Below are 144,179 nucleotides of genomic sequence, written 5' to 3' on the forward strand. Positions count from 1 at the left end.
GTTTCTTTATCAATAAAGTTGGGTTAAAAATAATAGTTCAAAGCATCATTAGACACATCAGATGAGGTCACATTTTAATATGCTTAAAACCAACACTGGGAAATTGTCAAATAAACAAGCCAGATTGCCAGATAAGTAAAAGAAAAACTTCAAGAGTGGGATTTTCCCATTACTTACACCAGAATACAGCCTAAGTGAGGACCTTCAGAGTATGGTCCTTTAGTTCCTTCTCAACCTCAGGCTTTGTTCTTCTCTCTACTTTGCAGCTCGGGGTCTCAGAATCACACATTTTCTCGGGAAGGCACACCTGAAACCTTGAACAACACACCATTCAGGAAGCCATTCTCAACTCTCCTTGAGCAGTGAGTAACTTTTATAATGTTTGCTTCTTTCTTTTTTTTCCTTCTTCCTTCCTTTGTTCCTGCCTTCCTTCCTTTCTTCCTTCCTTCCTTTCTTCCTTCCTTCTTTGCTTTTGGCAGGATCTGTCTACCTAGCCCTGGCTGGCCTAGAAATCACCATATGTACCAAGCTAGCCTCAAACTCACAAAGATCAACCTTTCTCTGCCTCCCGAGAGCTGGGATCAAGGCATGCTTCACCCCAGGCATTGAGAAATCATTTCTTTATGTGTAAGTTCCTCTTACCAAAGTCCTCTAGCAGACAGTTACGATTTACTTTCATTTACTTTTAATATCTGGCTCCTCGGGCACCGCAACATGACTACCAGTCAGTTGTGAATGAATGCGTGATGAGTGAATGAATGAATGAATGAATGAATGAATTGGGAAATGCTAAATGAATGATAAATCACACTAATTCCTGCCAGAACTCCACCCAGTTGAAGATGATGTCAGTTTAGTCTGGGAAGTTAAAGAACAGTAAGAAGAAAGCAGTAACAAAAGCAGGTCAATGTTTTAAAATGCCATACCATACTTGTTCTACATTTCATAGTTTAATTTTAAGGTTTCTTCATATGGGGGAATATTTTTATTAAGTAGTGCATACTCAAAGCCAAATAAAAGTGTTTATTTTAAAATACTTTTGCAAAGTCTCATGCCTCTAGAAAACGTCCCATAATAAGAACTTCTGCAGACCAACACTGGAATTTGTGCTTTAGTTTTGAAATTCACCGAGAACTACCGTTGATGTCCTCATCACATTGGAAACTGAGTTTTCCTGAAATTGTAGCAGATGGACAGGACAGATGATGTTCTATGTGTTTTCTGTGTAATGGCTTAGAGCGTCTTCTTGTTTTTCTGTAAATTACTATCATGAGGTCTGCAGGACTTCCACCTTTTTCTACCCTCGATTTCAGCCACTTTGCTCTCATCAAGACTCCTTCAACTCAGGAAGCTGGTTCCATGGATTACTTCTTCTCTCCTTTGTATCTTGAAATGTTCTCCTTCTGTTGACTTCTTGCTCTGGATAGAAAGTCTTTAGTCAAGGAGTAAGGAGGGCTATGAGGGAGGCGATCCCAGGGAGCTGGTGGAGAGACAGCATTGTGACCCTGAGGAGGGGAGACAGCATTGTGACCCTGAGGAGCAGAATAGCACACAATCAAGTGGCTCACTTGCAGCTCCATTCTCTCAGGGCAGAAGGTGTGGCTTAGAGTGGCTCCCATATATACAATAACATTGTGATGGTTTGACTGTGCCTGGTCCAGGGAGTGCCACCATTAGGAGGTGTGGCCTTGTTGAAGGATATGTGTCACTGTGGGCATGAACTTTGAGATTCTCCTCCTAGCTGGCTGGAAGACAGCAGTCTTCTGTTTGCCTTTGGAACAAGATGTAGAACTCTCAGCTTCTCTAGCACCATGTCTGCCTGGATGCTTCGTGCCTTGATGATAATGGACTGAGCCTCTGAACCTGTAAGCCAGCCCCAATTAAATGGTGTCCTTTCTGCCTTGCCTGGCCTCAGTTGCAGAGTATGCACCTAATCTTGTAGAGACTTGAGACTCCAGGGATGGGTATGCCCCGGGGCATGTGGGCACAGAGAGGGGGAGTACCCTCTCAGAGGCAAAGGGGAAGGAGAATGGAATGAAGAACTATGGGAAGGGGAAATGGAAGTGAGGCAATGTCTGGAATGTTAATTAATAATTAACTTAAAAATAAAAACATAAATGTAAAGAAATCAAAATAAAATAAAAGATCTCTCACGCTGTCAAATAAATAAATAAATAAATAAATAAATAAATAAATAAGTGTTGTCCTCTATAAGAGTTGCCTTAGTGATGATGTCTCTTCATACAATGGGAGCCCTAACAAGACAGACATAGTGAGGACCAAGGGAACCTGGAAGGGCACCATTCACATATTCACATTTATGTCTCATTTACTACTCCAATTCCTCCTTCTGTTAGTGTCTGTCATTTCTCCTCCCATTCAAGCCAAATAAGAATAAATTGTATTTATATCTTTGCTTCCTTTGTCTCTTCCCCCAGGATGTTGCTGGCTGGACACATTTGTTGTCAGCCTCTCTTAGGCTCTCTCCTTTCCAAGACTCTACTCAAAGCAAACCATTAGACACTGCTGAGCTCTTAGTTTATTTGCTTCCTATATTTGGCCTCCTGCAATTTGCTCTCTTTAAGTTACCCATCTCATTCCTTTTCATCCTGAAAATGAATCAAGAATATATGACATTCTGCACCTCTATCAGTCTGTCTCTGTCTCTGTCTCTCTGTCTCTCTGTCTCTCTGTCTCTCTCTCTCTCTCTCTCACACACACACACACACACACACACACACACACACACACATCAGAAAAACTAAAAGGGCCTACTTGGGGAAAAGCAAGGCACACATGTGGAAATCTCATAATAAAATCCATCAGTTGGGCAAATTAGTTAAAAGAAAAGGAAATCAGGCTAACAACAAATGAGACTGTCCACAGGAGTGTTTCGATGTTCCCGATTGTACTGTCACAATGACCTTGTGCACAGATGCTCTCAAAGGGGACACTACAGAAATGATGAAGACGGCTGTCTGGAGGACTTCTTAGAGAAGAAGAAAATAGGAACACAAACAGCTTAAAATCCAGGGTGAGAGAGAGAGATCACTTGACAAACAAGACGTAGTCACAGAGTTGCAAGAATCTGTGGTTAGGAAAGATAACACGTGACCAGAAGCTTTTGCTTCCCCAAAGGTAACTTTTCCAAAATACAGACATGCTCTTGAGTAATCCAAAATCTCTTTTGTGCAGAAGTACCTTTATTTAGAAAAATATAAATGAAGGCACAGTTGGTTACCTTGGCTCTCACTTTGCAAATCTATACTTCTTCATAGTTTATTTCTATTGTGTGTTTCCATCATAATAGTGAGAAATATTCTCACCTGTTCTTTTAAGATTATTATGCAAAATAAAATCTGTCAGGTAAGCCGTAGGAACAATGAAGTTGCCACCATAGTCACATGGTGAACTGTTTTCAACCTGAGCAAAGGAACCATCTTCAGGCAGAAACCCACAGGTTGAGAGCACTTGCTGCTTTCGGAGAGGACTTGAATCCAGTTCCCAGAATCCATTTGGAATCTGTGTACATCCGACTTCAGTGAATCCAGAAAACACCCTGCGCTGACCTCCGCAGGCATCCACACACGAATAAAATACACACAAATCTTTAAGAAGATAACCTGTTGACATTGTGCTTACAGCTGGCTGTTCCAGCAAGGGCACTACAGAGTCTTCAAAATAAGGCCGAGTCCTCAGTGTCACTTTAGATGAACAGAAGGGAGACAAGCAGGTGTAAAGAAAGGTGAGAAAACTCAACACAAGTGAAAGCGAACCACCCCCTCTCAAAGCAAGACATTGCTGTTAAAACGCTTCTCACAAGTACTCATGAAATATTAGAAGAAACAAGTCCCGCTTGCTGGAAAGCCTACACAGCCTGCACTTTAAATACTAGATGTTAGAAAAAGAAACACGTTTCCGATCCTCTCCAGCGATCGCCAAGTAAAAATCGCATCCCATCAGTAAGACCCACACGGTTGACAAGCAGAGCTCCTAACCCCCCACGAAAACTTTCTCCTAGTCACTGAGGAGAACAAAAACCGCTACTTTTCTCAGTGCGGCACTTTTTAATTTCTTATTTGTCTTGAATAATTGGAAATGCAGCAGTTCCCCGTAAGGCCTGCAAACCGAGTTATTAAATAAACGACAACAGACCTGGGCAGCAGCGGGCCGTGGCGAGGAACTATTAACACTCACTGTGCAAAAACTAGCTGGCTGGGTGAGCCTGGCACTGCGCATGCTCACTGGGATGGTCGTTAGCCCCACTTTATAGCTGTCAGAAATAATATATGTTATTCAGCCCAGACCTGGGCTCTGAGGTAGGAGCCGAAGAATGTTGGTGGAAAACATGGAACACGGTGGGAGAAAATCCTGCTTGAAAATCTGACAAACCAAATCCGGAGATGAGGGGAGGGGTGATTATCACAATAATGGAGTACTAAGGTGTAATTTTTAAAAATTACAAATTAATGTCAAACAATGGGTACGCATTCGACCCGGCCTGAGAGGATTGTGACAACTTATTAAACCAGCCCACAAATAACACACCTAATTTTTCTAAACGTGTCCTCCCTCCCTGTGAGTCTCTGGAGTATAAACACTGCACGGCATTCATTCTGCTGCTTGGATCTTCCATGTATTCTGACGCTCGGGTGAGTTTAAGAGCCCCGCGGTTGTTCACGTGACAGTCCAGACAGTTCAGGGATTGGAGGATAGAAGCAGCCAAGCCCTCAGTGAATAGAAGCCCAGTCTACCGCATCCAACCGCCCCCCAGCACCTCACAAGCCCTGTGGCTCCTCTGCTCTTATCGCCATTCACCAAAACCTATCTCACTTGACTTATTTAACGCTTATGTTTAGGATGCTGGCACGTCTAAGAACATGCTTCCTCCTTTCCCCACAAGTCTTTGATGGCTTTTTTTAAAGTACTCGTTTCGGCTTGAATAAATAGTTGTTCAAAGCAGGAAAAGAAAGGGGAAAAGATGGCGACCAGAGTTCTGGATCTCTCCATCTCCCAGGAGGCCATCTTACCCCCAGAGACTTTATGTACACTGTTAAATATGAGAGAGCGATGATTCTCTCATCTGATGAATTAAATGTCAACTCTGATACTCCCGTTGGCAAGAAGAATCTTGTCAACAACTTTGGATTCCTGAGCTGTTCTCAAGCATTTGTCTTCAGAGTTACTAGGCTAATACTTGGAGACTACTTCAACACATGACATCATTATCACGGTAGCCAGGCGCAACAGGTACCTCTCTAATGGATTTATTGTCTTTTTAAAGAAGTTTCAATATGTTGGGGAGACAGGGAACATGTTTGAGAGCGAGTAGGCTTATAGCATTTTTAATGCGATGTTTCCTGAACAGCAACTGACCTGAAATATCTCCACATGGATCATATGCAACCTTTAACAAGACATTTCTCAAGAAAATGGCACCCCCCAAACACATATATGTGTGAGGACACACACACTATTCACACACAAAACACTGTTTTTAATAGCCAAGGGCGCTTTGGCACAATGCGGGGCGGTGGTTGTCAACATAAACAGATGGTCAAAGAAGTGGGCAAACACGTCGTGTGAACTAGCTCCATAAATGAAGGCTTTTTTTCATTTCACTCTAAATGCCACACTTACTTAACCAGCTTTTAGACAAGATGATACATGTAGCCAGTTGGAAAGAGTTCCCTGCCAGGCTTCTGTGTTTTTATGACAAAATTAAAAGTTCACAGATGGAATAACTCAAAGCTAATTCTTACAGAGTTTGTTTAGTTAGAGTGGGGCGGGGGAAAGAATACCATATTGCTTCAAATGAAAGCCACATCTACAGAATGACAGACTTATAATTGGTGAGGAAAGACATAGAAATAGCTTTTACAAAAAATAAGTCTGTCTTTTTTTTTTAAACAAGTGGAATTATTTACTCATTGAAATAGCAACTTCCTTCAAATAATTTGAGGATCATCTATAAAACCCCCATTTCCAAACTCAGCTCCAAGCACACTTCCTTTAGGATCACAGTTTCCACTGTTGTGTACTTTTCCAATAGGCATCCTCCCATTACATTCCCATCAGCATTATGTCTAGAAACACACACATACAGACACACACATATGTACATGTAGACATATACACATAGACATGCATACACACATACACTAACACACATGCATACAGACATGCATACACAATACATACATGCATATACACATGTACACACATAGACATACACATACATACACATATGCACACTCACGCATATACACATACACATGCATATACATGTACACTCACACACATACACACATGTATTCACAGACATATACACATACACTACATACACACACGCACACTCACACATGCATACACACATGCAAACACACATGTACACACATGCATACACACATGTACACACAGACATAAACACATATACACACAGTTTATGCATATGATTTCGGTAAGGAAAAGAGAAGTGTAGGATGAGAAAATGAGAGAAGAATCTAGCTTGGCATTGTGTGTTGTGAGAAAGATTTGAGACTTTAAACACATCACCATTTTCTTTAGTAAGGAAAATGAAACCAAACATGTCTAAAACATAGAATGAATACAATACTACCTACCAGATGAAAAATCAAAAAGAATTCAAAATGAAGGGGAAATCTCTTACAGTAGCCATAGCAAGTGAAATGTGACCCGGGCTTCCAAACTTAAAAAAATAATCAGGAATATAAAATATAACCACAAAAACTAAACTTTAAAAAAATACATAAATATGTAGTGTTTTCAATGTTATAAATGTTCATAAGTACAAAAATAAAGGATGGTTTCTTAGGGTTGCCAACTGCTGTGAAGAGACACCATGACCAAGACAACTCTTATAAAGGACATTTAATTGGGGCTGACTAACAGTTTGAGAGGTTCAGTCCATTATCATGGCAAAAACCATGGAAGCATCCAAGAAGCCATGGTGCAGGAGGAGCTGAGAGTTCTATATCTTGATCCAAGAGCAGCCAGAAGGAGACTTCCACAGAAATCCAACAGAAGGGTCTCTTGAGCATAGGACCTCATAGCCCACCCAACAGTGACACACTTCTTTCTCCATCAAGGCCACGCCTACTCCAACAAGGTCAAACCTCCTAATAATGCCACTTCTCATGGACCGAGCATTCTAACACATGAGTCTATGCAGTCCGAACCTATTCAAACCACTGCATTCCATTCCTAACTGTCATAGACTTGTAGCCATGCATGCAAAATATTATTGGAGTGAAAGTGGGGTCTCACCTGTAGGCTTAGGAGTGAGAGCAGTCCTGGGAGACCAGCTCTCTCTGGGTAGGATTTGGGTTCAGAGGGCTGGAGCCTTACCTACAGAGTACAGATGGAGACAGGAAGCTTTAGTCCAACTTTAAAAACCCCCAAAGTCTATCACAGTTTCAACGGTGTTAAAAGTCCAAAGCTCAATGTCTCTTCTGAGAGTCATACAATCTCTTAACTGTAACCCCCTATGAGATCAAAATCAAAAAGTAGAACACATACTTCCAACATCTCAGGATATACATTTCCATTCCAAAACATCATAGTAAGGAAATACTGGACCAAAGCAAGACCAAAGACCAGCGGAGGAAACTCCCAACTCTGCATCTCCATGTCTGAGGTCCAACTCCTTTCATATTCGTTGACTGCAACGTAATTTTTTTCTTAAGCGCTTTTCCCACTCTCTGTTAGCAGCTTTCCTCAGCAGATACCCCACAGCTCTGGCATCTCTAACATCTGGGGTCTTCAAGGAAACTTCAACTTCACAGATTCTCCAACATCTGGGATTCACACATGATCTTCTAAGGTCTTCAGTCACTTCTCCAGCTATGCCCTCTGTAGCACTGTAGGCTCTGGCTGACTCCATTCCACTGCTGCTGCTGGTTTTGGTCGTTATCCGGTGGTTCTGGCATCTCCAATACATTGGTTCCACAACCAGGCTATGCTTTCACCAATAGCCTCTCAGAGGCTTTCTTCATGGTGCCAAGCTTCAACATGGCCCCTTCAGTTCTGGGCTTTCAACTGATGTTGAGGCTGCACCTTCACCAATGGCCTTTCCTAGCCTCTTGTAGTGCCATGCCTTGGCTGCTGTCCATAACCCTGTTATGACTTCAAAACCGGTACCACCTGGGTAATTCTTACACATTACCAAGTCTGGCTGACAGTAAGGCATCTGTCTCTGAAACACAGCTTCTTTGTGCTCCAAAGATATTTCCCTCAGTGATGCTGGTCTCTTCTTAATCACCACTAATTTCTTAGTACCAGCTGACCAGCATCAATTGTCCCAATAACCCCTTCTATTCTTGACTCTAAAGCCAGAGCCATATGACCGAAGCTGCTTCGTTCTGATGCATTCTCGGCCCCCTTATTCTATTATGTTCTTCACACAATTTCTGTTTTTAGTGGGCTGACTTTGAACTCTTGAGATCTGCATGCCTCTGTCCTCTGAGTGCTCAGATTAAAGATGCATATTATCATGACTGGATATAAGCTAATTCCTTTCCACAAAATCTAAGTTCTGGCTTGCAGTTCATTCCAGGAATAGTCAAGCTGATGACTGAAAATAGGCATCACAATCCATCCCTTATCAATTCAACACAAAATCATATCTCCTTATATCCAAATGAAAACAATAACCAGACCATAATAACACCTAACATGCTATAATAGCCCCTGGTTCAACTGCACACATAAACATTAAGCTTAGCTGGATGGAGTCTTGTTCCGAAATCTTGCAAAATTTAGCTCTATTCTACTTCTTGGTGCCCCTTCAATCCTTAAATTATACATTTTATATTTTTCCTCTCTGAGTTTCCCACACTTGATCAAAATGGTCTTCATAAGAGTAAACAATAGGACAGGATGTTTTGAGATTTCCTTCCTCAATATAATTCATTTAAATCTCTTCACTTTAGAGAAGGCGAACTCTTCAGACAAGGCAAATAGCAGCCACATTTTTCTCCTCTGAAACCTCCTGGTCCAAGTCTCCACAGTTCAAATCACTCTCAGCACCACTGTCCTCCATGTTCCTAGGCGGCTGGTCCATTAAGCTCTACCTAAACTATTCAACTTATTCTCTAATCCACAGGCCCAAAATCCACATTCTTCCAAACAAAAGCATAGTCAGGCCTCTCACAGCAGTACCCCAGTCCCTTAGAGTTTCATTGCTGTGTAGAGAAATGACCAAAGCAACTCTTATAAAGGGAAACATTTGATTGGGGCTGGCTTATAGTTTCAGAGGTTTAATCCATTATTAACATGCTGGGAAGCATGGAGATATCCAGGCAGATAAGATACTGGAGGAAGAACTGAGTTCGACATCTTGATCTGAAGGCAGCCAGGGGACCTCAAAGGCCACCCTCACATTTCCTCCAACAAGGCCACACCTACTGGAACAAGGCCACACCTCTAACTAGTGCCACTCCCTGTGGGTCAAGCATTCAAGTACACGAGTCTATGGAGGCCAAACCTATTCAATTCACCACACAGGGCTTCTCAAAGCATAAATATGTTAAAATGAGTCTCCTAAAATAAGGATTTTTTTTAATTTTGAGTTTCCAAACTTCTTTATGAGCGAAGTTAAATTTTTGAAATGAAGTAATAAACATCCACTATCCTTAGATGTCACTAAGGATTTAAAAAAAAAAGATATTCCTACTATGTATTTCAGAAACATTATCTTTATGTAAACTCTATTTCCTACCTGCATAGCAAGCAGTTAAGACACTGAAGTTAAGAGTTTTCTCCTGAAAAGACTTTGTTTCTTATATTCAGCACCCTTGAAATTATGCCTGAAACCAGGGCGGCAACCTTTTCACAAGGTGACATGAAAGCAATGGAGGCTAGAAGAGCAGAAGTCTTCCAAGGTGTTCTGTGGGGATCACTTGCACAGTGCCTGATGGGCTGTTAGGATCTTGGCCATCGCTTTCACAGGCTCTGTGGTTGGAGAGGACGGTGTCTCAGCCACAAGAATGAGAACTGGATACCAAAGAAGCACCTTCTTCAGTGCTATCTCCACAGCTCCACAGTAACTCTGCAAGGTCAGGGTCCTCGTATACAATTATCTCCTCAGTCTATAGAGGACAGGATGCAGCAGCCAGCAAAAAAATAAAACAAAACAAAATAAAATAAAACAAAAATCAGTAGGCGTTTGTTGAATCATCAGTTGGATAAAACAACCTAAATATTTAATAGACACATCACAGTAAAAATTATAGTTTGTAACGGGTTGAATTTTTTAAGTGTAGCAGACAATAATTATTTTGTGTGTATGTGCAGTCTCCGTTGGCAGTAGTTCCAGAGAAATTGCTCTATTCTTCTCGTAAATGCATTCCTTAGGATGGCAGGAGGAAGGCTCATTAGTCATTAGTGCATTCTCAAGGTAGCGGGAGTTAGCACATGCCAAGCCTGACCTCTCTAAACATTTCCCGTCTTACATTTGAAAGAGAGGGATAGAAAGGCACCGCTTTCCTCCCTAACCTTCACACTTTGATCCTTTGGTTAATTGGGGACAATCTCTCTTTTTAACTTTGCCAAATATCGCAGGATATTTTCAGTAAATGTCACCGTAAATTGAAAGCCACATTAACATAGTCGACGTGTTTCCTTTTTTGATCCATGGAACAAACTTATTTATTGTTCTGTGCTTCCCCCATTAGTACTAATTTTCCAGGTTGACTAAGGGTGTCAGGAAGAGGGTCTTTTAAGATTCTCACCCTTTAGCCTGACCGGGATTTTAATCATTGCCTTAGATAGACAATAGAGATTTTTTTTAATGCCTTAAAAAGAAATATGTTTGCTAGTAGTCTGACTTCTCTGCGCCCTCATTATGCTTGTAGTTAACATTGCAAAAACGATTAGTTCAGCATACTGCTAACACACAAAAAAGGAAGAAAAAAAAAAGTGTCTTGTGGCCGATAACCTCTCAGGCATGAGACAGTTCCTGCTTTCACAGCTCTTACCTGCATCCTGGGATGAGCATTTGATCTGATCCTTGTTTGGGGCTTTGCCTATGAAATTGGGAGATCATCTGACTCTGGATTTTCTATAAAACTTAGTTCAGAGAGCACGCATGCTGACGCCCCTCAAGATGTGTTTTAGTATTTCTGTTCAGATACTTTCTATGGAAAATGTGAGAAAGCTGTGAGAGAATTGGGGAAATAGATTTTAATAGCAGTACATTTTAAAGAAACTACTTACACGTACGTCAACTTCAACTGCCCCTCCCAGCATAAAACTCATAACTGTTTGTTTATTCACTCTATACCAGGCGAAACCAGAGGACACAGCACAGTGGCGAGGTCTATAAGGAAAGCCAACAACACAAGGTCAGAGACTCATAAACTACAAGTCTGTTAAGCAAGGAACTTGACTGCGATGAGTCCCTAGAGTAACATTTCCTCTTAATGGAAACTGCCTTATGGTCTCTTGGTCTCCTTGCCGTTCACTGTAGTTAATCATGACCACAGCATGTGCGAATAATTTCTTCTTTGAACTTCCAAAAATGTGAAGGAAAAGTAAGGACTGCCCTAAATTTCTACCCCAAACTTCGCAATGTCCCTGAAGCACCAGGATACAACCTGAGTTGTTCAGAGAAATTACCCACCTAGGAGAAGAGTCATGGGGTGTAAGCAGATGACAGGCAAAGGTGCCTCCCTAGCTAATGTATCTATTTTTTTAATATAGAACAGAAAACCGTGTGCTGTGGACCAGAGGAGTTGACAGACATGCTGTGTGTCTATGCCAAGGTCACGGACAACGCTAGAACTCAGGCACACAGCCAGTTACATAAACTATAAATTTGTGATCTCATAAAATGTTTTTGTCTTCAGAGAGAAAGCACATGTACCATATATGTGTGTATGCATATATATACACACTCTCTCAGATATATGAATATGGATATTTCTCTGTCTTATATTTAGTTTCCTCTTAGTATAACACATTTCCTCTTTTAAAGGGTAGAATATAAATTTTTTTAATTAGTTTTTTTTTTTACAATTCACTCATTAACCCTTTCCCAGTCTACCCTCCCACAGTTCCTCATCCTGACCTCCTCCTCCATCTCCAAGAGGATGTCCCTGACCCCCCAACCCTCCACCCACTCCCTGGGGACTCAAGTCTCTCAAGGTTTAGGTGCATCTTTTCTCACTGAGGCCAGACCAGGCAGTCCTCTGCTGTCTGTGTGTCGGGAGCGTCGTACCAGCTAATGTATGCTGCCTGGTTGGTGGCTCAGTGTCTGAGAGATTTCAAGGACTGTTATTCTGTTTCTCCACACATCACGACAAACTCCATCATCTCATCTACAACACACGAACTCAGTATCAGCCCAAAAGCCAATCTTGAGTGGGAACAAATATGTTCTGGCTGTTTCGTCTAGGTTTCCACTTGAAACAGCAGTTTTCACTCTCACTTTGCTACTTCACTCAAAGTCTCTGAAGACCACACGGCCTTCCATGCTCACACAGAAAATAGCAAGGACTCGTTCCCGTAAAATGGTCTTGCAGACGATCCTTTGAAACCCGTGTTTGCGGATCAGGATGCTTCAATTAATAATCTCTTAGAGTTTTAGGACAATTCAGACATGCGTACTTCATTGATTGGTAGTTCTAGAATTTCAAATGGGGAGGGAGGTTCTTTTCTGCAGTCCTTTTCCTTATTAACCCTGCATCTGAAGCATAACTGGATTACTCCTCACAGCTTGTTCAGACCGTCTTCATAAATATCCCATGGTCACCTGCCCAGGGGTGGCGTCATTTGCTACGGTCTGCACCCCGTCCTGTTCTGCAGGCTGTCTCTCCGCTCTGCAAAACTGCCATGCGGTAGCAACCACTAACTAAGAATATTCCACAGGCTGTCCTACAAGTCAGTCTCATGAGGGCATTTCCTCAACTGGGCTTCTCGCTTCTCAGATAACCCTATCTTGGGTCAAGTTGGCCAAAAAGCAAACAGAGAGATAGAAGGACGCCCTCTCAAACAATTAGAGGTGCATTTGACTTCTTTATTAAAAACACCATGAAGAACACTGAGTTATGAACTAAATATCATATGAGTTTTCACCTACGCATGATCCCATCATACATGTCTTTATGACAAAAACCTTTTTTTTTTTAAATTAACTTGAGTATTTCTTATATACATTTCGAGTGTTATTCCCTTTCTCAGTTTCCGGGCAAACATCCCCCTCCCCCCTCCCCTTCTTTATGGGTGTTCCCCTCCCCATCCTCCCCCCCTTGCCGCCCTCCCCCCAACAATCTAGTTCACTGGGAGTTCAGTCTTAGCAGGACCCAGGGCTTCCCCTTCCACTGGTGCTCTTACTAGGATATTCATTGCTACCTATGAGGTCAGAGTCCAGGGTCAGTCCATGTATAGTCTTTAGGTAGTGGCTTAGTCCCTGGAAGATCTGGTTGCTTGGCATTGTTGTACATATGGGGTCTCAAGCCCCTTCAAGCTCTTCCAGTTCTTTCTCTGATTCCTTCAACGGGGGTCCTATTCTCAATTCAGTGGTTTGCTGCTGGCATACGCCTCTGTGTTTGCTGTATTCTGGCTGTGTCTCTCGGGAGAGATCTACATCCGGCTCCTGTCAGCCTGCACTTCTTTGCTTCATCCATCTTGTCTAATTGGATGGCTGTATATGCATGGGCCACATGTGGGGCAGGCTCTGAAGGTTTTCCTTCAGTCTCTGTTTTAATCTTTGCCTCTCTATTCCCTGCCAAGGGTATTCTTGTTCCCGTTTTAAAGAAGGAATGAAGCATTCACATTGTGATCATCCGTCTTGAGTTTCATTTGTTCTAGGCATCTAGGGTAATTCAAGCATTTGGGCTAATAGCCACTTACAATGAGTGCATACCATGTGTGTTTTTCTGTGATTGGGTTACCTCACTCAGGATGATATTTTCCAGTTCCGACCATTTGCCTACGAATTTCATAAAGCCGTTGTTTTTGATAGCTGAGTAATATTCCATTGTGTAGATGTACCACATTTTCTGTATCCATTCCTCTGTTGAAGGGCATCTGAAAAACCTTCTTTTTTATTTTTTATTTTTTTCATCTTTATTAACTTGAGTATTTCTTATTTACATTTCAATTGTTATTCCCTTTCCCGGTTTCAGGGCAAACATCCCCCTAATCCCTCCCCCTCCCCTTCTTTATGGGTGTTTCCCTCCCCACCCTCCCCCCATTGCTGCCCTCCCCGCAACAATCACATTCACTGGGGGTTCAGTCTTGGCAGGACCAAGGGCTTCCCCTTCCACTGCTGCTCTTACTAGGCCATTCATTGCTACCTATGAGGTTGGAGCCCAGGTCAGTCCATGTATAGTCTTTGGGTAGTGGCTTAGTCCCTGGAAGCTCTGGTTGCTTGGCATTGTTGTTCATATGGGGTCTCAAACCCTTCAAGCTTTTCCAGTTCTTTCTCTGATTCCTTCAACGGGGGGGTCCCATTCTCAGTTCCGTGGTTTGCTGCTGGCATTCACCTATGTATTTGCCATATTCTGGCTGTGTCTCTCAGGAGAGATCTACATCCAGCTCCTGTCGGCCTGCACTTCTTTGCTTCATCCCTCTTATCTAGTTTGGTGGCTGTATATGTATGGGCCCCATGTGGGGCAGGCTCTGAATGGGCGTTCCTTCAGTCTCTGTTCTAAACCTTTTCAGTAAATCCGTACACATGGGTGAAGACACTCACAGCGCAGGCACTGAAGGCACACCTGGACCAAGCTCACTCTTCTCCCTCCTCCCACTCCTACTTCCTTGGTCTCTCAGCAGTATCCCACTGGCAACCTTCTTTCTTCCCTTCCCCTCATGGGGTACAATATAAGCCTTTTGATTTTGTATTTATATTAAAACTTTTAGCATAATGTTTTAATTTATTCCTTAAGAATTGGTTATCAAATGCTGACTGGTCAACGCCGAGAACATACATATTAGTAACATTAGTCATACAGAACAGGCTATATTTAGGAACATATGTGCACACCCACATACATATATGCATGCAATGAAAATCTTTATTTAAAAGGCCATGGGTTTGAAAGAGAGCAAGGCAGGGGAGTATATGGGAAGGTTTGGAGGGAGAAAAGGAGGAGGAAAAATGTGTAATTATATTATAATGTCAAAAATGGAAAAGAATAATTTGATACAACATAATTTAATCATTTCTCCCCACCCCCAACTCCTCCAAGATCCTCTCTAATCTCCCCGCCCAACCACCTTCACATTCCTTTCCTATTAGAAAAAAAAAATGAAACCAAGCAAAAGAGGAGTGCATAGAATCCAATTTGTGTTGGCCTATTCCTCCCAAGCATAGGGCCTGTCCTGAACTGTGCCGTATATACAGCCACTCTACTGAAGAAAACTGATTTTCCATCTCTATCTATCGCAAACAGCCCCTTGCCATTGACAACCTTTTGACTTGGGGAATCTGCATAGCTCTGTGGTGTTCATCATGGTGTGTGCACACGTGTGTGGTTCTTCTTCCCTAGACTTCAGACCCCCGAAAGCAGGCTGTGCTTCGACTGAAATGGCATGTCTTGCACCCAGCCTAGCACACAAAGAGTGAGTAGATTCTAACCAGGTGAGCAGTAGGCTCATGGCTTATAGTTGTTCTTCCTAGCAATCTGCTCCAGACTGATCGCCATTTGGATTATTCCTTAAACCTTATATCGAACTGTCAAAAGAAGCATTTGTAAATATACAACCAACTTTGTCTAACAATGTATATGTTCATTTCTGGGAAGATATTAAATATCCTAAATTTAATACCTATTATCTCCCACCAATTAAACAATTATTAAATATATAATTTATCAATCCCATAGTTCATATGTCAGACTTATACCACCTCTTTTAAAATAAAAAAATTTCTGAGATTCAAAGAATGCCTTATGATTAGAAAAGAATAAAACTAAGGAAAAAAATCAGACTTTGATTATACTCATATTTCTGGACCATGGCAGTCAATAAAGGAGATTTAAAATATGAACATTCTATGATGTTCATTGATATCATTATATAATGTATATGGTGAAAATTAGATCAAAAGATTACTAAATGTCAATGCTCAAAGGACGTTTTGCACCATTTGTTTCTAAGTTTTCTCAATTTTTATCCTTCACACTTTGCTCTGATGCACAGAACATTCCCCAGGCATGAGAATAATCGTACAGAGGAATCTTTTCAAATGTTGTTTATCCCTCTGCATATTAACCTTAACTCTTCATAAGATTGTCATCCAATTCTCAGACGTTATTATAAAACCTGGCCGCAATCACAGAAAGACAAGCAATACACTTTGCCTTTCGTCTAAGTTAAAGGAAATTTTTTTCCCAAGAAACCAAAGTATTTGAACGAGACAACTAATTATCACTTCCTGGGGACAATTCCCTTCACACAATTCTGTCCTACACTCTCTGTTCTCTACAGGGTACACTGACCACTTCCGCGTTCTATAATCATAAGTCTTGTGTGATACACAACAGATTTGAGCTTAGTGTGAATCCACTTAATTGTATGATCATTTACATGCTATTAATATTAATCACATTCCTCAGATGAGTTAATTAGTGTCCATTCTCAAAAACAGAGGCATACTGAACTTCTGTTTTCCAGTGTATGCACAAAATGATGTTTTCTCTCTCCAACATGTTAATTTCCTTCTTCAGGTTTATACAGCACTTCTAGGTTTATCTGATTAGTTTGGGGAGTATAATAATAATAAATATTTACATAACATATTTATTAAATAAATTTTATTATAATGACCAGAACAACAATGATGACAAAACTGGAAGCCTGAGAGTGTGAGATAAATCCCTAGTTTAGATAAATCTCCAAGGATGAATCAACTGTAACCAAAAGATAAAATTGCTCCAGAATTACATGCTGGAGAGGAAGTATCTTTGAATTATGTACACATTGCTGGAGTGAGAGCAGCTGGAATTATGGAGAAAGAAAACCCAGCATCCAGTGAGAGCCTTAGGCACGGCTTCTATCATGAAGAAAACAAAATGCCTTTGGCTGACTCCACAGGAGCTCACATTGTATTAAATGTTATCAAAAGGAACAGGAGATAATTATAAGACTAAGGAATAACAGTGGTGCTGATCTTCGGCAGTGGTCGCCTCTGAAGCGGCTGCCTACCCAGTCTGTTGAGAGCCGAAGTTAGAACTCTCAGCTTCAAGGTCTCCATGGTATCAGGAGGAACGCAGGAAGAGCTGAAACGTGCATGGGGGCCACCGAAGGAATGGGCTGGTCTACCAAGGGTAATGAAAACATCATTCTCACTGTTACGAAGCAAAAATTACAGATTGAGCAAGTCACTCATTGGGTATTAATACTGAACTAAGCTTTGTATTTTAAGGCAGGGCTGGCACACTGACTCGGTTGGTAAATTACTTGCAGTATAAGAGTGAGAGTCAGAACTCTGATCTCCAGTCCCCACAGAGATGTCAGGAGGCAATACTGACCCATCTGGGATCCCAGCACTCCAGAGACAGAAACAGAATTCCTCAGGGCAAGCTGGCTAGACAGATTAGTTGAATTGGTAAGCTCTGGATTAATTGAATATATAAAATGGAGTAAGAAAATACTGGACAATTAACTTCTGACCTCCATATGCATGCACACATACATGTGTACCTGTAGACATATGTGTAAGTATGTATGTGTGCACGCACACACACACACACACACACACACACACTCACACATACACACATACACACACACAAAGAGAGAAACACATCCCCAAACAATCGCCCCCTGGTTCTCTCTCTCTCTCTCTCTCTCTCTCTCTCTCTCTCTCTCTCTCTCTCTCACACACACACACACACACACACACACACACACACACACACACACACATACACACACACAAGGACAAAGGAAAATGTAGGCCTGACTGGTTTCCTCTCATCTCTATACCTGCAATTTCCAAGTACACTTGAGTAATTGGGGATGCTATGGTTCAAGGAAAACAGTGAGATAGCTTAAATTTTTCTCTTGATAGCATCTTTGGTCCTTAATTTCTTCTAGGTGACATTATTAGTTAAAAAATGACAGGAGTTGGGTACATAAGCTACATACCAAAAAATACTTTTAAAAGCTTATGCCTAAAATTATAATGCACAATTATAATGCCTAGATCCTTGGGGTTGCCAGTACTCATCGTTCTTTGAGAGGTTGCTTGAATGCAGGCATGGTTTCTTGACCACAAACAGGATCTCTTGTCTTCTAGGAAAGTAGATGCACGTGCAGCTTCAGGATGGACAGACATGGAGTGGTAGAGACCCACCTAGCCAGGCAGATCAATGGAACCAACCCTGTGCTCATCGGATTGAGAGATGTCACAGCTATAGTCAGGAGTTCTGGGAGCAGAGCTACCATCTAGAAACAAGGCAGCAATCAGCCACAAACCACCATGGCATCTCATGACTTCCCTGGTGCTTAGATGTTCATTTGCTGGGGATTTGGGGATTTTCTGGTGCTAAAAGAAATGTTTCCCTTTTCTTTGAAGGAGACTCTAACTTAATAAATAAAATATTTAAATATTTCCTTTTGTAGATTATTTGCATTGTGAGAAAAGCCTGTTTCTGCTTGCAGCTGAGTTCCTGGATACCTTCTGCCTTTGTGTAAATGCACACATTGTTTGCCTGGTGACTAATGTGATCCCCTTTATTTAGCACTCACAGATTTTCTTTTTTGGTTCTTTTTTTTTTTTTCCGGAGCTGGGGACCAAACCCAGGGCCTTGCGCTTCCTAGGCAAGCGCTCTACCACTGAGCTAAATCCCCAACCCACAGATTTTTTTTTAACCACCTTAACTAATGTGCATTTTGATCTATGTCATGCTTGATGTTTGAAGGAAGGGGACAACTACTAAGTGAGCTATTGCAACCAGTTGTAGTTTAGCCGTTGGTCATTTTACTTCTGCATCTGGAGTTTTCGAATGTAAGTGTTCTTGTTACTTCCTCTGCCATCTATGTGGCCTGCACCAATGGCCTGCAACCTGAAGGAACAGCAACCACAGAGAGAAGAGTATTTATATCTTCTAAAACTTAAGTTTTATTGTTCCCAGTAATTCACAGCCCACAGTCTTTTATGGGACTTTCAAAGATATGGATACATTCAGGGAGTGAATTAATATTCTTAAAGTAATTCTCTATTCCCTCTTCTTTCACAGTTGTTTAAAAAAAATCCTTAATATTGGGAATATGCCACACTTAACAACTACATAAGCAGATATCAAAACAGTTCCTAGTGTCAGTTTTTACAGAAATTGCACTAAGATTTCGTCTTTGAAACAATTTGAATTTCTCTTCAAACACTAATGCTATTTTCTCAAATTATCATAATTTATCTAATCTACAGTACCCGCCAGATCGCCCACCCCCATTTTCAATGCATTATTCTCCACAGAAGCTTGTGTGCCTGTAGTACCTGACCAAATACAAACATGGAGTCAGATATGGCAGTCAATAGACTGTTCAAGAACCCAGACCTGAGCAAAGAGGCCAGGGGATGAGGAGAGAGCCTTCTGACTAGCTAGGCTTCCTGTGCAATAGATCCCCTCCAGAGACTGTGACCCTAAGTGACTACCCTCAAGGAAACTCAAAGGCATTGACGTCATTGTCCAGTCTCTCAGGCCAGGATCTTCCTAACTTCGGAGCCAACGTAGTCCAAGAAGTCTGCAAGTCTGATTTAATCTATAAATAGCACCCCTCCTCGTACATATTCCAAGTGAAAAGAACTAAAGCCATACACAGATCTCAGCTCTCAGAACTAGGCATCCCCCTCCACCGTCCATCCACCCTCTGTCCCTAACCCAAACACACTGAACACTTCTCCTGCTCCCCTAAGTTCTCAATGGTTGAATCGTCTCTGTCCCTGGCTGTCATTTCCTGAGGAGTTCACCCGGATGACTACACCCTCTGGTACCTGTTCTCTTTCCAAAGCCCCAGAGAATTTAGATCCTGAGCTGCATATGTGAGTATGTAGTAATTTGTTAGATAAATATTAATGGAACACAAACTCTACACCACACACTGTTCCAGGGTTTGAGGCAAATGGTAAGCAAGACAGACGTCATCCTATGAAGAGTAGCAAAGTAGCCAATTTCAATGTAGCTCATTTAAACACGTCCCAGTGAGACCCTACCAGCCGAGGAGTATCACCACCTTCTGTTAGCTACTGTAGAGCCTGGCTCAGTGCGTGGCTGATTGAATGGTTGGAGACACACTGTAGAAGATCACCATTGCCTGGGTCTTTACCCTTGTCTGACTCCTCCCACAATTCCTTCACATCGTGTTTTCATCTAAACCAAATTGCTGATGTGCTATTTCATCTCTTATGGGGTGGGGGAATTGTATGCGCCCCTGTCTTGTTAGAGCCTCCATGCTGCCTTTGGTTGGTTACACTGTCCAATATGAACTAAGAGGAGGAAGTATGTCCTCCGAGAGGAGCAGAGTAAGGAGACAGGACTCTGTTGGAAATCTGTCAAGTAGGTTTTTAAGCCCTGTGTCTCAGCATGCCTAGTTGTAAAAAAAGGCTTAAGTGAGGGTGTCTTCAATACATTCTTTGCCTTTAAAGATTAATTTTTGTCTTTTAACTGTGGGTATAGGAGGGGGAAGGTATGTGCATACAAGTTTAGGTACCCAAAGTACAAGAGAGGGTATCAGACCCCATGGAACTGTCATGACAGAGCCCTGATATGGGTGCTGGTAAATGTTCTGGGGTCCCTGGGAAGAGCTCCATGAGCTCTAACTGCTGAACTATGTCCACAGCTCCAGACAGGACTAATGGCCTTTTTAAAGCTACTGCTCTATGTGATTGCTTTCTATTTAGCTCCAATAATTCTTTAAAACTACCTGAATTATTCTGACTTATGATTTTTGGTCTTAAGAATTAAGAATGAGGTAGGTAGTTTTCTTTTGTTTCGATGCTTTTAATTTTCTGCACCCCTTCAAATACTGTTCCTGAATAATTATTTAAAGATAGCGTTAATAAAAATAAAAAACTTAAAAAACATTAACTGGCAATGAAGTAGATGATTGTGTTTCCATTAACCAAATGCCTGGCTTTATCAAGTGCTTAGAGACTTATTTTATTTGAGAAAGCAAAATTAGTCAATGCATCAAACTTGGAACTTGAGATAGGGTCATTTATCATAATAAGGCTTTTATTACAAATTGGATTTTCAATCCTGTACTTTCAATCTCTTGAAAAGTAATCTACAGGAGGTCTTGTACCACCTCACCAGAGAACTCAATGGTGTTTAATTCATTTTTCTTAGACCTTCTAGTATTGTACCCAAAGATGTGTTGTACATAGAGGCCCAATGGGGGGAAACCTACCAGTCATGCTTGACTCATCTTCCTCTGCTCGCCACACTCTTACGTCACAATAACCAGGACCACTCAGCCCACAGATGATTAAATGCCATCACCTGGTCATGGCTGTTTAGAACCCTGTCAACCGAGTTCAGGAGAAACACAGTGTGCTTCTGTCTCTACAGAGGGCAGCTCTCCTAGTGCTCCAGGTAATGCTGCGTCTCTCACATTGGTGTAGTCTAAGTTGCTCCCACAAGGGCAACTGCTAATGTGCTTGCGCTTTCTGGTTTGACTCTGGTATTCACACCCAGCTCAAAGGTTAAACATTTGGTACCCAGTAGTGCTGCAATTTTGGAAGACTCTAGAAACTTTAGTCCATAAAGCTTAGCTAAATAAAGTAGGTCACTGAAGTATGTCCTATATCTTGTCTTCAGCTCCTCCTCCTCCTCTTCATCTTCTTCTTCCTCCTCTTCCTCCTTGTCTTCCTCCTCTTCCTCCTTGCCTTCCTCCTCTTCCTCCTTGTCTTCCTCCTCCTCCTCTTCTTCATCATCTTCTTCCTCCTCCTTTTCCTCCTCCTCCTCCTCCTCCTCCTCTTCTCCTTCTTCTTCCCTCTCTGTCTCTCTTCTGTCACATACTCTGGCCACAATGCTGTTTTGCCCAAATGCATGGGGCCAGGCAGGAAACTATCATCTAAAATCATTTGTCTTTCAAATAATCTGTCAGATATTTTCTGTGACAATGACACAAGGCCTAACAACAGTGGGATCCCAGATTTGCTTAAGACATCAACTCTAACATGCTGACCCCTCCTATTATTCTTAAAGGGGAATGAAAACTGAGAGGTACCTGCCAAGAGTTCTCGTGAAACAGCCCTTTGTTCCCAAAAGAGCACCCTGACGTCACGGGCAGAACTCTGTAAGCAGGCATCAGGTTTGCAGGGAGTACATGTAGGATGCTAGAGAGTGGCCAAGGCAGGCAGGCAGATTCAGAGCCAGGGGCCTTTAACTACTCCTGAATGAAAGACAAATGGAGACCTAGTCCTACAAATCTGAGATCCTGGGCTTTCATACAGGGTCTCTGGCATGATGACTCTTCCTTGTTTTCTGAAAGTGTCTTTATCCCAAGAAAAGCATAAGATAGGCTGAACAGTTGCCCTGGTAACCTTGATGACCATGTCTCTGCCCCAGTTGGAAACCCTTCATCTGTATGCATGGAAGAGTGTCAAGGAAAGCATTCCTGGAAATGAATTTTGAGTGCTGTGTTTGGATACAATTCATGTTTACAGACAACCAGAGACGTGGGAAAAATAGGAACAACGAAGAGTTGCATGGTGTCTGTGAGGAGGTATTTAAATGTCTGGTGAAACTACCAAATGCATTCACACATAAAACTATCTTCCCTTAGAAAAAGGTCACTATGTCATTTTATAACACAACTAGGGTATCTTATTCATTTTTCTTTGAAAAGGGAATTTCAAGAACAAATCGTGGAAATTATTCCAATGTCAGCAAATGGGTCTCAAGAGGGCATTTTTATTATTGAGATGATATTTTCCTACCACTTATTCTTATTATATCCAGTACTCTGGGAGTCCTTGGAAGTGCTATTTTCCTAATGTGTAATTGATAAAACCACACAGTCTTAGCATGAAGGCCATTAAACTCGATGCAGGACAGGCAAGGTCTTTATTTCACTTTTTCCTGATCATTTTGCAAGTTGCTATTTTTTATATTCTTCTCACTGTCCTAAGTGCTAAACCAGCTGGCCTTTTCCTCCATAAAAGAAGAAAGAGTAAAACCCTAATAATTATAACTTACTTCCTAGACTTCTTACTGGTCACTTTCTCATTTAAAACTTCCCAACAGGGTATCAAGCAAATGCTATTGGTATTATTTCTCATAATTCACTTTGGCTAATAGTATTTTACAGTAGATTTGCCCTTTCAGTTGTCATTTGCTAAGTGTCCCTAAATACATGCCCGGGAAAAAGGAGAGGGCAATCTAAGATTAATCACTGATCGTGGATAAGCCACAAGGTAAATAAATAATCCATGCTAACGTTTTCACCAAAATGATAAGCTCTACCTAACCCCATCCAATAGTAGCATTCACATGAACATAATCCCTGGTTTTATCCCAAATCCATATCAGACGCTTCAAGTATGTAACTCCCAACCCCTATTCCATAGTGCTTCTTACATTACATCTATACAATCGCTATTTATTTGCATGTATTTAACCAGACTGTAAAAATATCAAGAAAGTAACCTATGTCACTCCCCTAAAGAATATAGCATTTAGATAGATAGATAGATAGATAGATAGATAGATAGATAGATAGATAGATAGATGTGTGTGTGCATGTGTGTGTGTGTGTGTGTGTGTGTGTGTGTGTGTGTGTGTGTGTGTATTGAATGCAGGAACCAACTCTTAAAGGAAGCCATTTTGTGGGGGAGCTCAAAAATGTTCTCTTACTTAAATACTACTTTACAGAGACATCTCAATCAGTCGATAGTAAGTTTCCTCTTGATTCGTTACAAGCATCAGCATTTCATTTGGTTTGTCTAGTATGCAGTTTATTCTTTTTAAAAATGGAACGCCAAATAAGAAACACCTTCTACTGATCTTATACAGATCACAGATACAAGAGGACTGACAGATTAAGACAGAAGGAATAAACCATCACGTAAGGAACCAAAGGAAACCGCTGTGCCTCTATTTCCAGAGAGATAAATAAGCACATCCCTTATGTTTGCTCCATGTTTTTATAGGTTTCTCATCCAAAGATTTCACTAGTTATAAACAACTTTCTTAATCATGGCTCCTGCAATGAGCCCAAATGCAAAAGTCATTGGGACTCTTTGAATACTGCAGTACCTGCCAGAGACACGTTACCCAGCAGCCCTGTTTAAATTCCCTCTCATCCTGTAGGATTTGCCCAAAAGGTACCTCCTTAGTAGGACCTCATTGAATAGACCGTCTACCCTTCTGTCATCTCCTCTCTGCCTCTCCAGAGTGTTAAGTTCAGAACAGCGGGATAATCGCACCACATGTGGCTCCCCAGGTAGAGGATGCTGTTGGAGTGAATTTCCCAAGATCCATTTGAATAGAACTGTGTTCTTTCCTTTGCTGCCTTAAAGACTGGGTGAATAGGTATCCAAAAGCAGGGAATAGCACACAGTTTCCCTTTCTCCCTTGACTCCTCCTACATCGTGATGTTTCCATCTCACATAATCACATGAATAATTGTTGGTATAAGCTGAACCAGCGTCTCTCCTCAGGAAGGGAAGACAGAGAGGAAAGGAAAAGAGGAAACTGGTTTCATTCGATATCTCTTCTAGGTCTCACTTGAGTACTACAAAGAGCTCTGTTTTTCCATCTCGTGTTCTGAAGAGAATAAAAAGTGGGCTTACAGGAAAGAAGGGGAATGAAAGGGAGCAGGGAGAGGGAGGGGAACTAATGCGTCCACATCAATTTTCAGTTTCTGAGCCCCAACTTCATCCCACATCCTGTGACATTATTAGTCTAACTTCATGTCCAGTCCTGTGATATCATTAGGAGCTATTTTCATGCTTTACCATTCGTGGCCCATTATTTACTTCCAAAAGAGATAAGCATATAGACAAATAATACCTTTTAAGCTCCCTCGGTGAGTAGGTTTTCTTTCTTTGTTTGTTTATTTGTTTGTTGTTTTTAGAAAACCAACATTATAGCTTTGGGGAGCTTTGTAGATGACCAAGTCTTTTTTTTTTTTCCAGAAATTTTGTTTCTGAAATTGAAATTCTATGTGTGAAGAAGTGGTTGAAATTGACACCTTGTGCTCATTGTTAGGAAGAAAAATCACACCCAAGCCAAACTAAAACATTTTAGTTTATCTTCAGGACCACGAACTAAAAACCTTTACCTCTGAAAATGATGTTTTTCTTCCAGTAACTCCAGTCTCCTTAAAGGAAGGCAAGAAAATGAATTATACGTCATTTCAATCTTTTTCCATTTTAGAAAAAAAAAAACATTCGGTGAAATCTGCTAACTCCCCCCACCCCCACCCCCACCCCCAACCCCACCCCCAACCCCACCCCCAACCCCACTGCAGAACACTCATTTCAATGACTGACTTTTCCGGTTTTGCACCCTTTCCTGGTGCCTGTGGCTCAAGACCTATCAGTACCGTTCAGCTCTGCTTCAAGCAGGTTCTGTGCAAAGGGCTAAACGGCTCTCCACCTGAAGCCCTCAGTTCCCCTTCTCTCGTGAGAATCTCCACTCACCCTGGGCTTCCCTCCTCTTAACCTGGAGACCCATTCGCCAAGCCTGCAGTTTAGGGAGGGAAGGACAGGAGGAGGAGGAGCCTGGATCGCAGCAAACAGCTGAGGCCCATCACTTCTCATTTCAGGTCTTGGGGAGATGCGGTTGACAGAGTGATGCACAGAGCCTGTCCCAGTTAATGACTTCACCATTCGCCATCATTATCCCCATCATTAGGAAATTAGGAGGACAGAAGGTATTTACTGTAAACCTGCCACCTCCCAAGGAGAGATAAATAGAAACTGATAAATGGGCTCTTCTGGTGCTGTTCGTCTATTAACCTTCTGCTTCCCAGCTCTGGCATATGCATGCCATCCTGCCATTAATATCCAGTAATTGGCATGGCAGTGGGCAATATGATCATACCTTTACTCTGAACGCTCCCTCTGTGTGGTGCGCCTGTGCAAGCACACAATTACGGCCATAATGAAGCTTTGCTAAACAATCCAGTGGAATGACATTTAGGCAGTTCCTCTCCAGCCATAGCACCAGCCTCCCACAGTTGTTCACAACGCTTAACTCGTTGTTAGCCTAGACCGTCGTATACCTGGTATTCTTTAAAGACACACTGGGTTTATTCCTGGGGGCGGGGGCTTTATTAATATATTCTTTCTCTTTACAAACAAAGGCATGGCCAACCTACGGGTTGGATCCACTTCACCTAATTAATTGCCTAGTCTTCGTGATGGCAGAAAAGAGGTTCATCCATACTATAGCTCCTGATAACCTCTCATGTGTTGCTGGTTGAGAGAACTCTTCAGGAATGTTTCTCAGTGAGATGTTATATCACTTAGCACATTTCTAGGTAAATGAAGGGAAGATAGGATGTAACTCTATGTCTGCGTCTCTGAACAGACAGGAGTAACATCTCTCCTGTTACTAGGAGAGATGGGATGGTGACAACCTCGATCCTAGTACCACTGTCTATTCCAGCAGAGGCTGAAAGACTTCACAGAAAACCAAGTCCCACAAGGACAGCCACCTCCTCCTGTCTTCCGTCTGCTCGAGTTGTGGCTATAAAATGAACATTTGGTCTCTGCTTCCCTGACCTATTTCTCTCCCGTTAAAGTGTAGTGTTTACACTGACTGCAGTAGGCAGACGGCTTCCTGGGATGAAAGAGGAAGTTTTTTTTTTTTTTAAAGCATAGGATGGCTTCTGGTAGATGAGTCAAGCTCACCCTAAACATAGCTTTAAGAAAAGAAAAGAAAAAATCAAGTCGGTTCTGGTGTGGGATGTGGGGGCAGGGTGACAGGTAATATCAGCAACGAAATAAAACGCAATAAAAAGCACAAGAAGAAAATGACATGGCAGCCTTATTACTGGTGTTCAGGAACCATAGCCTCTCTGTCAGGAAAATACCAGATCACCCATTTGAGAACTTCATAAAACTAAATGACCAATAGATTATAGCTCAGGCCCTCCTTGCACATGGCATAAAACAAATAATAATATCTCCAATAAATATAACAAATAGGATGATCTTCCCATCTCCTGCAGACTCAGGACAAAACACGCTACGGGACCTTACACTTCCCCTTCAGGAGGATTCTAAGCAGCTTTCAGATCTGTCAGTCAAGTTCTGTCTCCCCAGCTACCTGCCCATCATCTATATTTCAGTACAGCATCTAGATACAGCTGGCCAGTCCTTCAAGACTGGAGGGTTTTATTCTGTAGAAAGACCTGAGGCAGAGTCTTACAACGGCACATACCTCTCATGATAAGATAATAATGTGTTCGGTGGTGACCCTGTGGCCAGCAGAGGTCTCTGGTTATTCTGCATTTCCTATTTCTATGTGCCCTTCTATTTTCACAACGATCCTTCACACAATATCATCTCATTCACAGCAACCAACGCCTGAAGGAATAGTCAAGAGTTACTAGATCCCTTCTGCACAGCACAAGAACGAGGTCACTTTAGCATTCACATACCAAAGACTCAACTCTTTGCTTTCTCTAGAAGGAGGCACCAACAGGGTGACCTCGGCCAACCCCAACTGCTCTCCTGAGTCCAGCAGCAACTATGTTGCCCAGTGAAGAAGAACAATGTTTTAGAAATAGGAAGGGAACAAATACAATGTTTCAGAAATGGGAGTGGTTTTTCCATCAGGGAACCAAATCAGCTCTTACTGGCTGAATTCGCCTAGGTCATTTTTTAAATTGTCTGTACTTCCGTCCTCTCACAAATGAGGAGAAAGTATTTTAGCTAAACAAAAATGGCTGAGGTGAGGGGAAAGGAAGAGATGAGAAAGGTTTAGAGTGTAAAATATCAAGATTGTTAAATAGGATGGGAAAGTCACGGGAAAAGAAGGGCAAAAAGGAGTAAGAGGAAGAAGGCTTAGTGAGCGATGAACTCAACGTTGTACATCTAGGATACCCAAGATGAGAAACAAAGCTTGCACTGTGTATGAAACATGAAATTCACACAAGGTTAGAACTGATGCTCCAGCCAAGTGTCACCCTAGTGCCTATTGGAAGGCGGAGCATGCAGGGACTTTGCTAGGAAACAGTACTAATGCAGGTTCTCTACCCTGCTCGCTACATTAGAGTCACTGCAAACTAATTGTGTGTGCCGCGGCATTGCTCCAGCAGCGTCTTACGTCGTGACTTACAGGCATGGCAGTGGCTAGAATTGCTGGGTACAATAAAAATAAAGGTGTCCCCACGACTCGTGGAGAAAACTGAAAATGAAATGGTTAAAGATGTAAGGAGAAAAGGAGAAGGAAATAAAGCAGACCACCTCTCTGGTTTGTTCTCTTTCATATTCCTCGGGACAAGGTGACGATGGTACCTGTATTAGAAGTAAGCCGTAAGCTGCAGGGCTACAGGGCCACCCAGAAACCGCCGACTAACTGCTACAACAGCACCCCGTTTTGACAGTTCCGCTTCTGGCTACCGATATAGAAGACACAGGCTGGTTATACTGCCTTATGAATGGATCCCTGGAAATTGAATTCCCTCTGAAACTTGGCCGAACATAGGCAATTCCTGTTTATCAGGTAAGCGCAATGTTTTTAAGAATTTCAAGATAATAAGGATTTTTCTTCTTGAAGATTTATCTAATAGGTTTTTCCCCCTAGTGTGTTTTTTTTTTTCTTAAAGGATTGTTAATTGAATCATGAGAGAGAACTTGGACATACTACAGATAGGACACACTACATATACAGATGCATACATTTATATATTTATAATATCCCATAGCCGATTATTTAAAGCATGTTTGTTCTCCCAAAATTATCTGACACTTTATTGACTGAGGGGACACAAACACACTGCTTTTGGATGTGACAGGAAATGTGATTATGACCTCCAACAATGGTAATTTAAGTATTAATTTCCATCCATCTCAGCAACTGGCAGCATCCATCAATTACACCATTAGCTGCCCAGTGATTGCAGCTGCAAAAATCAGAATTAGCGTTGAAGCTGCTGGCACTCACCTGAAATTTTACAGTTCTAATTAGGGAGCCCGGAAACCTGTCAACAACTAAATGTCGAATGATTGGCCTGCAAGGACAGCCTTCCCCAGCCTGGAACCACTCACTTAGCATTCTTATGTCACCCTCCTCCGCCCCAATTTAGAATTGAAAGTGTAAGAGAGAAAATTCTCTATTTCGGCAGCACCCCTGGTAAGAGGGCCACAGGGCAGTTCCCACACTCTCCGGCTCTCTGGGCCTCTCCCTCCGGCAAATACTGGTGTGGCAGATATTTTATTCACTTCCTGGAACGGCTTTGGAAAACTTTAACATGCCAGACACTTAGTGTCCTAGTTTCTTCTCGATGATGCTGTGAGAAATCATCTGAGAGAGAGAGAGAGAGAGAGAGAGAGAGAGAGAGAGAGAGAGAGAGAGAGAGAGAGGTTTGCCTGGTGTGCAAATGCAGGTGACATACAGTCCACGGTTGCAGGGACTCCGGCAGGAACGTAAAGCCTCAGCACCTCCATTGCTATTGGATCTTTGCTTAGTTTCCTGTTCTCGGCTCCCTTCCACCACTCTTACGTCAGTCCAGGGGTTGGTCCATGGGCCAACATGATCTCCATAATTCTTCATTAAGACTTTCTTCCCTTGTGATTCTAGGTTCTATCAAGTTACAGGTAAAGCCAACCAGCCCAGAAGGGTATTTTAGCTACATGGCAAGCAGAAGAAAAAGAGCCCCGCTCTCAGGGCCGCTACACACAAAGGGAGGAAATAAGCATGCTGGCCATCAATAAACTGAAGAAAAGAACTCCATCAAAATAACGAACACAGTCATATAACAGAAAGTAAACGTAAAGACACTGGAGATCTGTTCGCTAGAGTAGGCTGCCCTAGGATATCTGAGGTTAGCTGCATGATAAGGTGGAGTCAAACTTCAGAGGCCCTACAAAAGAAAATTCTAGAAATAGGATAAGAAAGCCCTGGGGTGGGGACAAATGAAAAACTGTGGACATGGAGACAAATGTGGAAGAAATAAAACGGGCGAAAGAAAAAAAAATGGAAGGGATGAAAGGCAGTTTGGATGAAATCCAAACTCAGTGAGATGTCGCTGGAGGATTTTAACTGATTGACACTTTACAAGATTCCTTTGCCCTGGACACTGTGTAAAGAAGGGGTTATAATCCTTGAAAAGTTACACATTTCCAGCAAGAACGAGAACAAGAATGCTGATAGGAATATTTTTATAGCTGCAAAAACTGGAATCAGAATAAATCTTTATCGGCAGCAGAATGATAAATTGATTCGGAGACAGGTTTACAACAGACTACAATATAAAAATGAAAATTACAACTGCGGTTGGGACCTACATCTGAACCTGAGAGAACAAGAGTGGAACTGTGTATAGAAAACCCAGATTTCGGGCTAATCCACGCATCATGATCAGACATGGGTCAAGTCAAAAGTATATGCAGTCTATACATGTCTGTTTTACATACATGCGCATGGTGATAAGGAGGCAGGTAGACCATGTGACTGACAGATGCCACACCACTGTGTGATTGATCGCCTGTGCAGGCTGGCCCCTGACCACTGTCAACAGTAGGAGCTGCTGCTCTCGCTTCCCCTGCATTACATAAGAGTCTACTGTAGCAGGGCAAAGTGAGACCTTCTTTTCTGGCCCAGAAATAGGTGCACATGGAATGAGAGAGCCAATGAGACAGCATGCAGGGAGAGGAATTTCAGGAGCTGAGGGAAACCCCAAGCCTGGGGACCATCAAAGATCAGAACCCCAGTCCTGTGGTCACCAGAAGATGAACTGGACTGGCCACTGCAGGATCCGGAAGGAGTCCTGTGCTCATGGGGGTTCTCATGAGAATGCAGCCCAGCCAAAGAACTCAATTTAATTCTTGCCAAAGAGCAAAGGACCCAGCTAAGGTCCACTAGTGCCCTCGATACAGTTATGAGATAACAAATAGGGCGTTTTGATCCCCTGATTTTGTGCTATCTGTTGTAAAATTAAAAAAATACATAAAAAACATACAAACAAACTATACATACAAACTGTAGAGCAGGGGTTACCCCTAGGGGAGTTGGAAGAAGGAACAGAATGTAATATGCTCGCAGTATGAGCATCAGAGTTACTAATGATGTATTATTAATGTACATATATGCTATATATGTGTAATATATATATAATACAATCATGTCTTCTGGGCTTTACATATACATACATACCTATCTGTGTTCCTTCCCTCAATTTACATCCTTTTTTTCCCTAGGACCCTTGGTGGAGGCCAAGCTCCTGATATATATATATATATATATATATATATATCATATTTATACATAAACTGTACTTCCGTATATCCCATACCATCTCCACATCACTCACAGTTCCTTACTAGAACAATATTATTTTATTAAGTGCAAGTATTTAATAAGTAGGTACTGGATGATATTGTTTAGGAAATAATAACAAAAATACGTACATGATCAGCACAAACGAGGGTTTTTTAATATTTCTGTTCTATGATTTGTTGAGTCCATGCATGTGAGTCCTGTGACTAGGGAGGACCTGTTCTCATGATTTTATCTTCAATGTTTCTTTTTAAAAGCTATAGCTCTTGTAGAAAATGGGCTATTTAGTATTTTAAATCAAGTCTTAGAGTGTATGAGTTTAGCTGACCTGACTCATCCACTTAATTATGTTATCATTTCCACCATCTGGGGACACAATATTGCTATCATTTTAAAAACACCTTTCATTTTCTGTGTTAGCTTTGTATTTCATTTCATTCTTTCTTTCCATTGAGTAGAGTCTTATTCCTCCATGTCCATTTTTTAAGACTTGCTCCTTTTACAAGGAAACTTACCTTAGGAATCATTTACACGTTTCTGTTAGAGAAAAGTACTTTAATATGCAAACATATACTTTAGACTATGTGGATACACACTTTATAATATGCAGATATACACTATAATATGCAGATATATACTTTATAATATGCAGATATACACTTTATAATATGTGGGTATACACTTTATAATATGCAGATATATACATCAGAATATGTGGATACACACTTTATAATAAGCAGATATACACTTTATAATATGCATATATATATACATCAGAATATGTGGATATACACTTTATAATATGCAGATATACACTTTATAATATGTGGGTATATACTTTAGTCTCCTCAAGCTCATGTGCTTAGACTTTAAATGTCCCCAGAGCTGAAGGAGGTCCCAGCAGCCCATTTGGATTTCTTTTTAGTTGAATAGAACAGTTTTCATTATACTGCTTGTTATGCACTACTTCAAGCAATGTGGTGAGAATTTTGATTTCTTTAAAAACCCACTTATGTGAACGTCTTTGTTTTGATCCCAGGTGTGGGGTATGGTCTGCTTCAGAATGTTCGCAGCCACTAACTGTGATTGTCTCCTGTTCTAGGAGTGGCGTGATTTCTGCCAGCTGCGGATAGTTTATGTTTGGGGTTCCGGGGACTCTTGAGAGGGTATAAATGTGAAAGCCCAGAGACGGCCTGTGACAGCAGCCACTGCTCCCTCTACTGCTGCCCCCATTGATGCTGCTTCTGCCGCTGCTTTCGCCATTGCTGGGTTGTTGGCTGAAAACACCCTTTTTTTATTTGATTTATTATCATTTACTTTCTTTTAATTATTCACTTTACATCCCAATCACTGCCTCTCTCCCAGTCACACCCCTTCACACAATCCTTCCTCCCATCTCTCCTCCTCTTCTCCTCGGAGCAAGTGGGGACCCCCTCCCCAGTATCTTCCCACCCTGTAGCACATCAAGTCTCTGTGAGAGTAGGTGCGTCCTCTCCTACTGAGGCCAGAAAAGGCAGCCCAGCTAGAACATACCCCACACATAGGCAACAGCTTTTGGGATAGCCCCACCTCCATTTGTTCAGGACCCACATGAAGACCAAGCTGCACATCTGCTACAAGGGTAGCAGGGCTCCAGGATCCAATAGTTGATTCTATTGGTCTTCCCGTGGAGTTCCTATCATCTCAGGGGCTTCAATCCTTCCTCCCATTCTTCCACAAGTGTCCCGAAGTTCCATCCACTGTGGCTGTGGTGTCTGCATCTGCCTGCGTTAGTTGGTGGGTGGAGCCTCTCAGGAGAACAGTGTTGCTAGACTCCTGTCTTGATCACTGACATTTCGGTGATGGCTAAATGCTCTGTAGTTGGTACTGTGGTAAGGGTGATGGGTGAAAGAAGACTCTTTCTGGCTGTCTGGACTTATCTGGCTCCTTGAAAAGTGCACAGGCTTCGTTTCAATGTGGTACACACTCAGCACGTTCAATAGAAAGCGATGGAAACCAAGATGTTTGCTTTCCCTTTCAGAACAGTGTTGCTTCGCTCTGGGTAGCTTCAGTTGAACTCTTAACAGTTTATGTAATATTCCAATATCGTTCTTTGGCTTTAGTATTTCTGTTTAGTATTAGTCACAGAGTACACATCTGTTTTCTCACATATCTACTGTGTTAGTCAGACTATTTGGCCCTGGGATATGAGTACTTGTGTGTGCATGTGTGTGTGTGTGTGTGTATGTGTGTGTATGTGTGTGTATGTGTGTGTATGTGTTTGTGTGTATATGTGTGTGTGTGCATGTGTGTGTGTATGTGTGTGTATGTGTGTGTATGTGTGTGTATGTGTTTGTGTGTATATGTGTGTGTGTGCATGTGTGTGTGTGTATGTGTGTGTGTGTGTGTGTGCGCGCGTGCGCGTGTGTGTGAACTTAGGCTGAAACTTTTGAAAGCTAACAGCCTTATGTCTTTCTTGCGTCCAGTGATCCCTTGAGCCGAGTTGGTAGAGGCTTAAGATAGAAGAAACATGCTTGCTGAGTCACGGGTGTGGGAAGAACTGTTCTGATGATGGCTCTACACCTCATGCTACCTTCGCCTCTGCTTTCCATTCACCCATCCTCCTCATCAGTCCACACCCCTGCTGCACCCAGGGACTAGGTAGAACATCCGAAGTATACCCGTGACTTGCTTCCTCCACCAGAGCCACGTCTCAACATTTTTAGAAAGTTTCAGAGGTTCAGTCTTTTATCATCACAGAGAAAAGCATGGCTTCATGCAGACAGACATGGTGCTGGAGGAGTTTTACATCTTGACCAGCAGGAGGCAGAAGGGTACTTTACTGATTGTGGTAGTACATGAAACCCACAAGTGACTCTTCCAAACCCTTGGTGGGGAAGGCATGGTGATAGAAGTCTGAGGTGGCTAGTTCCATTACATCTTGAGTTAGAACGTAGAAAATGATGAATGCTGGTATTCACCTTGTTTTCATTCTGCCAAGGTCCCATAGAACAGTGATATCCACTTTCCTCTTCAGGTAAGCCATTCTAGAAATGTCTCATACATAGGTCCAGAGTTGTGTCTTCTTGGGGAGTCTGTAAAGTTGGAATGTGCCCCATGATGGTTGTTAGATGCAATCATAGAAGGCAAGTGTCCATGTACTAAGCTTGGTACAGCGGGTATATACAGCAGAAGTCTCAGCCATTTCTATTCTGTTATGTCAACTCATTTTGTGCATTCCTTTTCCATAATGAAAGAGGTCTAATGTAGTCAATCTTCCGTCAGGTCGCTGGCTGATCACCCCTGGAAATGGTGCTATATATCAGGCACTCAGAAAGAGCTGTAGACACGTCAGCCTTAGTTAGAAATGGACAGAGCAATATGGATTAGAGATATCCTGATGATGGAGATTGGACTTGGCCCAAGGAGCCCAATATCCCTAATCAGCAAGAAGTAGTCAAAAGAGGTCTACACTCCCTTCCTCTCTTACCTTCTTTCTCTTATACCTAGTGGCGAAGGCTTGGAATGAATTAGGGTAGAATAAGATTTGGAAGGGTAAGATATAAGAACCCAATAAAATATCCCAAAAAGTATGCCAACAAAGCAATAATGATTCATATATGTGAATATATATATGAATATGTATATATTTATACAAATCATTTACTTTTAAAGTGGGAGGTAGTGTCTGACACAAGTAGGTGTCCAGTCAATGTTCATAAAATAATGAATACAAAGAAAATGTCACTCTCTTAATTGCCAGGGAGTTATTCTAACAGACAAAGAGCATGACCAGTCTTTCCTTTTATCTAGAACCAACATGTTTCCCATCACTCATCACTGGCCAGACCCCACGTGACTCCTTTAATTCAGAAAATATGTTTACCCAGGCACCTTCAGCCACTTGAAGCCTAATTAAACACCATTGCAAGCAAGGTGCTGTGACTACTAATGGGCAGGACGTGAGACAATAGCAGAGCCAACAGTGTACTTATCCCCTAGTAATGGAAGAGGCACAGGCTCACAATAACTACAATAGGTTTAAGGTGGTGCACACACAACAGGAATGAGTAGATGAAAGGAAGTGAGGGGACATGGTTTCTGAAAGATTTGCAGCCTGGGCTTTGCAGAAGGCTCATATCTGAACTTCAGAGCACGTGTGTTCTTTACTTACCTTTTGACCTTTCCGCTGTCTACACATCGTCTTAGCCTAGCTAGTACTCCCATTATTGTTCTCTCAGCTTCGGTGTTTGGGGAGTCATCTACTTCCCTACTCTCGCTTTGCCTGCAAACCTATGAAGTAAAATCTACCTTGGATATTATTCCACTGCAACGCCCTGTTAATTTGTAGTTGACCCAGTAGAATGCTTCTGTGCCTGCTGGACTGCTAGTGACAGGCTTGTGGGTATCTATTTGTGTGAACAAACATCTACGATGAGCACTTTTTTTAGAAAAGACAGGGAAGAGAAAGTAACCGAGAACAGAGTGTGTGTCTATTCCTCTCCTGTCCTCGGAGAATAGAGCAGACATTTAGTGAGGCATGGGACACAGGCAGTGCCACTTAGCAGCTGACGTGACCAAAGGTGACACAGGGGTCCACCTCAGTGCATTTTTTCACATTTAGTCAAAACATGCTGTTCTTACATCAGCCCAGTAGCAACATGGTATTCTAAGAGTACTTAATGGTTTAGCATACACGAAGTTGGACAATGAACAAAGCAACTACAGGCAGGGGCATAATTACCAGTAGCGATGTCATCGTGCTCCTGCCAGAGGATGTAGGTGTATAGGCGCCCAAAAGAGAGTGCTAAAGTATACCTGTGGGGATTCTGGGTGAGCCTCAGTGATCCTAGAGGTAGCAACACTCCCAGAGTTAGTTAGGCTTGAGGTAAGAAGTTGCACACCAAATTCAGACATTAAGATTATAGTAACTTCATCTGCATCTAAGAGACAGCATCTTAGTTAAGGCATTGCTGGGAAGAGACACCATGACTACAGCAACGCTTATAAAGGAAAACATTTAACTGGGGCTGACTTATGTGTTCAGAAGTTAAGACCTTTATTATCATGGTGAGAAGCATGACAACATGCAGGTAGACGTGGTGCTAGAGAAGAAGCCGAGAGTTCTACATCGAGATTGGCAGACAACAGGAAGAAAGAATGACCCTGGGCCTGCCTTGAGCATCTGAAACCTCAAAGCCCATGCCCAATGACACGCTTCCTCCAACAAGGCCCATCTCCAGAAAGGGCATACCTCCAAATAGTGCCATTCCTTGTGTGCCTATTGGGGACCATTTTCATTCAAACCCACAAAGATGGTAAGGCCTAGAGACTTCAGTATGAATCTTCCTCCACTCCTATAAGAACCAGTAGATAGCCACTTCTTAAGAAGAGAGAAATACTTTACATACTGTGGTTTCTAGATGTTTCCCCATGACATTGAATTGACACCTGATTTTATTTGTAAAATAGTTTTAATGGAGCCTATGAAAAAAATAGCTTTCTCTTCTTCTTCTTCTTCTTCTTCTTCTTCTTCTTCTTCTTCTTCTTCTTCTTCTTCTTCTTCTTCTTCCTCTTCTTCTTCTTCTTCCTCTCCTTCTTCTTCTTTCTCCTCTCCTCCTCCTCTTCCTTCCACCCCTCCTCCTCTCCCCTTCTTCCTTCTCCTATTCCTTCTCTTTCTTGTCTTCCTCCTCTTCTTCCTCTTCCTTTCCTCCTCTTCCTTCCACCCCCTCCTCCTCCTACACCCTTCCCTCCTCATTCTCCTTCTGTTTGTTTTTTGAGACAAGGCCTCACTAAGTAGCCCATCCCTGGCCTCAAACACACATACACCCACCTGTCTCTGCCTCCCAAGTGTTAGAACTAGAGGTATGCACCACCATGCCTGGCAGTCTAACCAAGCTGGTGATTTCCAGAGTCAGTGAGAATCATTGTCACATAAAATGGATGGACAGTGGTTAAGAAGACACATAATATTCAACTATGGTCTCTACATGTCTGTGCACAGGAATACACATGAGCACATGCATCTGTATGTCACATGTATCTATGCATACACACATGAGAGAAAGACGGGTGAGAAAGTGTGTGTGTGTGTGTGTGTGTGTGTGTTTCCAGTAATGAGAGAATATATAGCAACTTGTATATCATGAAATAATAGGTGGAGGTTGTGTAATGCTACAGGCTATACTCGTTGGGGCCACAGCCTTTCTCTGAGGAAGGAGCTCAGCAGTTGGCGTCACAGGATTTTACAAGCTATGCACCCCTGCTGTGGAGTTACTCATGGCACACCAGAGTTTCTGGATGTTCTAAGCCATGCGCCTTCCCTAGGAGTCTATATAAAGATTTATGAACAAAATATGTAACATCAATAACAAGATAAATTTTCAGACTTCTACTACCAAAAAAAAAACCATGAATAATAAAGGATGTGGAAATAGATATTTGTTTTGACTGTGAAATGAATTTTCAAGTGAAAGGATTCAGCTAGAATCAAGAAAAATATCATCTAATAGTATAACTCTAAAAAATGCAAACATAATAAAATACAATTTAATGGAAAAAAAAAGAAAAATATCATCTAAAACTCACAGAAGCAACTTTTTTTTAAATTGCAGACTAAAGTACCCCTATACTTTGAATTAGAGTTGAGTGTCTGACCAGGTTATAAGACAATAGGCTGCCTGAGCGTAGCCCTCTAGTCTCTGTGTCTGTGAAACACCTCTTGCTTTGCCACACATCTACCAGAAAGTCAAAATATTAAGAATCCACTTATAAAAGGAGGTGACTCATCTGAAAATATTTGCATTACACTTCCCACTGAGCCGAAGCTTACGGGAGGACTCCAGTTGCTCGGAAATAGCAACTTTGGCAAAAGCCGAATCAGAACTCAAGGAGCGCTCAACCTCTGTGTGGCCACCTCTACCCAACTCTGCAAGTTCATTCAGAGCAACATCTCTGCTTCTTTGCTTTCGGAGAGGAGTAACACAAGGGAGGAGACCTCCCATTCATTTTTGTTTTCCAAATCATAATTCTGCCTTCTCATGTCTTAGGGAAATAATCAGTCTTTCCTTTGGAGTGATTCCTTTTTGCTTTAGTGATAGTTTTAAAGGCTTAGATGTATCATAATGGAAATGTCTGAATCTGGACCAAATGACTTTTCCAAGTGTTTTCTGGGGAGCCAATACAGCCTCCATGCCAGCCTCTGCCTCTTGATGGTAGGAGAAATCCGTGACATTCCCCAGATCCCCCACGGGGGCTATCTCCACAAGCACTGTTAGCTTTCTTTTTTAATAATTTATTTTTACAAGAAAGAATGGTGATTTCATTCTTAATTTAAGCAGCGAAGTAAAGTGAAAGATAGAGTTTGACTTGAGTCTTGCACAGAAAATTCTTGCAAATAGCATAACGTCTTTTTGCTGAACCAGGAAAATCTATGTAGAAGAAGAATGGGAAAATTGTTTTCCTAAGAAAAGACAAAGGCTGCCAGAAGCCATTGAGGAGGCTGGAACAGCACAGAGCCGTGAAGGCCCAATGTGTTAAGCCCAGAGACAATGGCAGTAATGTGTTGGCCCAAGTACAGCTTTTAAATGTGCTAAATATTGATAGATTAATAACGGAGACCACCTTAAAATCTTAGTGCACATGCGCATGCTGCCTCACATGTAGAAGTCAGAGGACAACTTGAAGAGGTAGTTGGTTCTTTCTTTCCACCTTCTAGTTTCCAGGGGACTTGTCTTCCCCATTGACTGGGAGTCAATAGTCCAACAGCAGAGGTGCTTGACGTTGTTCAGAGATCCTGAGATCAAAAGTATCCAAGAAATGATGGGTATCAAAGCTTTTTACAGAGGTGACGGGGAAAGTAGAAAGGAGACATTTTTAGAACTTCTCCACAAAGGACATCCTTTCCCACCCCACCCCCAAAAAAAGTATTGAGGTGAATATGTACCTGGAGACGGAACTGATGCTACAGAAGGTTTGCCATTCCCTTAGCTTCTGGTCCAAGGCCAGGCTGCAGGGCCCTCGTAGGAAGCAGAAAACGATGAAATTCCTGCTGGGACAGGACCAGGTTCTGACAGTGCCAAAGGGGGCTTGAGCGTGGAGTGCCTTCCTCCAGTGTGCGGAGGGAGGTACAGTCCTCTCACTAAGTCTGAGCTGTTACAGAGGTTGGGGTAGATGGCCTCAGCAGGGACAGCTGACGATTTTCTGCATGGCTCCTTTGTCAAGGAGGACAGGGGTGAATCTAGAGATCTGGGAAATGATAGAGCTAGAGTCCTTACCCATTCCCAGGGCTGGGTAGGGGAGATCCAGTGTTTAGCCTTAGAAATTCTGAAAATGAGCACTTGATTTGTGTTTGGTTAATTGGTTGGTTGTTTTGGTTTGATTTGGTTTGGTTTGGTTGGTCTGGCTTTTGCTTCCTTCTCACAGTATTTGGTAGACTTTTTACTATGTCTTCAGATTTCTTCTGGCTATTAAGCACGTGCTTCTGAGTTGGAGGTAGGAAGATAGAGAAGAGTAGAAGATAGGGTCCTCTTATTTTTCAGGATCAAAGTTGGCCTCTCCTGCTGGCTCCAGAGCCTCCTTGTTATTGTAGCAAGCAGGTCACCTGAAAGGGTTCTGAGCTGTGTTCTAGAATCTGTCTGTAAAGGGGACACAGAGCTGATATCCTTGTCATCTTCTGTGGTACCTGGGACAAAGAAGACACAGTGCTTCCCACTGGCCTGGATGACTTGCTACCCAGATTTGTCACAAGTGGTTCTGCTCCAAGTTTGACCACTACACAGCTAGAAGCTTAGGAGAGCCTACAACCTAAATGACATTGCTCCAAACACCACACACATTCTGTCATTTCTGTCTGGGACCTGCACTGCCTCCTGCAAAACATACTGTGTAAATGGCCTCATCTTATCTGCCTCGTCAACAGGCTAAATGCAGTTTTCTTTCAAGAGTGGCCCTTGAGCTTTGAACACCAAAGTTCTGTCAACTCAGCCAGCCTCCGTGAAAGTACAGAGGGCCAGAGCATGAACCTATTGTGTCTTGATACGTCTTCTTCCTCTTGGATCCAGTTCTGTTCACTGATAAGTGGTCTTCGATGAATATACGTTCACTACAAAACCACAGGCATCAGCATACTCTAATAACTTTCTGACCACCCCATTCTTCTTTTCCTAAATAAGTTGCTGCCATGTTTAAACGAGATTGAAGTTGCTAGCTTCCTGGCCCGCTTCACTCCACTTGACTGCCTTGTTTCGTTGTGTCTTGATTCATTCTTTCAATGACTGTCATCTGCTCTTGCTGGTTTGAGAATGACTGTACCATTTGGGTAAATCTTTACCGTTTGTACTCTCCTCACATTTCCCTCTGTGTGAGGTGTAAGGAACTGTACATCCTCTGGCATGCTGAGTCCACATCCCTTTCTTCAGTAGGGCACGTTTCTACTGAGGACCTGTTGGCTGTATTTGCCTTTCTTCTCTAAGGAAGCTTTGTCCAATCACACTAAGATATGTTTGTGTGTTTGCGACACGCCGTGATCTCACCAGTACATCTGTAGGTGTGACTTGGGTTTCACTGATTCAGCATGGTAGTCTCAGTGCGCGTTATCAAGACAATTACTCAAATACTGTTTTCCTTCTTTTGCCACCTCCTTTATTCTATTTCTTTCTTCCCTTCTAGGTAACTGTTAAGCATTCACACAGTGTCTTATGTCTTTCCATGTCTCTGTGGGGTTGTGTTTCATTCACGTCCTCTTCCTTGTCACCTCCTTGTTATTTTATTCAAATGTATTAATGCTCTTTTAGGTTGAGCCAAGTATACCATTTACTTACTCTGTCTGCTAAACAAATCATCCCAACTACTGCGTCTTTTCAGTTCCAACATTTCTAATTCGGATTTGTTCATATTTAGCTGATATGGTTGCTATAGCATGGTTTTTATATATTCCCTTTCTGGCTTTATTAATAGCAGTCTTTCAATTACTCCTTCACGATATTGATCATACTTACGTTTAAAAATACATCTTTACTTGCAGGCATATACAGAGAGGTCTCCATATTTGGGAATGAATAACTCCCAAGAGCTATTAATTGGTCATATAACTGCATAAGTGTGGCCCACAAGCTAGGCTTCTGGATTCACAGCTGTGCGATCCATTAATTAGATTTCTGGATTAGCAGCCGGGTAACCCACAAGCATCAATCGCTTTCATTGATCCAAGATTTCCTTTCAAAGTATAGAATTCAGTAGATTTTAATATATTTATGGATATTTGAATCCATTCACACTTCTAATCTATGGCTTTTTCATCATGCAGTGTAATTTTCATCATATACATGTAATGATAAGTATCGAGCCTCATATACATTAACAGTCACACCTAATTACTTTCCTCACCCAGCTTCTGATAATTATTGTTTTTCTGTACCTAAAGTTTTTCCTTTTCTGGGCTATTTATACAAATAGAATCAAGCAATATGGGTTCTCCTATCTGCCTTCTTTTGATTAGCATAACATTTTCAGTGGCTTTAGCAAAAATCTGTTCTTCATTTCTTTAATATTCCATCATATAGACAAGCCACATTTTGTTCATTCATCGGTTGCTGGATATTTGGGCTGTTTCTATCTTTGGATCATTATGGAATAATCTCACCATTTTAATGTAAATACTATATTAGTTAATACCTGCTTTTATGTTCTGCTTTGTTTATTTAGTTGGTTGGTTGGTTGGTTGGTTTCCATTCGGGCTTTGTAAGACAGTCTTATACAATCCATGCCGGGCAGGAACTCTGCATGTTGTGAAGGCTGGCCTCCCCTGTGGGCCTTCTACCTCAACCTCCCAAGATCTGGAGGTGCATGCCACCGTGCCTGGCTTACAATTCCATTCGTTCATTCATTCATTCATTCATTCATTCACTCATTCATTGTTTAAGTATCTTTTGTTGGCGAGCCTTGAGTCGCCATCTACTCTTACCTTGGGCATTCCTGTCAGCGGCCCCTCTGAAAAGCTAGAGGTTATCGTGATTTTACAACTACATCATATGAACAAGACTGCACCAACCTTTGATGAACCTGACAGCACTCTCACCCAGCTCCACTACCACATGATAATATCTTGCCTTATAAATTTTAATGGACCTGGAGTTCATTAATTGTTACTTGCAGACTTTCTGATTAGCACAAAAGAAGCCATAACAATTTTATTGCTTTTATTAAGGTCAGGGGCTACCTAGTTAATCTATAAATCACAAAGCTTAGTATTAGATATAGATCTGTGAGTTTGTAAAGGCATTTCAGAAACATAAAACTCAATAATTAGGCTACATTTCCTTGGACTTATGTTACTAGACCCAGGACACCATTTTATGTGAAAGCCTTTTATTTTTCCTGGAGGAGTTCTTAATATTACACAGTTATTATGGTCACAGTTTTGTCTTAAACATCTATGACCATGGTTTTGGGAAAATAATTATAGACTGAATTTTAGTAGTAACCTGATTAGTGCCATTATTCTGTTTTGATTCTTTTAACCATTAAAAAGATCAAAAGGGAACGCAAAAGAATAACAGTAAGAGGGAAAGGCAGAAGAAGGAGAAAGAGAGCAAGAAGAAGAAGATCAACACAGTATTGCCTTTTCGTGGCTCTTCAATAGTTTTATGGTGGAAACTTTCAAAGTGACACCACCTTCAGATCCCTGGGCCTTCTAAAGTAGACTACAGACACACATTTTCTTAGAGGTACATTTTGTTTGTGGGCATGTGAAACACTAGCCTGTGTCTATACAAGCCCTATTTCAAAAGAACCAAAGCAGATATTTAACTTTTAAAATGACCAACAGAGATTGGTTTCTAGAGCCACAAGCTAGAGTTCTGGATCAGCAGCTGTGTGACCCTCGAAACAAAAGCTAACCTAGGTTAAACTTAACAGTTCCTCTTTCAGATATTAAAGCACAATAAAGAACTGCATGAATTATACCTAGAAATCAAGCCTAAATATTGAACATATCTTTGTCATTTGGAAATCATTCTGGTTATCAGTGGTAAGATATATTGATGGAATGTTTTTAGAATGCTACAGTATATTATCAATATGTATCAAGTATTCAGTATGTAAATTATGAAAATTTTAAGTCTCTATATGTAACTTATACACATAAATGTATATAATTATTATGTAATTTATAAATCTTGCAATGTGAAACAAATATCAACATTATTTGAGTTCCTCTAAAAATGGCTACAAATAGAACACAAGAGTGTCAGTAGAAGATCCCTTGTGATACAGGGTGATATTGTGAATTTTCCTCAAACTTAAGAAGAATGGTATTGAGACATTTAAGTTAATCTATTGATTAAAGTAAACCAATCAAAGTCAACCAAATTCTGCCAACTAGGGCATAAATCCACACGCCTTCCATATTTTTCCACTTCAATAAAGTTCACCTGCATATGTAGCAGAGGATGGCCTTGTTGGGCACCAAGGGGAGAAGAAGCCCTTGGTCCTGCCAATGCTGGACCCCCAGTGTAGGGGAATGTCAGGGCGGGAAGGGGGGATGGTTGGGGAGGGGAACACCCTCAAAGAAGAAGGGGAAGGAGGAATAGGATTGGGGCTTATGGACAGGAAACCGGGAAAGAGAATAACATTTGAAATGTAAATAAAAAAATCCAATAAAAAAAGTAAACAGAACGGAGGTTCACATGCTGGACCGCACTTTCCTTAGAAGTTTACTCCATCTTGAGCCATCTCAATTCGCCTAATTGGCAAATTCCTTCACCTATATATGCAAAGATTTGTCTTGATCACGTCAAGTAGACAAACAGTGCAAATCACCCCAGGTCTTTCCTTGTCAACTTGATATTCAAATAAGTCATTTTATTTTTTATTGGTTATTTATTTGCATTTCAAATATTACCCCTTCCCAGTAAAAAAAAAAAATAAAGTTCATAGAAAAAATTATTTCATTTTGTTACTCTCAAGTGCTGAACAGTTCTTTCTAGTTTCTAGTTCTTAAAATGATTTCCTTAATTGGCCGTATTTTCAACCACCATTGACATCTGAATCCACAAAAAATGGTTGGAAATGCCACATGCCTAAACCATTGTCTTCGTTATTGATGATGAAATCATAGCTAACCTTCAGTTGGAGCCTTACTCTGTGCGGCCTAGTTTTATGACAACTTGACATCGAAAAGAGTCATTGTGAGAGAGGGGACCCCAATTGAGAATATACCCTCATGGGGTTGGGGATTTAGCTCAGCGGAAGAGTGCTTGCCTAGCGAGCGCAAGGCCCTGGGTTCGGTCCCCAGCTCCGGAAAAAAAAAGAAAGAAGAAAAAAAAGAAGAAGAAGAGAATATACCCTCATGAGATTGGCCCATGGACAAACTTATGGTTCTTTTCTTGATTGGTGATTGGTGTAGGAGGACACATTTCACTGTGGGCACTGCCAACACTGGGCTCTTGGCCCAGGAAGACTGAGCGAGCCATGAGGAGCAAACCAGTAAACAGAACACCTCCGGGGCCTCTGTTTCAGTTCTGGCCTCCAGGTTCCTGCCTGAGATCCTGCCCTGATTACTAGACTACAAGCTATAAGATTAAGTAAACCATTTCTTCTCCACATTGCTTTTGGCCATGGTATTTTATCACAACAATAAGGACCCTAAATAAAACAATATCTTAAATACAATCAGACGTTCCAAGCAATGAATATGGCAATTTACCTGAATTTCACTACGGTTACCAGACTGAGATATCATTAGTTCTTTGATTCAAAAGCTTCCTCATTTTCTGTTTTTCTGACTGGAGCTCAGAAAAACCTTATTTTGGGGGCCCTATAGAATATAATATTCATACATTATACTTCCATTCACTCCTGTGTCTGCCTTTTTTATTTTTTATTTTTTACTTTTTTCTTTCTTTCTTTCTTTCTTTCTTTCTTTCTTTCTTTCTTTCTTTTTTTTATGAATGAGGCAATTTATTAACCCAGCATCCTTTGTTCTAATGCTTCTTGTTGGCAGCGGCCACCTGTCTGGCGATCCTGTCCAGATCTCTCTGTCCCTGAGGTATTAGCTTGCGGCCCCCATCTTGGTCCTTTTCCACCATTTTCAGCCCCTCCAGGGCTTGGAGGACCCGGCAGGCCGCACTCTTAGAGCCTCTGCTGAAGTGGCTGGGCCTGACACGGTGCCGTGCTGTGGAAGCAGCTCGTGTGTAGAACCAGTTCTCCTCATATGGGGCAAGCTCTTTATGTTTGGCCAGTTTGACTGTGTCCACCCATTCGGGGACTTTCAGCTTCCCAGACTTTTTGAGGAAGGCTGCCAGAGCTCTGACAAACTCCTGCTGGTACAGTAACTCTAGACAACGTGCGGCCTCCGTGCTGCCAGCCAGGGGAAAGGGAACGACGAGGTTTCCCAGGCGCACAAGTTGGGCGTCGAGTTTCGCCTGCCTTTTTTCTTTTATATAATTCCATATCAATACACCCAACACCAACCAACTTACACTACTAAATGTGGAGAGCAGAAGGATTCCTGAGTGAGTGGATTTCAGAATGACTGCGCGCTGCTGATGTGGACTTAGCGTCAGGCTTAGCAGGAATATATAGTGAAAGGTAGTTGCCCAGTGTGTGTGTTGGCAGTGTGTGTAGAAAAAATATCCACTATAGCTTTCTCCCCCTGAATATTCATGACTTAAGGACCACTCCCCTGCAGAGACTGCTCTGACAGAGATGAACTAACCCTACATCTTTGATTCAACTGAATACTCTAAATTCTGCCTTCTTCATCCACATGTGGTAACTTCACCGCTCTGCTTAGCTGTATCTGACAAACACACTGAGCTTCCAGGATGCTCCATTCAAAAGCCCAGAACACGTAACGGCCTTTCTGTGTGTCCATGTGTCCGTTTGTCTTTTCTTCATTCTCTCAACATACCAGTGATCCATCCTTGGGGGCCATGAAGGATGCAGCCACTAAAACTACTAAAGATGTCTTTAACCCTTTCTCTGAGACCTACAGGTTTCTTGAGTCATCTTGCTTCACATCCTCCTCGCCATCCTCGCCATGAGTTTTATCCAAGTATCTTAGGACCTCATAACACCCTTTTTAATTCACCATCCCTAAATAGTTTCTTTTTTGCTTTCCATCAGAGAGCTAAGTCCACATTATCTATGTCCTTTTGGATACCAGCTTTTGTTGTGTTGTAAGAAGGTAGGATATGTATGCTGTGTTAAAAAAAGGACTGCATGTCTTATCACATAGAGGCAGATTGCATCTTTAATATGTGCTTGCAATGGAGCTGTTAACCCAACAGCAATCTATCAAGGTTTTTCAAAGACTTAGTGATGGAAATTGAACCTTAATATATGATTTTAAAATCTTTGCAATAAGCAGAAAGTATCACAGGAAGATACAGGTTCTTAGTCTTTACAAAAGTATGTAACATAAATCACTTAACTAGAGTCATGCTCACAATCATATACAATAGCAGGGGTTGGGCAGGTGAATGCCATCTTACTGTGCCTGAAGAATGAAGAAATCCAGAAATAGTTATTGATCTGCATATTCCACTGGTTTTTGTAAAGGGAAGAAGAAGAAATAATTATTTCCCTCTTTTGGATATCACTATAGTTTTGCTACAACAGTTTAATGTTTAGAGTGATAGGAAGATAAAGTAAAATTACAAATATAGCACTGAATTAAACAAAAAGGTATGTCTACCAATTATAAAAATGTATAAAGTAATAACTTGAATTGACAGATCAAATCACAAAGTCAGAATGAACATAAAATAATCCCAAGATTTAAAAAATATTAATCACACTTGTAGCCCATGTCAATGATATAGTAAAAAAAATCAAATAACTTATTTAAATAAAGATGAGATAAGATTATTTCTATATAATTCTTTCAAGAACCTATCATTTAGGAAACATTCAGATAATAGATGACTATTTACATAGCATTCAATCAGTACTTAATTACAAATGTATAGCCATAGTCTTTAGTGTTTCATAAATAAAGTAATGTACAGGGTGGTAATTACTTGTACACATTTCTGTGGAGAATATAATTCACACACAAAGCAAAGTGCTCAACAGACTAATCTAAATGCTTGAGCCCTCTCATTGTGCCATTTTTATAGATAGTGGCAGTCAATTAGTTACCTATTTGAACTACTGGAATCAAAAGCAGTAAAGTTACATACAATAAACAGACACCAACATTCATTCCTAAAGTTGTCTGCAGCCACAACCACAAATCCTGTTTGAGACTATCTCAAACTCAATAAATAAAGAACATGAGAGTAGAAATGTTATGTCTTAATGAAACCTGTTATGATTTAAAAGTTGTTTTTAGGAAAAAGAAACCCTTCCAAAGAAGATTGTCCAGTTATTATAAACAGGACAAAATATGAGTATCACATACTTTGCTGTTAATAGGAAGATAGATACAGATATGTAGACAGGCGGTAGATAGGTAGATAGATAGATAGATAGATAGATAGATAGATAGATAGATCATAAGTAGATAGATAGATAGATAGATAGATAGATAGATGATAGGTCATAAGTAGATAGATAGATAGATAGATAGATCATAAGTAGATAGATAGATCATAAGTAGATAGATAGATAGATGATATGTCATAAGTAGATAGATAGATAGATAGATCATAAGTAGATAGATAGATAGATAGATAGATAGATAGATAGATAATAAGTAGATTGATAGATAGATAGATGATATGTCATAAGTAGATAGATAGATAGATAGATAGATAGATAGATAGATAGATAGATAGATGATAGGTCATAAGTAGATAGACAGACAGATACATACATACAAACATACATAGGCAGATGAATGTTATATCTTTTGAAAGGTCTCCATAAGACTATTCAGCTTAAGATGAGAGAGTTGGTCTTAGGGCTTGTGAGTCAGCTTCCCTCGCTCATTGCAAGTATAATGAATACAAGAGCTGTAGTGCAGATACAGATTTTAATCAACAGTACCAAGGCCCTGGATTTGCTTCTCTAGATGTGAAGTGTGTGCCCACAAGTCATGGATATGTAAGCAAGTCACACCTGAAAATAAAGCAAAGTGTGCAAATAAGTCTTCCTATGAATATAGAAAAGGAATAGAAAAACCATGGTTACCTAAAACTGTTTAGAAAAAGACAATTCAGATTCTATCCACGTGAGAAACGAAGGTGAAGAATCAGCCAATTAATACAAGCTGTGTCCTAATTCTAATAACATTTTAATAACCTTGTAATGCTAATAACATTCTGGCAACTTTTATGTTAATTACAAATTTCTTATTTTAACCTGTTTCTAAAAAAACAATTCAAAATGTTACTTTTAGTATTATTTTTATTATTTATTAATGTGTGTGATTGTGCATGTGTGTGAGTATGTATGGTCTGTATGTGTCGGGTGTGTGTGTGTGTGTGTGTGTGTGTGGTATGTGAGTGTGTGTGTGCATGGTGTGTGGTGTGAGTGTGTGTAGTGTATAAGTGTGTGTGTGTGTATGTGTGTGTGTACTGTGTGTGTGACGTGTCAGTGTGTGTGGTGTGTAAGTGTGTGTGTGTACATGAGTACAGATATCAAGAAGCCCAAAAGCATTAAATCTCCTTGGAACTGGAGTCAACAGCAGTTGTGAGACACCCAATGTAGGTGTTGGGAAGTGAACTCAAGTCTTCCACAAGAGCTTCTATGAAGTGATAGGTGCTCTAACTATGGACCCATATCTCTAGCCCCTCAAGATGTTTTGGATTGCACAAAATAATAAAATTATTAATCAATATGAAATATTAACGTGATGTCATATCCTAATAATGAGTTTTGAGATTGTATCAAGATTGGAAAGTCAGTATTTGCTGATACCGTGGTGCTTATTCCAAATTTTCTGACATGACAAGGGAAAAAGAATAAACATAAGATGTTTTGGAAAAGAAAATGAAAGGTGTCATTGGGCATAACTGTTAAATACATTAAAGAGGCGCAAAATGGACAGCCTTGACTAGTAGGAACGTGTGACACAGAATGCCAACACCTAAGACACACGGAGGGGGGAGGGGAGAAGTGTGGTCAGGAAAATAGCAGAGACTAAGAGCAAAGCAGAATAGGAAGAGGATGGTGGACCTCCCACACACACTTTATGCTAGAATGTCTGAGGAATGAACCTGGGGAGGCTGGATAACAGCTCTCAGAAGGCGCTGAGCAAAGGTCTCTACGGGTAGCAGGAAGGGAAATGAGAAACTCTATGACACAGAACAGGAGAGAGACCAGAGTTCCACCAGAAAGCACTGGTGAGATTCTTGGAGCTCTGCTCTCCCAGGGCGAGTCAGCCCAGAAGATAGTAGGATCCAGGGCTCAGAGGGAGACTCAAACAATCTTCATGTGCCTTCAGTAACATAGAGTTTTTATTTCCTTTGTATATTTAAAAAATAAAATATGGCCATTCCATTCTTACCTCCAATCGCACCCAGTGCACACCTCATTCTCTCTTGGAATCATGGCTTATTTTTGTTATTGTTTTACACACACACACACACACACACACACACACACACACACACACACAACAGACCAATAGGTATAATATACATAAAAACTACCTCCTCAGTCCATTTAGTGTTACTTGTATTCACGTATTTCCTGCACTGAACACTTAGTATTGAATAATCAGTTAGGGGACTCATCTATAGGGAAGACTATTTTTGCAAGATAAACTCTCCTGCTCTCGACACTCCTTAATTGTGTATAGTTCTTTCTGTCTAGGTGGGGCCCCATGAAATCTACCCCTGTCTGTGTAAGCACATCTGTTGGTGTCCTTGTTCAAGTCTTGTTTAGGTAGCCATATGATTGAGATATCATGGATGAAGCTTCGCTTTCACTTATCACATCACATTTTACAGCCCTATGGCTTCTAGAATCTTTCCTCCTGCTCTTCCATAATGATCCCTGAGCATCGTGGGCAGAAGTTGTGTTGTAGATGCATTGACTGGGAACACCACCCCACCATCTTTGCTCTCTAAATTTTGACTAATTATGATTTCCTGTAGTGGTCTCCATCTGTTGCAAAGAGACATTTATAATGGGTGAGAGTTACATTTATGTGTGGACATAAGGGTAAATGGTAATACAGTTAGAAATTAGGCCAACTTAGTAAACTGTTGGTAATAGGTTCTCCTCCAAGATCCATGACCCACCTAGCTTCAGAAAGATGGCTAGGTTTCCATTACTGGTTAAGATATCGTTCCCGGAGTTGGGGATTTAGTTCAGTGGTAGAGCGCTTGCCTAGCAAGCGCAAGGCCCTGGGTTCGGTCCTCAGCTCCGGGGAAAAAAAAGATATTGTTCCCATTAGGTTGTCTTTATGCTCAATTAAAGAGTTATTGGTTATCACCAAGATAACAAGATAAAACTGCTACTCTTGCACACTTAGGCTTGACATTACCATTCCAGTCATCATTGTAGCTCACAGCTATCACGGCTGGGTAGAAATTTTGTTCCCATACCTTGGAGGCTATCGGATCACCTCCCATGAAGGTTAGTCCTTAGGAAAGAGGCTTTGAGTCAGACCCACTCAGGTTCTCCAGGTCTAGTGTCCAAAGTTCATGGTGTTTTCAGTGACAGAGATCTACTTTCAACCTCTGGAAGACAACCAAGGGCAACAGAATAGCCTACATTATTTTGGACGTCTCTGATAAACAGCTCAAAAGGGGCTTTCTCATGCAAAGGGTTTCTCTCTTTGGAGGTTTTATTTAGATCGTCTAAGGCCCCTGGGGGAAGTATGTTCAGCCCAAGTAGGAAATTTTCATATACACTCTATGAATATATGTATACACATAGACTTATGCAGAGAGAGGAATAGCAGAGTGCACATGATTTAAACAGGGAGATGGGCAAAATTGGTGGTGAGGCCACTTTAACTAGAGACAAGACGAGAGAGGTCAATATTAAAAAAAGGGGGGGGGGAGGGAGGAAGATAAAATAATACCAGGGATATCTGGAAAAGCCATAGGGAATAATGATATTGTTTATTTCCTAAAATTAGTAGAAATTTTAAAGAAAATAAAAAGACGAAAAGGCAAAGCAAACGCTACAACAGCACTGGCAGATGGATGAAGCAACCCGTCATTGCTTGGCACTCAGGCAATGTCATTTTTAAAAAGTGTGTGTGTGTGTGTGTGTGTGTGTGTGTGTGTGTGTGTGTGTGTTCTTATAGATATATACACATGAGTGTGGATGCCTACAGAAGCCAGAGACACTGGATACTCCAGGAGCTGGTGTTACAAACAGCCATAAGTCATCTATGTGGTTGCTGGGACACAAACTCAGTTTCTCTGCAAGAGGAATATACACTCTTAACCTCCAAACCATCACTTCAGTCCCTAAATGTCCTTTTTCAGAAGAGACCTACGGGGTTACTGAGTTGGTAGCTCAGCCAACCCAGAACCTCGTGAACTGCACGCTTAGAAAACTCGGAACAAGCGTCGTACGTGGGCTACACACTGAAGCTTGGTCTGTACCTCTAGACTGCAAGGATGAAACGTAGTTTCAGAACCGCACAGTATTCACTAAGGTTGAACCTTGGTCATGCCAGACGGAGGTTCCAGGCACACACTGACGGTGAGGAAGCCGGGAAGGAGCACTATTCACAGCCCAACTAGATCTGACTGGAGAATAGAACACACAGTGTGACTGGCTGTAGCGAGGAGCCCAAGAATGCGTGCTGAGAGTCCAGGCGGGAACCAGCAAGCAATGAGAAGCCACACTCAGGTCTCTGCTCCCAGCTCTCCCACTTGCCTGCCTCCCATTGCTCCTTTACCTAATAATGGCACCTACTTAACAGGCCAGCTCTCCCGCCCAGTGCCGTGATGCCTAGATATCAAGCCAGCTCTCCCGCTCAGTACGGTGATGCCTAGGTATCAAGCCAGCTCTCTCGCTCTATGCCGTGATGTCTGATCGTCTGTCCTCCTTTTGCCTGCCCCAAGCTCCACTCTTTTCTTTTCTTCTTCGTGTTCCTTTTGTTATGTTTTCCCAAAGAATTAAAGTTGGTCTGCTTTGGGGGATTGCCCTGCCTCAGCCTCCTGAAAGCCGAGCTTGTTTTCAATTAGTTAATTGGATCTCTTCACTTCTCTTTATCCCGTCTGTAACCACAACCTCCTCATCACCCAGCCCCATCTCTAGTGTAGCCTTTTCTAGTCCTTCACTGTTCTGTTTTTCTCTATTATATCAATATTTATCACTAGTCTCATTGATGGTTTTTTCCTTTTCCATTACGCCCACAGTGACCAATATCTTAGCTCTCTGTGCTATCGCTTGAATATCTCATTTCACTTTTTATATTTATCGTGCATATTTTAGTGGTTGGTTGAGAGGTGACAGAATGTATTCACACTTATCCAGTTTCGGCCTTAAGATTATATAGTTATGAAATGAGTACTGAAGCCATAAAGTGTGTTTCACTTTGAAAACCCAAAGGTTCAACTTCCTCTACGTAATGGCTTACATAAAATTACTATTCTCTTAAGTACTGAGTAATCAATTAGTTATGTAAAATGATTAATCAAGGATTTGCTAGACTTTGATGATTTTCGCATCATTTTGTCTGTTTAACACTATGGAAACAGACAGGAATTGCTTCCATCTATAAGGTGTACACATTCTGTTACCTTAGACTAGAAACCATTACTCATTTCTCAGTATGGCGGGAGAATCATGATCCTGGCAGAGTCGAGTCTGAAGTTTGATTGACGAACTGGTTCTTGATTCTTTCTTAATCCTTCAGTGTATTCTGTGTTCGTTTAGCATACTGATTATCAGGTGATACCAAAAAAAATTAAGGGAGTCATCAACTACATGATTCAGTAAAATCTTCGGTCTTGCTAACCGTTTGCCACTGATTGGCGTTAAGTCACAAGGTCACCTGACTGGGCATGTGTGGATACTTCATTGCAGATTAGCAACCAACAGAAAAATAAATAAATTACAGAGCATATCCAGTTTGTTGATTAGGTTTTTTTGGGGGGGTGGTTATTGATTTTGTTGGTTTGTTGTCAATATGGCCCAAGTCAGGGTCATCTGGGAGGAGAGGACTTCAACAGAGAAAATATCTATATCCTATTGGCCTGTAGGCAAGTCTGTGAGGGTATTTTCTTATTAATGGTCAACGTGGGAGGGCCCAGGCCACTGTGGGTTATGACACTCTGGACTGGTAATCCTGATGTGTGTCAGAAAGCAAACAGAGCAAGCCATGGGGAAGAAGCCAGGACGCAGTATTCCTCCAGGTTTTTAATTGTGTCCTGTCTGTCCTTGGTGGAGGAGTATAAAGTGAGGGTCTGACAGTGAAATAAACCCTTTTATCCCCAAGTTGCTTTTCATTGTGGTTTTATATCACAGCAATAAAAGCCCTAAGACACCCAGTATACAGTAGGCTAGAAGTATCACTTTATGAGTGACTGCAGACACCAGATTGAGTTTTCAGCATATGCTGTTTAAACTACAGAAAAAGAAAAAGAAACAGAAAACTCGTATAGGTTTCAAGCTCTGCTCAAATGCACCCTTGCCCCTTGATTTCAAACTCTGTTCAGATATATCCCTGATGACTCAATTGTAGCATTGAGTGAGGGCTGAAAACTCCCTTCTCACTACTTTTACCCTGCTTGTTTGTTATCTCTTTTCGTTTTATTTTTATTAAATTATTTTATTTCTTTACATTTTAACTGTTGCCACCCTTCCCAGAGCCCCCTCCCAGAATTCTTTGCCCCATCTCCCTTCCCCTTTGCCTCTGAGAGGTGCTCACCCACCCACCCCTTATTCCCTCACCCACCTACCTACTCATACCTCACACCTGCATCAGCCTTCTTCCCTGGGGCATCAAGTCTTTACAGGATGAGGTGCATCCTCTCTCCCTGAGGCCAGACAAGGCTGCCTTCTGCTACATATGTGCCAGGGTACAGACCAGCCCATGTATGCTCTTTAGTTGAGCGGTTAGTCTCTGGAAGCTCTGAGTGGTCCAGGTTAGTTGACACTTGTTCTTCCTATGGGGTTGCAATCCCCTTCAGCTTCTTCAGTCCTTCCCCTAACTCTTCCATGGGGGTTCCTGACCTCAGTACAATGGTTGGCTGCATCTGCATCTGTCTCAGTCAGCTGCTGGTAGAAGTGTCCTCTCAAAGGACAGCCATCTCAGGCTCCTGTGTGCAAGCACAGCATGGCATCAGAAACAGTGTCAGGGTTTGGTGCCCACCCTGGGATGGATCCCAAGTTGAGCTAGTCACTAGTCACCCTTTCCTTCAGTCTCTGCTCCATTTTTTGTCCCTGAATTTCTTTTAGATGGGAACAATTCTGGGGCAAAAATAATTTGAAGATACATGGGAGGCCCCATTCCCTCCACTGGGGCCCTGTCTATCTACTGGAGGTGGTCTCTTCAAGTTTCATCTCCCAACTGTTGACCATTTTGGCTAAGGTCACCCACATTGAGTCCTGGGTGCCTCTCACATCCCAGGTCTCTGGGACTTTCTAGAGGTTCTCCCCTGCACCCCACTACCCATAGCTGCCTGTTACCATTCATTCTCCTGGCCCTCTGGACTTCTCTCCTGTCTCCCCCATACCAGATCCTGTCCCCCTTCCCCTCCCCATCCTCTCTCCCACCCAGGTCCCTTCCTCCCTCTACCTCCCCTGGTTATTGCCTGTAACGATCCACTGAGATCTGTTACTCTTTATCAAAGGCTTGGTAGATGAACAACATAAGAATGCATGTATTTTCAGGTCTCCAGAACATGTAATTTAGTAGGCAGACTTTCCTCCTCTCCTCCTATCTCTGTGATTCTGACGATCCAATACCTGCACAGACACAGCCCAGAGAAAAAAAATCATCTCAGTGGCAATAAAGCTCACGAGGGTTCCACAGGTACAGCCATCTACACGACGGAGATTCTAAATGAAATTTGAGTATATTAAAAATGTATTTCAAACGATGAACAAAAACATTTCTTTTCACGATCACACCAAGGCTTCAAATAAGAGCCCTTTTCCTTGTAGTCTTTTCCAAATATGACCCAGAATGAGCAAACGGGAGATCGGAAGAAGAGCTCTTGAAAATACCACTCTACAGTGCTCTAAACAGCTGACAACGAGGACACAAAGCACAGACCAGCATCATGGGGGTGCACCTTTTACAAAAGCAGGGTTTCCAAAACGTGGAAAGCCCTCGAAGGACCCGTGATAGGCTGCGTACGTAGGATGAGATTCAAATATGTTTGGTTCTCGCCCGCTTTCTATCAGAGGAAAGCAGAAAAGACCACCGTGGGAGGAAAGAAAACTCATTCTGCTTGCCTGCAGTGTTCGTCTGCGAGCTCCCTTGCTCTCTTGGTCAGCCTTTGCAGAGCCTGCTGCGCGGCAGCTCTGCTGACCTAGTAGGTCTGATTATGAATGATCAATGTGCCTATTTGCAATAAAACTCTTTGCACAGATCTGGACCCTCAGCCCTTTTCACTCATGCAGATAATAACGGCAGTTCAAGGCGCTTGCCCATAACTCCAAGCTTCATTAAACAACGAGAATGTCACCAAAAGTCTCTTTAACTGCCTTTATGCTGCCACCAAGAAAAAAAAATTGGAAATTCTAAGTAGAATTCACAGCGATAATAAAAATAAGGATTTGTATATCCGCGTGCTGGTCTTTGTGTCCTTCTTGGATGTCTAACATTAAAAATCCACCCTTCCGGGGTTAGCAGAGAGGAATGTGAAAAGCAGGGGTGGGGGTGTCTGGGGGATTTTTCTTCGGATGTTTTCAATGGGGATTCTCAGCTCCGCAGAGAAAGAGATCTTGCCCTCCTCCTCATTTACTATGGACAGGAGCAGGGTCAGGTGGTGTCTTAGAGAGTTGGAGGTTGGCAAGATGGTGGGGAGGCTCAGAGGAGTTTGGCACGGACTTGAAACAGGGTCCCTCTACAGCACATCACAGCCTGGAAGTCTGCTCTCCCGTTTTGAGAGACTTGCAGATTCTGCAACCCACATTCTACAGACACGCATGTTAAGAAATGCCTGCTAGTTTGCTTTTGTTTTGTTTTGTTTTGTTTTTTGTTTTGTTTTGTTTTGTTTTGAGGAAGACATAAGCTGGGCATTCTAACACCGGAGTCTTATCTTAAGATACAGAAACCAAGTCAGATCCAATCCGACCTTCTGCTGACCCTTGGCAGGATTCAGTTTACCTCCACTCGTAAGAATGTTTTCCTAAACTCGCTAGAACATCTGTCCAGTTTATTTGGTATTCTTCTACTTTAATACTAAGTGTCAAAGAAACCTTTTCTTTCCTGATTGTCTACTATGATGCAAACCCCAAAAGGAAATGTAATCTCAAAGGGAAAGATAATTATAATATACAAGCCAGATTCTCAGTTTCTTTTATATGAAGTACACGTTTATGTCTGAGTGATAATTAGCATTTGTGTTTCAACTCTCCCACAAAGAAAATTCGGTGATAAATGTGTCTGGCTCCATCGTCCATTGCTTTCCTTTCTCATTTCTTATTTTCATTCATTCCTGAGCAATGAGCAAGCATGGTTTCAGGGCGAGTGAATCTCAGAACAAGATGCCTGACTACAGAAAAAACATGGGCTTCAATCCTACAGAATGTCTTCCTGCTTTGAGCCCCCAGAAGATTACCTACAGGATACAGGTATAGATGGCCACAAAAAAGCATGACAGATGGACAGAAATATCTTTTTGTGTATAGTCACTACTAAGTGTTTAAGAAAATGAGCTACCAATGTTTTCTGCCCACTCAGAAATTGATTAGCAAATGGCCCATGATAGAGCCATAGCACAATCCACTTTAAAAACTACTTTGGCTCTGATCCCCTCTCAAACCCTGAAGCTGGGTGCATTCACCTTATCCAAAAGCCACTAATCTGTCCCTCAAGTCACCCTGCTAAACATGGTCCTGAACATAGGAAGAGACTTGTACTCTGCAGGCAAGCTATCTCTGCAAGACAGGAAATTAGACAAGGAGGAGGGGGAGGAGGGAGGAGGAGGAGGGAGAGGAGGAGGAGGGAGAGGAGGGGGAGGGGGAGGGGGAGGGGGGGAGGAGGAAGAGGAAGAGGAGAAGAAGGAGGAGGAGGGGGAGGAGGAGAAGGAGAAGGAGAAGGAGAAGGAGAAGGAGAAGGAGAAGAAGAAGAAGAAGAAGAAGAAGAAGAAGAAGAAGAAGAAGAAGAAGAAGAAGAAGAAGAAGAAGAAGAAGAAGAAGAAGAAGAAGAAGAAGAGAGAAATAAAAAGAATGTATCCAAGTCAGAAACAAAGAAAAGATTTTCACAGAAAGTATGGGAGAGGAGAAGGGGGATGGCAGTATTAATGAAGCCACACATGACAAAGAGCATCCCTAAAACACCTCTGAAAAACATGCCAAGGAAGGAATGACTGAAGAATGTGAACATGAGTGACCCGAAGAAATGAGGAAAAACAAGCTGGAGGTGTAGTCAAGCACCTGGAAGAAATTAAGTCCACAGATGAGAAGTGTGGCCCTGGACAACCTGACGGACGCTCAAACACCAGACTGGGGAAGGGACGATGTACAGGAGTGCTTTTTTCTCAACAGAAGAGCCATCTGATCACCGAAGGCAGCAGAACTGTGGGTTGTTCCAGATGTAACGAGATCCCCGTGCTTAGAGAGATACTTTACTACTGAGAGGAGTGAGAGACGCTTGTTCTTTAACACTAAATCCATTTCAAACTTTAAGGATCCTGCAATGACTTAGGAACTAAGAAACTGAGGCCCAGGAAAGTGTAGCCAGCATCGATTTGCTTGCAAGCTGACACACTCAGTGCCGCCTAGAATCCTGTTGGATATTTTCATCATGGAATTTGGTTCTAATTTGGAAAGTGATGAGGATTTTAATTTTGCTTAAAGAAACACCTAAAAATCTAGAAATGGTGCTGTGCTGTAATACAAAGCAACTCTATTTATGGAAATTCCCTGGGGCACAAAGATGTGCAGATTCCACTATGGAGTCTCTCACCTGTGCAGAATAACTTAGGATTCTCATTTAAGGAGACAAGGACCCTATTGCTCCAACCTAAAACTCAGGGATAAAATATAGTTAATATGTTAATAATATATTCTCCTCCTTCTTCCGACATATTCTAGCTGAAAACAGCACCATCCCAAGCTGCTCCAGGAACCTAAGGGTTTGTGCTATTACCCAGCCGTGTAACATGTCAATGGATTCTGTGTCAGTCCGTCCATTGAGCTGCACTGTCCACTTGCTGGAATCCATGTCATGGGTACTGTGGTTCCTTCTCTTTCCCTTCAATTTTCCTCTGGCCAGTCCAGGCTTCTACTCTGTCTTTGCCGTAGACTCTGAGTTATATCTTTAGCCTCCCAGAATTGAAACTTATTTCAATGAATTTCTTCCACGATAGAAACTTGTTTAGCTATGGTATATAGAAACCTTTGTGTCTCAGTCTCCTTTCATGTTCTGTACATTGACACAATGGCTTCATATGTTAGTCATTTAATCAGTTGGTTGCAAATTTTAATTAGCCTTTCTTCTACCTATACATTTCCCATAAAATAAAACACTATAAAAATGATGGTATTTGTAAAATATCATGCCCAAAATACTATTTTTCACCCACTCCAATGGCGAGTGATCAACTTAATGATTAGCCTCTATTAAGATATTTGAAATACATGACCACCTATCATTTAAAACCAACCTCCTTAGATTTCTGGAATGAAAGAAGAGATAAAGAAAGCATCACTCAAAGGGTGAAAGTTTTGAGCAACTTCATGCTTCCCTTACACAGATGCTATGAGTCTACTTCATGGGCAATAAGGAGATGGGTAGACAGGCAAGGTCTTCCTGTGTGAGAGAGTTTAATCAACATCACTACCTACAACAGCCAGAGTGTTGATTGTGGAAGAGTTGTGCTACAAGGTGGCAAGGATGTACTGTGGGACACAGAATTATTCCACTTGCTTTCATCTAATAAAGGAATTTCAGAAAGCAAAAGAAGAAGAAGAAGAAGAAGAAGAAGAAGAAGAAGAAGAAGAAGAAGAAGAAGAAGAAGAAGAAGAAGAAGAAGAAGAAGAGGAGGAGGAGGAGGAGGAGGAGGAGGAGGAGGAGGAGGAGGAAGAGGAAGAGGGGGAGGAGGAGGAGGAGGAGGAAGAGAGGGAGGAGGAGGAGGCAGAGGAAGAGGAGGAGGAGGAAGAGGAGGAGGAGGAAGAAGAGGAAGAGGAAGAATTACAGCTTCTCCCTCATGGGAAAGACTGGCTAATACATGTAGATAAATGCAACTCAATACTGTTGAATTTCCCATCTTTCAGAGACGACACGACTATAAGAGGTAAGGCTCTAAGTCTTCCCCGTTTTCAAGAATCTATTGAGCAGCTAGATCATGATTCCTGCAACATAAAGAAATAGTTCTGGATTATTACTACCTTATAACATTAATTTCCTGTGACTGGCAATATTATTCTCAGACATATCATATATGAAAGATGAACAGATGCTTTCACCTGTTATCATCTCAATAGTTTTGCTGTTTTTCAAAATGTTTTCACATTTGTTCTTTCATTAAATCATTCTCAACAGTTCCATAAGTTGGGTAGGACAAATAGTTTTACCTCTGCTTTGATGAGGAGAAAGAGTATGTAGCATCTTCTGGTTACTCAGACAAGAATGAAAAAGGCTGATTCTGGGTAACTAACGCTCATTCTTCTATCCCTATACAATGTTTACACACTTACCATATTCCATATTCTCATTACATCAATGTTTTCATAAAGTCAGGATTAACTGTAAATGGATAAAACTGCATGATTTCTCTCTCTCTCTCTCTCTCTCTCTCTCTCTCTCTCTCTCTCTTTTTGGTTGCCAAGAAACTGTTAGTATGTGTGATTAGAAGTATTTAGTTGAATATTAATCCAGGATCTAAATAACAGCAATAAAAAGGTTCTACGTTAAATGGATGAATGGATGATGGATAAGTGTGCCATAGGCATAAAGACAGAACAAGATGTGACTCTTGAGGAAAATAATACACAAATCTCCAGAATATATGCGGATGCATAATGTGGTGAGGACACATCTATTATTCCGGGGGGTCAAACAATGGGGCAATTCCCAGAGTCGTGTTTCTACAAATGTTGTACTATATACCCATTATAAGTTTCTTTATGTTGTTAATAATTGGAACTAATGAAGCATGAAAGGCCCATTGTAAGAATTTTTCAAAGGAAGTCACCTTAGAATCAATGAGAACCAACAAAGAACCCAAGGCTTTAATACGCCAAGGACCTTAAACGTAACACCCATCCCTACACACTTTTATTAGACCAGTGACAGCCAGATGGAGTGGAGGGCAGAGGGGGGATACGTAGTGTCACGCACACATATTCTAGTAGTAAAAGAAAGCAGTGAAGCAGGACATTAAGTGGACACATTTCTAACCTTGACACAAGTTGCTGATAAAATGGCCCTCAGGATAAACAGCACAATTGGCCTGATTTTGACCTGAGTGGTAGGGGATTTTAGCAATGGGGTACTTGGAGTTCTGTCATGCAAATTAGCTCTTCTACAAGAAAGGAACACATTGTGAAAGTAACAGACAAAGGAGACACATTGAGGCTACACAAGTTGAGAATCCCTTTCAGAGGTGGTGGGCACTCGAAGGAGTTACCAGAGTGAAGAGAAACTACCTTGGGAAAGATAACACGTTAAGTCCAAAATACTTTGGCACTTTAATCAAATAAGCTGCTTAGGGGAAAAACACGGTCTGCACCCCAACACCTGCTGGACCTAATGGACTCTGAAATGTTGTTTCAGAATTAATCAAGTCATTTAAAATCATAGCCACAGTCTCCATTCACTACTCCTGTGCATAAATGTGCTGATCCTGATACTAATCCATGTCGGGTGACTTGAGCAATATATCACCATAATTGCCATTTTAGGGCTGCAAATTGGAGCTAAAATAACCAGATGCAAAAGAGATGGCCATATCATACCCTCAAGATGGATCTTCAAAGTTCAAGGAGAGTTCAAGCATGGGAGAGGCAATAGAAAAGGGTCAAGTGTAAGGGGATTGTTCATGTTCAAGAGGAATTAACTTCACAAATATATTGTTTCTGAGGTGGTAATTGTCCAATCTTACAGTTATTCATACCTCATTTACTCGTTGCATTCTTCTCATGCATTTAATGAAATGAATTTGATTTTGACAAAATATTCTATTTCAAAATTGCCATTAATTTTCAGGATTTTTTTTTATTCTCCTCTAAATTATCTGTTCAAAGAGATTGAAACTGATGGGGGAAATCTACTATTTCCATAGGTCATCCTTGGCAAGAGTCAATGCTAGCTTGAGATCAGTTCTTCATTACTCAGTAAACTAAGTCATTGATGTTTTTGAAAATGGGGGCTGACCTACACCCCAAATATCTGAAATGTAAAAGGCTAAGATCTGTCGCATATGATCACATGATAAAGCAGTTGATCTGTTACATTTTCTCACTTGGAGCATGAGACAATGACCCCAACAAGGGCAAACTGAATAGTTACTTACTTGTCCATGTAAAACAAGGACCAATTGGGAAACCTGGGAGCAGGTCAGCATTCTTAAGATTAAATTGCTTAAAAAAATAAAAATAAAAATAAATGATTACTTGTTCCTTTGATTGAGTCTTTATCCTATTAACATTCACATTAAATAATTTCCTGAAGAATGAAAGTCAATTTTCTACTTTTATTTCATATCTACACTTATTAGGATAATGATCAAAGATACTCACAATCTGGGTAGGCCACTTGATAAGCATTCCTTTCTTCATAAGTCAACTTCTAAAACAGTAAATGGCCCATCGATCCCCACGAATCAAGGCTGTTTTACATCTTGGAGCCATTCCAGGGTTTTGCTTTGTCTCCAACAAACCTCTCTTCCTCCTCTAGCAAGCATAACTACTTTCATTCTTTAATACCCAGCTGAAATGTCACCACTTTTATCTGACTGGTCACTCCATCTACAGAAGTTTTTTCCATTTTATACTTTCCTATCGTGCAAAAATAGAATCTCCAATAGTAGGCCTTATTACAATATATTACCAACATTTTTTCTTTTTGAATTTTTATTGAATTTTTTATGTATTTATATTTCAAATGTTATCCCTTTCTCAGTTCCCCCCTCTCCCATACCCTTTCCCCCTTCTTCTATGAGGATACTCCCTCTCCCACCAACCCACTCCCACCTCACCTCTCTGGCATTCCCCTACACTAGGGAAACAAGCCTTCACAGGACCAAGGGCTTCACCTCCTATTGTTGCCAGACAATGCCATCCTCTGCTACATATGCAGCTGGAGCCATAGGTCCTTCCATGTGTACTTTATTGGTTGGTGGTTAGTCCCTAGGAGATCTGGTGGGGTCTGGTTGGTTAATATTGCTGTTCTCTCTACGGGGTTGAAAACCCCTTCAGCTCCTTCAGTCCTTTCTCTAACTCCTCCATTGGGATTCCCGTGCTCAGTCCACAGGTTAGCTGCAAGCATCCTTATCTGTATCAGTAAGACTCTGGTACAGCCTCTTAGGAGACATCCACATCAGGCTCCTGTCAGCAAGCGCTTCTTGGCATCAGCAATAGTGACTGGCTTTAGTGGCTGCAGATGGGATAGATCTCCAGGTGGGGCAGTCTCTGGATGGCCTTTCCTTCAGTCTCTGCTCTACTCTTTTGTCCCTGTATTTCCTCCTGTGAGTATTTTGTTCTCCCTTCTAAGAAGGACAAATGCATCCACATTTTGGTCTTCCTTCTTCTTGAGCTTCATATGATCTGTGAATTTTTTCATAGGTATTCTAAACTTTTGAACTAATATCCATTTATCAGTGAGTGCATACCATGTGTGTTCTTTTGTGACTGGTTTACCTCACTCAGAATGACATTTTCTAGTTCCATCCATTTGTCTATGAAATTCATGAAGTCATTGTTTTTAATAGCTCAATAGTACTCCATTGTGTAAATGTACCCATTTTCTGTATCCATTCCTTTGTTGAAGGATATTTGGGTTCTTTCCAGATTCTGGCTATCATAAATAAGGCTTCTATGAACATAGTGGAGCATGTGTCCTTGTTATAAGTTGGAACATCTGTTGGCCCAGGAGTAATAGAACTAGGTCCTCAGGTAGTGCAATGTCCAATTTTCTGACGAACTGCCAGACTGATTTCCAGAGTGGTTGTACCAGCTTTCAATCCCACCAACAATGGAGGAATGTTTCTCTTCTTCACATCCTCACCAGCATCTACTGTCACCTGAGTTTTTGGTCGTAGCCATTCTGACTGATATGAGGTCACCACAATCTCAGAATTGTTTTGATTTGCATTTCCCTGATGACTAAGGATGTTGAACATTCCTTTAGGTGCTTCTCAGCCATTAGGTTATTCCTCAGTTGAGAATTCCTTGTTTAGCTCTGTACCTCAGTTTTTAATAGGATTATTTGATTCTCTGGAGTCTAACTTATTGAGTTCTTTGTATATATTAGATATTAGCCCTCTCTCAGATGTAGGATTGATAAAGATCTTTTCCCAATTTGTTGGTTGCCATTTTTTCCTATTGACAGTGTCCTTTGCCTTATAGAAGCTTTGCTTTTTTTTTATGAAGTCCCATTTGTTGATTCTTGATCTAAGAGTATAAGCCATTGGTGTTCTGTTCAGGAAATTTTTGCCTGTGCCCATGTGTTCAACACTCTTCTACCCACTTTCTCTTCTATTAGTTTCAGTGTATCTAGTTTTATTTGAAGGTCTTTGATCCACTTGGACTTTAGCTTTGTACAAGGAGGTAAGAATGGGTCAATTTGCATTCTTCTACATGCTGACCTCCAGTTGAACCAGCACCATTTGTTGAAAATGCTGTCATTTTTCCATTGGATAGTTTTAGCTCCTTTGTCAAAAATCAAGTGACCGTAGGTGTGTGGGTTCATTTCTGGGTCTTCAATTCTATTCCACTGATCTAACTGCCTGTCTCTGTGCCAATACCATGCTGTTTTAATCATGATTGTTCTGTAATACAGCTTGAGATCAAGGATTGTGATTCCCCCAGAAGTTGTTTTATTGTTGAGGATAGTTTTCGCTATCCTGGGTTTTTTGTTATTCCAAATGGATTTGCAAATTTCTCTTTCTAATTCTATGAAAAATTGAGTTGTAATTTTGATGGGGATTGCATTGAATCTATAGATTGCTTTCGGCTAGATGGCCATTTTACTATATTAATTCTGCAATCCATGAGCATGGGAGATATTTCCATCTTCTGAGATCTTTTTCAATATATTCTTCAGAGTTCTGAAGTTCTGTCAACTTTAATTACTTTCAAATGTTCTGAAATAGTATACTAAATACAGGTTAAAGCAATTTATAAACAAATATTTTAGGTAATAATACATCACAAAATTTCAAATATAAAAATGACTGATAGAGACAGAATAAAATATTTGAAGAGGGAACATTTAAAGAAATAATTCTTAAATTTTCTCTAGATAGATGAAAATTGCAAGTTTCAATTCTGAGTTAAAAAGGCAGTATAAAAATTAACAAAACCACACCAAGGTACATAATAATCTAGTGGCTCAAACTATTGTCATAAAGAATTAAAACTGCAGCCAGTGTAGGAGGAAACCATTACGTAACACAGAGCAACACAGATCAGAATGAACTTCATTGCCAAAACCCATGCAGCCAAGCAACAAAAGTAGTGACTCATTTTAAAGCCATAAAAGAAAAACCAAGGTAAAACAATAAATTAATATAGAAAAATATAAAACTAAAGGCAAAAAATTATAGTAACACTGGACATGATGGCATGCACCAATTATCCCTGCTCCAGATGCAAAATAATGGATTTCATAATAAAGCAAAATAAAGCTGAGAAGACACACCCACAATTACATCTGTGCACTCCAATAAAGAGAATAAACAGGTATAAAATATTAAGAGTATAAAGGACAGCCACACTCGACACACTTATTGTTACACAACAGAAGCCAAGTAAGCAAGCTTGAATAAACTAGCAAGTGATGAGATCGTATGCACTATGACCATAGCGTAACTGAGCTGAAAATCAGTGCCTAAAATCCTGCAATTTGAAACTCTAAACTCAGCAGACCACACACACAAAAAAAAGATAGGAAAGTAATAGGTAATTTGATGAAAAGAGAGTTCCAGCCAGTGAAGAACATGAATGAGGGGGGTGGGGGTAGAAAATGACTACAATTTATAAATGAAGGGAACATTAAAAAATTTTTTAATGTTCTATTAAAAAATCTAGAATTGGAAAAATATTTAGAAATTAAACAAAATTTGCCTAAATGAATCTTTGGAGTAAATACAAAATTAAAAGGAGAAATCATAAAATATTTTGACTAAATGAAACTGAGAACAAAACATTAATTTTACAGATTATATCTAAATCAGTGCTTAAGATAAATTTATTGGTTAAAATTCCTATATTGAAAAAGAAAAGTCACTCTTAAATAAACTTTCTAAAGGAAGGAAATAATATTTATGAGATATTAAAATAGATGAATGGGAGTGGTCCTGCATGCATTTGTCAAAATTTAATAAATTTAAAAAACATGCAGTTATCATATTTATGTTATATAACAATAACATTTATTTTAACTTAAGTTCCACAAACTATATTTTATGAAGCATTCATTGACAGAATTAATTAAAGATGTACAAAAATTTAATAGTTACTGTGGTAGAAATTAAGACTGAAACTAGTTTTTTGAAAATGAATGTGATGTCTAAGAAGATGGCTCAGTGGGTAAAGGGTCTGTGTTCACAAGCCTCAGTTCGGAACACACATAAAAGCCTGGTCTGGCAGCATGGACCTGCAGGCTCACTGGCCAGCTGGTCTACCCAAACAGTGAGCCTCAGAAGCAGTGAGAAACCCTACCTTAATAAAATAAGTGATAAACAATTGAGCATATATGAAGGACGCCCTAATGTCATCCTATGGATTCTACATGCATCTGATTGGGCATACATATGTACATACATATATATATATACATATATATACATATATATACACACACACACACACACACACACACACACACATACAACACACACACAGACACTATATGCCTCTATATACAAAAAGAAAATTAGCTTCGAAACATTCAGGATATTCTTGCCTTATAAGAAAACATGAAAGTAAACATTCCTGAGGACACATAGCATTTGAAGGGCAGAAAAAGATACATTTGTAGGTTCCCAAAGGTTTAATTTCTAAGAGTACTTAATGAATGCATTCCTTCAGTCTTTTGAGGAACTGTCTGTTCCAGAACAAACGAAAAACAAACTGAAATTAAGTTTATAAAAACAAGACAAGAAGTTAAAACTTGTAAAGACAACATATTTAACAACAGCAACTTCAACTCTATGCTGCTAAGATGTTACAATGTTGACGTCTAGTTCTCAGTGTGTTAGAAGTGTTGCATGTTCCCACCAAGCAAAACCCGTGGGAAGTCTGCATTCTACTTACTGGCTAAGAAGGCATCGCATAAAGAACACTTCTCACTGAAATATGTTGAACTAAGAAGTAATATTTTTTAATAAGTTGAAGCAGTTGAGATCAAATTAACACAAAATTAACCTGCATTCCTTCAGGTTAATACGGATGTCCCAATTGTTCCATAATCTCTCAAATCTATGGGGCAACTGTCAACTACTACACTGAGACAAAATAAATAGGAATATGAATGGGGAAAGGGAGACACATTCTTTCTGCAAAAACAACACATATTCAAGTAACCCCCCAGTCAACCATGGTGGCACACATCTTTGATACCAGGACTCGCTAGGAAGCAGGAGTAAGTGGATCTCTGTGTTAGAAGCCATCCTGGTCTATGACTTCCAGGCCAGCCAGGGCTACATAGTGAGAACTTGTCTCACAAGACAACCTCCAAATATATATAATTTATGTACACACACAGAGCTGGAGAGATGATTCAGAAGATAAGAGTACTGGATATTCTTCCAGAAGATCCAAATTGAATTCCTAGCACCCATATCATGGTTCACAACCATATGTTACTTTAGTTCCAGGGATTCTGACACTCTCTTTTGGACTCTGTGGGCACCGTACCCAGGTAGTATAGAGATGTATATGCAGGCAAAACAGCCATACACACAAAATAAAAATAATTAAATATTATATATATATATATTTATATGTATTTACAAACAGCAAAGTAGTCTCCAACACTCAATCAATACACTTAAAAGTATTTTGTACTCACATGAATTCTTAAAAATTGCAAAGTCAATGTCAAATAATTTAATCACAAAATAATTACATGAGACAATGAAAACACTAATTAGATTAATTTAGTCATTCCACAATTTATCGATATTATGAAGTATCATGTTACATATGAAACATGTATGATTCTTATTGTCAAATGAAAATTATTGCTTTTCAAATAGCAGCTAAAAATATTAAAGTCCAGAAATAACATTAACAAGGTCTTGTGTACTCTTCCACATAAAGTTTAAAACTTTGCCAGGGGGAAAACACAATTTGCTATATGTATTATAATAGCAAGATAGACTTTGACATTGTTTATATCTTTCCATAGGCAGCTATAAACAATATCTGATTATAAGACAATCTCTATGTAGTATTTCATTTTTATTTTTCATTGTTTTATGATATTTGGGGAAAGTTTAAAAAACCTACAGTGTCATCAAGAAAACCTAAGCCAGGCATGGTGGACAAGCCTATAGCACTCAGGAATCAGATTAAGTAGAATTATGAAGCCAGCCTGAACCACGTAGTAAGTCCTTGTCTAAAAACAAACAACTAAAAAATCATATAAAACAATAAAATTCCTTAAAGAATTATAGTGTAGTGACAGAAACAATAATTAAAATGTTCTATTTTGATGTAACTACAGTTAAATAAATGAATCCGTGTAAGTTAGACATGGGTGAAAATACATAATTAATTAATAAGCTTATGTGCAAATCAAAGTTGTTGAGAAGAAAAGGTAAATTGTGTATATAATCAAGAGATATTTCTGGTTTCTTTGCTGAGTTAGACAGAATAACTATAAGCTGTTAGTCTCAGAGACATTGAAGAAATAAGTGCAGTATTATGTATGCTACCTAACACTAGAAGAATCACAGGAAGAATTCTCTGATCTCTGGTTGGAAAAGACAGTTTTAACAAAGTAAAAGTTTGAAATTTCTCAGCTTAAAACTTATCTAAACAACAATTTTAAAAAAACCTGTAAATCAGCTTAAGAAATATTTTAGCATATTTGGTGAATGAAAGTATGGTGTTTTTTTCTTAGCTCTTACAAATTAATAAAACATCTACACTGAGTATGAAAATGAAAAAAAATATTTCAGTCATACCCATAGAAATGCAAATGGCTTTTAAGAGGTGTGTTCGAGTCTATTTGGAGTGAAATTATTATTAAGACATAAAATTGATAGCATTTTTTCATTTCTGATACTGAATATTTGTCTTTATTACAAGAGCAAATCAATTCTTAAGTGAGGCCGACAATGGTTAGAGTATATGAAAGATATAAAATTATTGTACGCTGTCCGTGTGAACGAAACTGATGTGGAGTTCAGGACGGGTGCCTACTCCACTCTGCCCACTGCAGCTTGAAGTGGTTCGTTATCATTGTAATATGGTTGTGAATAAATGGAGACCATTTAGATCTTCAGCAGGACTGTTAGCACACGAAGATCACAAAAACAAGATAAAACAAAACAAAACACTGGCGTATGCCTTGGAGAGAAAGATGCCGAGGCGTATACCAATTCTTTTCTGAGTTTTTTGTTTTGCCCCCCTCCCCCTTCTAAGTCTGAAAACTATTCTTTTCCTCTTACCTTTCCAACACTTCATAAAAATTTTAGAATGAATAATTATATTTATGATCAGAAATTCCTTTTTGTGCTTGCAGACAGGAGCCTCGCATGGCTGTATTTTGAGGGGTTCTACCAGCAGCTGACTGAGACAGATGGAGAGATTTATAGCCAACCATTGGACTGAGGTCAGGGACCCCTGTGGAAGAGCTAGGGGAAGGATTGAAGGAGCTGAAGGGGACGGCAACCCCATAGGAAGACCAAGAGTGTCAACTAACCTGGACCACTGGGAGCTTCCACAGACTGAACCACTAACCAAAAGGCATACATGGGCTGGTCTGTGGCCCCCGGCACATGGCACATATGTAGCAGAGGGCTGCCTTGTCTGGCTTCAGTGGGAGAGACTTGATGCCCCAGAGATAGCTTCGGAGGGTGAGGTGGGAGTGGTGGGTAGGTGGGGTAGCAGTTTCCCAGAGGAAAAGGGGAAGGGGAGGGGGCGAAGAACTCTGGGAGAGGGGACTGGGAAGGGGCAACATTTGGAATGTAAATAAATAAAATGATTTAGTAATTTTTTAAAAAGATTATACATTTACAATCTTTTTCTTTCACTCCAAATTTGCATCCAAGCATCCTAGCCTGGTCCTGCTAGTTCCAGTGCGGTTCCTACTTCTACTTCCCATGCACTGGGGGCAGGGGTGGCAGGACATCAACCCATTTTATTTTCATGTAATTGTTGGCTATTGATCTCTCCCTACAGGGCTACGTGGCTCTGTGTAGGTCCTGCACCTGCAGGAAGGCTGATAGGAAAAAGCTAAGAGAAAAAGACACATTGATACCAATGAAGGGAACAAAAAGTACTAAAAGTTGGGATAACAAAGGCACCCACTTTTACAATTATTGTGTGTGTACTCATGTATCGTACACGCATGTGAAAGTATGCGTGTGTGCGTGTGTGCATGTGTGTATGTGGTGGGCGCTTGAAGGGGTGGGGTCAAAGGGCAACTTGGATGTAATCAGTACTCTGCTTTTACCATGTGTGCTCTAAGGACCTCATATCATTGGACTCAATGGGAAGCACTTTTACCCGCTGTGCCATCTAATCTACTGAAGGTGTATTCTATAACCCTGTCCTCACTCCAGCCCCATCAGCACAGAAAAGGAAGGCATTACTTCACCTTGCCTTCCTGCCCCAGCTCCAGGCATTTACTGTCTCACATTCATTTACTGCTATTTTCAAACTGTTATTCGGGTCGCCTTCTCAAAGTTCCATGCATTCTAGTACATTCTATTATACAGGTATTGTTTTGAAACAATATGTTTGGGGGAATCTTGTACAGTATATTTTGAACCCATTCGCCCTGGTCCAATTCATTGTTACATTAGAGGTATAGATAGCCAGTGATTGGGAGTCTGGCCTCAGATGGCCAAGCCCTACTCCACCTCTAACTACCTATAGAATCTGAAAAAAGCCAGCTAAGTAACATGTGTCTGCCTACTCAAATATAATGTATATATGCAGCAAATCTTCAAAGCACCTATAAGTGGGGATCCACAGAATGCTAATGGTATGAAAGGAAATATATATACTAAAGATTCTGTCATTCAAAGCATGAAACAAATTTACTTTTTGATTCATATGAATCATAACCGTGACAACAGAATTTGTGACCCTGATCTTTGATGGTCATATGTACTATCTGACTCATTTGTCCTGGCAAAAAGTTCCTAAGCTTGGGTTTTGACTGCCAGCTTAACCTAGAATCATCTGAGAAGAAAGTTTCAAAGGGGGTCCTGCTTAGGTTGGCCTGTGCCTGTTTCTTTGAGGAATTATCTTGAGCAGTGGGCAGACCCATCCGCTATGGGGGACACCACTTCAGGGTCATGGGGTAGCAGATTGTGTAGGAGCCGAGCACTCACGCTGAGCCCTGACATGGACACTTCAGTTCATTCCTCTCTGCAGACCTGTGAATGTGACCTGCTCTCCCCACTTCTTCCTTAGCCTCTCTGCTGCTATGCATTACAATGGCTTTCTGATAAATTAAGATCTTAATTTTTTTTTTCAGAATAGTTTGTCACAGCAGTAGGAAAGGAAAATAGAAGAACCTTCATTGAGGAAAAAACAAAGTTTCCAAGACTTTCAGCTTCCATGAAAGTCAATCAATCTTATTCTTGCAACGTATGTTAACATATGTTAAACTTCAACAGGAAATTATGACTAAATCAGAGGTGACTCCAGTGAAAAACTCTTATGGTGAATCCGCCATTATTTTTCCTCAAAATACTATTCTGCTCATTAGTACTTTATCTGGTGCTCTTTAGAGTTCTGAAGGGGTGGTCGGTAGGAAGAACAGAATTAAAGGGCTGTCTGCAGCCATCAGCTTTCTAAGCACCAGTTGAGACTCAACATGGCAGGGCATCATCCACAATCCTGGGACTCCTCTGACAAAGTGGGAGACAGAGACAGGAAAATCCCTGGAAGCTTGTAGGCCAGCAGCAAACCAGATGAAAGATGAGGGCCACATTGGGAGTTGACCTCTGACCTCTTCACATAGGCACATGCATCATACTCACACATTTGAACATTCACTTACATATACAGCATACACATGCACAAATATTTTTTTAAATATAAAGACATTATATTAAGCTGTTGAGCTCAGTGGGTAGGTTTCTGTTATCACTGTCACTAAATCAAATAGCTTAAGACAAGAAGACTCTCAATGACCTGAACATGACATGACATGAACTTCATTTGATGCATGTATGTTCTTTTCACACTTAATCTACTATGCATGTTAAGGTCTATGTTTCCTGTAAAACTAAGTTTGGGTTTAAATAAACCTTACATATATGCACATTTCAAAACATCACCAAAGCATGTTTCAAATCCCCCAGGGTGGTTAGTAGAAGTAGTGAGAGAGAGAGAGAAGAGGAGGGGTTGAGAATAACCAGAACACATTATATACATGCATAGGACTGTCAAAACTGTTCAAATGAACTATTTTTAAAAAGGAAAGACAATCTGCAAGTAGATAGATGGATGAATGGATAGATAGATGGATGGATGGATGGATGGATGGGATAGATAGATAGATAGATAGATAGATAGATAGATAGATAGATAGATATGGATGGATGGATGGATGGATGGATGAATGGATGGATGGATGGATGGATGGGATAGACAGACAGACAGACAGATAGATAGACAGACAGACAGGTAGCTTTAAATGATTTAAATTTAAATAGTTCAGGCAAATTATCTCCTTCTTTTTTCCTAGATTATCCAGACCAAACATTATTTACTGAATGGCTGACAAATCAAATTTCAAACAATTTGAATCAAAACATTGACAAATCTCTTACAATTAGAGAGAGAGAGAGAGAGAGAGAGAGAGAGAGAGAGAGAGAGAGATGAAACTCTTCCACATTCCTGCCCACCTCCACCAGAACAGGTTCCTTGAAGCAGCAATAAAACAGTTACACCAGAGAATGAGAGGGCTTTAAAAATAATGTATTTGGAGAGGTCTAAACCCACAGTGTCAATAATTAAAGTATAGTGAAGGAACAGCCTTGGATTCCTGATGGCTTTTCCTGAAACTCATAGTTACAATGAGACCTTCTTTTCTAAAAGGTAACAGTGTAAGTGTAATTTTTCCGCAATGTTGTAGAAACAAAGAGGCTATAATTTAGTCATTCTATGTGATCCTATTATTTTGTGCTTTTTAAAATAGTAGATTTACTGGATTTAGTAAAGCCACCGCCACAGCCCACTGGGGAGAAATCTCTGTGTGTGAGGGCGGAAGCTAGGGCAGAAGGGTGACTTGACATTCACCAGCACTCAAGTGTTTTATTTGCAAATGGTAATTTCTCCTTTTAAATATCAGCAAATATGCTTCTCTTGCCTGCTCCCTCTCCCTCTCTCTCAGGATAACAGGCGGATAAGAGTTATCAGTAAAGGTCATCCTCAATTTCAGCACAGAAATGATCTGTCTCCGCTATGTAATAAACATTTATCCATGCCTTTATTAGCTATATTGAAGCTGACAGTTCGGTTAAACCATTTTCTTTCATTTTGCTAGGTCATGATGGTTAATGCTGCTAAAAAAAAAATCTCATCACTGCTTTTGATCGCTGCATTGTCTTCTCGGTGTGATCAGGTAAGCGCAGGCTGAAGTGACCTACTGAAGTTCCGGCCCATGGGAATCTTCCGTGAGGCGTTTTGTCTGTTTGCTTGCTTGCGCTGTTTCTTCTTCAAAACAGCATATAGACAAAATATAAAGACGTGCGGGCAGTCGACACGTGGGGTCGACTTTGAGTCATGCGCAGTAAAGAATGCGAAGCATCCCATCCAAATGCAAGCGCGTTGATCTTAAAGTGTCCATTTTATCCGAGTATTCCCCCCCAGAGCAGTCTCAAAGACAACCTCACCTTTGGGTACGCCCCGTTCTCCTCAGACATGAATTCTCAAGCTGTAGCTAGAACAAGAAGAAAGGAAACCATGAAGAATTCCGCATCTCCAAATGTCCAAAGACGCTCAGTGGACAGACATATGACACTGGAAGAGGGGGTGGCTTGCCTCTCGGTCCCTTCCCTCCACCCACATCATCTAACCTCCTTTCTCACTCAAATCAATTTTTTTTTTGAAGAAGTGGAAAGCAACAGAACTCTCCTAGAAAGAGCTGTCCTTGTTAATCATTTGAGGGTCTTCTAAAACTTGCCAAAGATTAGTCGTTAGTATCAAGAAAATACAGTACCAATCAATTAAGAAACAGTATACCTGAATAGGTTTTAGAACGGGCAGTGGTGTTTTTATTTTTCTTTACTCCCTTCTTTTTTTAAAAAAAAAAAATTCACTTTATGTCCCTTCCTAGTCCCACCCTTACAAATGCCTCCCCTCATTACCTCCTCCATGTTTTCTTCTGGTTCAACAACTAATCAAGTCCCATTTCTCTGCAAGGCGCTGTAGGACACCGGGAAACATGAGCTCGGGTGGGCCTCACTTCTCATGTAACTCAGAAACAAAGAGATGCGAGCAGAAATTGAAACCCCAGCTATGCCATTGAAGCACACAGGATAAGGCCCTTCCCGGACAGGGGTAACCTAATGAAACATGAGGTTCAAAATCTTGGCGAGTTGACAATCTGCTGAGGCAGCAAGAGTGGAGGGAAAGCGGTTCTGAGTGAAGGAAAAAGAACGAACCTGGGGCAGGCACGAGACATGGTTTTGTGTACTTGAAAATCCAGACATCTTTAAATTGTTTTTTGTTGCTCTGTTTTGTTTCTACTTTCTCTTTATGTGTGCCCGCCCCACCCCCCAGTCACTCCCTTCCTCTGAGCAAGTGGGAGTTCCCTGGGTTTTGTCCCCACACCCTGACACACCATCTCTCTGCAAAGCTAGGTGCTTCCTCTCCCACTGAGGCCAGACCAGACAGCCCAGCTAGAAGAACATATCCTACATACAGGCAACAGCTTTTGGGACAGCCACTGCTCCGGTTGTTTGGGACCCACATGAAGACCAAGCTGCACATCTGCTACATATGTTGAGGGAGGCCTAGACTCCGCAAGGGTCCAGGGCAGTTAACTTTTTTAGTCTTCCTGTGGAGTTCCTATCCCCTCCAGGGCCTGCAATCCTTCTTCCTGTTCTTCCATAAGAATCCCCAAACTCCATCTAGTATTTATCTGTGGGTGTCGGCATCTGTCTGAGTGAGCTGCCGGGTGGAGCCTCTCAGAGGACAGCCGTGCTAGGCTCCCGTCTGCAAGCCTAACAGAATATCATTAATAGTCTCAGGGATTGGTGCTTGCCCATGGGATGGGTCTCGCTCGAGTTTTTGATGTACAACGATCATGAGCATGGGGAACAAGAAATAGAAGAGATAAAGCAGTCTATAAAATCAGAAAACCATGAAGGTCAATGTTAGGTTTCAAACCCAGGGGCAAAAGGCTGAAGTGCCTCTCTAACATTTCAGAGCAGACCGGGCAGCCAGGTTCTTCCAGGTCCACCAGTTGTTAATTGTTGCAGGGTATGGGGGGGCACGCCCTGCCCCCTACCCTGAACTTCTGCAACCCAGGCTGCCTTTCCCTGTATAAACCAACCATTTTGGTTACTTCTTTCTCTTTTGAGACCTGCTGACTGCTATACCTGGATCCCCCTCACCCCTCTCCCCATTTGTCTCTGACTCTATGCTCTCCCACATATCCACAACACACCTTCTCCTCCACCTCAGAAGTAGCCAGGTCCTTTCTTTTTTATTTCCTTTTATCACTCGGTCAACTCTTCTGTGGTCGTGTAAGGTGCTTCAAATGAGTCATCCTTCCTGGGCTTTACACATTAAATCAAAAAGCAAGGTGCCACAGTAACGCTGCCTGTTAAGTCTTTCCTTCTTTCCAGAAACAATTTTAGCATCTACTACAGGTAAAGAGGGCTTCTAGATGTCAGGGATGTGTGGTGATAAGCAGAAGGCCCAGAGCCAAGGTCAGCTCATTTTCATGAGGCAAGAAAGAGCAGACAGAAGCAAGGTTGGTCACACTGGATGAGCTCAGGTCTTCAGGAATCAGTCAGGGCTTATGAAATGGGACCAAACATGAGGTGCAGGACTGGAACACGGTGTGCTGCTTGCTAGAGTGATGACCACAAGGCTTCCCAAGACAGTGAGATCTGTGCGACCCGAAGGACACAGATGGCAGCTGATTGTGAATGGAAAGCTCCGCTCTGGGAGTGTGTAAGGCCGGGTGCACAGGGGCCTGAACGGAACAGAGGGACAGACTGGGCAGCTGTGGAGTGCAGAAAGACTGATAGTGTTGCTGAAAACAAAGGTTTTATACCCTTCTGGATAACAAGTCAAAGCCATCATTTTATATCTGTACCTGTGAATGTTAGTTTTTGAATGTTTTGAACTAAAAACTTATTTTTGGATCTTAATGCTATTTTCGGTGAGCTCCGTGAATGTTATTCTTCTAATATTTCGAACTGAAAGCTTATTTTTGAATATTAGTGCTACTTTTAGTGAACTCTGCTCTTCTTAATTTTGTGCTTATTTTTCCAAACAAAATTCCAACTGTCACCTATCAGATGCCTTTTGCACGTTCTAACCATTCTCAAGCACAGTATGGTACTCATAAATTCAAATTCATTGGCATAAGGAACCTATAGTTATTATTATTATTATTATTATTATTATTATTATTATTGTCCATGACAATCCTGATACTGCTTTTTGAGTGAATGTGTGAGTTATGTGTGGTGCTCATAGTAATAACTTCTGGCAGCGTACAACGAAATTAGTTCCATTGTAACATTTTCTTTAATTTGTGTGTGTGTGTGTGTGTGTGTGTGTGTGTGTGTGTCCCTGCATGTATATCTGTGCATCGTGGGTGTGACTGATACAAATGAAACAGATCCCCTGGAACTGAGTTATAGGCAGTTGGGAGCCACTAAGTGTCTGCTGGTAGCAGCCTGGGTTCTCTGCAAGAGCAAGTGCACTGAATTACCGAGCCATCTCTCCACCCCTTTATTGTTACAGCCTCAAACATATATGATATTATGTCTTGTCCTTGCTCACCGCCCCATTCCTCTATCCTGTCCCCTCTCTTGCTGGTCTCCTATGCCCTCAAATATTCCCCTTCTGTTTTCATGATACATTGGTTCAGTTTTTCTCTCTTGTTTCCCATCTTCCCTTTCTTTGGGCACTTTCCCTTCATAGCTCCCCTTTCTACATCCATGTCTGTCACATACTATGAAGGCTCAGCATTTGGCATTTCTATGCCAAGACACAAAGGGCTTTAATAACTGCATGCTTTTTGGGTCATGAAGTCACCAAGTTCGCCCAAATGTACTCAAGTCAACAGGGAATCAAGTGGTAATATTGAGAATGTGTCCTTTAAAAGGTCTGTGGTCTCTTTCATTTAGTTTTCTTTTCTTTTCTCCCTTTTTAAAGGATTATATGGGAACAGAGCACCCTCTGTCATGAAATTAGTTTCCTAGGTTAAGCGAATAAGTTTCCTAAAAAAACACAGTTGGACTTTGAAAAAAAAATTTCATCTGTAATTCTGCAAAATGATAATTGCTAACAATTTATACAACACAAGATACAATTCAAAGCACTATTTATGTTTGTCATTAATCCATTATCATAGCAACAATTCTATGTTAAAAAAAATACCATTACTCTCTCTGTTTTGTAGAAAAGTTAAATTAAGTACAGAGACCGAAAGGACTTACAGTGAGTTAGCCCAATGATCCTATGGGTTCTGCATGCAAGAGTTAGACAACCATGTCAGAAATGTGAGGGGGAAAACTGTGTCTGGCACTGAGAATTTCTTATTATTATAGTCACATTAGACAAAACAACAAAACAAATGTTGACATTACATCTTACAAGTAACCTAGGGGTGATCGTGTGCAGGAGGATGTATTTGCAAATGCATGTCACTTAGGAACGTGTGTGTGTGTGTGTGTGTGTGTGTGTGTGTGTGTGTGTGTGTGTGTGTGTGTTTTAGCATCTGCTGTAATCAAACTATACACCCCCTCTGGATATCTGGTAATAACATGCAATGTACTAAGTATGGCATCGCTGTCTAGAGAGTGATCTATTCTATCTTTATAACAATCTCTCTTGGTGGAGAAAGCTATGGCACAGGTAGATCTAACCAGATGGACCTGGGATTGAGCCCAGGCACTGGTGACTGTGATATCTTTTAGCTGCAATCTCTGTGCCAACTTCATGCTGTACAATGACACTTACTGTCCTAGTTTGCTTTCTGCTGTGGTGAGAAAACACTGGCCAAAAACAGCTCAGGGACGGAATGGTTTACTTCATCTTACAAGTTACGGTCCATTCTGGAGTGAACTTTAGCAGAAACCTGGATGAGGAGCCTAAAGCAGAGACCACAGAGAAACACTGCTTGCTTGCTGGCTTCCCCTGGCTTACTCAGTGAACTTTCTAATTAAAAAACAAAACCAAATAAAAACCAGGCCCACCTGCCCAGGGGTGGCAACTCCACGGTAGGCTCCACCCTCCTACGTCTATCAATAATTAAGCCAATGCCCCCACACTTGCCCATGGGCCAATTTGATAGGGGTAATTCCCCCACTGAGGCTTCCTTTTCTCAGGAGAAAAGGAAGCCTCAGTGGGGGAATTACCTGGCCTCGCCCTGGGTTCGGTCCCCAGCTCCGAAAAAAAGAACAAAAAAAAAAAAAAAGAATGGCCTCCAGAGGGGCTGGGGATTTAGCTCAGTGGTAGAGCACTTACCTAGGAAGCTCAAGGCCCTGGGTTCGGTCCCCAGCTCCGAAAAAAAAGAACCAAAAAAAAAAAAAAGAATGGCCTCCAGAAACTCAAAGATTCGAATTTGGTCACCTGGAAGTGGCACTCTGAGGAGGTGTGGTCTTGTTCGAATAATAGGTGTGGCCTTGTAAAAGGAAATGTGTCCCTGCAGGTGGGTTTTGTGGTTTCGGATCCTCAAGCCAGGCCCACTGGCTCTTTTCCTGCTCCCTACCAATCCAGATGTAGGACCCCTTCTCTTTCTTCATCTCCATGCCTGCCTGGAGGCCGTGCTCCATGATGCCGTGCTTGATCATACTGGACTGAACCTCTGAACCTGTAAGCCCGCCCCAATTAAATGTCATCCTTCACAAGAGTTGCCTTGGTCATGGTGTCTCTTTGCAGCAATGGAAACCCTAAGACACCAACCAGGTGACTCTGGGCTGTGTTAAGTGGACAGATGACACTAACTGTGACTCTTACCACGTGAGACCTCCTCAAAGCCACAAGTTCCTGAGGAAAGAGCGGGAACCTCCCTGCATACACGGCAATCATTTATTAAATGATCCCCCACTGGCCAAGAAAGATGGCACGAAACTTAACACCATTTTTAGTTTGTACTTCCTCCAGTAAGATTCTCTACTGGAACTTTCCAGTCACCTGAAGCCTACATCAGTTCCAGTACCGGCGGTCTGGAACCCCTGCGCTGATAAATTCCAAATGCAAATAGTAGAACATGAGTCGATTCCCCATCCCAGTTTTTAGTGGTGATTAGATATCCTTGTGTGTTCGTAAAGATGTGGGAGTATCTAGGTGAATGTTTACCTCCGCATTATCATAACTGAGAGGAAAGAATTAACCTCACGTTTTCACTCACATGCTGTTCTCTGCTTTGGCACATGTGTGTGGAGGGTGTTTATCTTGACAGTCCGCTCCTGAACCTGAACTGCACCATTTGTTATTATGATAATGGTCACATTAACCACCAGGACCCATTGCCTGATGAATCTGTTCTCTCCACTGGGAACTCCGCACGTGTATGCCAAGAACACAAATGCAAATCTTCAGTCAACCCAACTTGGAAACGAAGGTCGTTCCAAGCAGCTATTTCCACCATCCCGAGTAGATAGATGCAGACGACAGATGCAGAATGTGTTATGACCTCTGACCTTTGTGTCAAAAGGTCATGGGCTCCCAAGCCAGAGATAAGACCCCTGTGGTCATGGGAATCACAAAGAAACATTTCAAACTAAGACCCAGCCTTACTGTTTGAGCTCACCATGGTATATTCAAAAGGAAAACATCTGATCAACAGGCAAGATTACAAACTCTGAAAATAAATTCATGGGTGGAAAAAAGTAATTGAACTATCCACCTTCCTGTGGTGCCGTGGTATTTTAAGCGAGGCATTTTCCATCAGAGCCATTCACTATTTAGAAAGTGAATCAAAACAAAGTTGCAAATGGCTAACAGCTCTACTAATATTTCTTGTTCTTTTGACAGTGGGTCCTGGAGACAACCCATGAAAATCAAAACCACATTGTGACCGGCTCACCGTAATTTAACACTTCATTCTGCTGGCAGCCATAGCCTAGACTAAGTGCTGTGTCTCTGTCTAAATCAGTCCTAGAGAAGAAACTAAATCTACCTTGATTTGAATTTTTGCTTTTTCTCTTTTAGAATTGCCCAGTGTTTATTATAATAAGGTTCTTACAGATGTTTCTAACTGTATGATAGTATGTTATAAAAACACAATCTTCCAGGTCATTCAGCACCACACACTAAGACAAATCCTGCTCAAAATACACTCTATAGTGTATGACTCCAAGATTAACTGGGTTCCTAAACTCCCTTCTAGAATGTTTGAGAGTTTAAGACTTCTGCGAAGTTAGCTATCTTCTGCATAGATGCTGAGGAAAAATCCCACGGATAGAAAATTCCCTTGTAACCAAGGACAGTTGGCCTCTTCCTGGATACGATGGCTTTAAATGTTTTCCGATACTGAGCAGAAATGTAAGTGAAAGAGTTAAAGCCCACCAGGGAAAGAAAGGAGTATCAGCCTCAAACTACAGAGCAAACAGAAAAGGGTGCTGGCCTGTGGCAGCGCCAATATAGCTAGTCTCTACCATTTAGTGAATATGTCGTCCCTATGTGGGGGGAGGAGACAAGTAGTCAATGGGAAGAAAAATTATTGATCTACTAACAACTTTAATACAACCTTGAAATAAACTCTGTCCCCCAACCCAGAAGCCTGATTTAGAATAATGCTTAAATTACCGACTTTCAGGCAAAACAAAAGTCCTACCCTTAGGCAATTATCAGCGTGATCCTTCATTTGAAGTCTTTCAGGCTGATGGAGGGAGAGCCTGATAGTTGGCCAAAAGGAAACAATATACTGAGGGACTTGATGCGGGCCAAGCAAAATGGAGCCTCCCAGTATGACAGTATTAAATTATTATGGCGGCTACAGGGGGCACAATTGTTAGTGTTCCCTCCCATCGATGATCCTGACCCCACTCTTCCCCATGGTGAGTGTTCCTTGTCATACCCGATATTAAAATGCTTTGATAATAATAAGATTGTCAAGATAATAGCAGGAAACTTTCAGTTAGAAACTCAGCCTTCATAAGCCAGCTGTGTTCGACCTTGATTGATCTTCCTAAGAAGATGTCTTCAAAAAGGCCCCAATTTCCCTATGTACGAATCAGAACAAAGCCTCCTCTCTATATCAATATACATGTGCATATCTAAGTACAGGAGTGCTGATACACAGACGGCACTGAGCTACGAGAACGAATGCTCTAAGGTGGAGGGAAAGCCAGAAGAAAGTGACTGTGAGGAACGGGACAGCAGACAAGAATCTTCTAACTTTCTCTTTGGGCGTGCGAGCTTTCCTCTACCCTAACAGCTTTAAGTGGATGCACGGAGGGAGAGACAAGGTCTTAAATCAGAGAATGGTCTCCTATGTGGGCATTATTGATGGCACCTTGTTAGATGAAGCAGTTTGGCCTTTTTTTATTTCCTTTCACTCTGGACGACTTTCCAAATCAATAGGCCCAGTGAGGTGGGGTGTAATGTGGTTTTCAGAATAACACTGGTATTGTCCGCATGTTCAATATCTGTAGTTCTTAAGGCTGATTCAGAAAACTTGGCTCTTTTGTTCCGATAAAATAGTGGTTTTCAGGAAATCTACCCTTTGGCTTTCTGCAGCAATGTTAGATAACAAGTGTCTGTGGCCTGTGGGGGGGGGGGGGGATAAAATAAAACCAGCAGCTGAATTCTAAGGCTTTGCAGGTGGCTGCTGATAAATACAGTATTGTTACTTGCTGGCCTGAGCCCTCTCACAACACTCTGAATATGGGTCAAAAGGCTTAACAAATTCAGAAGTCAGCTTTAAATTACAATCCGCATAGAAGTAAAATCTTACCCATGCTACCCCAGAGGACTTCTTCCTCTCTTCTTGATTACAGAAGGATGAAGAGAATTTTATCCACCCATCGTATACCAACTTGCAGAATCCTTTCAGCATGACTGAGATATAGTAACTTGGGGTTGTTTAAGCCTTACAGCAATGGTGGTCACCTATTGAGGAAGGAATAACGTCTCTTTAAAATGGCCTACTCTGTGAGGAGAATGTAGAAGTAAACTCGTTAGAATTTGGAAGAAACGTATTGTGATAAATTCTGTCATCATCTGGGGCAGCAGAGACTCTTTGGCTCACCTCCTTTGGCCTCATTCGCTTGGTTGGTTTTGTCCTCTAACACATTTTGTCCCTCCTCATCTTTGTGAAGTTAATTGGTGGTCACCTACAGACTTCTTCAAAGGTGCTTTTTCCATAGACTCACTCTGTATATGCGTTTTATATTTCTCAAGGTCGTATGCCATACACTCACTGATTGATTTGCATTTCTATGTAATGTGCATCTTTGACTAATAAGACGGCGGTGGCCGAGAGGAAGAAAGTTCTCAAAAGGTTCCAGAATAGGCTCTGTCAGTGGTCAATTGCTTTAGGAGTAGTAGAATCAGGAAGAGAAACTGTTACACAACCCTGACATGTTTGATTTCTAATTATGATAATATATTCCTTTATAACAACAATGTAACAAAACAATGCTTTAAAAAAAAAGTAGGAAAATTCCCTAGCCATTAATAGTGTTGTGTGCCATTAATCCCAGCGCTTGAGAGATGGAGGCAGGGAGATTTCCAGGCTAGTCTGGACTATGGAGTGAGCTCCAGGACAGCTAGGGCTACACAGAGAAACCGGGGGGGGGGGGAGTAGAAACATCATGCTCCCCTTGAATGATCAAATTCAAATGCTTCATTAATGAATTAATGTCTAACTCATTAACCAACAGTTCAGTAATGAGATATGGCGGGGACATAGAGATGGAAAAGGGGTGTTCAGTGTAAGAAACAAGGAAGGTAATAGCTTTAAGTTGAACCTTGACTTAATAGTATGGAATCTTGCCACAATCCATCTATAAGCATCGGCACTAATTCCTTAACAACAACAACAACAACAACAACAAAAGCAGGGGTGGGTGCTATGTGTGGGATTTGCATGTAAGTACAGGGCACATGCATAAGAAAGCTGGAGGAAGGTGCCTTTCACTCTCCACAGGCTCATCTGACTGGCTGGCCAATGGGCTACCCGGATCCACCTGTGTCCACTCCCAGTTGTGCTTCCAGGCCTGTGCAGCCACATCTGGTTCTTTACAAAGATGCTGGGGATTCTAACTCAGGTTCTCATGTTTGCAAAACAAGCACTCTTACCCACTGAGCTATCCCTACTGTCCAAATAAAACTTACTGAACATCTACCAGGTTAGACATCACTGGCACCAAGGATATAACAGGGAGTAAAATAGGTAAAGACAGAATTACATTCCATTGAGAGAAACAAACACTAAAATATATCTGTCATCTTTGTAACTCTTGTCTCTAATCTGGGCCTTCCCTCCCTCTGCTGCTGGATCTGACTTAGGACTTCAGGACAGCCTTTGGGATAAAGAGGCAAGAACTGGGATTCACAGAGCATTCACAGAGCTGTTCACTGTGACCGTCTTTCCTACCCGTGAGACTTCCCTTTCAGGGTACTTACCAACACATCTCACTTTATTAACCATTTTAGCATGTGATTCTCAATGCCGTAAATATTCTTACCATTACGTAGGTACGGATCCAAAGTTATTAAGGCCTAAAGTTTATGCAATTGTAGAAGTATCTTGATGAGAAAGGACAAACTTAATGAAGAATGATAATTAGGTCTAAAGGTGAATATTGAAGCCACAAAAGAAATCAAGGCAAATCATTTGAGTCATCATGGTGGCAAGCATCACAAGTGTCATAAATACAGAGAATCAAGACTTCTCATGTCTCATATCTGTTTCTCCTCCACTGCCTACCTATTCCAATGACAGTCACCATAGAGTAAAATCTCTCTCTCTCTCTCTCTCTCTCTCTCTCTCTCTCTCTCTCTCTCTCTCCCTCACACACACACACACACACACACACACACACACACACACACACACACACAGACACAAGAAAAGAGGGCTATGTATCTTTTAGCAAAGTGACTTTCAAGTTGATCTAAAATGATAAGAAGGTTCCAGCCATAGGGAAATTTGACAGAAGGAAAAGGTGCAGTGGACGTGGATAAAATATTGCTGAGGTACAAATGGATGTTCCATGAACACAGAACAGGCCAATGTCTTTGCAGTTTCACAGAGAAGAGAGGCACAGAGGGAGATGACCCTAGAAGACAGGCAAGACAACCTTCCAGTGGCTGGAAGTGCCATTTAATAGGCAATGGGGGGATTGCCTATTTGTTTTCTGATCAGAAGTGATTAAATGCCTTTAGGCAGCAAACAATGTGATTCTCATTCCTCTTTAGCAAACTCATTCTCCTTCATAAGAGAAAGTCATGGGTAGAAGGCAGCGGAGGAGCCTGAATCAATACATTGGAATGTAATCTGGTTTTCAGTGTCAGCGGGCTGATTAGCAGGATGCGTTGATAGAACTCGACAGCAATGACTAGAAAATCCTCAATCATTTGCAACAACTGTTGTCGTCATTATTATTTTGTAAGCACACGGCACACGCATAGACTAGCAAAACCGTTGTGTAATCTTGGGGACACCTTTTTTCCAAGGCAAAACAAACCGGAAGGAGCTGTTACAAAATTGGCAGAAAGAAAAGAGTAGAGTTGTCCTCTGATGGTAAATTCATGCAAAACTGGATTAAGGAAGCAAAGAGAGCTGATTAAGCAAATGATACAGTTGTGAATAAAATTGAGAGTCAGGAAGCAGGGGACAAAAGGATGGTTTCACAATAAACCTTTGGAGTCTGGTGCCAGATAGGCCTGCCTGCCCAAACAGCTGAACACTGAAGGATAAAGGCACATGTTCTTCGTGTAGAGATTAGGGATGGACTCTGAGAGATCCTCAAGCCTCTAGAAACTCTACCGTGCAACATTACGTATGGAAATGTCAGAGTAAACGTGTTTCTTAGAAGGGCTTGTGGCTCCCTCAAATGATCGGAGACTTGTGACCTAAAATATTTGAGTCTTGCTGACTCTGACCCAGATCAGTTAACTGAAATAATACATGCGTGTCTACACGGGATGGGTCTCAAGTTTGCCCAGAACAGGAGTAGTCATCTGCTTTAAATAAGACGCTGGAGGAGTCAGATCTTAGAGCTGAATTGTGAAGGCCAGGATATGTCTCATTAACAGAAGTTTCCAGAGCGGACTTGAGAATGACTATGGCCTCTCTTGACTTGATAGATAGGTCTAGCTAGTGTGAAATCAACAAAGCTGTGGTACCACAAGATTCTCCTTAGATACCACAAGTGTGATGCTTAAGCAGTAATAGTCTAGGTTCTGTAGATGGAGATGAACAGGTAAGGCTTGGAGGAAAGGTGTGGGGAAGCAAAGGTAGAAATGTCTTCATGCTTGTAACCCCATCTCATTGTGTCACTTCCTAATCCAATAGCCAACAGAAACTCCCGGCAACTTCAAATCAAAATGTAAGGTGTCTTGCTGGTACCCCATCCCTAGGAAAATAAGCCAATCTAAGGCAGCTTTGCAGCATTACTTAGAGTGTGCTTGGGGTGATTTTATTACCATTCTGTGTTCAGAAACATGTCACAAATATTATAACTGAGAGGGCAACCTGATTTCAGTTACACATTGATGTAGACATTGATATTATTATCTATAATATTATATATATAGATATATAATATAATATAATATAATATCTATAGAATGTATAATATATATGTGTGTGTATATATATATATGCATATATATATATATAGTTTCTAAGTTTTTCAGTTTATAGCACAGAACAAAACAGTAGAGTGGATATAATAACATATAAGAAAAATCTGAGAGAATAGGCTTAGCAGTACCGAAACAGACATTCAGAGTGGTATTCATGTCAGAACGTTTTCTATTATCACTGAGTCGTCTCCAGGCCCTGGTAACCTACCTTGAAACCCACATTGGAAGGACGTCCTGCCTAAGGGACTCTTTTCTCTCAGTTCCTCTTGGCGATAGCGGACAGAGGCTGTGAGAGGTGCGGCGTGGGACCGAGGAAGGGAAAAAACCCTTTCTTCACACTCGCGCTGCTCTGAATACAGACCATCTGTGCCCCCAGCTGGAGCGCCGGCCATGGTCTGGCACTTGAACCACACCATATTTACAGATCTAAACACAAATGGCTACTGCCTGATTGTTTCATGATTCATTAGTCAGACAAGCTCTCCTCTCCCGCCAGCACAGCTGTTACAGAGTAAACCTTTGTCACTTAATAGGCCTGATTATTACTTTCCATCAAAGGTATTGATCTGTGTCACCTCTACTTAAGGGAACGAGGGAGAAGAAAAAGGGAGCATAAAATGGACCAGGAAAACATGAACAAGAAAAAGATGGAGGGCAAGAGGGGCTTCAGACCAGGCCTCAGGCGCTGCCTTCCTCCCACTCACTCTCCTGCGTGCCCTACATATTTGGATTCCTGTCTTCATCACCATGACTGACTTCTAGGGAAAAGAAACCGGACTCCTCTAGATGCAAGCCCGGAGCCCAGCCCACCAGTCACACACTCTGACCACACAAATCATCGTCCAACCACGGACACTGGGTGAACTGAACCAGAAACCCGCATCAATTAATAAACCAAGCCAGTGTGCGGAGAAAGTACAGGCCCTGGAGGGAATGTTTATAACTCCTTTAATTATCTCCTTTTGTTCGACAAATAACGTGAAGCTATAACCCACGGCTGCTCTGTACCTATGACTGAGAGCTCTGCCTTGCCCCTCCTTCTGGGGTGCTCCAGTTGACTGTCAGGACACCATGCAACGGGGAGGCTCTTCTGGAGTGTGGACATCAGCCTGGTGCTCTAGCTGACATCTTAGGATTCCTTCTGTCTATTTCTGTCTTCATTGTTGTTTTGCCCCCCCCCAATTTATCATTTTCTTCACTCACACACCCCCAAAATACAAGAAATAACAAGATTGCTTGGCAAGAGAAATTCAAAGAAAGGTTACTAGAAATTAGAGTGACTAAATAAAGTCCCAGGTAATGTTTCCCACCAGCATGGCCACCACACTGATGCTCTGGGGAGAACAGAATTTGTAAGGGAGGTCACGGGTCATTTTTGTCACCAAAACAAGACAGGAAAGTTAAGATGGCTCTTATTCTCGCTCAGTTTCCAGGATGGGCCACCTGAGTCCAAGAGAAAAGTCACCTGCTACCCAGGTCTGAGCTCAGTGCGTTCTATCAAGCCCTTTCCCAGTTCAGACATCAGTGATTGGACGACTGTGGTTCCCCACGGCATGATAAATGATGAGAGAGAATGCTCCCCCCCCCACCCCCGCTCATTAGAACCCTGAAATGGCTCACTCTAACCCTAGCTGTATTGGCATGTCCTTATCATGACAAAACGTTCTATAGTACTCATGTATACATATGAAGGAGGAGCAACTGTAGACCATCCATGTAGATAAGGTGTGCCTGGCTCTTAAAGCCAGTTAACAGCTGAGATCCCAGTGTGGCCGGCTTCCTCCCCTGTGTCCCCCGCATCGCATGCATGGCAACTGTTACAGAGTGCGGGAGCATTAATGAGACCTGCTTCTCGGAGCTCACCCTTTAATTGAAAGCCCACTGCCATTCAGGGTCCCCTAAGGTCAGCAGCTCTGCTAGCTACACTACTGCATACTCTGTGATGTTTCTCATCGGTGAGAGACTGACAAGCTGGGTCACGGGGATTCACCATCGGGGCGGCTGTCAACAGACATGATCGTCAAGCCTTATCGTGTCAACTCCGTCTATTCGGAATGAAGAGGAATGGTCAAAACGTGGCTCGCTCCAGTTTCTGTCCTCGAAGATATGGTTAGTACATACAACACTGAGAGAGAGATCTCTGAGAGAGACCTTCAACCTTACGCCCATTTCAAACTTAGTTTTGTTTCCAGAAGGCCTGTGGTCATGGAGAGAATACTACTGGCTTGCAGTCACCTCTGACTCAGCCCAGATTTTAATCAGTCAGTTTGCAGAGGAAGACCCTCTTGTCCCAGTTCCATGCCCACGACCCTCCAGGTGGCTTTATTGTTCCACTCCATACCCATGTCCAGGATCATCTAGACCTCTCCCTTTGCCTCTTGTTCAGCCCCGAACGACACCGGGAATTTTACTCTTGGGAGCGGAATGTAAATAAGGTATACCGTACATGTTTCAGTACCAACCAAAAATATTTTTATCAGAAACCGCATCCTTAACTCTCGCATCAAAACCAGACCCCCGATTTGGAAGCAAACGCAATCTTACTGATGGCCAACTTTCAGCTTCGGAGCCTTCCAACCCGGAGTTTCTTTTTCATAAGTTATGTCTATCAGTTGACAGGACCAATATGATTTTACGTGGGCACAGTTTGGCAACCAGGAACTCTCCATAACATAGTGCGCTTGGAATTCATAAAAAGGAAGCTGCCGGCAAGTGGAAACGGATTAAAATAAAGGGCATTTGTTCTTAACGGGAGAGGAAACCAGCTGACATCCGTGCAGAGGGGCTGATTGGTGGGCGGGGGCTCATGTGAATACGAAGGAAAAAAGACACCGGCATTTGCTTTGTTTATACACCAGTTGATGACTTAGCTTTAATTTTAAATATTCATTTCCCCAGCACATCAACAACAACAACAAAAAAGATGAGCCTTACCTAGAAATCTATGTATGTTGATAAATAACATTTGGAAGTATCCTCTCAAAGGGAAAAAGAAGTCTTTAACTTGACTGACAGACTGTTATGCTTTGACAAACTGGTGAGACAAGACATGTAAGCACGCTATCTCCCTTGTGCAGGCAGAATACTGATGAGTTAAGGGGTTACAGAGAGAGAGAAATATGTCAAACAATATTTTGAAAGCTCCTATGTGGAGAAATCCACTGTCTAATATGAAAGAATTGCTAGTGACAACCCTAAGAAGCCTAAGTGGGTTTACACACACACACAGATACACACACACACACGTACATGCACACACATACATGCACACACACATACACACACACGCACACATGCACACACATATATACACATATACACATACATGCACACACATATATACACATATACACATACATGCACACACGCACACATTCACACATGCACACATGTATACACATACATACACATATACACACACACAGACACACACATGCACACACATACACACATATGCATACACATACACACATGTGTATATGTACACACATAATACACATATGCACACACATACATATACATATGCACACATATACACATGCATATATGCACACACATACATACACATATGCACACACATACACACACACATACATACACATATGCACACACATACACACATACAGAGTAGAAAAATATTCTTGCCTATGGTCTTCCCTTCAGAAATGCTTAAGAATTAAACCCACGTGTTCTGCATGCAGTCGGCTTGGCTGAGTACGATTTATTCAAAGGAAATAGAACGGGTGCACACAGTACCTGAAACAATGCACCTTTATAAATAGACATAACACCTACTCTTCCATAGCCACCCCACTTAGCTATGTATATATAGAACCGCTAGTACGAAAACCAAAACACCTCTACATAGCAGATCCTAATGAAAAATCTGCGGCTGTATTACTTGCCTGCATATTTTAATTTAATGCACACGGTCAAAGTCAGCAGTGTCCAGGGTTGAATCACTATGCCTTCTCGCTCCTAGGAATGCCAGCAGTAAAGTGTATTCTGGCAAGTGATTTTGTTAAAATACGCTAATAAATGAATTGCACTTACATTTCTGATTTTCTTTTTCATTTAATTGTTGAGACAAGACTTCACACTGTAGCCCAGGCTGGCCCAGAACTTACTAGGTAATACAGACTAGCCTTGAACACATAGCAATTACCTGCCTGGGCCTCCTGAGAGCTGAATTCCTGGTATTGCCTGCACGTTGCAACTTAAATGTGATTTTCGTTGGACACTGACATGGTTCTGCATGATAACTATAAATAAATAATGAAGAGTAATAACAGGCAACACTGAGCATACTGTCCCACAATGCCTCTCTTCACCCTCAGACTGCCCTATACATTCAGTTTGCTCTTAAGTGACTACACTGCGTCACAGAGATGTCTAATCATGTCAATGATAACACAGAGATGCTAAGTGGAGGGTTAGGATTCAGACGCGAGCTGTCTGTTTCCAAAGTCCACGGTCTCAAACTGAAAAATCACAAGTGGAAGAAAAGAAAGAAACTGGAGCAGGGGAAGGGGCAACGGATGAAGTTGGACAGCTGATGCCTCTAAACTGCAAAGGAACAAATCTGAAAACTGCTCGACAAGACTGGAAGCCGGTCTTTTAAACAGCTGGAACTGATTTTATTTATTGAAGAAGCAGGGCTCGATGCCAAGAGAACACCATTATGAGTTTAGTGGAGGAGAAAGGACCACAGATCCAGCCTGTTTGTGCCAGCTCTCAAGGCCTCCCTCCCAGGAATACATCCATCTGCCTCTGAATCCCAAGCACTTCAAACACTGCTACTCCCTGCCTGGGCTTAAGAGGATGTCAAGGGAGAAGGCCCCAGGAAGCCAGACTGTGAGAGTGTAGTGTGGCAATGTCATTTGGCTAGAAGTGTGCTCAGCTTCAGGCCGTGAGGGGGGAGCCGCTTCCTTACCTATGGCCTGAGCATTCAGCCTACACAGCAGGCCCCAAAGCAGAAAGCAAGAAGAGACACCTTCCACACACCCACAGAGTAAAAAGAGGTAGGAATAAAATCCCAGGAGGGCTGGGCTCTGCTGCAAAGTACAAAGCTATGTCAAATGCATAGCACCACAGGCTGAACCCCAGTACAATCAGAGATAAAGACAGAAGATGGGGGTTCAGGGGTAGCAGTAGGGTATTTATCATGAGAGAAAAAATTGTTAACTTAGCAAAAAAATGTAGAATATATGTTTCCTATAGGTGTTCAATTCACCCAATGTAAACACAGAAGAGAAGACACCCCCGCCCACCCAAATGCAAGCAGAGACATCAGACATCATTTTCTGGACTTAGTCAGGACCAGAAATGAAGCCTTAGGTCCAGTGCCTGAGGGGCTGCAGTCTGAGGGAGTAGAGAATTTGTTCCATTGTTGTCATTGTCCATTGGGCTCCTGTGGAGTAGCCTTCTTTAGTGTTGCAGAGTAGAACCAAAGACTTGATTTGCAAGTGTTTTCACATATTTTAGTACGGATCTTTTAAAATAAAACTTCCTAATAAATGACAGTCAAGGTTCTGCGGATGGAGTAGTGATGTTTCCATTAAACAGCGATCAGACTATGAGCCCAGTGTAAGAATGAACATGGCCGCCACGGAGGGAATATGTACTTTGAGACAGGGCCCAAGTGCTTGGTGTCTACTCATCTTCACTAGAGTCCTCAGGAGAGTGCTATGACCCCATTTCACAGAAAAGAAGATGGGAGGCTCGGGTTACAGAGACCAGTAAAAGACAGAGCCAAGACCTAACTCCGGGGCCACAGACCTTGTCATAAAAGCTGCCGTATTAAGAAATTTATCAGGAATATTAAAATTACCCCTCCATTTGGCAGACCGTCAGCACATCCTTCCTTCACCAAACCAACACACAGGACTGCTTTAATCTTCCAGGCTGGGACTCACCCATCCACAGCGCAAAGGTGGTTGCATAACAGAGGTTGTTCTGTGGCTCTAGGTTGGGGAAAGGGTGGTTTATGGTTCTACTTGGGGGTCCTCTGGCTTGCTTGTGCATGGTCTCCTGTTTCCTCAATCTCCGTTCCTGAATTTCAAATAAGTGGTGATGGGAGACCTCCCCTAGTTAGTCTCATCATTGAAGGATTAAATGAAAATAGAAAACACATCAGAACTATTTGTTTTAATTTCTTTATACTGATAGCTTCAGATCCTATTTCCGATTTACGCAGTCTCGTCCACTAGAACAAACACCAGTGCCATCCCTTTCTCAGGGCTTTTCTCCAAAGAGTCACCAAAAAAAAAAATCATTTTCAAAAAACTGTTGAAAAAGAAATCGTTTTCAAATATCCACAGTCTTGCCTAAGATGACCATGAACTGGGTAAGAGCCCAGCCCTGGAGCAAAGACAGACAAGGACTCTGAGACTCTTGGAGAGCTCGATTCGTGTTGCTTAGAAAAGACAGAAAGGTAGAAATGGTTTCTGTTCTCCCGAGTATGCTCTTGAGATAAGCATGGGCTAGAAGCATGAATTCTACTGCCCTCTGACCAACTCATCACACCCAATGTAAAACCCACATATATCTGTGAGGCCTTCAGAAGTGCTTGTGCCTACCAAAATTTCACTCTTGCCTCTAATTTCAAAGTGACGTTCTCTTTCTTTCCAGAAAGCTATGAGGCCTGGACCCTTCCTGAGTCTCCCACCTTTATAGCTTTGGGGTTGTATTGCAGCTTTGCAGTAGGTATTCGAAGGCTGCAGCTTCCTACCAGTGTTATTGAAAACGTTCAGGATTTAAATTTCCAACTTAAGGATTGTTGTAAAAAGAAAATCTGATGAAAGCCACCAGCCTCTCCCAATGCCTCACCTCTCCCCACCCTCCATGGACACACAGTTGTCTTTGGAGATTGTTGGAAACCCATCCGTGCAAACTTTGAGGAACCCAAGATTAAGAACTTCCAAATTTCACATCCGTTTCTGTAAGCTATCCTACATAAGCAGTCTGCCATTTTGCCAGTGGACAATGTGCAGACTGAAACCTACCCCCAGCACAGCTCACCAAGCCATTCAGTATCTGCCCAGAAAAGCGTATTGCGTTCTAACTCATGTAAGGGTACCAAGTGGCCACTGTGGTGTGCTGTGGTAGGCTCACACCAGTTGCCAAGCTGTGCCCGTTTTGTATATCTCCTTCTCACTGTATATTCAGTGATGCTCACTATGGTAACCCCAATTCATGGTGGACTATTAATATCACAGAAATTCACAGATGACTACCCCCACCTTGAGAGCCAGTGACTAAAGGTTTGCTGTACACCACTGCATCTGACCTAGTACACATGCTGTCGAATTATAAACGAAAAGCAGTCTACGATTTTTAAACAAATGCCCCAGATTCCTGTCACTAGTCCTGGTTGCTTTTAGGTCAAGGACACGTGATCCTTGTGTTTTTCTGAGCACAGAGGTGGCGGCTACAGAATGCTAAGGGAGGTTTCCAGAGGGGCATCTAGGAATACAGTTCCCATTCCAGCCCGATGTGTCTAACCACAGGACCCAGAGCTATAAACTATGTCTTAAAGCAACAATACAGATAGCAGTAACTGTCGTGAGAGCCATTAGGAAAATAAAACAGATGATGGCTGCCTATCCTTCTAAAGATAGGGAACAGGAACAGACGCTATAGGGGAGAAGCAACCTACAGATTCGTCCGTCTTTAAGACGGTGAGGAAGGAAAGCCGTGTCCATAGATTACAAATTGCTGTGGACTGATGTCAGGTGTCTTCTATAGGATTCTTTTTTAAAGAACTGCTCTTTACAACTGAACTCTGTCTGGCGCTAAGCCACTCTCTTAGCAAGGGGGAGAGAAGTCAAGTCAAATGATTGATCCCATTTTTGAATTACAGAGGGCTATTGATTTTTCATTAGGGTTCTCGTGCTGCTCTCCGGAGAAAATAGAGAAGGGGGAAAGTAATTCATTGATCAGAGCAGAGGGCCACGTTCATTTATTGGCTTTCTGCCATGTCCCATTATCCGTGGTTCCAAGTGTATATTGAAGTGCGTTTATTTTCATCATAGCTACCTGTCACCAGCAATGTCTCCCTGTAACTATTAGTTCAATCATCCTTCTCTCACAATGGTAATGAGTGCTAATCTCATCCATGGCCCTGGGTCTGTGGAGATTGTTCATGGGGGCCTTACTGTTCCCCATCACAAGGCTGCGGTGAAGAATTTATCAACACTCTCAGTGGCTAAAAGATACAGGCGATTTAATAACTTCTTAAAAATATATTTAAACTAAAAACAACTATCATCCTTCCAGTAGTGTTATATATCCACGTGTGTGCACGTGGAATTCATGCAGGCATTCATGTGTGCATGAATGTGCCATGTAGTAAAACATTCTCAGAAGACCCATGGGTTTTGACCTATCCTGAGGATGACTTTAAATGCACGCAAATGAGGTAATAGATTTCCATACCAGACACTGGAAAACAACACAAAGACCCGCTGAGCATGTGCAGAATACACCAAGTAAGCCACTACCATTCTAATTTTGTTTGCAGAAACAATCACAATTTTCTGTTCGTCTTGACTCCCACTGGAATCTTTACTCTGTACTGTAGTAAAGCGAGGTCTGACTAGGCAAGGAACGTGCGACAGTGGGGAACAGCAGAGACCAGGCCTCCTGTTTCATGGCTTCCCAATAGCTACTTGTCCCATAGTCATGCGGACAGGCTCACCTGACATCTCACTGACGGTGCTGCTTATAATGCATAAAATTGGAAAGCAGTGTTGACTCTTGCATGGGATCCTACAAGTGCTGCCAAAGACGTTTCTTTTCCTCCACCTCCTGATAAGAGCAGATTGCCCACTCACTCCCAACGTATACCTACACAGACCTCCACCCCCCTGCTATGTAGTCCAAGTGCCTATTCGCCCTTCTGGTCCCCAGTCCCTCCACATCCTCTAAGAGACTCACAAACACTGGCATGCTGAAAGGATTTTCTGAACCCTCCGTGAGAGGTGGGAGGAATTCCTCCAGATTATAGAAGATTTGGTCAAGGCCGTGTGGGAAAAGCTCACAGAGCATGACCTCAGATTCCATCTTGCTCCCTTTGGGGGGCTCTTGCTGCTACATGACAGCTCCCTCTGGTGCTAGAACCAACAGTGGGAGCTATTAAATCAACTATAGAGAAACTATATAAAGGATGCGTACCGGTAAATTGAGCTTGCAAATATAATAGGAAAAAACTCATTCAGAATAGTAGTACATTTATTTTTAAAAAAAACCTATAGATCTCTACGAAAATGTGCTTACATCATTAAAAGTAGTCGATGTCACTGAAAAAAAAAAAAAGGAGAATATCTAAGAAAACGAGACGGTACAAAATGCTTTGACTGAGTTTTCTGGAAAGGGGATGATTAAACTATTCTTCAATTCTGGATGAATGGACAACACAGACGTTAAATACAAACACTACTTCAATAGTGAGCAGCTATATTTTAAATAGCAAAATGTAACATAAACTTCAGTATCTAAAACAAGTTAAGAACCTGTGTAGAACTCACACATCGACCAATGGAAGCAATCAGATGACCACCAAGCACAATGTAACATATACAGTAAACCTTGCATAACTGTAAGGAAATATATATATTTGTAAAAATTAATTTAATCAGTTTTAGATATGCAGTAGAGAGTTACCACAATGAATTTCAGATGAATTGAAGAGGCAAATGTTTGAGTTTCATATTGCTATAAAATAGAGATAAGATGTATGTGTATTCTCAGATTATAGAAGAATTTAGTATAAAAAACATGAAATTCAGACTAGAAAAGAGTTTCAGAATCAAGATATAAAACGCATTTTCAAAGCATCGCAAGCTATAAATATTAGAGATACAAGTAACACCACCCTCACTATCACTTTAAAAGAACATCACACACCTTATGCCATCACATACAGACAGTGGGCACATTTAGATTTCCATCGCTCTAGGATCTAGAGTTAAAGGCCAATCTGGGTTATAATAAGATCCCCATCCAAGGGGCGGGGGAGGATCACTGGAGCAATCTATTGAGTTGACAAAATTATTTTAAATCACAATCAGTCTCTAGTGTGATAAATACTGTCATATTAGTGATAGGCAAATAAATTGGTAAACTCTCAAAAATAAATATACTGTTGTAGATCTGAAGGCTTTAAAATACAAGGATGCTGCGTGGCAGAAATTTCACAATTAGAAGTTCTACTCATGAACGTAGATGTCTAGGAATTTATATGGGGATGTTATTTTTTTTTTTTTTGGTTCTTTTTTTTGGAGCTGGGGACCGAACCCAGGGCCTTGCGCTTCCTAGGCAAGCGCTCTACCACTGAGCTAAATCCCCAGCCCCATGGGGAGGTTATTTATATTAGCCAAAAAATAAACAAAAATAGGAAAATGTTTCATTGCCAATAACCACATGGTAAAGGCATCCGGAACAGCAAAGTTAATAAGAAGGAGAAATTTATAAAAGATAAAACTTAAATGGCATGGGAAGGAGGCAACAGGGTTGAAGGAAAAAAAACAACTCAAGATAGTGAAAAAAATCTGTTCACTAAAAGTGTGTGGAAATACATATGAGCCAACAACTGTTAAAAAAAAAAATTCAACTGTCTGGAGTGGGGAAGACCATTGCAGACAAAGTATTCCACAAGAGACGGTCAAAACTCACCATGGTTGTCTCAGTACAACGATATTACAAAGCATTCTGCTGTCTTCCAAATTTTAAACCTCCCATTAGGCTTTAGTCATTGCTGCCACCAAAGGAATATTCTAGGTCTGGGTAAAGTCTCACTGACTTGCTTCTTTCTAACGTCATAGATTGTGTGCACACTATTAGTGTGGTGATTTGCTTAGTGCCAAACTACAGCTACCTGCGGGTTGAGTGGCAGAAAGATAACTAGTGCTCGGGTGGGGGTAATTCTGAACAGCTCAGGAAATGTGGGGAGTGGATAAAGAACTCCATCTCTCTCCCAGGCACAGCGTTTGACCAGTGAGAGGGGTGTTGAGGAAACTGGTTTGGGAGGTGTGAGGGACAGTATGGAAGAGAAAGAATTCCTTCCTGATCTCCCAAAGGGAAAGCAGAAGGGGTATTTACATTACTGGGCACTTAAAGCAAGATTTCCCAGAGCTAATAGATTGGATTATCCATGTGCACATAATTAAAACTGGCTCTGGAGTGTGTGACAGTTTGTGTGCAATATCCATGCTCATAAAATCCTTCCAAATTTCTCTAAATTACAATAAATTCCAATTTCACCATATTGCATAAATTTTACACTTATGCCTCTGTAATAATATTAATCTTCCTCCCCCAAATAACATGTTTATAGGCCACATACTAGTTTCTTTCCACACTGTGTGATATTTGGTTTATCTGGGGTTAAGATCTTTCCTGAGAATTGGGCTTAGTTACTCCTATGGTGTTGCCCTTTCAAACTCTCCTGTAGAAAGTGAGAGTAAGTTGCTCCAGTTTGCGGCCAGCAACAACTTAATGGAATGGATGGAAGGCAGCACAAATTTTTGGTTTACTTCATTTGTCTTAGCGTGGTTTTGAGGTATGATCTCATGAATCCTAGGCTGGCCTCAAGTTCAAGATCCCCTCATCTTTTCAGCATGCTGAATACTGTGAGGACCACAGTGGCCAGCTAACCATACACAATACTGAACTTCTCAGAGGCCCCATTTCACATCTGTATTTTGAGGTGGGGACCAACCAAGACTGTGATAAGAACCCACATTTGGTGGTTTGGTGGGTTATGGGTACCTATAACTACAGCTGACATCTTCTGACTTCTACAGGCACCCACACATAGGTGCATATAGTCACACACACACACACACACACACACACACACACACACACACACACCACATACACACATGCAAAACATGCATTCACACACAGATTCATGAATATAAAAATTTCATCTTTACAAAAGGAACTAGAGCTTTTAGTAAGGCACCATTACTGAAATATCCATTTGCCAGTTTGTGTGTTTTCTCTGTTATCTAATTTAATCCTGAAAATAATAATATTCTTTTCCCCAATTTTAAGTTTCAAGAACAGAGGCATGATGAGTCCCACAACCAGGCTTAGGCCATGTGTCTATCATCTGTCAGTAGACTAGATTCAAACCTGGGGCACTGACTTCAGGCTGGGTATTTGGTTAGTACATCATCCTCCATCATAAGAAGACACGTTCAGTTTAGTTAGATGAACCCATGGATAAAGGCACTTGCCACCAACCTAAGAACCCCAGGTCCTCCCATGTAGTGGAAAGAGATAACTGACTCCCTCAAGTCATGGGACATCCACAAGCAACCAGTGGTATGCATTCTCTCCACACACCAAAATGAAGGTGATAAGAAGCCATCAAAAAAAAAAAAATAACAATTGCCACTAAGTAGTTGTAACTCCCATTTAAAGTGTGGCTTGTCAAACCTCTATACCAGCTCATGTTTCCCAAAGCAACGCTATTTTGGATTTATCTTCAACTCAGAACTAGCATACCATAAATATGTGTGCATTTCTTAAAAATAACACCTAAATGGTTAAAAGTCTTACAAATATAAATCCAGACGCTAATACACCTCACAGTTCAAGGTAAAAAAAGAATGGCCAGTGTAAATCATGTCAGTACACCATCAGCACAAAGCATCGGGGCACTATATATTACCCAGCAGCCTCCGCTCTGCTCATGTATCTTGATACAAGCAATACTTTGACACCAATCACTTCCCAAGATAAAATACAGTTCATAGGGGAATAATTTCAACACCACATGAAACGGTCTCCTCCCACAAAAGCAGCATTCATTTTTGTAAACAAAATTAAATATGTTCGCGGTGTTGGATAATATAACCACCAAGCAAAAAATAAATTCTGTTCTGTATTTTCCTCTCAAATTTCCTTGGTCTAATTTTTCCCACCTGAATATTAATTTCTTACCCTTACCGGAGAGTTCATATTGAGAATTGGTCAGCTCTCAAAGCGTTAATAGTTGTGTGTTTCCTTGTAATACCCACCCCCACAGATTCAGTGACGTTTTTGGTAAAAGTAAAATATTCAAGAGAACAGATTAATTCTGCTTATTATCAACAAACAGTATGTATCTCTCTCTCTCTCTCTCTCTCTCTCTCTCTCTCTCTCTCTCTCTCTCTCTCTCTCTTCCATTCTCCTCATCTAAAACCCCTGTAGGGCTGATGAATGCCTATTTGTTGTCTATGTAAAAGGCTTCAGGAAGCTAGATGCACTGGAAGCTTCCTTACAGCTGGGTAAGGAAAAGCAAACTCCCACACAGTGGTAAGATGTGAAGAGAGACTGACAGTACTACCCCTTGGGGCACACAAGTCTCATACCCAGTTGCACGATTGGGAGGTGGTCTCTCACCTGGATAGGTAAGCAATGAAGAGAAGGGCAATCATTCACTGTATACTGATTGGGGGAGTCCCTAGGCACTATCTTGAGAGAGATGTCATTGATTTAAAAATTCAAGGGGGGAGGGGGGTGTTTGCCCGGATACCGGGAAAGGGAATAACACTCGAAATGTATATAAGAAATACTCAAGTTAATAAAAAAAAAATTCAATTGGTGCCTGGCCCAGTGGTCATCAGAGAGGCATTGTGCAGTAACTAAGGGGAGCAGATGGAGAGACGCACAGCCAAATACTAGACAAAGAGAGCAGAACCCTGCAAAAGAGGGGAATGGAAGGAAGGATTCTAGGAGCCAGAGGGGTCAAGTTCACCCCCAAGAACATGCTCCACAGAACCAACCAAGCAGGGGTCACCGAAACTGAAGCAGCGGTGACAGTCTCTGTACAGGTCTGTGCTGGGTCTTCTGCACGTATTGTATAGTTGTTTAGCTTGGTGTTCTTGGGGGACTCCGAACAGTGGGAATGGGGGATACCTCTGATGCTTTTACCTACTCTTGAGTCCTTTTGCTTCCTACTAGGTCTAGACTTGATCTGAGGTTTTTGTTCCTAGCTTTATTGTAACTTGTGGTGCCATGTTTGGTGGCTCTTTTTCCTGTGTTTTCTTTTTAAGGTAAACAAGGAGGTTTACCTCTCTAAAGGAGAAGGGAGGTGGGGGAGGGGAACTGGGTACTGTGGAGAGAGGAAATTGAGGTGGGGATGTAACATGTGTGAATAATAACAGTAATAGTGGTGAACCTGAGAACAGAGAGCAAGGAGCCAGAATTAAAACTTTCGCATACTCAGGGTGAGAGACAGCCCCTGGGAAGCCATCATGGAGAGTGAGAGACCAGACATTCGCATACTCAAAATTTCAGAAGGCAGGAGGCTTAGCTAGGGGAAAGGTCACCAACTGAGAATACCCCTGGAGTTTCATAGCCCTAAGCCTGAGGTATGTGGAGAAATCAATTTACTGAGCTCCATCCCCATTCACAGCAGCAGGAAGAACTCTGAAGCCCAAGAGAGTGCTTGGTATGACCCCCAGAGAAGTGGAGAGCACTTAGGTGTCTGGGAAGAACAGGATAGTGTCCTGTCTATACACAGCTCAATGCTGCGGTTGCCCCTCACAGTAAGCACACGGCCCACATAGAATGGAAGCCCCTCAAAAGTAGGAGGCCAGGAGTCTCAGAAGGGTAAGAGAACATTCCCAGCCCCACACTGAAAAGGTATCCAGCTGGAACCCCAGTACACAAGGAAGCCAACCATTAAAGTGAGGGCAGCTCTGGGGGAGAGAGGGGTGTATCTGTCAGTCTCTAAAGAAGCTGCCCCAACAGCCATCTTTTCCTGGATTTTGCTCTATGTGCTTCCCATCCATTTATTTGTCTGTCTGTCTGTCTACTTTACTATTCTTTATACTATTCGTTATTAGATAACAGTCAACTAATTGTATTCACCTTTTTCATTTATTATTATTTTTATTTGCATCCCAAATCACTGGGTAATCACCCTTTTTCTTTCGTTGCACCCTCCCCCAGTTGTGAGCTGTCTGAAGTGGCCCTGGGACCTGAACTTGGGTTCTGTGCAACAGCAGGAAGTACTTGCGATCACTGAACCATTGCCCTAGCTCCACACTTCCTTTAGTAAATCATACTTTCCCTCTAGCCTCCCCTTTCCCCACCTCATTCCTTTATCTCAGGCATTTAGTGTTTCCTTGTGTACCCTAGATAAATCATCATTTCATTTGGTGATGTGTTGGTATGTTTTCACCAATTTTAAGTATCGGTCTATATCTCATATGATTTGATATTGTATTATTTTGTTCCCTCCTTTCTGAGGAGATCCAGGGATTGACCCCTAAAGAGTAGGTAAAGTGTTGGCTGTGGATTTTGAAGGTTTTTTTTTTAATTAAAAATGATCAATGACTCCCATGAGGACACAAACAAATGAATTCCATCCAAGACCTAGAGAGGAAGTTGTCAACATAGAAGAAAAAGTCAACAATGGAGATGAAAATCCAGTAACTTAGAAAACTTCAGCAAGGAAATTGAGTTTTGAAAAGAAAATCAAAATGTTAGAAACTCAATAAGCAAATGAAAACCCAAGTGAAATGCATTATTGATAAAAAAAAAAAAAAGCCAACCATAAGGAAGAAGGGCAGAGTTGGTAAGTGTACTGGCCTGGTTTTGTGTGTCAACTTGACAGAAGCTAGAGTCATTAGCGATGAAGGAGCCTCATTTGAGGAAATGCCTTCCTGACAACCAGCTTTTGTAAGGCCTTTTCTCAATTAGTAATTGATGCGGGGAGGGCCCAGCCCATAGTGGGAAGCGCTCTTCCTGGGCTGGTAGTCTTGGGGTCTATAAAAATGCAGGCTGAGCAAACCAGGGGAAGCCAGCCAGTAATCAACACTCTTCCATGGCCTTTGCATGAGCCCCTGCCTCCAGGTTCCTGTCATAACTTCCTCCAATGATGGACTATAAGGAAGAAGCATAAACCAAATAAAACGTTTCCTCCCAACTTGCTCTTTGGTCATTGTGTTTAATTGCAGCAATGGAAACCCTAAGACAACAGGTAAAACTGAGAAACACTGCATTCAACTCTCAATAAAGAAAATAAAGAGCTGAAGGAATATGGACACTGTGGATGGGAACTCTTGGACACAGAGACCAAGCCTAAGAACCCATGCGATAGAAGATGCTGAAAGAAAAACTAAAGACAGAGAAATGCAGGAGGCTCTTAGGACTCCAATGAGACAGATCAGGAGACGAACATCTCCACAACACAGTCAAGATGGCAACATACATAGCACATCCATGAAAGAATGCCGTGAGCTGCATGGCTCAGGGGCTGACCTGGCAGGGACAATGAGGGAACAGAAAAAGGACACACAAACATCCTTACGGAAAAGCTGGCATCGGGTAAGCTGTGCTTGCTCTGATGGAGGGTGCCTACTACGATAGCAACAACCCGAAAACTCAACACGATTATTCAATACACCTGAGTCAAGCCAGAGAGCCGGTTGTACGCAGGTGAATAAAGAGGCATGTTTAGCTGAGGTCAATAGGAGGCCCCAGTAAGAAAGCAGTCACAGACCACAGTCATCCTGAAGGAGGAAGCTGTGCTTGGTAACTTCTATACACACTGTCGAAATTTACACTGAGACTATGCCATCCCTTTGAGCCTGAGCCTCATCTGGGGAAGGCTTTGCCTCTCGCATAGGTCTAAGGCATTTGGTCCATGACATGGCTGTGTTCGGTCAACAACACACATTCATTCAGAGCTTCCTTAACTTACACACACACACACACACACACACACACACAGAGAGAGAGAGAGAGAGAGAGAGAGAGAGAGAGAGAGAGAGAGAGAGAGAGCTCTAAGAGCAAAATACAGAACAGATTAGGTCTTTTATCATTAAAACCAACAAAGGATGGATCGATTTATTTTAAATACTGAAGATAAATAACTTACAACCAAAATGTCCATATCCTTAGGTCTCCATCTGTGCCCAGAGATGAGGTTTTCCCATAGCCCTCCAGATCCAAAACCTGCCCATAGATAGATAGCTGGTCTCACAGGAGCTCTCTCACCACTAAGCCCACAGGTGGGACACTGCTTTTGCTCCACTGGACTGTCCAAGGAGAGACCCACCAGGGGTGGCCTGGGACAGGACCCTTCCAGTCTCCATCTTTGCCTAGAGCTAGGGCTGTCCCACAGTCCTCTGGACCCAAAACTTGTCCACAAAGAACTGGTCTCCCAGGAACACTCTCACTCCTAAGACACAGGCTCCCAGGGCCACAGGAGGGACGGATGAGCTCCAGTCAGAGACAGCAAGACCAACTAACATCAGAGATAAGCAGATGGTGAGAGGCAAAGGCAAGAAACCAAGCAACAGAAACCAAGACTACATGGCATCATGAGAACCCAGTTCTCCCACCAAGGCAAATACTGGATACCCCAACATACCAGAAAAGCAAGATTTGGATTTAAAAATCACATCTCATGATGATGATAGAGGATTTTAAAAAGGACATAAATAACTCTCTTAAAGAAATACAGGACAGCACAAGTAAACAAGTAGAAACCCTTAAAAAGGACACACTAAAATCCCTTAAAGAGTTTCAGGAAAACACAACCGAACAGGTGAAGGAGTTGAACAAAACTATCCAGGATCTAAAAATGGAAATAGAAACAATAAAAAAAAATCACAAAGGGAGACACACCTGGAGATAGAAAACCTAGGAAAGAGACCAAGAGTCATAGACTTCTGGTTAAAGGATGAAGTGTATGGCAGCTTACCACAAGCTGTTGCAGGCATTCGGAGACCTGATAAAGCAGACTGAGAAATCCTTAGATAAGATAACGAAGGAAGCTTCCTATTAATCAGGAAGCTGTAACCATTGTAACTCCATACACGCTGAACCTTGGGCATTTCCATAAAACAAACCCTGATGGATACACAGGGCTACACAGGTCCAGATGGGTAACTTCAAACACAATCCCTGAGTTTATCACTAGTTTATGGCTCCTGGCAGAGTGGAATAACGTCCCTTTTTAAAATCTTTTCAGACAGAGGGTTTGCAATATACCACTTTTACAATAAAGATATGACAGCATTTTATTCTTACATTCTGGGATGGATTCTAAATCTTTAAAACGTACTGAGTAGCACAAGTCCTTGCTGTTTATTGGTTCCTTACGTTACACCGGAGTTTATGCTAACGAATGATTCACAATGGACCCTCATAAACCTTCAGGTGATGACCATACTCTTGAAAACCAGGGGATTTGATCCATGTGACATCTAAGAGGAGAGACTGGAGACGAAGGTGAATCTGAATGGAAAACTAATTATCAAACATTATTTTACTCCGCAGACAGGGAATGCTCGATTCTAGGACGATGGCCGTGGCTCTGAACTGAAATAATATCTCACCAAAGTTAGTGTCATTTTTAACATTTTCAAGATGGACCCTGTATCAGGAACTTTTCCCCTTGCTGTCAAATGTATCTGTGAAAAGCAACTTAAGAAAGAAAGTGTTTATTTTGACTCAGCATTCTACAAACATAGTCTATCGTGGTGGGGAAGATGCGACAGCAAGAGCAGGACCGGCTGGTCACATTGCTCTGTAATGAGAACAGAGAGTAGTGAATGCTTGCTCCCCATTCTGCTTCTCCATTTTGTTCAGCCCAGCATCCCAGTCCATTTTTAGGATGAGTCTTCTCACCTTCATCAACTTAATGTAGGTGACTTCTCAAAGACACATGCAACTTTGTTGTCATGGGAATTTGAATTCCCATTACCTTGATGATCAAAACTAACAATCAGGACCCACACAGACACAGGGACACAAACACACACACTCACACACACAGAGAGACATAAAGACACACACAAAGATACAGACACACAAAGACACACAGACACACAAAGACACACAGACACTCACACAAAGACACACACAGATACACAAAGACACACACACACAAAGACACACACACAAAGACACACACACAAAGGCACACACAGACATATATACAAAGACACACAGACACACAAAGACACAAACACAAAGACATACACACAAAGATACACACACAAAGACACACACACACAAAGGCACACACAGACATATATACAAAGACACACAGACACACAAAGACACAAACACAAAGACATACACACAAAGATACACACACAAAGACACACACACATACAAAGACACACACAAAGAAACATACACACAAAGACACAGACACACATACAAAGACACACAGACAGACACTCACACAAAGACTCACACAGGCACACAAAGACACAGACACACAAACACACACACACACACACACACACACACACACACACACACACAAATGGAGGGAATGATATACCACAGCAGTAAGCAGAGCATTCCAGCAGCAATGGATGTCAGACTGGGTAATTCATGCTGCACCTCACAGATCTCAGCACAGGCTTGGAAAGCCCATGCTGGCTTTGGGCAGTGTGATTTGTTAGCAAGTATGATGGATTTAGTGTCAGAGTATCTGTCTCCAAGTAGCAATGTGACCCAAGATGAGTCACTTAACCTTGGCCTCAGTTTCATTTTTAAAATAAAGGGTTAGATTAGATTATCTTTAGATTTCCTTCAAAATCTAATATAATGTTATTCCATTTTTCTTTTTTCTATGTGGCAATTGTAACCAAGTCAATGGGCAGAAAGGGAATTTAGCAAATTATCAAATTAATCAGGATAAGATGAAATTGAAAATAGAAAAGTTTAAAATGTTCTAAATGGTTATCACCACTATTAACACAAAATGTCTGGGAATTTTAAAATTAAAAAAAATCACTATGGATAAAAAGTTTCAGCTGTCTGAAAGTAAAGCCATGTATCTATTTAAGCAAGTGTCAAATGAGAAACATACTTTATCTTTTTTAGATTTCTACCCAGGACTATTTGAAATTCCCTAAGGGAGGAAGAAGCCACTGGTGTGGTTGATTGTAGTGCATACTTCAGTGCACAGGTTATATCTTTCATCCATACCTATTTAAGCAACCAAAACTATGAGAGAAAATAGAGAGTTATTTGTAAACTATAAAGGAATTCTTTTTGACCAGAGCTGGCTATGCACATTATGTTGTAAATTGAAAAAAAAAAGCAAAAGAAACATGCACAATAAAAGTTTGTTTAATTTTAAATTGTTGGAATGAAAGACGACGTCATGGGTGAGAAAGCTATGCAGAATTAAGACTGTATCTATTCAACAGGGAGGCTCTTGGGGAAGCCCTTTCTGGGCACAGCACAAAGATGTCTGGCCTGGTCATCCTCGATCTCAAGAAGTGTACAGTAGAGAATTCTGTAAATGAACTTCACACCACCAGCAATGGAGGAGTGTTCCCTTTGCTCCACATCCTTGCCTGCATCTGCTGTCATTCGAGTTCTTGATCTTAGCTATTCTGACTGGCGTAAGGTGGAATTTCAGGGTCATTTTGATCGCATTTCCCAGATGACTAAGGACTTCGAACATTTCTTTAAGTGCCCTTCAGACATTTGAGATGCCTCCTTAGCTCTGTACCCCATTTTTAATTGGTTTAGGTAGGTTATTCTTATCTCACTTCTTGAGTTCTTTATAGATTTTGGCTATTAGCCCTCTCTCAGATATAGGGTTAGTGAAGACCTTTTCCAAATCTGTAGGCTGCCGTTTGGTCCTATTGACAGTGTCCCTGACCTTACAGAAGCTTTTCAGTTTCATAAGGTTCCATTTGTCAATTGTTGATTAAGATCAACAAAACTGAGCCATTGGTGTTCTGTTCAGAAAATTGTCTCCTGTACCAATTCCATGACACTTTGTCTTCTATTAGATCTAGTTAATGTGGAGGTCCTTGATTCACTTAGACTTGAGTTTTGTGCAAGGAGGTAAATATGGCTCTAACTACATTCTTCTTCATATAGACATCCAGTTAGACCAGCATCATGTGTTGAAGATACTCTTTTCCATTGTATAGTTTTGGCTTCTTTGTCAAAAATCAAGTGTCCATGGGGACACAGTGTGTGGGTTATGTCTGGGTCTTTAATTCAATCCATTGATCAACATGTCTGTTTCTGTACCAATACCATGCAGTTTTTATAACACTATTTCTCTGTAGTACAGTTTAAGGTCAGGGATGATGATTCCTCCAGGAGTCCTTCCATTGTTCAGGAGTGTTTTAGCTAGCATGGGATCTTTTGTTTTTCCATATGAGGCTGAGAATTTCTCTTTCAAGGTCTGTAAAAAATTGTGTTAGAATTTTGATGGTAATTGCATTGAATCTGTAGGAAAATCAATCTGTCAGTTTCTCAGAAAATTAGAAATAGATCTACCTGAAGACCTAGCTATATTGATTGTGGTGGTTTGTATATGCTTGGCCCAGGAAATGGCACTAATAGAAGGTGTAGCCATGTTGGAGTAAGTGTGCTACTGTGGGTGTGGGCTATAAGACCCTCATCCTATCTGCCTGGAAGTCATTATTCCACTAGCAGCCTTCAGATGAAGATGTAAAACTCAGCTCCTCCTGCACCATGTCTGCCTGGATGCCGCCATGTTCCCACCTTGATGATAGTGGACTGAACCTCTGAACCTGTAAGCTAGCCCCAATTAAATGTTGCCTTTTATAAGACTTGCCTTGCCTTGGTCATGCTGTCTGTTCACAGCAGTAAAACCCTAAAACACCATTCCTGGGCATATACCCAAAAGATGTCCACCATACCACAAGGTCAACTATGTTCATAGAAGCTTTATTTGTAATAGCCAGAAATTGGAAATGACCCAAATGTCCCTCAATTGAGGAATAGATACAGAAAATGTGGTACATTTATGCAATGGAATTTTATTCATCAAAAACAAGGACATCATGAATTTTGCAGACAAATGAATGGAACTGACTGAGGTAACCTAGAGCCAGAGAACATGGTATGTACTCACTGATAAGTGGATATTAGCCATAAAGTACAGGATATATATGATACACCCAACAAAACCAAAGAAGTTGGAAGAAGAAAGGAAGAAAGGATCCCAAGAAAGGGTGTTTGAATCTTGTTTGGAAGAGAGAATAAAATGGTCATAGAAGACAGCTGGGTGAGAGAGGGAATAGGGAGGGGAATGGGGTAAAGGTCAGGATCAGGTGTTGAGAGGGACAGGAGAGAGGTCAGAAGGTCAGGAGAACGAATGGAAATCTGCAGCTATGGGGGTGGGCGGGTGGGAGGAATCTCTAGGATGTCCCAGAGACCTGGAATGGGGGAGACTCACAGGAGTCAACGTAGTTGACCTTAGCCAAGATGCCTGAGTGGGGATATGGAACCTAAAGATGCCAGGTCCTGTAGCCAGGCAGGACCCCCAGTGGAGGACAAGAATACCATCCCACTGGCAAAACTTTTGACCCAAAGTTTGTCCTATCTAAAAGAAATGCAGGGACAAAGAAGAAGCAGAGACTGAGGGAATGGCCAACCAATAACTAGCCCAACTTGAGACTCATCCAATAGGCAAGCACCAACCCCTGACACTATTAATGATATCCTGTTATGCTTGCAGACAGACATAAGTGTCCTCTGAGAGACTCTATCCAGCAGCTGACTGAAACAGATGCATATGCCCAGAGCCAAACATTGGATGGAGGTCAGTGACACTTATGGAAGAGTTGGGAGGATTGAAGGACTTGAAGGGAATAGGAACTCCACAGGAAGACCAGCGGAGTCAATTAACCTGGACTCCTGAGAGCTCTCAGAGACTGAGGTAACAACCATAGAGCATGCTTGGCACATATGTAGCAGACATGCAACTGACTTCTCTAGCCTTAGTGGGAGAGGATGTGCCTAATCCTGCAGAGACTTGATGTGCCAGGGTGGGGGATACTCATAGGGGCCACACCCTCTAGTGGAGAAGGGAAGGAAGGATGGGAGGTGGGACTTAGTGATGGAGGGGATGGGGGCAGAGTTTGGGATGTAAATAAATAAGTAAATAAATAAGTAGAAAACATCTTCATGAAATGGAAAACTGAGGGAAAAGACAGTGTGTGAGACGGATGAGCTGTCTACCCATGAGCCACCTCCCACCCGTGGCTAGACAACCTCTACAAGGAAAACAAGACACTGACTTCTCCGCAGTGTATTATGTAATTAATCTGCCTTATTCTGGACAGCATGGCGATGTAAATCCGAATTGTTTGGTTTCACCATGAGCATAAAATTCAAGCAGGAAAAAATATAACAGAATGAAATTTCGCAGATAGAGCAAACTTCTGAAGCACACAAACTCAGTTTCCTACCCTCTCCCACAAACAATCCCAGTTACACAATCTGGCTAAGCTGGTGTGGACTTTATGACCTCAGTCTCCTCCCACAATGTCTTCATCCAGTTTATTTTACTTACCCCTGCGTGTGCGCATGTGTGTGCTGCTTTGGGGGATGGGCATGCACACTTTGGTGCATGTGTAGAAATCAGAGAAGAGTTTCAGGAATGGACTGGATTCTCTCCTACCCTGTGGGCCCCAGGGATGAAACTCAGGTGGCCTGACTTGACAACGGGTACCTTTTCCCACTGAACTATCAACAAAGTGTGTTTCTTGCTACGCTGTTTATGCAAACTCCTGCGAGTCTTTTCACTGATCACAGCTGTTGTTTTCTTCCTATCACTTTCAAGTCTAAATCCGAGTGCTAAAATAGCTTTTAAAGTTAAAATTGTTTTAAAAAGGTGACATGAAACTATTGTTCCTCCAGTAGCAGGTAGATTTGATTGAACACTTTTGCAAGAATTCTATTTTTCTATTTGGGTGCTCAAAGCACCCTGCTAACACAATGTCTGTCTATTCTAGTCACTCGCAGGAAGTTAGGTACTAGAGGAGTTCAGAATGTCCCCTGATAGAGGGCACACAAGACCTGTGTAATGACAATTTATCCACCATCAGCATTTCCGTGACGGCTTTGTCAACCGTTTGTGCACTAGATTCTTATGTACAAATACCGTGGACAGACACTAAATCATCCTATATGCCAGCCACTACCGGAGATGAAGGACAGCAGAAGTAAGACTTCCAGATCAAGGAGGAATGGGAAGCTAAAAAGTAAAGTAAAAGTCAAGATACTTTTTTTAGATGAACTTTCAGATTCCTCAGTTCCCCAATTACTACCTTTGAAATATGAGTGAACTTGCAGTAATTGGTTTCTAGCTTGTTACAAAACCTCGCGTGGATATTGTTCACCCACCCCTCCATCATCCGTACAACCACCGTCGTCACCATTGTTAAATTTACAGGACAAGCCACTGAGAGAAATACAAAACAAGTAGAGACAGTGCTCCCAAAATTAATAAAAAGAATGTAGCCTTTAAAACTGTGATGCTCATAAGCTGTTTGGGGACTATGTTTTAAAGATTTATTTGCATTTTCATTATATGTGTATGAGGGCTTTGGTGTGTGCTTATGCACACTGTGTATGTACACTGAGTTCGTGCACTGCATGGGTGCACTGTGTATGTGTACTGTGTATGTACATATGTGTGTGTGTGTGTGTGTGTGTGTGTGTGATTTCAGAGACAATTTCTTGGAATCAGATAATCAGTCAGGGGCTCATCCCTAGAGAAGAGTAATTCTCCCTCTTGTGACACTTGCTAATTTCCTGTAGCTCCCCAGGTAGGTTCTGTCAGACTTTCCCATTCCGTGTTATTGGCATTATCCCATGTCTATTGGTATTGTCATCATTCAAGTCTTCTTTAGGCAGACATATTGCTGAGGTTTGATGGCTGTAACCTTCCCATCGTTGATAAGAGACACAATCTAGCAACAGACTTCATGGTCCTCTGGTTCTTACATTCTTTCTCTCCCCTCTTCTACAAGGATCCCTGAATATGAGGTGTGGGGGATTGTTTATCAATGCCTTGACTGAGTGGCACTGGGCACATTTTGTTTAGTTGTTCTCTACCTTTTGACCAATTGTGCCTTGCTCTAATGGTCTTCTTCAAGAAGCAAGTGTTCCTAACCACAGTGCCACCTCACCAACCACCTGGGATGGTTAATTTTTAATGAGAAGTTTCTCCAAAGGATTTAGTATGAGACTTGACTTCACAAAACATAATATTTATTCAATTAAATTTCTCTAGAACAATTCTCTATGTATACTGCAAGTCTTATCACTCTTACCCTTATCACTCTTACTGTCTGCTGTCTTTTCTCCCCCTTCCCCTACTCTCTCAAGCCTTCCTTTCCTACAATTCCTGTTCTCACACTCTTGCCTTTGGGTTTGGTTTTATGACCCATTAAGTTTAATATGAGTAGTCTGTGTGACCATGGCCTTGGAATTACCCTAATGGAACCTGGTAGGCTTGTCAGTGGGTGCATGACTGAAGGACTCCCTGCCCAAGAATCTTTCCCCAGCTGGTAGATCAACAGAGAGGTATAAGACCGCATGAGCCTGTCCCCATCAGTGACTATATGTTGACAGAACTGTCTTGTGTACATCCATTACAGGTAACAGCAGCCTGTGTACTTGTTAAGGCCATGCCATACACTGGATTAGGCATTCCCCAATTTACAATCACTACAGTACAAAGTTGTACTGGTATCCACAGCCCTTCTTCCTGTCTTTCAGCTCTTACTCATTCCATAGCCTCTTCTGTGATATTCCCTGGGCTTTGGCTAGCTTGGTTATAAACACCTTATTTTAGGGCTAGATACTCAACCATCATTTATTCTCAGCAATTTAAACTAAACATTTTGAAAACAAACTTGCTTCTATGAGAGCCTCAACTATTGAAGCCATAATTCCATTGAATTGTGCTTTATTTCTGCCATCAGACTGACCTGGGCCCTGTCTGTACCATCACTACATCACAACAACATTGCTCACTAAATGAAGTATCAAACATTACCAGGGAAGGCTTCCTTCCAGGGGAGGGACTGGAACACCAACCCAGCTACAAAACCTTTCAACTGCAGGTCGTCCTGCATGCAAGATGTGCTGGGGTAATGGTGGCCCAGAGTATGGGAGTAGCCAACTGATGATTAGGCCACTTTGAGGCCCATGCTATAAGAAGAAGCCCCTGGCCATCGCTACCTGGATGTCAGGAATGATAGGCTGGACAGCCCAGAGATCTAGGATAGAACCAAATATGACTGGTTAAAAACAGTCAATGAAATGATTCCTAATGATATTCTGCTATCCTCATAGATCTGTACCTAGCCCAGTTGTTGTCAGGGAGACTTCATCCAGCAACTGATGGGAGCAGATGCAGAGACCCTGAGCCAAACATTAGGCAGAGCTCAGAGATCCCCAAGGAAGAGGGTGAGGGAGGACTGTAGGAGCCAGATGGGTTGGAACACCAGAGCATAGCTCATAGAATCAAGTAAGCAGGGCTCACAGGGGCTTACAGAGACTGAAACAACAACCATAAAAATCAGTGAACTTTGCCTATAAACTAAGCCTAAAGGACAAAGAGCCAGTGCATGTGGTGTATATCAGTGTGTGTGCACACACTTACAATGTTACTGATTAACATGATGTGCCTAATTTTTACCTTCCGAAATCAAGAATATTCAGATCTCTAAGGCAAAAGAAGGGGAAAAAACAGAATATACAATGCACAAAATATCCCAAATCTTACTTAACAATGGAGTAGAATATTCATCTTCTACTAACATCCTCAAACAACTAGTTAAGCCAAATGCTTTCCCTATTTCTCTGACAAATGGTCAAATAATCAAAACTTAAAGGATCATTTGCCAAACTGCAGACCAAGTTAAAAAGAAGCCCTACGGGCAATAATGGTGACAAAAATTCCAAACATTTTAGTGTCGGCCACATCTTACTATGCTCCAAGAATTACAGATTTATGTCATTCTCCTATTTTCAAACTACCAAAATTGTTTCATTTTGTTTTCAATAAACACGCTTGATTTATTTTGTATAAGAGGGTTGAGTTTATGACTAGACTTTGATAAAACACCTAGCATAAGTACATCATTACATTTCAATGCAGAAATGGGTTACTTCTGCTACTATACAAGAAAACTCAAATAGTGTACAAGCTTTCACTCAACACCCACACATACACACAAACACACACAGAGCATTCAATAGACTTGTGTTAAAAAAGTCATTTCTGACCAAAGATTTCATTTAAGTAACTGAATACTGGGTTTATCTCGTATTCACTCTCTACCTTTGAGGGGAAAAAAGCCAGGTCTACTTAGGTTGGGTATTCCTTGTGATTATTTTTTAATGTTTTCGATCCCTTTGGTGGTAATAATGTACCAAGAAAACATTCCAACTGTGGAAAGCACACTGAAAGTCTCATAAACAAGGATATCCCAGTCCAGGCCAGAGAACACTAGGGGAAGTTTTCCTCCCACTTTGCTTTCTTTTGTAAAATGTCCATTCAACTCGTTCTCCTGGTGAAATGGTTGATAGCAAAACAACAAACAAATTCTTAAAAGATCCTGTAGACTTCTTGTAGTGCAAAAGAAAAGAAGAAAATAAAAAGAAAAATGTCTCCAAATGCCATTTATTTAGCCACAGAGTACTTTGATACCATCAACATAAGCTCAGAAAGGAATTCAGACAGACAGGATGCTAATGTCCATGTTCAGGGTGGTCAGCAGAGTCCTGGACACCCAGTTTCCTCTAGGTCTCTGGTGGCTCAGGCTGATGATAGTGGGATGCCAGTCCAGGGTGATCAGGAGGTCCAAGACATCATCGATGACGTGCCGCATGATTTCCATCTTGATCACCTTCTGGCTCTATGGGATGCTGGGCACCAGTTTCTTGAGCTTGGAGTAGCAGTGTTAATGTTGTAGAGCAGATTCATCGAGTCGTCCACCAGAGTTTTGCTCTGGGAGATGCCCAAGCTATGATCCCATAGGCTGTTTTTCCTAAGGGACCTCATCAGACTGAAGGCTTTTATGTTGCTCTTAGGAGGAGAGGCAGGGAAATGGCCGGGGCTGTCTCACTGGGAAGCACCAGGCTCTATTCAGAATCTATAGTTTCTTAATGATAAGAAGAGAAGCTTTTCTGATTACATGGATTTGTATTAGTCAGTGTTCTCTAGACTCAGAACTTATGGGTAGTCTCTATATAGTAAGGGAATTTGTTGATGACTTACAGTCTGTAGTCCAACTCCCCAACAATGGTCAGCAGCAACTGTGAATGGAAGTCCAAGGATCTAGCAGTGGCTCAGTCCCACAAGGCAGGCAGGCAAAAAAGAGAGAATCTTCCTCCTTCCTTATGTAGGTCTCCAGCAGAAAGTGTGTCCCAAATTAAAGGTGTGTACAACCACACCTGGATCTGGGACTTGCTTTGTCCTAGATGATCTTGAACTCAAAGATCTCCTTGCCCTAGTCTCCTAGTCTCACTATGCCTCAAGATGTCCATGCCAAGATCCAGATCAAAAACTTGTGTCTCCCAGTCTCAAGATCAGATTAGCAGGTGAGCCTTCCAATTCTGAATTGTAGTTCATTCCAGATAGAGTCAAGTTGACAACCAGGAATAGCCACTGCAGGACGTTAGTACAGATATAAAATAATAAGCTCTGCCCTGTGCATACCATGTTTCTCAGGCACGTCCAGTCTGTAACCCAGAATTACCTATTGAAGAGGCACAATACAAAAGAGTAACTTACTTAAACATTTGGGAGGGTTTTTGCTGTTGTTTTGATTAGGTTTATTTTTTGTAACTCAGTGACTGTCAAGAAGTACCTATGTAGATAAGAACACTGTCTCTCAGTGTCACAAGGTTGAACAAGCCCACTAGAGTTCACAAAGTGGTCTGTGTTACTTTCTTACTGTTCCGACACAATATCTGATATGCAAATAGCTTACAAAGAAAACTAATGGTTGTAAGAAGTTTTGAGGATAGTTCTGCCGTTCCTGGTGCTGAGGGTTTTTTAGGAGATAGAATGTAGATGACAGAAAACAAGACTTACTTCCTAATAGCCAGGAAAAAGGAAGAGGCAGAGAGGGAAGAGGTCAAGGACAACAGAGTCACTTCCAAGCTATGCTCCCAGAGATGCTTTCCCCAATTAACCTCTACCTCCTAGTTTTTAGCATTGTCTGTGGTGATTTGTATATGCTTGGCCCATGGGAAGTGGCACTATCAGGAGGTGTGGCCTTGTTGGAGGAAGTGTGTCACTACGTAGGTAGACTTTGAGGTTTCCTAGTGCTCGGTACAAAAGATAGTCTCCTCCTCCAGATCAAGATGTAGAACTCTTGGCTACTATAGCACCAAGTCTGCCTCCTGAACTCTGGACTGAACCTCCGAAACTGTGAGCCAGCCCCAATGAAATGTTTTGCCTTTATAAGAGTTGCCTTGGTCATGGTGTCTCTTCACAGCAGTGAAACACTAAGACGATGTCAAAATTATGCCAACTAATTAGGAATCCATCAGTGGATTAATGCATTGATCACTACACACACACACACACACACACACACACACACACACACACACACATACACCTCAACATTTTGGACCAAGCTTTCACAATCAAATCATAAGAGTACCTGACATGTAAGGCTTAACCAAAGGCTTTCCATGTAAACTGGAGACAGCTCAGTGGGGAGTTCTTGCTTAGCATATACGAGGCACAGTCCTCAGTAACACTAAAGGACTGCGTTTACTTTCTTGCTTATTTGTAAATTACTAATTGATCAACTCTCGTATGAGATCCCCTAAGTTAGGTTCTAGGAATGGAGCTGTTTCAGACTCAGTCCCTAGCCCTCTGGAACTTGACATTTCAAAGAGGAGCCTTAAAGCAAATATTTGTTTATCATTCATTTATCTAATATTAAGTGGTCGCTACAGTCAAGAAAAAATAAATAGTATTTCTAGATTTACAATGTGACTGTCACTCTGATAAAACTGAAGCCTCGCAGGTGTGTGTCTGTGGTGCATTTCATAACTATATTAGGTCTGTATTAATTCAGGCAGAAACTGCCTACTGAACTCTTATAAACCTAAGTCACCTGAGATCTTGACTTATCCCATGCTCCATGTAATCCAACTGAAATCTACGCCCCTGCCTGATTCACCCTTAGTCACCTCAAGTATGTAGTCTTTCGAGATTTATTTTTATTTTCCATGTCTGAGTGTTTTTCCAGCATATATATATATATATATAAAACATGTTCGTGCCTAATACCCTTGGAGTTCAGAAGAGGACATCTCTAGAATGGGAACTATAGGAGATTAAGAACTAAACCAGGGTCCTCTGCAAAACCAGGAAGTAACCACTGAGGCCCCTCTCCTGCCCTTTTTAGGTGTGTTTTCTTTACCCCTTCCCAATACTCTATAACAAAATGTATCCCACAATCAAAATTTTCAGATACACAATTCAGGTTTCAAAGACACTATTAAATTTTTGGCTCATTGTCAGGTGTCATAGTAGTTTAGAAAAGTATTTTAATAGATGATATATTTTCCATTAGAGCCACTTCCCGGGTCTGTTGTTATCAAAGGAGACAGCGAAAAATATGAATTAGCTTCAATGCCTATTTTAAGGAACTGCTGGGGAAGCAAACTCTCCTGTTTTGAGATATATCTGGCTCAATGAGGGAGAAGGGGCTGAAAGCAGAATTCTATAGATCTAAAATATGATTTTAAAGTGAGCCAAACTGTTCCTAATAAAGACTTCTATTAATAAACCTTCCGAGTTTGATGGATTATATCAGTGGGGCAAATAAAAACATTTTCTCCTGAATCCAAGGAAGTAGTGCCTTTGCCCTCAGAATTCATAACAATGAAGGGACAAGGACCAACATTTCTGCCTCTCCCATGCCATTTACCAGCAGGAGAGGAGCCCCGAAGCCCTCCAATGCAATTAAAACTGGGTCTGCTCTCTCAGGATGGGTGGTCTACATGGGAAAGCCTGAAGCTATGGCAAATCCCTTCTCCCAGCCAAGAGCCGGCTAAAGGGCTAGGCCAGGACTCTCTGTGCTACAGAATAAAATCAGAAAGGCAAACTGGAGGGTATTTGAACCCTGCCTCCAACCTCCCCTTCCAGTACCCATCCCCCGAAAAGCATTAAGGAGGAAGAGGCAAGCAGTGATAAGGCCACCAATGAGTGTGCACGAGAAGATGGGTCGGAAGGGTAGACCGTTTCTTTGAGCTCATCTCTCATGCAACCAGCTGAATATAAATTTCCCTCTACCTCATCAAGCTCTCAGTGTTTGGCCTCCTCTGACTGATATTGGCTCATCATACTTAATCTAGGGTGAAATTTCCTCGTCTGAGCTAAATTACTCACAGCCATCAAGGGAAGCGATATTTATTTTTCGTGGGGCTAATGACCTGTCCCCCAGACCCACCCACTGATGGTTATTTACTGGGGCCCAGATGCTTGAGCTCAAAATGAGTGCTAATGTCAGCAGGTGCCGTCCCTCATTCAGCTCAGTGATTGAATTGGAGCGATCCCATTGACATTGACTCCGTGACTTTTAAGGCCATTACCCTCAGCCAGCGATGAACCTCTCATCATGGCGATGACAGTGACAGCTGATTAGCGACAAATTACAAGTAGGACGGGTGCAGGGGCTCTGTTGGGCTGGGCTGAACCAGAGGTAAGGGTGAGAGCTGTGGGGAGAAAAGAGCAGGGAGAAGAGAGGATTCAGAAGGGAAAGTTCCCTCCTTTGCCAGTGTGTTTGATCGGCTCTCACGGCGACCCCTGCGGATCTCCCTATCTTATATTTATTTACCTACTGTATTTAAATACCTTGAGATTCCTATATCATGGGTCAATGCAGAGACCTTGAACAGGCAGAGTTGTTTCTGGTAAATTAAGCTATAAAAATAATGTAATGTTTTAGACATACTAATCCACAGACTTCTTGGGCACAAAGACTCTGATTAAACAGAGGAAATAGCCACCCTCTGATTTTTTTTTTTTTTTGTATTTGAAATTGCACTGAACAAAGTCTTTTAGACTTTATTGTGTACGTGTTTTGTATAGCTAGTTTGCTTGAGTAAAACGTGACACATTGCTTGGTATGGGAAGACCATGAGTAGACCTCCAAATAAAATCTTAAACCAAAGCCCATTCTTAAAAAGTCATTTAGTTCTGCTCAGTAAGCTTCGTATCAAAGCCTTTTGGGGTTTTTAGTTGAAACATAAAAATTATTTTTATTATTATTAGCATTTGTATTAGTATTAAATTATTTGCTTAACATCCCTTTACATTGATGTATTTTTCCTTTGTTCTCTGTGGGAAGGGTGAAGAGTGGCACGGGATCCTTTTTAGTTATTCCTGTGATTCGACAACCTCAATATTCAGAATGTCAAGATCTATGAATTAGAGACAATTGGGGGGTTTCAAAAAGACATAACTGGAAGAAAGACACTGCTGACACTAATGTTTGAGGTCTGGACACTTCTTACAAATACCTGTGTTCTCAGCCCCACAAAGAACACCCTGAGGACAGCACCCATAGCAGCAGCCACACTCACTCACACAGCACATTAGCCTGCCTGGCTGCCTCACTCTCCGTAACATGGCAGTTGACCAAATGGCAACCAGGACAATGGGAAATCTGCAAACCACTAGCACCCACTTGCACAATGCAAAGCATCATCAACAAAATCCAAGGACAAAACAGCGCCTCTTGGTCTGTTTAATTAGTCTCTCCTCCTTCAATCCCCCTGCCTTCCACCACTGCTACCCTATTGCACATACTGTCCCAGGAGTGCCTGTCAGAACACACTCTCAAAATACCTGGTAATAAAATATAACACCTCTTACAATATAGCACCACTCATCTTTAAAGTATACAGAAACAGGTGTGGGCCCTTATCAGCAGAGCTGATGGCCCGGCACATCTTTATCCAGCACTGGGGTCAGAATGGAAGCTTGAAATTTGCCAGCACAGGAGTGCTGACACCACCAAAACTACATATCAAGGCTTGCTCGCTTGCTTGCTTGCTTTCCCTGAGAACCAATTGTTCCCTATTCACCAGGACATCATTTTGTGCAATACTGCCTGTCTGCTCAAAGCATCTGAGTGTGCAACAAGACCAGCCTCTAAAGGCTGGGGCTGGATGATGAGTGCAGAGAAATATGCTCTTGCTCTCTACTTTCCTCTCTTCTTGATAAATCTTCATGAGTTTCCATGGTAGGTTACCTACTTATAATAGGTAGTTGGAGGGACAAGAAACAAACTTTATGGTTAAGTGTTATTAACCAAGCTCCATGTGGACTCAACAAATACTTAGTAGTCGTTGTCTTACCATAATCCAAAATAAAAGTTATTTGCAGTCATGTGTACTACATCTCTGTTTAAAGGAGCCATTCCACAGAGTTGAGAATGTTCAGTATATTTAGAGAAAAAAAGCAACCTTGGTTACCCTTGGATTAGAAAGGAAACCAAGTGATAATCTTTTCAAGGCTGTGTGATGCTCAAAAAAGACTGGAACTGTCTGGTTCATAATAAAACACAGAGAGGGCTTTACTCAATCAGTGAATTTTGTCCATCATTACAGAGGACACAAAAATGTTGTCACATCCCTATCTGTGTACGCGCCTTCTCTTTAATCTTCCCCAAGGGTAACAACTGCAACTTGCATGCTGTGAATTAGAAGACCTCTTCTCCAACCACAACCATGCTACAGCCACTGAAGGTTTTTGAATGGGAGGAGGAAGAAAGAGAGGAAGGGAGGGAGGAAGGGAGGGAGGGAGGGAGGAAGGGAGGGAGGGAGGGAGGAAGGGAGGGAGGGAGGGAGGAAGGGAGGGGAGAGAGAGAGAGAGAAATCTGAGCAACCAAAATTGTTGTATCTAACTTTTATATTCAAGATAACTTGGAGCATAAAAGTTAGATGTGAGCACATGATAGGTGGGAAACAGACAAAAAGGAGACAGGCTGGGTTCAAAGGATCAGCAAACCAGACATGAGTTAGAAGCCTCTCTCCAAGTTCACACAAGGAGCCAGAGAAAGATAAAGGCAAGCACAAGAGAGTCGTGAGACAGCCTACCTCAGCCCATAGCTGTTCATTAGAATGTACATTTCTGTAAGTCACAGGAACCTCGAAAAGTGTAGGCCAGATGTAGAGCCCTAAAGACATACAACGTGCATGGGACATTGTGTGGTATTCATGACTACCTATTGGCACTGTACCATGCTAAGTCTTGGCCCCTGCAGTGGAAAAAGTAGAATCAATCATCACATACACCTCATAGATTCACTGTAAGATATAAAATGGTATACACAGAAGATTCAGGCCACCATCTAGTACACATTAGGCATTTGACTGGTAGTTAATACTTCTGCCTCTATTCCTTCTTCTAGTATTATTAATTAATCTACCTATTTATTTATTTTGCAAGTCCTAAGAAATTGGCATGGGCTGCACCCATACAATGTCTTTTTTCATGTTTCAATGGTAGTGTTAGCTGTTTATTTAAAGACTTACCACAATGCTTCGAAGCCCTATGTATCCCAAGGTTTGTCAGGTTGATAATAAACCCATTCATCTCCCCCTCTTGTGTTTGAAACTAATAAAAGAAAATATGCAAAATTCATAAGAAGAGATAAAAATCCCCAGTTGTATCACTGGTAAAGTTGAACTGGGAAACATGGGTGAGGTATGCAGCCACAAAATTTAGCTGATACTCTGTGACGGTTAGTATTGGTCATCTTGACCAAGTCTACAATAGGGCGGTGACAAGACTTCGTGTGTGTACAAGAGGGAGCTTAACTGAGGTGCAATGGACTGGGATACCAATATGAATACAAAAGAGAAAGTGCTAACCACAAGTTTGCTCTCTTCTCTCTCTCTCTCTCTCTCTCTCTCTCTCTCTCTCTCTCCTCCCACCTTCCCCTCCCCCCCACTCCCTCACCTCTTCCTCCCTCTCCCAACCCCTCTTCCTCCTCCTCCTCCTCTCTCTCTCCCTCCTTTTCTCCTCCTCCTCTTTCTTCTTCCTCTCTCTCTCCCTCTATTTCTTTCTCTCTCTCTCTCTCATTCTCTCTAAATTCAATGTAACCAGAACCTTCCAGCTCCTGCAGCTGTGACTGTCTCAGCCGTTTCTTCCCTGAAGTTGTTTCTTCTGTCATGTTTGTCACAGTCAGACAGGTGAAAACAAGTACTCCTCCGGGTCAGACCCATACATCTAAAGACCAACACCACACAGTCAAATCTGTCCAGATAGTTGTATTTCAGTTCACTACCTGTGTCTGACTGGGAAGAACCCCTCAGAATGGGCTTTCCTTCCCCAACAGTAGAGAGAAGACTATGGAGTTTCTCTGCTCAAATGCAAGAGAAGATAAGACTGTCCATCTAGGACAGCTACAGCCACTGTGTCCCTATATGCATGGTTCTGATGCCCTCTCAAAATACATTCACTCCATATCATCCCATGAACCTTTGCCCTCCACTAACCTGGCTTTGCTTTCTTGAGAGGAGCTACCATTTTTGACCGCGTAAGAGAGATGGTTTAATCCAAACAACAATTTCTATGCTGTCTAAAAACCACATTGAAGCAAGTTATTCCAGAGCCTGTCTGAACTCCTGTGTGTCCTCCTGTTCCACCCCTTAACTCTTCCCAGGCCAAAAGGCTCCCCTCGGGGATCTAAGCCCAGGGTTTCCAGAGAAAAGCCTGAAATAATAACACACTGTTTGAAGGGGTTTGGGTTCGTTTGTTTCTATGCAGTTTTTCTTCCTCATCAGTGTTTCAGTAGCAGGAACCTTCGAGCAGATCCTCAGGCCCATATTGAAGTCCAAATTCAAAGAATCTTAGACAGACACGACACATGAATGCACTTAACCAAAAGTGTCTTCTTGGAAAGTTTAAAATCCCAGGATCAGAGGGGGCTGTTTTCCATACAAATAAACTGTCTCCTCAAAGGGTCTTTATAGTCTGATACTGTTAACTACCTATTCATGTCCCTCATGCTCAGCAAATTCTAGCAACCGCAGTGTGATATTTTAAGCTTGACAAACAAAATTATGTGTGCTAGAGAGTGTAGCAACAAAAAAAAAAAAAAATGAAACCCGGAAGCAATGAATAATAATATAAACTCACTTCATCAAACCGGCATAGTCCATTTAGCCACAACATTCGCCTCTTCAAATAAGTCAAAATACGACTTGCTCACAACCCATTTTGTGCAGTAAAAATCAAATGGTAGAAAATGGCGATGGCAATAGACTTCATGGTGCCTCAGATAATTGTGCAGACAACCTGTCCCCGAGAAGCTAAGTCCAGCCTGCTGCAAGTTAAAGCACTAGTTCCATCGGGGAACGGGGGAAGAGAACGAGCCCATAACCCCTTGAGGGGCCCATTCGCCATAGTAAGTTAGTGAGATGGGGGACCCGAACAAGATAATGCTCTCCTTGCCATTCTGACTGGCCGATTTGGATGACATATTTTGGGCATCTCCACTGATTCCACGGCTGCAACTTGTACACCGTCCACAAATCCCCATCTGCAGCTACAGATGGTCCACATTTTTCCCAGTGTTTATAACAGCTCTTGAGGTGGGGGTGGGGAGAATGAAGGTTTCACAGCCAAGCTGCTCTAGTCAGGTGAGTCTTCACTCCTGTTGAGCTGCAACGCTTCCAAGCCAGGCACTTACTTGCAGAGCTCCTTTCCTCTGGGGCCGCGAAACCATGTCTGAGGAGTCAGGCTGAAGATTTTCCGGGAAGCATCGGAGGGTCACTGCGCACTACTTATCTTTGAAACTTTTTGAGTGAGGGGATGTGTTACTCTCATTCTTTCAGTTATGATTAAGACACTGTAGTTTATTTGTCCAGAAGCCAACAGCTATGGGTGCTAACATCATAAAAACTGAACTCAATTCACCATCAGGTGCTGGTGAGAGGCATGATATAGAGTTAGAACGTGTCTGTTCCCACAAAATTCCCTCCAAGGAAAACCCCTCAAAAACAGATAATTTTCCCTTGGTTCCTGTTGATTATTGATATTTTTAAATCATATAATCCTTTTTCATTCTCATTTTCTCTCTCTCTCTCTCTCTCTCTCTCTCTCTCTCTCTCTCTCTCTCTCTCTCTCTCTCTCGTTCCTGTCCTGTGAACAGTTAATAAGGTTTTTAAACAAGAGCATCAGTGATTCCTCTGGAGAGGTATCAAGTTGTGCCAACATACCTTGAAAATCTAAGTGGCCTATTGTTCCTGGACAAGCAGGTGTCTAGATACAAGCTTCTTGCTGCTTCTGAATGACTGGGGTGATAAAGATGTAGCACAAAATTGTCGTTCATTGACTTTCTCCACCTACTCTGACCAGTTCACACTATGAATATCTGAGTGGAACGGACTACTAAATTCATGTCACTTCATGAATACATCACTTAGCTGAATGCTAAGGGGTTCCTGTCCTCATCAAACAGCTCTATGGTAGGCATATCGGTCTTTACAGAGCCACATCCTCATCTTTTTTTTTAATTTTTTATTAGATATATTTTTATTTACATTTCAAAGGTTATTCCCCTTCTCAGTTTCCTGTCCACATAAGCCCCCATTCCCTCCCCTCCCCCCTCCACCATAGGGTATTCCCCCATACATCCCCCTTATTGTCCCCCATATTCCCCTGCACTGGGGGTCCAACCTTGGCAGGACCAAGGGCTTCCCCTTCCCCTGGTGCCCCAACAAGGTTCTTCTCTGCTTCATATGCAGTTGGAGCCCTGGGTCAGTCCATGTATAGTCTTTCAGTAGTGGTTTAGTCCCTGGAAACTCTGGTTGGTTGGCATTGTTGTTTTTATGGGGTTGCAAGTCCTTCAACTCTTTCAATACTTCCTCTAACTCTCCCAAGGGGGTCCTATTCTCAGTTCGGTGGTTCGCAGCTAGCATTGACCTCTGTATTGGACATGCTCTGGATGTGTCTCTCAGGAGAGATATCCAGTTCCTTTCAGCATGCATTTTCTAGCTTCATCAATCTTATCTAGTTTTGGTGGCTGTATATACATGGGCCACGTGTGGGTCAGGCTCTGAATGGCCATTCCTTGATTCGCTGCTCTAAACTTCCCTCCTATGGATACTTTTTTTCCCCTTTTAAGAAGGAGTGGGAGATTCCGCATTTTGGTCATCCTTCTTCTTGAGCTTCCTCTGGTCTGTGGATTGCATCTTGGGTAATTCGAGCTTTTTGACTAATATCCACAAGAATTAATGTTTTAGCAGACTTATTCAATTAACATGCAGAAATAATTTAACAGAATGTGTCTCTGACTGCAAACTCTGTGACCCTCCCTCAGTGCTACTCTAGACACCCCTTTGTAGGATTGGATTCCTCACAAGATCTCATAAGAGTTGACCAAGGGACCTTGTGCTGCAGTCCCCTGTGTCCTCCATGTGTTCATGATATCAGTAGGAATAATGTGCAGTAGTCACACCAGCCACTGGCTACAAAACTTGACCCCTTCAGGTGACCTTGGGATGAGAATAAGGGAGAAAAATGTGCTAATGCAGGGAGAGAGTTCACTCCTCACTGGGTACTTCAAGTGCAATAGACCACATTCATAAGCATACATACCCACGCAACTGTTGCTGTTCTAATGTCTGACAAAATATACTTCAAAGTAAAATTAATTAGAAGCAGTAAAGGTCACTTCATGCTGATTAAAGGGATGATCCATCAAAGGACATTGCAGCGTATACCCAGTAAACACGGGTGTCCTCATTTTCATAAAGCAAATGCTCCTCTATGGAAAGACACAAAACATCCTGACCAAAAGTAAATATATAAACAAACATCTAAGTTAAATGATGTTATATGATCAAATATGCCTAATTTCAATTTGGTATCTATACAACATTTTATCCAAACACATCAGAATACATATTTTTCTGATCCCCAAATTCCATGGAACGTTCAAACACACACACACACACACACACACACACACACACACACACACGATGTACACACACACACATGATATACACACACACACGCACACTTTAAATGTTTTATTTTAATTTAAAAAAGAAGAAATTTTGAAGTATGTAAACACTGACAAAAAATTGTCCTGGAAATGAGCCATTAGCAAATGTATAGATGACCCAATGCTGCTGAAGTTATTAGGTACTCAGGAGGTGGAAATTAATTTGACTTTGATATTATACTACACTCTAAAAGATTGAGTGAAGTATAAACATGAAGATGAATGATAAACACTAAAGCTAGAAGAAAATACTAGAACCTCCTGGTGATTGTCAGTACAGAAAGGTTTGCCAAATTAGAAGCCAAAATAGTAGCTTTTTCATGAATATAAATGTTAAAACTAGGACATTCTATTCATAAAAATGTAACACATTCTAGGGGTTGGGGATTTAGCTCAGCGGTAGAGCACTTGCCTAGTAAACGCAAGGCCCTGGGTTCGGTCCCCAGCTCCAAAAAAAAAAGAAAAAAAAAAGATTTGCAAAAATATAACACATTCTAAAGCCACCAAACGGGTTTAAGAACAATCAAAAGGAAAAACAGAAAATGTCTTGAAACAAAACGAAAACACTATAGTCCAAAACCTATAGAAGGAGGCAAAACAATGCCAGGAGAATTATTTGCACTGACTAATACCCACCTTAAGAAAGAAGATAGATCTAAAATTATAATAACTTTAAATGTCAACAATCTAAAAAAGAGAAAATAAAGTAAAAGAAATGACAAAGATTAGAGCAAAAAATATATTGAGTAGAAAATATTCACACTAAACTTTGATATCAGAAAGATGATAAAAATAGACAATTAACTGGGCTACTGGAAAAAATCAAGTAAATAAAATGAGAAATGAAATAAAAGACATTTTAAATCACACCACAGGAATCAAATGATCCATAAGCAACTACTAAAACCGCTATATGAGAATAAATTCATTATCCAGGAGAAATAGATACATTCTTATACGGGAACAATGATTAAATTATGAAAACACAACCTGAAATTAGTGTTGGAGATTTTGAGTCCAATAAACAGAAAGTTACCAAAGAAAAACCCAGGGCCAACTGGTTTCAATGATAGATTCCAATACATCCACAGGAATTAACTTTTTTTCTTTTTAGTCTTTCAGAAGTTATTAAAGAAATCAAAACATTTCCATACTTATTTTATGAGGCCAACATTACGCAGACAAAGATCTCACAAGAAAAGGAGGTTATGGGGTGATTGCCTTGGGTGAGTTCCTGAGGAAGTTCACTGACTCTACAACCTAGTTATAGTTTACATTACAAGGACTATACCCTTATTAAGTGGAATTTGTCCCTGGTATGCAAGAATGGTTCAACTAAAGAAAAATCAGATAATGTAAGATAACATATTAACAGAGTGAAGGCCAAAAATTATATTTCAATGGACAGCAAGAAAAGTCTTAGAAAAAAAGAAATAATTCTTCATGTAAAAAAACTTTTCCACAAACTAGGAACAAAGAGAAATTACTAATTACCTCAGCATTATAAAGGTCATTTATCAAAATCCCACAGCAAATATAATACTCACTGGTAAAAGCCTAAAGCTTATTCTCTGAGATGATGAACAAAACAAATGTAGTCACGCTCAGTGATACTAGTCACCACAGCACTGGGCGCTCTGACCAAAGCAATTAGACAAGAAAAGAAAAAAGTAGGAGGAGGAAGAGGAGGGGGGGGAGATGTGAGAGGAGGAGGAGGAAGAGGAGGTAGAGGAGGAAGGGGGAGGAAGAGGAAGAGGAGAAAGAGGAGGAAGAGGAGGAGAGAGAAAAGGACAAGGAGGAGGAGAAAGAGGAGGAGGAGAAAGAAGAGGACAAGGAGGAGGAGAAAGAGGAGGTAAAACCACCCTAATCTTCAGTTTTTCATAGAATGGAAAAGCCAAAATACTACCCCCAAAATCTGTTAAAACTAAAAAAATTAATTCAACAAAGTTTGGGGATACAAAATGCCGTGTTACTTTTGTAGATTAACAATACTTTGAAAAATGAATCAATAAAACAACTTCTCTTATAATTAAATAAAAATGAACCAAATATGTAGGAGTAAGCTTTGCTATGGAAATACAATTCACAACCCTAAATTACTCATAAGAAATTTTATTTATTATTAATTTATGATACGTATAGATTTGCATGAGTTTTTGCGTACCACATCGGGAATATTGGTGCACTGTCTGGTAATATCCTCCTGAAATAATGGTTTAGACAATTTCTGTTGGATAAATTACAGCAATGAGGTTCCTGAATCATACGTCCTTTATACTGTTAGTACTTAAGGGAACATCTATGCTGGTCCCATATCCACCAGCAAGGGAGTTCCAGTTGCTCTACATTCTATCCAACACTTTTTTTTAATCTCTTTGTGTTTCCATTTGTATTAAAATATTTTCATAAAATACATTTTGATTATGTTTCCCATCCCCCAACTTCTCCCAAATTTCCTCTATCTCCTAACCTGTACAGCCTTAACTTTTATGTCTTTTTCTTTCGAAGAGTGAAACTAACAATGAACAAAAACTAAAAGCACACAAGAAAGCTCCCCCCCCCCAAAAAAAAACTTCAAACAAACAAAAGGCCAGAAAAGGGCAAAAGGCCAGAATGAAAGAAAAAGTTCATTCAAAATATCATTGACTTTGTTTTGCTTTGGTCAACTGCTTCTGGTGCGTTGATACACTACAGGAGACTGCATTAGCTAAAATAGATTTTTCCTTTGTTATCACGTAACAATTGAAAACAGCTTCTTAGTTAGGAGTGAAAATCTATGGCCAGTTTCCTCTCTCAATGGTTGGACCTGTGTGGCTTAAACCTGGGCAAGTCTTGTACACAAAGCCATACACTTTAGTGTTCATATGCACTTTGGTCATGTTGTATCATGGAGACATTGTTTACTTGGGAACACACAGGAGACAGGTCTAACCCTTGAGAGAGGAAATTGGACATAGGGAAGGGCTTTAAGGAAGGCATCTCATTTAGGGCTAAATGCTATGAGTTCCCCCATTCTTTCTGCTTTGTGGAGTCATGGGTCTCTGTTTCATTCTTTATGGACTACAGGAAGAGACCTCTCTGACTTGGGTTGACTGAGGAGTCGATCTACAAATAGAGCTGTCCTAAGGAATCACTGTATTGTTATCTTCCTTTATCAGAATAATATACTAGGTTTTCCGCTGGGGGCATTACATACCTACTCAGGTGTCTGGCCACTTGATCAGTGTCAAGTGTGTGTCCCATCTCATGAAGGGAACCTGCAGACCAGTCAAAAAGTGGTTGATCACACACTAAACATCTGTGCTATTAGTGCACAAGCACAATGTGGGGCTTTAGGTAATACTGATGATGACCATATTGATGATGACCTTACTACCCAACACTTTTGATTGGTCGCCTCTTGAAAGCCAGCTGTGGGCAGTTGTGCAATAACGCCTTTTTTTACTGATGTGCAGGTGTACGGTGATATCCGTTTCACTGATACTCCTCAAATGAGGAGTTGCTGCTGAGGACTTCTATAGCTCTTCAACATCCTCGGACCTTCTTTGGAGAAACGCCTAGTCAAGTCTGTCAGTAATTTTCTCTTCACTTCATTAGTTTTCTCCACACCACAGATTTGTAGGAATTCGTTGTATACTTTAGAAATTAAGGGGATCTCACAATAGATATTCTTGGCACAATGACAGTTACATTTTTTAAAGAAATACATGTAATCACAAGAATTGTTAAAAAAAATGCAGTGTTATTATGTTGCTTGGGCTAGACTCAGACTCAGTTTTGATCAAATCAGTATTGATGAGAATGAACGTGGAGAATACTGATGGCCAAGTAAAGTGCGGCAGGGTCAGTGAGTTTTAATGCACCCTTACAATCAACTGTTCATCATCCTGAAGGGACAAACAGTAGCCATGCATATGAACATGGTCAACACTCACAGATAAAGAACGTGAATGGAGCCACTGCACACATTAGGTACAATAATGTCCATATATCAGGTTTCCGAGCCTACGAGTAACCGCATGGGAATACATCCACGTGTGATAACAGTATGTTGAATTGCACTGGGATGACAAACACAAGTGTGGGACAGTGTCTAGACATGTGATTAAAAGAGGGGAATTCCACAGGGCAGGAGCACCCATATATCTGCAATGTTGCATTTCTTTAAAGAGGTTATTGTTACAAGCATACATATTAAATCATTAATTTGATAAGACCAAACTTTTAATCATGAATTTTCTCTAAGAAGGGAGGTCAACCGTGTGTTCAGGGTGTTATGTTTGGTAAACAGGTGACAGTAACAATAACAACAACAATAAAAACAAAAACCCTGCACACCTACAGTGAGGTAGGAAAAATTCAAGTATAGAAAAATATAAGTATTCTAGATGCTCTAGACTTCCGGTGACAAGTATCTCTCAGACTGGGTAGCTTCTGTTTTTGTGCTTGGAGTTTATGTGTCCATTTTCAGTAAAAATAAAAAATTAAAATTAAAAAAAGATAGATTCCATGTACCAATATTCTGCACTACTGTCTCTTGTTGCTAAGTAACTTTTCTTCAGGGGACATCTACAGATACGAAGTTTCTCTCGTCCTTCTAGGGCAAATGTTGAGCTTTGGAAGATGCCTTTTGTATTTGGGGTGAAAAATCTACTGATTTCATTGCTGGGATGCCTGACTTCCACTTCTGCCAAGAGCATATTTATTTATTTTAGATCTAACCAGTTGGCAGTGACTTCTGTTCTCAGCATGGCTGACTAAAATTAAGAGTTCATGCAGAGCGTGTGTCTCCCACCCAGACTAGCCTCTAGCACTCCTGCTGTCCCTTTTGAATTCTGATCTATCAAGAAAATTATCTGGGTCTTTGCTTTGTCCCTGTCTAGAGAATACAGACAATTAGATGGCTATGATAACATTTGTCATCAAGACTCTTAACAATGAAAAAGTAAGCCAAATATTATGAGATTTCTCGGGTTGATTTTTGAAATGAAAATATTCTCTCGGTTATGACCAGAGGTAGGAAAGCTTGTTACCAATATTTGCTCTTAAAACTTACATAAAGGTGTTTATCGTTCTGAGACAGACCACATTACTTAATGTGATAGTTCCCGGTTCTATCCATTCTGCTGAAAATTTCATAACTCCATTTGCCTTCAGAGCTGAGTAAAATGACACGGCGTAAATGTGCGACATTGACATTACCTGCTCTGTTGATGGGCACCAAGGTGGCTCTATTTCCCTGGTATTGTGGATAGCGCAGCAGTAAGTGTGAATGTGCCAGTGTCTCTGTGGTAGGAAATACGTGGTACATGTACGTGTTCAGGAATGATGCGGCTGGGTGATTTTCCCACAGTGCTTGGACTAGTTTGCCTTCCTGACAGCAGCGGATAAGCAGTCTTCTCTCACCAGCATCTGTTGTCGTGTGTTTTCTTGGTCACATACATCTTAACTGAGATCTGTGAGAATGTCAGAGTGGTTTTGATTTGCATTTCTCTGATGTCTAAGGATGCTGAACATTTCACACACACACACACTCTTTCTCTCTCTCTCCCACACACACTCTCTCTCTCTCTCTCTCTCTCTCTCTCTCTCTTTCACATACACACACACACACACATACACACACACACACACAATGTATATTGGACGTTTTTTGCTTCTTCTGTTGAGAACTGTCTGTTCATTGGTCCATTTGTTCTCATATGTAGATCCTAACTACATATAGATACATACTAGGTTGTGTGTGAATAGAGGAGGTTGTGAGAGTGGGTATAACTACAAAACTAGACAGGATTCCCTGAGGGGGCACAAACAGATTGGGAATGAGTAGGATGAAAGGTCTCAGGTGGCTTGAAAAGTGGGAAGGAGGCTAAGGGGGAGGAGCTTACTGACGAGGTTGGGGCTCTGATGAAGGCAGAGAGAAACAACAAATTTTGCTTGAAAATTCCATCATGAAACCTAATCGTTTATAATATAGTAATACTTCACTTCAGTAAGTGACTACAGGGCTGGAGTCTGCCTCTGCCCTTTCTGTTACTCCGGCTCTCCCACCTCACAGTGCACCCAGCAGCTCAGCAAGCAGTCTGTGGCATGTGTGTAGCGGAAGAGAGATTTGTGTGGTGTCTTATCAGGATGAGTAAATGGCTGAGGAAGATTGCAATTAGTGAAGGGATGAAGTGAGTGTATGCTCACTTTAAAGCAACTCATGGCCACAGAGGTAGGTACCTATATGGGAGGCCATGGCTGCTTACTTCTTTCTGTACATGAAGTGTTTTATCTGATCTCGGGATTTTGTATTACGTTGGTCACTACTGCAGAGATAAGCCATTTCTTCAGGGCAGCTTTTACTAGTAACAAAACTGAGATAGATGAGGGATGGATAGATAGATAGATAGATAGATAGATAGATAGATAGATAGATAGATGATAGATCAATCGATAGATGAGATGGATGGATGGATAGATAGATAGATAGATAGATAGATAGATAGATAGATAGATAGATAGATAGATGATAGATCAATCGATAGATGAGATGGATGGATAGATAGATAGATAGATAGATAGATAGATAGATAGATAGATAGATGATAGATCAATCGATAGATGAGATGGATAGATAGATAGATAGATAGATAGATAGATAGATAGATGAGACAGACAGACAGGAAGGAAGGAAGGAAGGGAGGGAGGGAGGGAGGAAGGAAGAAAGAAAATTTATAACATAATTTACTCTGATTTGATTTTTGGCAGGAAATGATAGTAGTCTCCCTTATCAAACTCCTTAAATCCCAGCATCCCACTCTAAGGTTGCAGGGAGGAAGAGGGGACTTTACCATGTCCTGAAGGAAGCTGACTCTTGATTGGTATCTTATTGAGCACTCAGGACTGACAAGCACATAAAGCATCCGTATTTTGCTACGAGGGCAATCGAAGCACAATTCCGTATCCAGTGCCGTGAAGAATAAGCAAGAACACCAGACTCAAATCCAGGTCTGCCTAAACCGGTTTCTCACATCTCCTGCATTAGGCTACCCCATTCCTTCACTAGAACAAACAGTGTGGATACTTTCTGACCCCACCAGGAGCTCCAGCTTAGTTAAAAAGACCTCTCTGGTTCTTAGGTCCCTAAATCTCTCCCCTTTCTAAAGCAATTCTTATTCTGTTCGAAGTGCTTTCTAAATGTCTAAGATGTCTGAAATATTCTGAGGAAACTGCCTGGCCTCGTCTTGTTCACAGTGATGAATCTAGACACTCAAAACCACCTCCATGCAACAAAATACTTGGAAGACTTTAAGAGAACTACAGAAGAGGGATTTCTACTTAACGGAAGTGCTTTTTCATTTTTATAAACTTTTATAAACCTGAGCATTTAAATGACAGATTAAAATGCCTTTCTGTGGACTTTATCCATTTTGTGACTTTTTAAATTGTAGACCTTTAAAAAAAACTGATATAATTAAACCAAAACGTTGCATGTTCTCAATCTTTAAAACTACAAGATCAACCCTGAACTATGCAAAAGATCACACACATCCAACATAAAAATTTTGTTTAGTAATTGCTTCATTAATTTTGTTAATAATTGCAAAGCGGTTGACAGTTGTCAAAATATTTCAGCATTCTCTCTCTCATTAAGTCCTGATGGTTTCTGTGGATAGACACCATGACCCAAAGCAACTTGAAGGGAAAACAGTTCATTTCCTCTTACTCTTCCAGGTCCCAGATGGTTGTCGGGGGAAGTCAGGCTGGCAACTGAGGTAAAATGATATAGCATGCTTCTTCCTGGCTCACTCGCTGACTCCTTCCCCCTCAGCAAGCTTTCCTGTACGATCCAGACCCACCTGCCTAAGGATTGAGCTACCCCAGGCCCTCCCACATCAACACCAATCAAGACAATTCCTAACATATATGGCCCCAGGCTAATATGATCAAGGCAATTCTTCAACTGAGGTTTCCCCTCTTCAGGTGGTGCTAGGGTCTTGTCAAGTTGACAATTAAAAAGTACCCAGTACGATAACTTTAAAAAAAAATTGTAACACAATTTCCCTAATCTTCTAGTACAAAAGCTTGGCATTCGTGGACTTTTAATATTGAGCTGAATATTTTATATAACAACTGAGTATTTTATATATTATATTACATATAATATATAAGCAGATACAGCTTGGATACTTTCCATTCAATAAGTACACCTGTGTAAATCATGCCCGAAGGAAGAAAGAGGCTCTGTCTAGGCAGGATGCTGCATGCTTGTTATCCTGCCTCTCTGGATGCTGAGGGGAAGAGATCTGGAGTTTAAGACTTGCTGGGGCTACATGGAGAAACACTGGAGGAGACAGGGGAGAGAGGGATAGGCGAAGAGAAGGAAAGAAAGGAAAAGAAGAAGAGAGAGGGAGGGAGGAGGGAGGGAGGGAGGGAGGGAGGGAGGGAGAGAGAGAGAGAGAGAGAGAGAGAGAGAGAGAGAGAGAGAGAGAGATAATGTCCCCACTGACATCTCCTGGTCTTTTCCCCTACCAAGGTAACCACTATGTTGATTCCTCACAGGTCACAAGTCACAAGTTACAGTTTGTTTGCTTGGGCTAGCATGGTACAGATTGTCTGTTTTCTTTATAAGCATGAAAAAATGAGGTAGGAGACTACAGTGCCTCACCATGGTTACCTGATTCCCCTACCTCCTAGCTTCAGTTCTCCTCCCAACAGTGGTCCACATTTGCCCACACTGATACACTTTCCTTCAGTGCCCTGGGAAACAGAGATGTTGTATTCTACCTGTGTGTATGTCCATTTAATAGTAAAAGGCAGATGCAACGGTCCACCTGGTTATGAGTTTCCAAAATAGCATTTATATTTCAGTTTTACTGAACCTACTAATAGCAACAGAACAGACGTTCGCAGGCATAACAATGGCATCGGTGATATTCCAGGGAGCAAGCACTACTCCTGGCTGCTCAATCCACTCTGCTTGTTGGGAAAGAATCTCATCCTTAAAAAGGCAGGAAAGAAAACTCTATGTTCTGGACAATTTTCAGTCCCTGTCATCCCACCATTAAATATTACATTTACATCAGCTTCAATGCAACACAATCTGTCTGCCTGAGTCCAATGAGATGGTTCTCATTGTATGTAAACAGAAGCAGGGGGACTTCAGAGACAATGGCTGCTAGAGGAACAAAAGACAGTGGACCGCCAACAGGCATCCATTAGATAATGAAGTTAGCAGTCCCTATAAGAAATTACACATTTATTTACAAAGAAGAAGGCAAGAGGTAACATAAATCAGTATTTCTTGTGGCCTTTCTTTGATGCTGTTACCTTTACAAAGTTATTTCATGGCAACTCCCGCTCCCATGTGAGAGCAAGTCAGTGTGGGCCAACAATCACCGTAAAAACACATTGTTTAAAGGTACAGCAGTTATGATTCAGACCCCAGTATTTTGGCCCACGGATAGAATTTATAGTAGCCGTGATAATTTTAGAGAGAAAATAGGTAGATATTCTGCTAATACGGTTCATTTCATTTACCTACAGATAACGTGCCTACAGCGGCCGAAGACTCCTATGATGGTGTAGAAAACAATCTCACCCTTAAAAAGGCAGGAAAACAAGCACATTAGTAGGTGACTATAAAATTTAAAAAGTAAAAACAATTCGTGATTGAGGTCATGTCAAAACACTATTCCCACGACTCCCTGAATTATTCAGAAATATAATGAAATTTCAGAAAACATCAGATGCTGCAGGTACACGAAGATAATTTTGTTTTTATAACCAATTTCAGGCAGATAAATACTAGAATCCTTTCCAATTTCTCCTCTATGAAACTGAAGTGTCACCAAGATTTACAGCCTCCTCAAGTCCCCTCTTCACGGGGACATTCATTTACATAAACAGATAATCCTAGATAAAAATTTCCATTAGACAAAGGTGAAATGGATCAATTTTCTCTGCCAAGACAAATCTTAAATCTTGAACAGATAGGGTCATTATTACACCAGCCCTATTTCAGAAATAATGTATTTTTTTTTAAAAATCGGCCGATAGCAGCCATTTCCAGCTTTCCAATTATCTTTAAGAAAAGCTTATTCTGTGCACAATAAAGCACATTACTGCACAATATGATACAGTCCATAAAGATCACAATGTTTTATGAAAGGTTAAGGAAAGCTCAGCACATTTAGGGGAATGTCATAACCCGAAAAGTCTTTCAAGACTTAGGTGATGCTGAGGGCGTGTTGTGCACACAGGCCTGGGCAAGGCACCTCAGAGAAGCCAGTGCCATGATGGTCACATTGTGTACACTGGATTCCTACAGAGACAACAGCGTAGGGAATCAAATCAAAAGAAATAGCTCTCCAGTTGATGGGCTCAACCCAAATCCACTCACCTGAGAACTCATCCTGGCAGAAAAGCAACTCTACTACTGCCCTGGTACCCAGTGGTCTGCTTCTGCCTTTGCTTGTCAAGCAACTTTTCCATGAGTGTTTGTTTGTTTGTTTGTTTTTTTCAAACCTTAATAAGACTTTGAAGAGCTGAGGAAGGTCTCAGTTTTCCTTCATTCTTTGAAAAAGGTTCCAGTCAGTTTTAAATGACTAAGAAGAAGTTGTGTGTCCCATGATACCCTTGTGATTAAATCAAAGAAGTGAAAATCCTTGAACCCATGACATAAAAAATTAAGAGCTTAGGACCTCCATATTTTGTGCCGAAGTAACCAATCATTGTTCAAACCAGTCCAGTTCCTGGGACTGACGCTTCTTCATCAAGTTCAGAGAGTAAGAGTTCGTCCGACATCGCTTTGAAAATGCACCAAGCTATACTTTAGGTAAAGGAACACTCCACCCAACCATCCGTCATTATCTAGGAATGGCTGAGATACATACTCACCAACCCTCTAACTTACCCTCCCCCACCGCCCCACACGCTCCAGGACGGGAAAACGTCTGCATCTTCTGGAAGCTTTAAAAGAGGGAGTAGTGTTAAAAGAGAATCGATCCATAAACCTTAAAAAAGTAAATATCCATAAATCTTAAATCTTGTAAATCAAGCAACTAAAATCAGATTGCTTGCCCTTGGCCTAATCTGAGTCCAGTTAGATACTGAAGCTTAATTTTAAATTTTTATTTGCTGAAAATTTAGAGTTGAGTCAAATACCTTCCTCTTTCTTTAATTGGATAGTTCATCTGGGAGAAGCCAGAGGTGGACCCGAGAAACAGTTACTGTGTCCCACATTTCCCAAGTACAAGCTTCTTCTTTTTTTTTTTGGTTCTTTTTTCCGGAGCTGGGGACCGAACCCAGGGCCTTGCGCTTCCCAGGCAAGCGCTCTACCACTGAGCTAAATCCCCAGCCCCAAGTACAAGCTTCTTATGTAGTGAACCAGAAAGACAAGGAGGGAAGATGACACTCATTGGTCATCTGGATGATAGATATTTACATTTTTTAAATGAATGGGATTTGGATAACTCGCTCAAGAGATTTTAGAGCTACGCCCGTTAGACAGCATGGAGGCAAATCTTATCTGGGCTGGACATTTTCACAGAAAGACAGAAAGCTAAGCCCGGTTTCCCTTCTAAAGCTTCCCATCCTTGGTAGGCTTTGAGTACGCCCATACAGGTGGTGAGTATGCCATCAGCGATGTCAACAGAAGTCTTCATGGAGTGTAGAAGTCCAAGGACAGTGAAGTCTTATTCAGGAAGCACTTCCTTGCTTGGGTCCTTTCTGCACACGCCCAGTAAATAAGAAAGTCGAGAGAACATTCAGGAGAAATTTCTCAACAGTGTCCATTTATCTGGTTATGAGAAGAATAATCAATGAGGACAGAAAATGAGTCTTCAGTTGTGTAATAAGAAGGAAAAATGAGGGCTGGAGAGATGGCTCAGTCATTAAAGGCTAGGCTCACAACCAAAAATATAAGAAGGGAAAATGATTATTATATGCTTAAAATTAACACAGCAGACACACTGAAATTTTGGTAAGTAACTACAGTGAGAATTGGGACAAGAGTAGGGATTGGTAGGCAGGAAGCTGTAATGTGCGCAAAGCAACTTTCAGTTCTTTTAATAAAATTCACCACAAACTCACCAATGTTTGATGCAGACAAGCATTTATTGGTCATGTGGAAATCAGGGGAGTAGGACAGTAAGCTGAAGGGATACACAGATGCTGCCTACAACACTTAGAACAGACTGTCAGTATACCATTAGTGACACCAACAGAGGTCTTCATGGTATGTGGAAGTCCAAGGTCAGGGAGGTCAGGCCTGGTGGCAACCTTACCTGTCAAAGTAAGACAGTCGTTGGGTGTCTACATATGACAAGTCTTGCAACTTACTTTTGGTTTTTCAGGGGACCTTTATAAGAAGTCAAGAGGCAAACTGTGGCATTGTTTTACTAGCACACTTTTCTGAGTGAAGTACACCTTAAATGTCATGTTAACTTTTTATGTGCACGTAAATAGCTATTATTTCCGTTGCTGGGGTATCCGTCGTAACGTCTAATGATGCGGAGATTGTCGCCTTCTAAGACTCACAGCTGGGTAGCTACATGGCTCAAGGCAAAAGCTTATTTCAAAACCCATTGCTTTAGGAGGCAAATGTTTATTAAAACATATATCTATTAAAAATATATGACGCATCATTGCTCATTCACTGTGTTGCCGTGCCAACCAGTATTTCCAGCAAGGCTTTTGGAGTTGATATCTGACAAACCTGGCAAGGTCCATGGACTTATCATATACCAGTCCATCAAAACATAAATAAATCCCGGTGACCAGAAAGTAAGTCACAATAGGTGCCTGAACAACAATCCATCGATTTGTGTTTCTACAGGCTGGGGGTGCGGGGGGGGGTGGCTGCTGCGGCCAAATTATTTCCAGCCTTGTAGGGAAGTGACTGTTCAAAAGGAATAACTGCTTGATCTCCCTGTAACAGAAGTTGTATGAATTAATAATAAAGGTGCGGTAGGTGTGGCCGGGAGTTGTAAAATATGGCTGTGAAGATGGGAGAAAAAGGAGAGACTAGCAACTGAGCTCATGAGGACTTGAGTAAACATGTACTAACCCTTGGAAGTAAGCCATAATTCCCCTTTGGAGGGTCTCATGGCATTGCTTCGGTCCCAGGATTCAGACCCTGCACTTTAGGTCAGCCTGACTAAATGAATAAAGACTAAGTAAACTAACTAACTAGCTAACTAGCTACTTGGCTTGGCATGTTAATGTCCACTATGCCCACTTGTAAATCTAGCTACTAACCAGAGGCAGGAGGATTGAGTGTTTGAGGCTAACTTGGATGTGGTGATTAAATGAGAATAACCTTCATAGGTTCAGATGTTAGACTACTTGATCACGAGTTGTACTGCCTGGTTCTGTGTGTCAACTTGACACAAGCTGGAGTTATCACAGAGAAAGGAGCCTGCCTTGAGGAAATGCCTTCCTGAGACCCAGCTGTAAGGCATTTTCTCAATTAGTGATCAAGAGGGGAGGACCCCTTGTAGGTGGAGCCATCCCTGGGCTGGTAGTCTTAGGTTCTATAAGAAAGCAAGCTGAGCAAGCCAGGGGAAGCAAGCCAGTAAGTGACATCCCTCCATGGCCTCTGCATCAGCTCCTGCTTCCTGACCTGCTTGAGTTCCAGTCCTGACTTCCTTTGGGGATGAACAGCAATGTGGAAGTGTAAGCTGAATAAACCCTTTCCTCCCCAACTTGCTTCTTGGTCATGATGTTTGTGCAGGAATAGAAACCCTGACTGAGACACCAGTCAATGGACTTGTTTGGGAAGAACCAAGAGGGCCTAACTGGAGGAGGTGTATCACTGCGGGGGTAGGGAGGACATTAAGATTTCAAGATCCCATATCCTTCCCAAGAGCTCTCTGCCTCCTGCTTGTGGATCAAGATGTAAGCTCTCAGCCACCGCTCCAGTGCCACACCGCCTGCCTGCTGCCATGTTCCCTGCCATGGTGGTCATGGACTCACCCTCAGAAACTGTGACCCAGCCCAAATAAACTTTCTTCTATAAGTTGCCTTGGCCATGATGTCTTCTAGGCAATAGCAAAATCAACTAAGACACTGGGAAACACAGCAAGACTTGGCCTCAAGAACAACAAAGGATGTTTCCAAGATTGTTTAACCCATAAATTTTTCAATAATCTAAAATAAATTGTTGATGAAGATATATATTTGGTTTAGACCCAGAAGTTTCATAAACATATGTCGCACTGAATCAAAATCGTTTTAATCGCGTTTATTTTTCCTTCTGCCATCCAACTTCGCACAATTATTTTAATGCTATTTTAATCAGGCTAGACAAAGAAAGGCAGAGATGCAAATGTTCAAAGAAGGTGGATACAGCTAGACATGTGGAAATGCTTTTTCAGCATGGTTGAAATTTGAGGTTTAAAATAAGACTTATTTCATACCTTGTGATTCATCACTCTGTTGTCACGGCAGTGTAGAAGCAATTTAAAGGGTCCCTGCTAGAGAGCACTGCTGAGAAGCTAAGCCAGCAGCTTTCTCTGAATGAATGGCCCAGAGACTTTCTATTTACCTATTCAGTTGTTTGTTTAGTTGGCATGTGTATATGTGTATGTGTGAGTGTGAGTGTGTATGCACATTTACAGGTGTACCGTGCAGAGGCCAGAGAAGGATGTCTGTTTTCCTACTCTGTCATCATTTCTACCTTATTTCCTTGAGGTGGGTCTCTCATTGACCCGAGAACTAGACTAGTGGTCAGCAATAGCCAATAATTCTGTCTCCACTCTTCATTGTGCTGAGATTACAGATCTACATGGTCATGTCCAGTTCTTTTTCCAAGGGTTCTAGGATTGGAACTCAGGACCCTCTGCCTGTTTAGCAAGCACATTTTAAAAATTTACTTTTTACTTTATTATTTTGCGTGTATGGGTGTTTTCCCGCACCCATGTATTTATACTCTTGTGTATGTGTGCACTGCATGATTTGGGGTAAATATAAAATAATATGTTTTCTTTGGAGCTTTATCAAACAACCTTGATGTTACCTATCTCTTTTCTCATCCTCCTCCCACTGCAGTATCCTCCTCTCTGCTCCCCAGTTGGAACCCCTTCCTTATTATTCTGTCTCTTACCTCTTAGCACCTATATCCTGCTCTTCTCAATTCTTACAGAAACTTTCTAGGGAAATTCCATCTCCTTACCTTTTCTAGATTCCCAAGGCTTCCCACTTCCCTAGCTCATGGCTCCATCAAAGTCCATCTTCAAACATTTCTCTCTGTTTTAATAATTTCCTTACTCCAAATCTCCAGCTTCTCTTGAACTCCAAGTATACTCCCATCAATATATTTGGCCCACTGGCAAATTTGGGGTAACTCCCTTCTCATCTTCCTTGATGTTATCACTATTTGCTAAGTATCTCTTGTCTTATGTTGAACTTCTTCAAAGCATTAAGCATGGATGTCTTGGGGAGGACCATTTTTATCCTGCTCTTAAAAGATACTCATTTTTCCTCAGAAATGAGGTATAATTATTCAAAATCTGTAGAACTAGTTCTAAAGTTCTGGTTACAACCCACCTCATCGATGCTGGTCCAGGATCTTCTCTGTGGAGTTGCAACTCAATAATCAAACACCATTGGGTAATAAGGCTGCCTGACTGCCTGAGTTCTTGAACCTCAGCTGAGTACTTTATACATTCAGTGAATCTATATTTAAGGGAATTCTCTCCTAAGTTTCAGTGGTGACAAGTTCAGATCACAGCCTACTTTTGAGAAGGACAAAAACAAAACACCCTTGTGACCATGAGTACAGTACACAACCTTTTCATGCATAATTCAAGAATCAAAGCATGTGACGTCGTAGGGTGTTATCTCTTGGTGAGCTCTGGGAGGAGGGGTCTGTTTGACAAATGCTTTCTCAGTGAGAAGTCCAGGCAGCAGAAGGATTGAGTCTACTGCACTAGCCTTGAAGCCATAAGCCTGTGATTTCATCTCCTACTGATATAGACCCTTGGAGAAAGGATGGACTCTCAAGGGATAGAAAGGAGTGAGGGGAGAAAATGGAAAAGGAAGAAAACCGAAAAATTATTTGGGCAGCTAGTACATGCTGGATCATATAAGATGCTCTCGGGCTAGTATACCATGCTGTCTTTAAAACTAATATACCCTAAGTGGTGTAAGGGTAGTGACAAAATTTTAATGAGGTTCAAAAAGAAACCTAATAAACCCTCCTAGGTTGGGACAATGGATATGGTCATCTCTTGGTTCACAGGGATAAGGGTCAAGATGGATGAAGATTATGTATAACTGAAATCGTTAATACATTAACCCAAAACCTGATATCAAATACAGACACATTTCCTTAGAGTTATAACTAGTATTTAGGGACACATTTACCACTCCACAGATGTCCCCGAATGTAAAAATAACCCTCGTGAAACTCATTAGGAACACTAACTACCACAAGGGCTGCTTGGTGAGAAACTGCTAAAGGTTTGCTAATAAACAGCCTCACTCCTGTTTGCTCCCTGGCTAATCTCTCGCTTTTAAACGTTACACAAGGACCGTGTTAGAAGACATTCTCCATCCTTCCGTCTCTTCCTCCCTTCCCATTGTTACTGAATTTTTTTAGTCCTAATGGTTCCTGAATCTACACCTGTTCTCTTCCACTGCCTTTGTTCGCACTACATTATACTTTCTGCCCCTGGTGTCCAATGGGTCAAATATGTACTTAGAACTAACCTGAGTGCTAACTGGGAGGGTCCGTGAGGTGTAGAAGTTATGTCTGGTTCTACCTCCCAGTTCTGTGCTCCCAGAAATAAGACTCATACTCAAAATATATTTACAAATACCTTGGGCATATAGCTAGGCTCTGACTATAATCATAACTTAAGATGACCCATTTATTTTAACCTACATTCTGCCATACAGCTGGTTCCAGGCGCCCACCTCTATCCCAGAATCCTTTCTGCCTCCCAGATGTCCCACCTCCTACTTCCTGCCTAAGCCATAGACCATAGGCTTTTTAATTGGCAGGTGATCCATCCATACAAAACACAAGATGTTCTATCTACGGTTAGGTATTAGGCAGCTTTAAGCAATGGGAACCTTAAGTGTATGAATATTTGCACCGATGTAGGATAATTTTCATGTTTTGTGAATTTAGTTCTTTTTATAGTGATTGAAAAAGAGAAAAGAAAAGCTCAGCTAGTTGAGCAATATCCACGGTAAAAGAGCAATGGTATGCCGATTTGGATTTCCCACAATTCCCAAGCCTCTTTTGTTTACTTTCCACGGCCTTTAAAGAAGGACACAAAGGCAATGTGTGCTCGGAACAGGGATTAAAAGCAAATATAATTTTGCTTTTCCATTATATTACAAGACAGAATATGAAGGCTGCACAAGAGTAGACTTACCCCTTCCACCACGAGTAAAGGAAACGGAAACCCAACCACTCGTGCGCATGCGCGCATGCGCAGTGCATGCTTTTCCCATTATTTTGTCAGGCAAGTCTTCATGAACTCTCTGGTCTGGGTTTCATCTTAGCTGTTCTCACTTCCTTTATATCTCTTGCTCTCAGCCAACTGATTCATCACATTAATAGCAGAATATCTCTTAAGCTTCAGATTTTAAGCCAGTCCTCCTCACATCTGAAACCAGCTCTGTTGCTTACTCTCTTGGGGATTCTGAGTGAGCTTTCTAACCTTTCTTTCTCTCAGCTTCCTCACTGGAAAGCAAACGTTTCGGGGCTGAAGAGATGGCTCAGGAGTTACGAGTGCTACTGTCTTGCAGAAGATCTGGGTTCAGTCCCCAGCACCCAACCACCTGTACCCTGTTCTGACCTCTACAAGCTCCTGCATGGACTTAGTATACATGCATACACTCAGGAACACACACAAAATATTAAATAATCAAACATTTTAAGGAAACATATGAGAATGTCCTCCTTTTACGACATTTGAATCGAATGTATACAATGATACCTGTAAGGCATTAGGGAAGTGTCTGGTACGTACTACATTATCTACAGGTATTTGATATCAGGCAGTCTTCTCTTATCTGCTATTCAGTTTTAATTACCTATGGCCAACTATATTGTGCGAATGTTAAATTCCATAAATAAATCTTAGAGCAGTATTTCATTCTAGGTAGCATGATGAAATCTCATGCCACCTGCCTAAAACAAGAAGCATCTCTTTGTCGAGTATAACCACACTATATATGCTAATTTGCCCCAGCCCGAGAGGCAGTCAGTGGAGGATGGGGACCACATAGGAGAGAATGGGGGACAAGAGACTCGAAGAAAGACGTCACGACAAGAGTCTGATCAAGGCAACAAATTTTATTTTTTCCCAAGGCTGAATTTATACCATAGCAGGGGTAACAGAGGGAGGGGGGAAGTGAGAAACATCTACACAAGCCAAGGACACAGTGCTTTTGTGGTCAGCCGATGTCAACAGGATGCTGGTTTCTCAGAAAGGTCACAAGTTTGTCATATCATTAGACAACCTGACCACCAGTTTGTATTAGCCTTCTACAGCTGGCTGGGGATTTTCCATCGTCCTGACCTCTTAATGAACCCAGTCACACTTAACTCTAACTATAATATTAACATCAATAATGGAGGGTTTTAAGGGCATCGCTCCCAACACTACTTCAAGGCCGATTAGGCTTGAAGTAGCCTTCTTGGTTATCAAGTTGAGGTGTCATAGTGCTTGTACTCAAATGACTCTTACTTGATGTAAGGACCCCACAGCACCAGACTTGTGGTGAAGGGGGAGGCATGAGGGTATAACATGTACGTGTACACAGTATGTCCTGAGGTCCAGAGCACAGGAGAAAGAACTCATGGTGTAATGAAAACCAGGACTCCCAGAGGTGGGGAGAGATACGGTAACCGCTCAGAGTAGACTGTGCTAGATTTACAGTGAGAGGAGCTCCAGCAGATGCTAACAGATCCTGTCGGATGGTGGAGAGACTGTTGTGTATCAAGTCAGCAAAAGCTTGCTGCAGAACACTAATGAGAAAAGAACTTCGTGAGGAAAAACTCCAGTGGATCCCCAATACATCCTTCCTCTGTGGTTAATGAAGTCCTGATACGTGGGTGGGGTTTAACTACCTAAAGGCAGGGGGAATTTTACTCTGTGGTAACAAGGTCTGGTGCTCAAAACTGGGATGGTGATACTACGAATTCCTCCAAGAGTGGGGACCTTTAAGTGAGATAAGAACATGAAGGGTCCTGTGGAGAACAACCGTAGCAGAATGTGCACTGAGCCAGCCCCAGCTTGTAATAATGCAGTTCCAAAAAAGCAGCGTGTCCACGCGACTTAACCCCAGACTAACAGTCAAGATGACTTACGGGAGTCAATGCGAGCTGCAGGGTCCAGCAGTTCCAACACATCAAAACCGTGGCATAAAGTTAAAGCACCTCAGGCAGAGAAGGAGATAGTAAGAAAATAGAACTTACAATGATAAAATAGAAACTTAATTTAGAATAATGACAACGAGTATGGGTATAGTCCATGGACGTGGGCAGTGTGAGACTTGGTGTAGGCATGAGCCATTTTTTAAAGGTTTAAAGCATTAAGTAGAAGCGTTACTTTAC

General features: G+C 41.5%; 1 protein-coding gene and 2 long non-coding RNA genes across 3 annotated transcripts; 1 reads left to right on the plus strand and 2 right to left on the minus strand.

The window, feature by feature from the left end:
- Window positions 1–3,181: 3,181 nt before the first annotated feature.
- On the minus strand, window positions 3,182–5,175 carry LOC134481717 (uncharacterized). The gene is made up of 2 exons (XR_010057464.1): window positions 4,549–5,175; window positions 3,182–3,704 (listed from the first exon to the last, which is right to left on the minus strand). It is a non-coding gene; the product is annotated as an uncharacterized LOC134481717 (long non-coding RNA).
- On the plus strand, window positions 4,700–18,580 carry LOC102554768 (uncharacterized). The gene is made up of 3 exons (XR_359402.5): window positions 4,700–5,250; window positions 11,306–11,363; window positions 18,266–18,580. It is a non-coding gene; the product is annotated as an uncharacterized LOC102554768 (long non-coding RNA).
- Window positions 18,581–45,274: 26,694 nt separating this feature from the next.
- On the minus strand, window positions 45,275–86,197 carry Rps19l5 (ribosomal protein S19 like 5). Its single transcript, XM_063273854.1, has 3 exons — window positions 86,014–86,197; window positions 78,754–78,855; window positions 45,275–46,059 (listed from the first exon to the last, which is right to left on the minus strand). Exons 1-3 carry the CDS (start codon window positions 86,195–86,197, stop codon window positions 45,389–45,391), a joined length of 957 nt encoding a protein of 318 aa, XP_063129924.1. The 3' UTR covers window positions 45,275–45,388.
- Between the last annotated feature and the right edge of the window lie 57,982 nt (window positions 86,198–144,179).

Source organism: Rattus norvegicus, chromosome 14 (genome assembly GCF_036323735.1).
Source record: "Rattus norvegicus strain BN/NHsdMcwi chromosome 14, GRCr8, whole genome shotgun sequence".
In the NCBI taxonomy this organism is placed as follows: domain Eukaryota; kingdom Metazoa; phylum Chordata; class Mammalia; order Rodentia; family Muridae; genus Rattus; species Rattus norvegicus.

Excerpts from the sequence above, each read along its gene's own strand:
- Rps19l5 (XM_063273854.1), bottom strand. The coding sequence starts at position 86,197 with ATGGCCGGCGCTCCAGCTGGGGGCACAGATGGTCTGTATTCAGAGCAG. Across the intron at positions 78,856-86,013 it reads CTTCCAATGTGGGTTTCAAG|GTTCAGAGGTTCAGTCCAGT; the intron begins GTAGGTTACCAG and ends GCGGGCTTACAG. Across the intron at positions 46,060-78,753 it reads GGGGTCCTACATCTGGATTG|GGGGAGAAAGCTATAGTGGA; the intron begins GTAGGGAGCAGG and ends ATGAATATTCAG.